Source organism: Sinohyriopsis cumingii, unplaced genomic scaffold, assembly GCF_028554795.1.
Source record: "Sinohyriopsis cumingii isolate HCF-2022 unplaced genomic scaffold, ASM2855479v2 utg002407l, whole genome shotgun sequence".
NCBI lineage: Eukaryota > Metazoa > Mollusca > Bivalvia > Unionida > Unionidae > Sinohyriopsis > Sinohyriopsis cumingii.
The window spans coordinates 1-144,179 of record NW_028316200.1 but is presented as its reverse complement, the minus strand read 5'-3'; the positions used below and the strand labels follow the sequence as shown (position 1 = coordinate 144,179).

The 144,179-nt window shown below is 35.7% G+C and overlaps 1 protein-coding gene and 1 long non-coding RNA gene across 2 annotated transcripts; one reads left to right on the top strand and one right to left on the bottom strand.

Annotated features, from left to right (window-relative positions):
• The first annotated feature begins 71,584 nt into the window (after positions 1-71,584).
• On the top strand, positions 71,585-112,586 carry LOC149770769 (uncharacterized). Its single transcript, XM_089949143.1, has 25 exons — positions 71,585-71,744; positions 73,522-73,701; positions 74,383-74,595; positions 75,237-75,467; positions 77,034-77,231; positions 79,845-80,276; positions 84,278-84,412; positions 85,125-85,251; positions 85,721-85,830; positions 86,367-86,677; positions 87,315-87,402; positions 87,723-87,827; positions 89,844-89,921; positions 90,220-90,317; positions 92,713-92,832; positions 96,821-96,975; positions 97,347-97,482; positions 97,889-98,038; positions 98,825-98,969; positions 100,440-100,513; positions 100,944-101,081; positions 103,352-103,477; positions 103,877-104,028; positions 104,812-104,947; positions 105,501-112,586. Exons 1-25 carry the CDS (start codon positions 71,642-71,644, stop codon positions 105,570-105,572), a joined length of 3,813 nt encoding a protein of 1,270 aa, XP_089805269.1. The 5' UTR covers positions 71,585-71,641; the 3' UTR covers positions 105,573-112,586.
• Positions 112,587-121,153: 8,567 nt separating this feature from the next.
• Positions 121,154-141,281, bottom strand: LOC149770768 (uncharacterized). The gene is made up of 4 exons (XR_016418473.1): positions 140,904-141,281; positions 140,277-140,398; positions 129,778-129,892; positions 121,154-121,262 (listed from the first exon to the last, which is right to left on the bottom strand). It is a non-coding gene; the product is annotated as an uncharacterized LOC149770768 (long non-coding RNA).
• Positions 141,282-144,179: the final 2,898 nt, after the last annotated feature.

The following is a 144,179-nucleotide window of genomic DNA, read 5'->3' as shown; positions in this document are numbered from 1 at the left end:
AAAGTACCCATCCAATAGACTTATTTGTTGGTCTCGATGTTTACATGAATATGACATATATTACATCTACACACACTAAAACGCAAACACACATTTTATGCCGATATACTGTCGCGACAACCATCCAGAGAGTTATGGTCTCGTGCTCAATGATCCATTTCTTGATCTACCGGCATCCAGAGGTCAACAACATATTGTAAGGACACCTGCCATTACGTACAGAAAATTTAAAACATGTTCTTCTTCAGCAATATCGTGATTCAATAACAGGCAGTTGTCATTTGGGTTTGCAAAAAATCATATTAAGCTACTAAAAGCGTTTGGACTCGATAGTACCTTAAGACACCCAATTTCGATATGACTGTGTAATGCCTGTTTTAACCATCCCATTTTTTAATGCATGCATTCTGAGCATCATCTCTCTAAAGCTCATCTAGTCGCACAACCTTCATATTCTTGGTCATATCATCTGAAAATCAATATGTGGTACATGTGTCAGAGAGAGAGAGAGAGAGAGAGAGAGAGAGCATTCATGGACACAGCCGAAAAAGAGAGCTCTTCTTTGATATCAGGTTAAACTATTTGTAAGTACTCTTGTAGTTTTAAGACCGGCTCAGATTCCAACTTTAAGGCTTAACAAGAGTCCGATAATGCCAGTACGACCCTGGAGTTAAAATTTGTCTCACAAATTATATTTTATTTACTGTGTTGCTGTTGATATAACTGTCAACTTTTATAACTTTTGCATACCATTATGATTTTGTATATTGAATTACATCTTATGCTTTTTGTGTATTGATTACACTTTTAAGTACAGTGATCAAAATAAATTGAAATAAAGCAATTAAAAGATGTTTGTCCTTTCCTAAATACATGTCTTCACACATTTCTGCATGAGATATTATACAAAGAAAGATTACATTCATCTAGTGCTGTATATTTGAAAGAGTGCACATATAGTACATGTACTTTTCTAGTGAGGAGCCCTGAGTGGCCGAGTGATCTAAAGCGCTCTCCCTTACGGATCACTGCCATCTCACCTCTGTATGCATGGGTATGAGTCTCAGATTCAGCCAATGTAGGTATGTGAGAAAGCTTGCCAGTAGCTTATCATGGGTCTGTGCTTCTTTCCGGGGTTTTCCCGGGTTATTCCTCCGCCATTAATACTGACCGCCATGCATAGCCTATCTTGTGCTGAAAAATGGCGTTAAACCCTACAACAACAACAACTTTTCTTGTGTTCTAAAAGTTTTTCCTAGAAAGCAGCCCTAAGTTAGAAAACTCTCTTCGAAACATTATATTAATGAAAATAACTGATCAGAAGACCCATCTGTACCATAAAAATTGTGCAATATATGTGATTCAAGACTACTGAATAAACGTGAAAAATATTAAAATATCTTTTCGAACTTTAAGAGGTGTTTGATCAACAAGTGTCCCTTAAAGGGGCCAATGGTCTACAGTCAGAAAAGACCTGACAGGAATTCAAGCTATAACTTCTGTGTTAACTGCCAGATATTAAAACAATCCTTGATATTTTTTTAGCAAAGGCAAGGTTTTCAAATTGGTGATGGCCATACTGAATATCAGACTGGCACCATTTTCATTTGGACCAACTATATATCAGAACTCTTGTTAGTGAAGACCTCATACTGATATGACCATTCGGTCAGAAAGAGTAGTGATCGCAAGGGATGGTTGTTGTGGCAGCCAATTTTGATACAAGACTGGCACCATTTTCTTTCATAACCAACCTGATACATATAAAACGTCTTTTGGTGAAAACCCCATGTCAATATGGTCATCCATTTAGGAGCAGACGTAAAATTTTTAATCTGGCAGCCTTGGTGGCCAAATCAGATATCAGATCAGAATCGTGTTCAAATGAGGGCCAAAGGCCCAACCAGACAACCCAAGAAGAGTTTTGTTGACATGACTTTATGTTAATTAGTAGTGGTAACAAGATTTTAAAGATGGTGGCCATATTGGATGTCAGATTGGCAACATTTTTATTTGGGACATTTTAATAAGTCTTTTGGTGAAACCCTTTGATGATATGACCATCAAGGAGGTGGGTGTGTGTGTGTGTGTGTGTGTGTGTGTGTGTGTGTGTGTGATATGAATTTTTAACGCAGCTTTAAAAAAATTTCAGTCATATTGCTATGATGTCTGCAGTGTGGTAGTTTATAGTGATACCTAGCACTAGGGCACCATGTCGCAGACATGCAACATCATATCCCACCCAGTCACATTATCCTGAGCAGCAGAGAGACTGAGCCCACCAAGTTTTCGGACAAAAAGTAACCCCTATCGAAAACATTTCTGATAGAAGATCTTATTTCACAAAATAAACCCTCTATTCAGAAAACTATGATAAATAACTCTTCTCTGCTGACTAGAAGAGTTATTTCATGAAAAATAACTCACTATAAAAATATTTCTTGACCGGGGTTGGGTCGACGAAACACTTGGTGGCTCAGTCTCTCTGCTGCTAAAAATGTAAATATTTTAGGATTTCTGCTGTGAATTAAAAATTTAAGTTAACAATAATGGCCAACATTGGAGAAGCACATTCTGCTAGACTAGCTCGAGAACGACTTGAAGCAATCAAAAAATTTATTCCTGTACGAGATAGTGTTAGAGAAAAATTATAAGCACGTCAGCAAGCACAAGTTGAGTTTGCAATAGATGCAGAACAGTTATTTAAACCAATTACTGAGCCAACAAAAAAGATCGTTGAAGCCACAGCAGCAACACAGGAAGCCACAACAGCAACACAGAAAGCCACAACAGCAACACAGGAAGTTATCGCGAAATTACCAAAACAGATCAGCGAAGCAATGGAGTCTGCTGATAAAACACGTGCTGAGATCCAAGACGTTAAAAATATTGTCGAGGATCTATCTAAACCAGAATTAAAAACTAAATATTTTAATCAGGATGGTTATACAGAAGTTATAGCCGATCCTGTTAAGGTCGCTGCAGCGGGATATCAATTACGTCATCAGCTTCTAAAGCCATAATTTTATAACACTCCAGAACATGAGTGGAACGCGAGGGTATTTCGTGAGTATAAAGATATTTCACAGATCAGCAAAAAATATAAGCGCGAATATGATGATTTTGTTGAGCAGGTTAATAAAATGAGAGGGGGTATTCCAGCACCAACGAAGCAGCGATTTCGACCACGAAGACAACCATCGCCTGACCCGGGTGTAACCGGTAGTGGTCTTGGTGGTCACATTACTTGTCCTGATAATGTTCTCAATGATGTATCACGGTTAGAAGTTCTCATCGGAGGAAAACGTGCCGGAAATAACTCACCAGAAATAATTAATGAAGCGGCTGATATTTGTCAGCGACTATTTCGCGGCGGCAATTAAATAAAATGATTGTACACAATTCTCATCGCAGACCAGTCATGGTCAGGGTTGTAAATTCACGAGTACCTGTATACAAAATGTCTTATGGAAACGGATTGGGTAATGTTGTTCAGGGTTTATTTGCGAGAATGGCACCTAAAGCAATACCGATCGCAAAACAATTATCGATGAAAGCCATTGATGTTATTAAAGATAAAGCTACTGGCGCTGCTGGTAGCGCTGCCGGTAAAGCATTCACGGCAATCAATGACAGACTAGCACAACTGATACGTAGAAAACCCCCGCCGGTAAAATTACCAGCCACCGCAGAAATGCCAGCAAATGTCGGCAAAGTAATAAATGAAGCCGCAAATCAAAAACTAGCGGAGTTGATAAAAGAACCTGAACAAATAAACACAAGTTTGATTTCGGGAAGTGGTCTTCGTTTTAGACGATAACTTTTACAATAAAATGTTCAAACGGGAATCCGACCCAGCATTCGACATAGACGAACCGGTTCTTAAAAATGAATCAGTGCGTGATTATCAGTATTATTCTTTATGACGCACGAGACCCAAATCAACTAGGACGAATTGAACTTCAGGTTCAGGATACCAGTAGATATTTCCTGCCCGCTGAAGCATTTATTGAGGTAGAAGGAGAAATTATAAAAGCAGATGATACAGCATACGGGAATGAGTTTAAAGTTGGTTTTGTCAATAACGGAATTATGGCGCTGTTTGATAGTGCTACCTACATGATTGATGGAAAAAATATTGAATCAATTCAGAGGGATGTCGATGTTGCTACAACAATAATTGGTCTGGCAAGATATTCTGATGATTATACAAGATCAGCTGGTCCATCAATGATGTTTGCCAAGGACAATTCTGATCATCCTGAACCAAATTCTGTAACTATAGGTAATGTGAGAAACGCAACTGGTGCTGCGGAAACACCTGCAGTAATAGGTTTAAATCCAAATCACAATTTAGGTTTCGCTACACGTAGACAAATGTTAAGCGCTGGTCGTAGAAATTTTTCTTGTGCGATTCCGCTGTCGCAGATCTTTGGATTTTGCAGAGATGTCAGAAAGGTGATTTTTGGAGCAAAACATACAGTCGTGCTTGTTAGAAAATCCCGCGACAATGATGCGCTGTGGCGAGAAGCTGGTGCTGGTGATGGTGACGCTGGTAAGGTAAACATAACAAAACTATCACTGTGGATGCCGGTAATGACTCCTGCAATTGCAGAAGAACAGCGACTGCTTTCTTTTATGGATCAAGGTGGTAAAACGCTGCTATCGTGGCTCACAACAACCACAGATAGTATTCAAAGTACCATCAATGGTTTATTCACATGGCATATAGCATCACAGGAGGGGGTTGCCGCGCCGCGACATATTTTCATTGTTTTTCAGAGTGTTGCACGAGTGGGTGATCAGACACGTTCGCATATGATATTTGATAAACTTGGTGTCACTGACGTTTCTCTGAGAATAAACGGACATCAGGAACCATCCGAGAACATAATGCTAAATTTTGATAACAACCATGTTGCACGTGCATATCACCGATTGATGAAATATCTAGCGCGTGATCTAAACATCGACACTGGTTTGCAAATATCACAGTTGGATTTTACATCTCGTTATCCAATCTATTACTTCTCGTTGGAGCATCTTGATTTAACCAGACAGTCTGTCGTTGATATTCACATCAGGGCTATCGTAAACAGAAATATAGTAGATATACCCAATTACAGAGCCTTCGCGGTTATACTTTCCGATAAGGGAATGTTGCTTGAAGGTGCTGGCGGCCGAATGAGAGTCATCGATGCCCCAGTGGAAAACTTGTAAACAATTAGGTCAATATCGTATTAAATAAAATGTCATACAGTCATGTTAATGTCACACTGACTCCTGGTCAGGTGAAGAAATTACAATCGAAAAACGCGAGCACATGTGGGACATCAATAACACTAAAACACGATCAGCTAGCGGGCGGTTCAAACAAGCTGTCATTAACCAAAACCCAACTAAAACATTTCAATAAAGCGAAGCAAGCAACAACTGGAGTTCGACTTGATCTCTCTCCAGCCGCGGTCAAAGATATGGTTAAAACAGGAGGTATATTTCCTCTTCTCGCCGCGATACCATCACTGATAGCTGCTGCTGCTCCCGCAGTCGCAAAAGCTGCAGCACTTGGTGCAGTTGGAACCGCTGCTGGAATGGCACTAAAGAAAGCCACAGGGCGAGGACACAAAAAAAAAAGAAGGGATCCGGTCTCAGACTTCCAGGAACTCCGGCGTCATGGTACCCAAAAAGGTTCTAAGTGTTTTTACACCGATGTCAAATTTTGATTTGCTTGATGCTGTTAAACAATTACGTATAAAGAATTTCAGAGGTGTATTTATGCGAGATGAATTACCAGCACGACCGAATAGCACAGAAACCGGAATTATTAATCTCGACAACAAGGAAGGTCCTGGAACTCACTGGGTTGCTTACGCGATCGATCCACGTGGAATTATCTATTTCGATTCGTACGGGCTAGCACCGCCAGTTGAGTTTTTCAGGTACGTCCAAAGATTTTCCAACATTCCAGTTTGGTATTCAACGTTACCAACACAAACACTGATTGATCCGCCCATTTGTGGTCAGGAGGTTTTAAACGTCCTTGACGCGATAACAAAACACCCAAAAACTCCTCCGCACAAAGTCGTGCATGAATACACCACAGATGTGATTTCCAAATTTAAACAACCCCATAACTAATAATGGTAGATATTTACGGAAGATCAAGCAGAACCAAGGAAAAAAAAGAAGATATCGATTTATCAAAGTATGCGACCAAAGATGAAATTGATAATCTTTTAACGTTAGCCGGGATAGACCCAGATGAGGTTGTTATTTTTCAGGACAGGCACGGCAAACTAAAAACCAGTAACATTAAGTGGAATGACATAATTCGCAGGGTTATTGGAGCTACCACGGACAACATAGTTGTATTCACCGACAGCGGCAGAATCAGAGATTCACTGATATCAATCGCGAAAAGCCGCAGGGGAACGTGTAGCGAAGACCGGTGATACAATGACAGGTGAACTCAGCATGAACGGAAATAAAATAACCGTTTTAAGAGATCCGGAAGGTCCCGAAGATGCCGCAAACAAACAATATGTACACACAAGCACTAGCGCCGTTGACGGTAAACTAACCACGTTGCGGGCAGAGTATGATGTTCACGTGAGCGCGTTTACAAGACTTCGAAGAAACTTCGCAAAAGCTGATGAGTCCATTGATAAGTTCTTTGGGGTTCCTCCAGTCATCGACATGACACTTTCTGAAATCAAGACCGACATTGACACGATCAAACAAACACAGCAAGATATCGTATCGGGGATTCCTGAGATCGTTAACAAAACCAGTTTGATTAAAGTCCCCACTGGAGTAACTCCCGGGCATATCACCAATATAGTATACACGGTATCATCGGGATTCGCAACATGGTCCCGACAAAATAATACTATCAAATATACATCAACAGCCACTGGCGTGCACAGTTTGTCTGTTTTTTCCGCCGCTAAATTTGAAATCTTCACAACATATCCCTGGAGACATTCCACCGATAAGTATTCCGGGGTTGTAACTGTAATACTAAACAGCAGAACCGAAGAAATATTTATACTTGAAGCGGCAGACAAGAAATTAACCGCAACATCCTATTGGTGGTGCCTGGAATTCGTCGCAGAAACACCCCAATTGGTTACCGCGTAAAATAATAAAATGAAATCAGCATCAACGACAACATTAGATGCTCAGCAATATAGATACGATCAGGTACGCGAATGGCAGTCAACGCTAAAAACACTATTGACAAATGCGCAACAAAAATAAAAAAATACAAACGGCGTGTAACTGTGTTAGACACAATAGTGTATTCGGTATCCGCGGTAGTTGCATCCACGGGTGTGTTATTATCAGCGCTGACACCAGTGACAACTGCAATCGCGATTACAATCACAATTTCAGCATCAACGACGATTGCAGGAGTTGCTAATATAATTGCAAAAAACATATCCTCGTGCGCGCTAACAAAATAACACGAGTATGAAAAGTTAAACAACGCGGCCACAAGCACCTACTCGAAATTGTCCTCGTTGATATCATCCAGCCTTGACGATACAGTTATATCCGATTCCGAATTCACGCTGATCGCAGCAGCATACAACGATTACGAGCGCGCAAGGAATTTTAATTTGAAAACGATGAAGATAAATAATGACGGAGATACTTCAAGAGATAGCCGCGAACACAACTCCGGTAAAAACATCAATGATAACAATATCTTCGACGCAACCAGTGTTTAATATTAATTTTCCAACTGCAATTCCAGTAAAGGAAATTGCGTTGGCACAATTACGAGTATATCACAGTTGGCCCAATATCAGGTCGACATTATTTCATGGACAATCGCCGAATAATTCATTTGTATTTTCGTATCAGAATAAACCTGACGGTGTTCCAGATTGGAACGTCATTGCGTTACCCACTGGGAGTTATCAGATCGAAGAAATCAACAAAGAAATACAGCGTCAAATAAAACGAATTACCACCAAAGAATCAAAGATCAATATATCAGCACACGAGCCAACGCTGTCCACGGTCATCGAAATCTCAACACCGGGTTACGCCGTAGACATTTATAACAGTTCAATCAGAACAGTATTAGGATGGCCAGCGGAAAAACCACCACCGACACCACCGATACTACCAGAACCTAAAAAGTCTGATTACGTAACTGACACGCAGTCATATCACGGAATTACACCGCAATACAAAGAACGTCTTGATGAGATCCGCAGGGATATTTTATAAGGTAAGATTTTTCCTGTCACACACGGTGTCGATATTGTGTTTAATTTTACTCCTGAACCCGAAGATGGGTGGGTGCGTGTTGGAGTTGCTATTTATCTAAACGACATCGTTGAATACTTGAAAGGTATTAATACCGCGCATGGAGCGCACCGAGAGCGTCTACGGCAACACCTCCAGGAATATATATCCTCGGTGACAGGTTCACGCAGAGAAATTATTAAACAAATTGAGATATTAAATCAACTTGCCTCAGATATGAAATATATTAACAAGCAAGTGGTTCAGGCAGCAATTAGCAGTATATCCCGCGATAAACAAAAATTTCTAAATAAGTACTCGCTGACCGAAGCTGAACTACCGAATTTTAAATTACCAGGATATGTTTCCCCGCTCATCTTACGAAAATACGTCACTGATATCGTCGATGAATACTTCGATGACATACTTGCACAATGGAAAAAAACACTACCAGAACCCGCTATCCTTAGACAGGATAATTCCACAGCGAGCGATGGCCGACATATTTCTCCGGGCATCGTAAATATCACTGATGTCGTCGCGGTCAATCTTGTATGTGACGCAATTGATGGCAGTTACAACATAGACACAACAGTATCAAATCAAGCCCAGCAAGGGTTTATACTATACTCATTTACTCCTAAAGTACCACCTGGATTTGGGGCCCCGAGTGGCCGAGTGGTCTAAAGCGTTCGCCGTTACGGATCACTGCCATCTCACCTCTGTCTGCGCCGGTTCGAGTCTCAGATTCAGCCAATGTAGATATGTGAGAAAGCATGCCAGTAGCTTCTCGTGGGTCGGTGGTTCTTTCCGGGGTTTTCCCGGGTTCTTCCTCCACCATTAATACTGGCCGCCATATATGGCCTATCGTGTGCTGAAAAATGGCGTTAAACCCCACAAAAACCAAAAACCAAAACCACCTGGATTTTTGATTGTGCAAGAGCCAATCAATCCAGTATTTCTGCGGTGTCATAACCCGACGCTGACAAGGATGAATTTTAAAGTCACTGACCAACAGGGTAGACTTTTGGACCTACGAAATGAAACAATTAGTATTAATTTGCTGGTAAAGTCCTAAGGACTTTCATCGTGAAACGATTTCCATCTTAAGACTTTCAATTAATAATATCATATCATAATAATGTCCCAAAAATCTTCGAATTTCCGGAAGTACGATGATGATGATGAAGATCTCTCCGACAGTTCTGACGCTAGCGTAGAAACACAAGGTGTTTCCGACGACAGTGATTTTATTGTTAGTGATGATGATGAAGATCTCTCTGAGAGTGATTTTATTGACAGTGACAACGACGACGATGATAGCACTGTCAGCGACATCATCATCAATGACAGCACTGTCATGATAAATTATATTAAATGAACGCGAATAACATAGCAAATGTATCAGCACGTGAAATGTTCCATCGTTGACAAAAGCGCGCTTGAAGAATTCATCCGAAAATTATTTACCGGAAACGATTTACCGGGTTATGTTAAAATAATCATCGATAAGTACGGCAATGATGATTTTTTACTGACAGATTTTCAGCTGAAGCAATTCCGCGAAAACAATATCACGATGATTAATTGTGACGCAGACCAAATCCTCAATGTTGTTCACTCGTGCATTTCACGGGATCATCTCGATAAGATACTGCAGTGAAAATCCTTTAGGATTTTTAAAAATGTCTTTGAAAATATTTTACTTTGTATATATTTTTTTTACCACTGACAATTTCGCTGATTTTCATAGGGGTATTTGCTAGTAAAAACCAACGAAACAGACCAAAGTCATAGATTTGATAGGGTAATTGCTAGTAAAAATCAGAGAAATCGTCCAAAGTCACAGATTTGATAGGGTATTTGCTAGTAAAAAGCAGAGAAATCGTCCAAAGTCACGGATTTGATAGGGTAATTGCTGGTAAAAACCAACGAAATTGTCCATTTTCCTCGATTTGATAGGGTAATTGCTATCAAAACCAGTGAAAATCATGCAGTTTGTATAAATTTCATATAATAATTATTTCCTCTGCGGGATTTTATTTTTTATTATAGTATTTTTCTGCAACAGACCAAAGTACTCATTTCATAGGGGTATTTGCTAGTAAAAACCAACGAAATTGTCCATTTCACTGGTTTTGATAGGGTAATTGCTAGTAAAAATTAACAAAACAGACCAAAGTCACGGATTTGATAGGGTAATTGCTAGTAAAAATTAACAAAACAGACCAAAGTCACGGATTTGATAGGGTATTTTGCTATGAAAATCAACAACCGCGGACAGTTGCAGAATTTTATTATAATATAATTTTTTTCAGTGACAGTTTTCGCTGGTATTTGCTAGTAACAACCAGAAAAATCGGACAATTGCATAATTTACGCAGTAAAAAAAAAGTAATATTTTTTTTACTTTCGATTTCACTTCCAAGTAAAATGCAATCAAGGTGAGTTATTTACTTCCTCGTCAGTGACGAAGTCAGCGGACATACAATGTTTCAATTTTCTGACCCGATTATTTATTATCTTCTTTGTTTCATACTCAGCTGCCAGTCCCAGCCTGATCTTTTCGATTGCACGAGACAGTGAAACAAATTCATTTATTTGTGTCTCCGCTACGCTGGCCAGTGATTTATACAAATTATTTTGGATCATCTTTATGAATCGATATTGAGCAGGAAGAATATAACGCCCTGCGCATTTAGCTTCGTATAATGATTCAAAATCCGGCAGAATAGTTTCAACATTTAGTAATATATTAAATCCTTGTTTTTCTAATTTTTTAATAGCATCAATCACATTATTGATATTTTCTCGATTCATATTTATATATATTTTTATATATTTAAAATAAAAAACATCACATCTCCTTGAGCTTCTAGCTTATCATATGATAGGCTACCAAACTCAGGAGCGGAAACACTACCCCCATATGAGCTCCTAAACTGCCAAATAACAGTCTAGAAAGCCCAGAAGGTGTGTTTGCGAACGACGAGACATTCCCCATTTGTGAACCCCCTAGCTTACCATTTGATATGCTAGCAAGGTTTATATAGGGACAACACATAACATGTAGTATTTACATCTGTAAAGCTTCTAAATTGCCACCGCATTTTAGCAAGCTTACACAGTAGTATAACTTAATTCTAACTTATCTTAAGACGGCACCAACACATAGTATTTACATCTGTAAAGCTTCTAAATTGCCACCGCATTTTAGCAAGCTTACACAGTAGTATAACTTAATTCTAACTTATCTTAAGACGGTACAAGCACATAATATTTACAATATTTACAGTAGAAGCTATTTACAGCAGTTGTATTTACAGCAGTAGAAGCTATTTACAGCAGTTGTATTTACAGCAGTAGAAGCTATTTACAGCAGTTGTATTTACAGCAGGGACGGTACAAACATACAACAGAGACAGTGCGGGGTTATATTCTACGTCCAACAAGTTGCACACCCACCCCCGAAAATCAGTCCCGTTTGGGGTAAAAGATCACCCTTGACGGGGGTGATAACGGAGAAAGTTGTGCAACTTCGTTGGGGTTCGACCCCCCCATCTATTATAAAAACCCTATAAATCGGGCCCGTCGACAGTATGTCCGTAACGAGGATTCGAACATGGCATTTGATAGCGTCGGGACGAAAGTCAAACGCGTTACCACTGTGCCACTTTCCAATCTGATAATATAGGATTTAAAAATTATTATATACTGATCTACCTGTGAAATTTATACAGGTAGTTATTTACTTCCTTGTGCAGAAAATCGTCAGCTCGCTGTGTTACCTATAAAATACCTGTAGCGGTAAGTTAACAAATTTTGAATTGAAACACTGAATTTAAGCTCTGATTTATGAAAATACTGACAAATGCGAGACTGTATACAGTTAAAAAAATACCGCACTGGATAAATTTACCTGTAAATGCGGAAGTGTTATAGCGCGCTGTCATCCTTGACGCTGTCAAGGTGACAACGGGGAAATAATTGTATCATTGACTTTTCACACAGTCACTGCAGAGTTATCTCCGCTGGAAAATTCTCTCTCGATTACAGTAAATTACCTAACAATAACGAAATATAATTTTCTGATTATTATATGTTTTTGACAACGCGGATTTGGTAATATTTTCTGCAACTTTTCGTACTGAGGATTCACAAATACCAAAATACTTGCCAGCTGAGGTCATTGAGCGAAATATTATTTCTTCACTTGTATTTAAGTTTATGGAAACAACTGCCCTAGACTCTCTCTTCCCCCCAGTATTACCAGCTTTATAATTTTCGCTCTGCGTCACAGCTCTCAAATTGGATAAATTATTATTAAATTTCTGTCCATCAATGTGATCAATTACAAGACCGTCTTTGATTATCCCAAAGAAACTCTCGTACACAACCCTGTGAATAAGAAGAGTTTTTTTTTTTCCAACAATAAGTATTAAATAACCAGCATTATTAACAACACCAACTGGTTTTTTCCGCCTACAGTGTCTCACTATTCCCTCGCGAGATGCTTCGTAATTCTTAATGATAGGATGCCGAAAAAATTCTTGGCTCATTATATATAATATATTTGTCTAATTTATAATTTGTCTGAAAACCTAGTTATATAATCACTTTCGGATTTTAGCGCGTCTCCGTTATTTTTTTATTGTAATATCGCTTGAGTTCACGGTATCGTTTCCCCCCGCACCCCGCACATAATTGTGTTTTACCTCTGACACCAATGCCACATCGCAGGCAGGGAATAGGTCCTGTCCTCCCTCGTTTGATGCTCTGTATGTGTTCACCGAAGAATTCCTTTCTGCAGGACTTACCACAGACTGTTACAGATCCAACCTTTAACCACTTGCAATTGTTCATTGTATATATAATATTTTCTTATTTAAATATTTGTCTTAAATATAATATGACAGTGTTTTCGAAATTATCCACAGTTGGCGCCGGGAGATTCGATCTTGACAGGCTAAAAAGGGATCCACGACGACGGCATCTAACTGATCTGTTTAATATTATCAACGAGGGTAAAAAAGAATTCCACGACGACGGCGCATCTCATGTATGGTCGACATTTAAAATTATCCGCGATATTAACAAGGTCAATATCATTGACGAACTCTTCTTCGGTGATGAGGTCATCATCGATGCTACAATGACTGATGCCTGAGCAAAAACAATTATTGATTATATTGATTTTCATCAACGTAACCAGAAATATTTTTTCAGAATAAAATTTATTGTGCAAATAGATTCCGATGAGTGGATTATCCGTGACAAACTCGACCCTGTTGTTGCTAACGGAAAGACAATTCTGTTAAGTAGCAATTCCAAACCAGGAATGCTGACCGGGATTGATAAACCATATTACGCTCGAGCGTATCCTGTAACCGCAGTCATTTATGGAATATATCCGGTAAAAAAAACAAAAATTGATAAACTCACCCCGATGAAAACTTCGACGGTGTTGAATTGTGTAGCCGAGCGAGTAATGGAACATTTTAAAAACGCAAAACGAGGGAATGGTTTAACCGACCTGCGACGTGAAAAAATAACATCATGGGGTTAATCGGTTAAGGATACCGGGTCAACAATAAATGATGTTGCTGTGTTATCAAGTAACTTAAAATGCTCAATAACAGTAAAAACACTAACCGGAGAAATATTATACAGTTCGAAGCATTATAAAAAATCAGGAACACCGATTGAAATTATTGATCATAATTCGCACGCGTGGACTGATGCGGTTACAATATTCCCACGAGATCGTGTTGTCAAATTTTATCGCGGAAACATATACGAGGTTATTTACGCGCTGAGTAAAACCAACCCTGTGTCAGTGTGGTTATTTAGGAGCTCTGAAGATGGCGACTATGATCAATTTGTGAGACCGAACGGAGAATTATACAGAACAGAATCGTTGCACCAGGAAATGAAAAAACTCGCAAAAACGTATATGAGAAATGCTAGCGATGAGCAGTTATTGGTTAATTGTTTTACAGTTCCAAGTGTTGCCGCTCACGCCGCCAGAGAAAGAAATTCGTGGAGACCAACCCGAAGTCAGTTTCTTTCGGATATACAATTAAGTTGTGTCGAGTATGGACACGGCGGGTTATGGAATACCCGATATGACTACCGGGATATGATTTCCGTGGATATGATTGCCTGCTACCCAGGAAGCTTTCTCGGGAACGGCGAGTGCCTCGAATACTTTGCGCGGTTTGGACACCCCACGAACTCGATGACACGAGTCGCCGTAAACGGCAGTTTACCCGACGCTGACGTGACAGGATTTGCTCGTGTGACTTCGTTTGTATTCACCACGGGACTTCATCCAATTTGTTATGTTTGGTTTGGCAGACACTTCGTCGAAAAGCGCTGGGTACCAATAGTGTTATTGCGATAAATGCTTGACAGCGGCATACTGGTATCGTTGACCGTCAGTGAAGCAATCATATGTTATAGACCGCAGACATCAGTTTGGTTGCCAACACCAGAACGTGTAACTCTCGAAGAAGTTATCGAAGAATGGACACAAGCACGTCCAGAAACTCCTCTTGATGCTATCCGCGAAGGAGCTCCTGAAATTCTCAAGATTAAACTCAAAAACAGTGAAAGTACAGCGAAAGATCTCGGACGAAGAATAATCGGTAAATTTACTCAGGGTGCAGCATTTGGTCTTAAAATGCATCACTCGCGGTTGATTATCGATGAAGCTAACCCTGACGCGGTTGCCAGAGACATATTTTGTAACAGGGAGGATGTGTTCTTGTCCGACAGGAAAAAGTTGGGCACAATTGTAAGTTATATCGACGGAGAATCGCCTCAATACACACATTTGAGATCTTCAATGCTGGCTTATGTTTCTATAAATTTGTTATCGATGGTAAATCGATTTCCAGACACCGCAGTCAGAGTTGCCACGGATTCATTTTATATTGATAAAAAATATTCAGAATCACTGACCGATATAATGAAATTCTGCGGCGGAGATGGATGGAGTTCGTGGAGAATAAAAGCGGAGATGTTACACGAGTATTGTGAATCCGCTGATGTTGCAATCGAGGATAATTATTATAAATCCGAGATGCCAGAAATATCTTCCGCACCGTCTGTATATGATCCAATCACTAGACACAAAACCGTTTATTTAAACGGGCCGGGTGGGTCTGGTAAAACAACTCGAGCGATTGAATTATTTAAAAAATCGGATATGATTGTGCTAACACCTACACACAGGCTTGCCAGGGAGATGAAACAGCGAGGAGTCAATTCTTGTACTTATCACAGCTTTTTCAAATATAGCGGCGGTGTGTGGACGTCAGATCGAATGGGAACAAAATATATCAATGATATAATAATTTGGGATGAGATATGTACGGTGCCGCTGAAAACGTTAAAAACATTTCTTGATTGGCTGTTAACGAAAAATACTGTAGTGATTATGTGAGGCGATCACGGTCAACCACCTCCGTTTGTCGGCGCATCTCCGCATGATTGGCTGAGGAATTTTGTTGATTATTACGAAGAAGTGTCTGATGATTACCGAGCACTTGATGCAACGCTGAAAGAATTTAAAACATTAATCAGGCTACAACCGAATAAAATTCAATGTGAAATTATGCGCGAGATGATTCCTGAAACTTCAATGAGTGACTTTTTACGCGTGTGGAAACCAGACGATTTGATAGTGGCAAGTAGAAAGATAGTCAGAGACACACTTCAACAACAGCTATTTCAATTACAACAAGAAAAGTTTCCAATGCTGCCAACGCCGTTATGTTATAGACAAGCTGATACGCGGTTACAGAATATAGATGTTGATATTCCAGGAAAGACAGAGAAACAGAATTTAGTACTGAATGGTATTGTGCTAGTTGACATCGATGCTGTCAAAGACGCACTAAAAATGAATAAATCCCCTTGGACGCTAGGATACGCAATGACCATTCATTGTTCTCAAGGACTGACTATTTCAGATACAACTGTCTGGATCGTTGATGATCGAATCGAATGGTCAAACTTAGTCTACTTAGCTGTGTCCAGAGTCAGAAGAATGTCTCAACTGCGAAGAATTGTCTTGGATGAATCAAACGCTGATAAAATTAATAATGAAGACAACAGCGATGGTGATGTAATAAGAAAAAAATTAGCCGGTTACAAACAGAGTGACAAAAAAAGTAATCGCGATTTTGATCTTGATGTTGAATTTATTAACGCGTTGAAACAACAGCAGAATAATCACTGTGCGAGTTGTAATTGCATAATGCTATGGCAGTATTCGAATAAAAATTCAAGACAATTTACCGTAGATAGAAAAGATAACAGTCGCGGTCATACACGTGATAATATCATGTTGACCTGTCTTGAGTGTACTCGACGTAGAGGCGCCAGCGCTAGTTAAGTGATCGAAATCACTTCAGTGATTTGGGTGGTAATTGTGTGTCCTCGGGAATTACCTGAAGTTGTTCACGTGTGAATCCGCGTTGAGGGGCAGTTGAATCTAATCTATAGATTGCTGGTCTGCCAGTGGATCTTGTCACGGTGGGTATCTTATGTGTGGTAACACTCCAAATGGGATCAGTCGCTCTTCGTTTACCACCTTCAAGTTCGCCTGGTTCATATAAATATCTAACTGTGACATTACCCAGTATCGGCTGTGCTGAAGAATCACGTCGTACGGGTATATTTTTTTTCGTGATCGCGATGGCAGGTTTCATGTTGGTGGTTAGGGTAATTTCCTTATTTAGCGCAGTTATCACACTTGGTAATCTTGCAACCCATTCGCGCGATCTCGCATCTTGAATGAATTCCTTCGCGTATTGATATCCAAATAACCGCTCAGCAAGTGTTCGATTGAATCTCTCAACAATTGCCTGATCACGATGAATTTCAATGTGTCCTCGTCTGATGGTGACGTTATGTTGCTTCATCAACGATGATACTGCACCTTGAAATTCTTTGCCAGGATCAACTTGTAATAAATTTGGCCATCGTAGAGGTCCTTGCCGATAAATTCTTTCAAACGCAGAAGCAATCTCAGATGCTGTTTTAGTTGTTAACGGTTCCGCATCTTTGTATCTACTGGCAACATCGACTATGGTTAACGCGTACTTGTATGTGCGTCTTCGGATAGTATCATGTGGCAGAAATAATATATCAGCTTGATGAACCTCATTTGGTACACTAACATCGAAATGCGTGAAGTGAATTTGTTTAGGGCGTGGTAGATAAATTTTCCATATTGCCTGTCGGGATAACCAATTTTTGGCAGTAACTGCTGTAACTTTTGCTGCTTCAGCGAGTTTACTAATTGCCGCGTTACCTCTCCAGTATCCGCTTGGGGAATAATAAATCGACTCCATTGGAAATGCTTGCATTTCTATTAATTACCCAGCGCCTAATACAAGTTTAGATTTCATTGCAGTTTTTACTAACCAGGATGCTAACCTCTCCTTGAAAGATTTATCAGGGATGGCATTTAACGCGTGAATTAATTTCACATCCGCGAGATGGCGCTGTTGTAAATCCTTGCTTCGGTAAGCTACATCATGAGCATGACACGCCTTATCAATAGCGTTTATCGGATACTCACCGGGTTTTGGTTGATCCTGAGCATCAAGTCTGATATCAAGTCGGGTTCCTGGACCACAGTAATTATATCCTGGAAGATGTTTTTCTCCTGGGTATTTAGCCCACGGTGTTCCTGGCAGCGCTGTTAATTTGGCTGCGATGTCACCGCCTCGTTTTTTTTATAAATCTATTTTTTTTTATACCGCATCGTTCACACTTGCCTGTGAGCGCTTGTCGATTATTTTTTGTTGTAATTGTTGTTGTATCCCCAGTTGGGGTATGTGCTCGGCATTTCACACAATATAAATCCATATTTATTTTATGATATATCAAATGGAAATCACTGACTTTTCCACGACAAAGCGACGAGAGCCAATCAAACATAACTCAGTGCTACCAAATTCTATTCGAATGATTATTATAGGTCCATCTGGGTCGGGTAAGACACAGTTGTTACTTAATTTAATAATGAAGTGGATGAAGTGGGATAAATTATATTTGATAGTCCCGTGTGTGGACGATCAGCGGTGTTATCAGGTATTAAAAGATTTTAACGAAAGTGCAAAATCGATAAACGACGAAGATGTTATTGATTTTATAACTGATATCAATGAAGCACCGAGTATCGATGATATTGATGGGAGTATTAATAATTTAGTTGTGTACGATGATATCATGCTGGACAAACAATCAAACCCTGCCAGGATATTTTCACGTGGCAGGCATAAAAACACCGATGCGATTTATGTAACTCAACGTTATACACAAATTCCGAAAGTGATCAAAGATAACTGTAACGTTCTTGCAGTGTTTAACGGAGTTGACGCACACACGTTACAAAATATTCATCGAACTTGGTGCGGCGGTGACATGGACATCAATAAATTCAGAAATTTCTTTAGTCGTGCTCAGGCAAAACCACACGGATTTGTAACGATAAATTTACATGATCCTCGGACACGGTATCGAGTTGGGTTAGATACAATTTTTAACTAAAAATCCTAAAATATTTACATTTTTAGCAGCAGAGAGACTGAGCCACCAAGTGTTTCGTCTAGCAGACCCCGGAGTCAAGAAATATTTTTATAGTGAGTTATTTTTCATGAAATAACTCTTCTAGTCAGCAGAGAAGAGTTATTTATCAGTTTTCTGAATAGAGGGTTTATTTTGTGAAATAAGATCTATCAGAAATGTTTTCGATGGGGGTACTTTTTGTCCGAAAACTTGGTGGGCTCAGTCTCTCTGCTGCTTCCTGACACCAGGCCGACCAGTCCTAAAACTAACCTCTTAATGCTGAGTGCCAAGCGAGGCAGCTAATAGTACCATTTTTATAAGCTTTGGTATGACTCAGCTGGGGATAGAACCCATGACCTCCCGCATCATAGGCAGACGTTCTAACCCATCCAGGAGGTAACACTATAATTATTCAAGATATCCACTACGACAGACATACTTTAAGTCAGATCAGCACCATTTTAAATTGGAACCAACTATCAAAGTCTTCTGGAGAAAACCACATTTTGACACAATTTTCCAGAGAAGTAGCAATAGGATTTTCAAGATGGCTGCTATGGTGCCCTATTTTCATTTAACACTAACCAGACGTTTAGTGAAAACCATGTTGATACGACCATCTGTTCAGGAACTGTAGCAGTGACAAGATTTTAAGATGGCTCTTGTTGTGGTCATACGGGATGTCAAAGCAGCATCATTTTCATCTATATATGAAAACTCACACGTTTGTACATTATATAATATAACTCTTGTTTTAATTAGTTAATAAACACTCTGCAAAAATATCTTCATGATCAAAACATATACGGACAATATTTTTATTATGATAATTTTTTTTTTCTGATATATTTTATTTTCTCTAAATTTTGTTACAATTTCTTTTTTTTCATGAAAATGAGTCAAAATTCATCCATTTTAGTCATTTTTATGAAGGAAAATCTATTAGATTTCATAATTCTTGAGGGTTAGATCCCCAGTGATTCTCTGATTGGTTTATCGATAAATCGATAATCTTTCAAAACATTATTTTATAACACACCTAAAAATGATGTTTTTCATGTGTTTTTGTGAGTTTTTTGACTGATCTTTGAGTTAAAAAAGAGAATTTATCGAAAAATAGTCAAAACTAATTAGAGAATAGCTGGGGTTTTCACCCTCAAGTATTACGAAATCTGATAGATTGTCTTCAACAACTTTATATAATAAAAAAAAGATTTTACGTTTAACGTTATATTTAAAAATATTCCACGCAGGTCAATTAAGTGTCCAGTCTGGTAAGTGCGTTTGAAATTTATTCTTGATAATAAATTGTTATTACATCGTAGATAAACAGGACAGATTGGTTCTTTTACGATTGAATATTCAGGAGGTACTTGCGGTGTAAAAGTTAACGGAATATATCCTTGCTGAGGTTTATTTGATTTTTCAAGATCTATTTAATAACTACCATCAATTACATCGCATATTAGATTGACTGCAATAGTTGAAGTCATATTAACGATTCCTGGTGAAATATGATGACCTTCACCATACTCATTATTATTGTGTATTAGAAGAGATGCTGGTGGGGCTATTTTTTCCATGATTCAACGATTTTAGGAAAGTTTTCGTTGATAATTGTTTTTAGTTCCTCTTTATTAAATTTTGGTACTACAAATGTACTATCACCAGGTCCTTGGTATTCTTTTCCTTTTATTTTCTAATGATTCATAAATGGTTTTCTAGGGCGGGGGAAAGAAATAACATGGTTAAATACTTCCTTAATGAAAGTGTCATTAACATGATCATAATATGATTCTAATTGATTTAGATGTTGTACAGTTTCAATGATTTGTTGTTTTATATCATCATTATAACGTTGTGATAACGACAAAAACAGATTTTGTGTTTTGTCGATTGATTGTTTGAGTTCAGAATAATGTAGTCGGAATACATTTAATGAACTTCCAAATACCTTATTTCGCCACTAAAACTATAACTATTGTATCGATCATTAGTTCCATTCTACGGAAACATATTTCGATATTTTGGAGTTGTTATTAAAAAAATTCGTTAGTGGAAAAATCATCTCATTTTTGTTCTTATGGTCCATGATACTTTGGTGAAATTTCTGGCCAACCTAAAATAGATATAATTGATGATTGTTAAATATCTACAAAGTAATCTGGAGAATATATTTCAATTGCAGCCGATAACTTTGGTTTGTGAACTGTTATAGCTATTTTTGCTTCTTTTGAGGTTGTAGATTTGATTTTGCGCTGAATTTCGTCATTGCTTTGCTCGATTTGATAATTACCTGTAGGAATAGAAACAACTAACCAGTCTGGTTTTCCATCATTATCATTTTTATTTGCAAATGCAAGCGAATATTACTCTCCGGTAATCCACCGAATGATTTTGATCTGATATTTTGGCCAGTTGTAATATACTCGGATTAGTGCTAGTGCGATTTCTTTCACTGGAATTGCAGCTGGAAGGTTAATACTAAATTCTGGATTAGTTGATCTCACTGATATCATTGTTGTTATTGAAGAGTTGTGTTCGTTACGATTTGTTGAAGTAGCCTGCCTGACGATGTCAGTGGAGTCGACATTATTATTTAAATTCCAATTTTCTAAATCAATCAGTCATTGCTTCCTTGTAAATTTTGAAAATCTCCGTAAACTCCCAATCTGATATTTTCCCATCACTAAGACTTGTTGAGGAAAATTTGGAGTATGCGAACGTCATTGTGTCTAATTTTATTATATAATCATGCAAATTTGCATATGTGCACTTGCATATTGTGTTTGGCAACGATATTAAGAATACCGACAATCGTTGTTGCAGCTGAAACACAAATTTTTACAACTGCTGGTGCCATCACTAGTGATGGTGTTATTGCTGATAATAATACGCCGGTTCCAGCAATAACAGCAGACGATGAATAAACAATTATATCAACAACATACACACACACGTCTGCGATATTTCTTTACTTTTACTATAGATTCGTCAACTATATTTTTTTTCTTGCCATTCACGTGCTTGATTATATCTATAATGTTGAACGTTGATCGGAAGCTCATCATTTAATTAGGTGGGAATTTAGCTACTAATTCAATGCACCAATAGTAAATTAAGCAGAGCTTTGTTTCTTCGGGTTCCACAGTAAATGTTTCCTCGTCGTTTTGATGTAACATGACTAACATAGATCCACCTGACGAAGTTAGTGGATAACGCAATTAAATCGTGGTAGATATTATAAATGTTGCAACACCGATTACTGAGATCCTGTGCATACCGGTAGCCTCAGCGCGATGTTTAATGGTTTTATTGAGTGGTGACCATAATGCATACGAGTGTTCATAAACATATTTACTTGAGCGTCATATTCGGCCCACAGCGTGGATTATTTAGTATCTACTGTATAATAGTCCTTGTAATAAAATTCGTCTACATACTTTTATGTTGCGGCATCTTCATCAAATGTTGGATCCCTCAAACGACTATTTTATTTCCATTCATGCTGAGTTCCCCTGTCATTATATCACCGGTGGATCGCAAACGATTGTCAACGCTTTTTGCAATTTCATTTCTAATAGTTGCGATTGATATGCTTGAGTCTCTGAGTTTAACGTCATTAGTAAATACCGGAATGTTATTCCTTAGTAGCACCAAGAAGTCTACGAAATATATCATTCCATTTGATGTTGTTCGTCTTTAAAACACCGTATTTATCCGAAAAAAAAACAACAACTTCATCTCGATCAACTCCAGAGAGGCTCATAATAGCGTCAAGTTCATCTTTATTGCGTAATTTGATAAATCAATATTATCTTTTTATTCTTGTCCTTAATGGTACCAATAAGAGAAGATCTCCCATAAATATCAACCATTATACTTTGAGATATGTTTCAAACGGCTATGTTACTTGTACACTCGTGCACGACTTTAAGAGGTGCATCGAAAGATTTTGATATAGTGTCAAGTACAGCAATTACTTCACGACCACATATTGGTGGATCTGTCATTGTTTGTGTTGGTAATGTTGAATAACAGACTGGAATATTTTTATTGTGTTTATATCTTTAAAAATTCAATTGGTGGTGCCAGCCCATACGAATCAAAATAAAGAATTCCACGTGGATCAATTGCGTATGCAACCCAGCGAGTTCCTGGACCAGAACCGTTATCAAGATTAATAATTCCTATTTCAAAACTGTTTGGTTTGAAGGGTAACTAACTGATCACGCATAAAAACATTTTTTATATTTAATTTTTAGCAGCATCGAGTCAATCAAAATTTGACATAGGCACAATTAGCGAAGTGTTCCTGAAAGTCGCATACCTTTTCCGATTTGACATGGGGTTCCTGGTAATCTTAGACCCCTTCTCTTTTAATATCCATATCCTATTATTTTATCAACAAGCATACTACCAACCTTTGCGCCAGTACCACTTAAAACACCAAGTGCATCTTTTTTTGCAATAGTTGGAGCTGCAGCAGCTATAAACACCGGTAAAGCTGAAAAAAGTGGAAATATACCCCCCCCCCCCCGTTTTAATTGAGTCTTTCATGGAACCGATGAAAGATGAAGTTGAACTCCGTTTTTTTTATTGTAAATGCCTTATTAAAATGTTTAAGTTGAGTCTTGGTTAATGATAATTTGCTTGGACCACCACTAGAAATTTGATATTGTTGTTCCTGATTTACTTGAACGTTTTGATTGTAATTTTTTCACCTGATCAGACGGCGGAGTGACATTAACGTGACTATACGACATTTTTATAATATGATAAGTGATTTAATTACATGTTTTCTACTGGTGCGTCAAAAACTCTCATTCTTCCATCAGCACCTTTAAGTAACATTGATTTGTCGCTGAGAATAACTGATATTGCTCTATACTCTGGATTAGCTCCTCTACTTATGGGAGCTCGGAAATGTATATCAACGACAGATTGTCTAGATAAATCAAGATGTTCCAAAGAAAAGTAAAATATTTTATATAATTTTGTAAAATCTAACTGTGATATTTGTAAACCAGTATCTATATTTTGATCACGTTTTATAAATTTCATTAAATGATCATCTTCACGTGCTACATGACTTTGATCAAAATTCAATAAAATATCATCAGATGGTTCTTGATGTCCGTTTATCCTTAGGGAAACTACACTAGCTCCAGGTTTGTCAAATATCATTGGACTGTGTTCTTGAGAGTTTAGTCGTACAGGTTTTTGTAAAGCAGTAAATATATGTCGTGTTACAGAAACACGTTGCTGTGATGCTATATGCCATTTAAAAATGAAACTATTAGTGTTACTTAGATACTGTAATCATGATAACAATGATTTAACGCTCTGATCCAGGAAAGAAAGTAATTTTTATTCTTCGGCAACCGTTGGAGTCATTATTTGCATCCACAGTGATCGTTTTGTCAGAATTACTTTACCAATATCAGCAGCACCACTAGGAGTGCGCAAGATTGCATCATCGTCAGTAGTCTTTCTTACAAGTACAATGGCATGTTTAACTCCAAAAATTACTTTTCTAACATTTCTGCAAAATCCAAAGATATGGGATAATGGAATTGCACATGAAAATCTTCTACGTTTATTAACGAATACTGATAAACGCGTTACAAATCCTAGATTATAATTTGGATTGACAGACTGTAACATCATGAATCCTGCGAATGGTCGTGCTATCGCTCCAGGTTGTTGTACATTAGACGCAGCATTTTGTTCTATTTGTACCAAAAGATGAGGTCTATGGTCAGGATGGTCATTAATGTCTTTTGAAAACATCACTGATGGGTCAGCTGATCTTCTATAATGATCTTAATATCTTGCTAGACCTAATATCGCTGTAGCAACATCAAAGTCCTTTTGAATCGTTTCAATATGTCTTCCGTCGGTCAAACATGTAGCACTGTCAATATACGCCATAATATCGATATTAACAAAACCCATTCTAGAACCATCCGCAAATTCAGTATTATTTGTTTTTAGCAATTCTCCTTCTAATTCAATAAACGCTTCAGCGGGCAGGAAATATCTACTTGTATCCAGAATTTGTAATTCGATTCGTCTACGCTGATTTGGTTGTCTTGCTTCATAAGAATAAAATTGATAATCGCATATCGATTCATCTTTGAAAATCGGTGCGTCCATGTCGAATGACGGATCAGATATACGTTTAAACATTTTATTATTTTTATCCTCGTCTAAAAGGAAGACCAATTACTGCTATTAAATTTGCAATCATACTTCTTTCTGCTTCACCAGCCAACTCTGATAGTTCTTGATTTGCGAAATGATTTATTATTTTAGTGACATTTGCAGGCATAAATTCAGTGCTGGGTAACTTTTCTTGCTGCGGTTTTCTTCGTACTAAGCGAGCTAATCTATCCTTGATCGATGAAAATGCTTTACCAGCAATATTACCAACATCACTAATACCTTTATCACGAACAGCCTGAATAGCTTTCATCCCTAATTATTTTACAATCAGCATTGCTTTTGGAGCTATCCTTTTGAATAAAGCCATAAAAACATCATCGAGTCCATCTCCGTAAATCGCTTCGTAGGTTGGTAATCGTGTGTTTGCTGCTCTAAACGTTACTGGTCCACGTTGTGCATTGTCTATAATCATTTTCAAATTACACGTCGATTACTTAGTTGTTTTTTCAAGTAGCTGTGATAATCATCAGCAATTTCATCAATGAGTGATCGATAAATGTTCCATAACACCACCTGTAAATAATCTTCGACAAATATCCGATAATTTATTAATAATTTCCGGTGAATTATTTCCTGCACGTTTTCCTCCAATTATAATTTCTAATATATCTACATCAGAAAGAATATTGTTAGGGCAAGAAATAAGACCACTTCTTTGTGGAATAGTTGAGTAAAATCCACTTCTAGTAGCACCGGAGGTATGTCAGTTTCTACATCATAAAATTCTTCTTCAAATGGTTTTGTTAACTAATCAAAAATATCTTTTTCCTTTTGTTTTTTACTTCACGTTTAAAACCATTATCTTTGACAGGTTTATTGGCAGATATGGAATATACATCTTTAACCCAATCATCTTCACTCTTGCAAGAATCAATATATCTGAATCTTACATACATGTTTGACATCAAGATACAGTTAAAACCTTGAGACCTAAATTTATTTTTAATATCAATTATTTCTGACTCTTTTTGTTTAAGAGATTTGGTGTTGTGGTGGAGGAAGTCAAAAAGAAGGTTCATGCTGGGGAGATTGTGATATGGAAGGTTTTTTGTTGAGAAAGTTGTTCCTTTTATATTATCATAAAGTCTTTTTATTTCACTAACACAACTTCTATATTTTAGATCATCATCTCTAGCTTGTTTTTTTTGTAATATATACAATATACCACTTACAGAAATTATCATCGTTCACAGTAGCATATTTAGGTTTTAAAAATTTACTTTTATCAAAAAGAGCATAAAGTGTCACCCTAGGCAAATCGATCTTTTTAATTTCTTTAAGTTGTTCAATAACACTTTTCTTATATCTTTTAATCAACTCAACATCTTCTTTTTCTACTTTAGGTTTGGGTGCAAGATTCTTTGTATCAGTAATACCTTCAAGTATTTCTTCAACTTTGTCAGGAGGAGGAGCAGCAACTATTGTTTTCTCAGTATATTTAGGAATCTGTTTTAACGTTGGACGAAGACTTTCAGTAACTGATCCAGCTTTTTCACATACTTCTGTAATAGGTTTGAATATCTTCAGCAAATTCTACCTGAGATGTTTGACGTTATTGACGTTTTCGTCTAAGAGAATCACGATCAGGAAGAATTTTTTTGATTGCTTCAGATCTTTCTCGAGCTTATCTAGCTGTATAAGATTCCGTACCCGGTGTCATTACTGATATATAAATAATGGTCATTTATAGCAGCAGATTTTCCTCGACCTTAATTAAACGTCATGTTGGTAAACAGAAACGCACATACAAATTTCGGCAAAACTAAAGTAACAAAATAAAAAAAAATAACCCAGTTAGAGAAATTTTTGGTAAGTTAGAGGCTTTGGTTAGGCATTATTCACCTTATTTATTTTTCGCATGAGGTTTTAGTTTTCATAAATGACGTTAAGCAAAAGGTCTGTTTGCCCTCTCTCTGCTGTATTTAAGGAAGAGTTGATAGAGTAATCCGCAGAAAATAATGTCAGATTGATTTTACTATCATCATCATTATTATCATCGTCATAATTATCGTTATTTAATGATGTTTCTGAAGCAAAACTTCAGTAATGTCAGGGACCGACCGTTTACTTGCCTGAGGGCTTTATGTTTTGAAAGGAAAATGCGACTCTCAAATAGCTTGAAAAAAAGTATTCTTTGATTTGTAAAAAAAATCTAATTCCTTCATAATATGTTGGAATTTGTTTATCTTCAGATAAAGGGAAAACACCATATCGTCGCCTGTTCATTAAATAGGCAGTTCCTTGCTCTCGCTAATTAGTCAAAATTGAATGGACACGAATTCCTTAATTTAGGTTAATACTATGAAGAAATTACAATAGAAACAATAGAAATATAATGCCTATCTTTTCAACTTAACAATTTGGCTCCTGTTTTATAAAAGATTTTATAAAGATTTTTCAGTTTCTTTTGTAAGCTATCAGGCGATTTGAAACCTGTTCACTGGTTAAACGGGTTCATTTTGAGGCAGGATATCGTGGAGATTGATTTGCATTCATAAAATAATCCTGGCATCAGATAATAAATCTCCGGGTTAAACTGGCACGTGGCTACATTATTCCTTTGCCAATTTCCGAATAATCGTCGCCAAATTTATTTAATTCCAGTTTTCATTATATATGCTGTAGATGATAACGTAGAGCAAATCGTCCATTGGCATGACATCTGCGGGCGTAGATAAGATGTTCCTTTTCCACGAATGATTTACTCTTCATCAGAGATATACATAATATTAAAAACTGAACATATATGTATTATAGACACGCTTCTATTACACAAAATGGATGGATCATTGTGTATGATGTAACGAATAAATGCATCTTCTCTAGCGAGACTGACCAGATTGTAGTAGTGAGTATAAAGCGGGTCACTGACCCAAACCGCTATTATTTTATTAGGAGGATCATATAATCTTTCCAATAGACCCGAGCTAGCAATACAAATACGAAACCAACTTTGTTGGGGCAACAACGTCGATTTTATTATCGATTACTTAACTCGAGGACCTATAAAGGAAATCACCATCGTCGTTTACTATTCCTTTTTTAAACACTCACACAAATTGTACTGTCATAACCCATCTACAAACTCCACCTTGCTAAAATCAACATTATACTTTGATATCCTAACGCGAATGAGTTAATGCCGTCAGAAAAATATCGCTTGTCATCAACATTACACAGACCATATTTTATGATATCAGTCTCAGTTTTATGGCGATTAGATTTTATTGTCATCATCTCAACATAACTTGAATAGAGCAGCCTTATAATTATCGAATCCTATCACCTTACCTACTAAATATATTTTGATGCCTTTGACTCGTTTTTTAACGTTATTATCATCTAGTGTTAAGCAATGCATTTTGCATCGCAATCCCAATGAACTCGACGATAGGGTCAAAATTTGTTTCATCCTTAAACTTTCCTAGTGATATTGTCACAGTGAAATCCGCTTTTTTGTTGTTGTTTTTTTTTTTTTGTTGAAAATCTGAAAGATCAAATAATTCTCAGCTATAATAAAACTCTTGATAAATATCATCAGATTCTATCTTGTACATTCGGTCGGTATTTGTTAATAATAGCTCTGCCCCAGGCCACGTAACCGTAAACGAAATCGTAGTGAAACCAGTACATTACCTTTTTAAATCTTTTAAGTATTGGCATACCGACATAAAGTGGCTTATTCAACTTTAAGTTTGTCTTTCGTCTTTGAAACGCTACATAATTTTCATTACATATTTTCATAATGAGAAAATCATCAGATACAACAAGTTTATTACTAAGTCCCATGTTATTAACGACCCCAATACTCATTGGCTTTCTGATATTTGATTAAGTCTTGCCAACGACCTTGATATTTATTAGCTTGAACAAGTTCTTTTCGAATTCATCTTTTGCAACTTCTCCTAGCTAATATAAACGTAGATGTAATCTTTCATCCAAAAAGACTGAATTCATTTTAAAACTCGATAAACTTTCTTAATACTAGACCATGATCAGATTTTTGTAATGCAATACGTATATCTGCTTGATAAGCAGATTAGAAAATAATTTATGAAGAACAGGGTTATTTGCAATAGATTTACACTCCGAATAATTGTGTTGCTTCACTGATAACAAACTGTAGTCCATTATCAATGATTCTGAAGGAACAAAATGATAATCATTATCTTAACTTAATGGGATATTCATGACAAATTTCAACAAAATTCAAGTTACGATTTTATAGTTTTTGTCAAAAAAACTGTTTTCCACTAATCCATCTGAAACCACCAACCGGCATAGAGAGCAATATTGCATACCCATACAGAGTGTTGTGATCCAGATGGGTTATATAATTGAAGGAGCTGTATTATCATTGTCGGGCAAATACTTATTATTAGTGCTGGCTTATAATTTTGCTATGACACTTATTCCGCTTCTGATTCCACGATTGATGAAACATAACACGTCCCGGTCTGTTAACAGTTCTAGTTTTATTTTGATATGTTTCAGTAATGCATCCCAGCTTCGTACTGGTTCGTGTAATGGATATTTAGTTTAATTGTTTATTGTTAGTTTAATGTACTTTAATTTCATTACATTCTATTGTAATGAAACATGGTGTGCTGGACTTTACCTTGTCCAAAACTTAGTTAGTTTCTGCTTCAACTGATTGTCTTTGTTTTATTTTTTATATATTTATTTCGTATGTGTAAACAACTAATATTAGCTTCATTAGTCTCTATCTGTATGAACCTTTTATCAGGATTATTATTCAGGTAAACAAGAAGAAGTAAATATGTTGACCACGGTCAGGGTTTTGAAGTTCCTAAGTGAATTATATAGGCTACTGTGTTGTAAAAAACAAGGCTCATTAGATCATTATTGAAGGTTATCTTCTTTAGGTAATGGCTGTTTTTGGAGAATACTAATTGTAACCTGAGATCAAGAAGAGAACTATATTACCTTGTGGCTTTGAGGATTTTACCAGTCGTGCTTTACCATCTAGCACTTTAAGTTGTATTATATTGTAACCAATTTGGAATATATTATATTTTCTTCAAATTATAAATTTAAGTGATTATTTTCTCGGGAAATACAAAAGTGCTCTGACAAAATATTTGAAAAAATACATTAATTGGAAATTATGCTGAATTTTAGCCTTGAATAATATTTCTGTGAATCAACTAGAAACTGTTGACACATCAACTCATTCAGGATATAAAAGCAACGTCATCGCCTGCCATTTAGCTCTCTTTGGGACTTGAACTGAGGTTTATTTAGAACTATTTATTACTTGGACTTATGTCTTTAATTCTTGGATTATTTTTGGATTTAATTAGCACTACCTTAAGTTCTTCTTTCTTATTTTTCACTTTTTTATTCCAGAGAAATAAATTATTTGTTAAATTTTACGAAGTTTATTGTCTCCACTTTTTTGCAATTTATTTTAGGAGCACAGCTTCATTTCAGTCGAGTCCTTGGGTATCAACGCTGACATCTCTGAAATTGTCGAATATATCTGCAACGACACAGATAAGATACAAGTCATGATAATCAGCAATGTTTTTGCAGTCGAATTAGTCATAAGCATCATCATCATCAATAACACGTTCAAAATTTAGCCAAGAATAAAACTTATTTTTATGAGGTAAACTTGTTTCATCAAATCTGCTCCAATTATCAAGATACTCATAAATAAAAGTTAATTTCCTTGTTCACAAGCTTTACAGCAGCCTTTTACAAGCTCGTATATTTAAACTTTATTTCGATTATTTTATTTCCATTGGCAGCTCAACATATGAGCTACCTCGCAATGGATTATATTTCATAGTGTGAAGTAGTAATTATGTTATTTTATCAAATCTGAAAACTGATCCTGATGCTGTGTTCCCGTCGATTCTTTTCCATATTTCTTGAAATATTTCATCTGACAAAGACAACGACGAGATTTCGATGTGATATCAGAATCAGCAAATTTCTCGCGTTGTTGTTGTTGGGAATCTTGCATCAGAACATTTTGCTGCTCCAAGGTGATATTTAGCTTAGAAAACTGAATATACAACTTTTCTTTTATGTTCACACTCTTATGAGCAGCAAGCTCAGATTTAATTATTGGCAGAAGTAGATGATGTAAATGTTTGTAAAAGAAATTTACTAGTAAAAGTTGATTATCAAATTTCCAGCTGTAATCGAACTCAGCAAGTAGAGTTGCCATTTTTTTTAAGACTAATAGCTTTCTGTCGAAAATAAAGTTTTCTTTGCGATATCATTATTTACAGAATCGTTATTTTACTGTTTTATATTTATCTAATAGTACGATACGAAAATTGTTTGTTAATAAAATAAAGCTGATATTATGCCTAGTTAACTCATATCAACGAATAGTGAGCAGGATATATTCTACGTTCACCAGAAGTACAAACAAGTGGGGATATAACAAATTTTCGATATGAAACACCTTTTATTTAAAATGGTCATTACGTCGTTGTTTGTCAGGCAGCAAGAGTCGTATTTGTTTCAAGGTTACTCATCGAAGTCGTCTAGGATCTTGCTATATCGATCTCATCATTGCTAAGCAAAATATTTTTGTTGTTGTTCTGCTTTAGAATGCTGTCACCGCTAGGACTCTCCACATTAGTTCGAGTAACACTATCCATTATTTTATATTTCACATAAGATTGAAACAGCATAAAATTGCTGTTCTTAGATCAATTCTCAGAAAGCGTCTGATATGTTACCATTTCAAACAACAGTGAGCGAATTTCATAATAGTATCACTGTCATATCGAACAAATATGCTTGGGTATTTCTCAAATTCTGATACCTCAGAATCTGTCTGTAACATATTAAAGGCCGAGTAAGGGTCATATTTAACGAGGAAATTCATATATTTCATTTCTGGTTTACATTTGAATGTATGAATCACTTTTTTCCCCCTATTTGTGAATGTTTGGATGAAGTAATTGAATGAGACTAATGTTTAGAGCCTGAAACAATCACTGTATTTGTAGCATATATATATATATATATATATATATATATATATATATATATATATATATATATATATATATATATATATATATATATATATATATATATATATATATATATATATATATATAATTTTGTTATTAATTCATATTATAAACTTCCATCTATCATCACATTGTGTTATTTTGTTGTGTTGTCATTTGTTCAAAGTACCCATTCTGGTCTATCCTGTTACAAGCACATACTGTTTGATAACATCACTCGGAGGTAGACCACTCATGTCAAAATACTTGTTGTTGTAAAGTGCTACCCGATGTGTACCTGATCTATCATTAAAAGTTTGAATAATCATTACCCAACTTCCGCACGAAGCTGTTGTTGTCAGCAGAGCGAAGCAGTCTAGATTGTGATTGGACCTCTAGCGGTCTGTCTCGTATTTTGAAAACTACACAGGTAAATCCGTTGATATCTTTTAGTTTATCTAGAATTTCAAAGTTATTTAACGGCCGGTACCAGGTAGCATCAGGCCTTTCCCTTTTCCTATCCATAGCCATATGTATCCACCTTGGACCGCTTTGATGTTCATCTTGGCAGTTCTCTTTTGTTTTAGTTGTTTTACGGTTTGTTGTTGATTTACGTTTCCCAAGCATTTTTTTTACTATAATCATTAGACACCATGACTAGATTACTGTTTGTTACAGTCTCTGAACACTGCTTTTTTTGTCGCACCTGATGCTGCACCTATTTCTATTGTTCCTAGTACTTGCATTGATTTCGGTAGTACCGTTTATGCAATAAATTTTAGTGACGGCCCCATAAATCCTCCACTTATTTCCTTGCTTCGAGCATTTACTTATGCAGCTGATAAAGTAAGATAAAAGATTTTTGCAGTCGCATTTTATTGATTTGTCTTTATTTTACCATCAGTTTTTTTGGGAGTGGAACCCTTTTCGTTTCGCCGCTTTGCGTTCTGAAATCTTACTTCAGCGAAATAGACTAACGTTTAACAATAGCTTGTGACAGTGTTTTAAATTTGTCACGGTAATAAAGTTATTTCGTGTATATTTCATTTTGTATTTTTTTTTGGTGAACAAATTGTACCAGAGTCATTCTGCCTTTTTGTTTGACGTCAGTACATTCTGCCGATTGCTAGAGAGTAATACACACCTGCTGTAAATTGTAGAGAACCTGGATATATTACTGCTAGAAAATCAATACATTCACATGTTGTCTGGTAAAATTATACTGCTCACATCAGGTATTTATACCTGGAAAGTCATTCTATCTTTTGTATAATCAATTATAATGAATCTCATTGCGCAGAAGCACGCTAATCAACATCTAATGGAATCCATCCCAAAGTCCATATAAACTCAATTAGACAAGCTGATCCAATAGCTCGTTCGCTATGCTCACCGACGTCAAGTAAAATATCGGATAAAGTGTTCTAAACTCCTTGATTGAAATTTCAGATCCACTTTAAGCTTTCTGGTATTTTTGCATTGCTTCCATAAGACACATGTAAGGACGAGACGCTTCTGTTATCTAATGCTGCTTCATTACCTTCAAAATTACATTCGATAGCTCGTTATGGATACTACTTAGAAATATTCGTCTGACGTCGGGACTATCGAAAACAGAATTTTGTAGTTGTCTATCACGTCAGTCTCATCGCTGAAATACGATAAACACGTGTATTGGTAACTGTTTGTTTGGTAATGTTATTATCTACGTGTTATCTGACGAATGTGGTACCTCTGTTTGATAAATCTTATATTGTTCAAAGTATATTTTTGTTAGGGGGTGGATACATGCAGTTAGCATCTCCTCAAGTTCGATTGTTTTATCAATAGATGGAACGACTCCTGGCATCCACAGCACTAGTCGTGAAATTACAAATTGAACATCATTACCTGCAGCTCGCATCAGACAATCATTTTTCAGCTCCATCAAATATAAGTGCCTGTTTAATACCACGAAATATTTTCTAGTCTCTGCAAAACCCGGATATTGTGCTAAGTGGAATCATCTTTGTTATTTGATTTGAGTTCTATGTGAGTGTTGTTCATTTAGTGTATACATCATTATAATTGGGTCGCCGAGCATTACCAGGTGCACCAATTGATGCTAAAGCAATAACTTCACCGTCCGCATCTGCTGTAAGTGCTGCTACGTTATGTTTTTATGCTGCATCAGCACCAGCTGCTGTTAGAATCAGCCCATTTGTTACTTCAGCATCAACACTAGTGCCGGTTGTAAATTCGTTTGAAATGGCATCTCCAGTTCCAGTATCTTTAAACCACAGTATATTTATTGCAACAGATCGCAAGTAGTCATCGCGGAATAAAACTACTTTAATAATAATACTTGCCACTGGCAAATACATTTAAATATCTTCTACAGTTTAATTAGCTAGTTGATAATTGTCGCTTTTGAACAAACTCCAACCGTTATTCACGAGTGATATTTGAGTACCAGCATCAATATTGTAAAGTCGATTTACAGTCGTTCGGATTCTACCTCGTTGTTCAAGTACGGTTTTGTGTGGCAGCATAAACACATCCTCAGCGCGTGTATTAAAGGTCCTGATGCCCATTCTGTTAGGCTTGTTCGAATTTTCATTGAGATACCCAACATATTCCAATTCTGTTGTTGAGGTGTATGCTATTTCCTCATTAAGGTCAAGATAACTTTTGACTTTTGTACCGCATTCCAACTGGAGGTGTCTCTGGTGATTCTGTTTTTGTAGCAATTTTATGATAATTTCTTAGTCCAAGATAACAGTTGTTTGTCGTTTTTATCAACGCCTTAGATATTTTTGATATTGATGTTATTCCAGAAATTGTTTTATATATCTATCGCTTGCGATTGGTGCACTTAGTGTAAATTGCCCATTAATTTTATCAGCAATTTTTTGTCCGACAGTTGAACCTGCCGCAAAGGCGGCTGATATGGCAAAAGCTTTTGAAACGTCTAACGCGATAGGTGTTACTTTATTTGGAAATCCAGGTACATTTTCAATTATTTTAGAAAAAATATATCCGAAAAAACTTCCTACGATTTTACTGCGATACAGTTTTTGTTGTTTCATTTTGTTATAAAAAAAACTGCATGATAAAATTCATTCCATCGGTTTATCGACTGCATATGCAGATTATGTTACAATTTCATTATTGAGATCAATCAATTGACCTGATTGATAAGAAAGTGTCATTTTGATATTTGAATTTCGACACTTTACACGATAGTATATTTCTCGTCTTGGAATGACTTGCAATAAAGAACATGGTGGAACATCAGGACTAAAATAACAGTTTGTGCTTGGTTACCATGTGATGCGTATGATACAGTTGCTAATGAGTAGTTTGCTAGAATCGGGCTTATTTCTGTGACATCTGATTCATTAACATTCCGTATTGTTTAAACTATTGCAGATCCGCACTGTTGTTTATTAAATCAGAACAATTATCCGATTGTATTTTGTTTATGCAGACCTATGAAAACTTATTTTTCAATGCTATTCTTGATCATGATGTGTTAGGTTGGTTGTTTGTTGTTCCTGTTGTTGTAGGGTTTAACGCCATTTTTCAGCACACGATAGGCTATATATTAATGTTGGAGAAAGAACCCGGGAAAACCACGGAAAGAACCACCGACCCACGAGAAGCTACTGGCAAGCTTTCTCACATTTTGGCTGAATCCGAGACACGAACCACACAGAGGTGAGATGGCAATGATCAGTAACAGAGAGCCCTTTAGACCACTCGGCCACTCGGGACCCCGTGTTAGGTTGGAATGAGCTCAAATTTATTTGATGAAATACCGCTGCTGCAAGCAGTTATAAGATTTTATTGTTTTGTTGAGATCTATTACGTTATAGGCTCTATGTTTTATCTTTACATAATGGCACTCGATGACGCAACCGGTTCCTGCTCCGAATGGAAAGTCATCATTAACATTTGTTCTAACATTTACCATTGAGATCGAGACAGTAGCTGATAGCAATCCTATTTCATATTGTATATCGTTGTCAAGTTCAACAACTGGGTTGTATGACACTGAAAAGGTTGTGATGTTTGATGATGTCTGAGATCAATCAAGTAGTAACGTTGTTGATAACATTTTTATTTTATCTGAAAGAGGCAAATCGGAATGCTCTGCGATGAATACTTAATTTGCTGTAAACTAATTCGCTGTGATTAGATCACTATGTAAATTAGAATATTTGTCGGATGTTAGATAACCGTTTGATCAGAGATTATCTAAAATTTAAACAATTTCATTGTTTTCTTTGCTCACATTTCCGGCTTCTTTTGATGATATGAGAATTATTAGTCATTCAGCTATTTCAGCTTGAGAGTTTAAAGCTTCAGACCATCTCCTGTTAGTCATGATCTTTCCACTGGAAGAAGTTTATCACGCTTTATATCAGTGTCCATTCGTGTGAAAATGTTCTAGTTTTGTGCTTGTCACCGCAATGTCATGACGCCAGCAATGAATCTAGCACGCATGTTTTTTGGATTTTCAATAAAAGTATCGTATATATCTGCTGGCCATTTCGAACTTGATAAACATGATGTACTTCTATAGAAATATAATCTCTCAAAAATATTGTAATCTTCTATTGCTATTTCTTCTTTTGCACGTTTTCTATGAAACTTAATTTGATCCTCATCTGACATCTTTGCAACAATATCAGTAAGAGCTTTTTGTTTCCATGATAATACTTTTTGACGTTTTATTGATTTAGAAATTATTTTTTTACCTCTTCTTGTAGCGCATTAGGGTCTACTATTTTTTCAATTACTTTCTTCTGTTCTTCTTCAACTATACCAAGTAATCCAACTATATCAAAATAATCCTTTTTCCAATAATTGTTTGCGATCTTGTGGCGATAAATCAGAAATATCTGGCTGTTTGCCAAGTGTAGCTTCAGTAACAGGCTAAAAAGGTATAGCATTTTCTTCTCCTGTATGTTGTTGCTCTCGACGTTCCTGTTCCACCTTTTCCTTCAATGTGGCTCAAGTTGCAACAAATTTCAATGGAACCTCTTTTCGTTTTGACACCATATTTATATAAGTATTTGTGAAATTAATTTTCACACTAAAAAACTTGTCTATTTCACATCTGAACACGTGATTTCGATCTCATGCTAGCTTATCTAAAAAAAAGGAAACTGTGCTTTCCCTCTGACGCTTCATGATGAAGCTCAGCACATTTATTGTTTATTACATCTCCGCAAGGTTTCCGCTCTGTATTTTGTACGTCAATGCTGTCGAGTCTAGTGAATAATATAAAACAATCCGTATTTCGCCTGAAAAATCGATCGACGTTATAGAAACCCTCTGCCAAATAAACTGCATGACATTTTTTGTTTGCGCGACAGTGAATAAAAAAGATTTTATCTTATCCATCTAGGCGGTGCTGAGCGGGATATCATCGAACACAATTACTTAATGCTCGACTGAATCTAGTTCGGCAACAGGAATACGATCTTCAGTTTATGTTATGATAAATATATCGCCACTTCCTCCAGGTTTATTTTTTAGTTTTTTGTTATATTCTCTAAGCAGCATGTAGTTAAACTGCTGTGGATATATAGTGTACATATAAACTCGACATTAGTTGAAAAGGTCGTTAAGTAACAGATTCATCAGCCAGTTAGTTTCGCCTGATCCAATTCGTCCTACTTTCAGATAATGACACTCTGGTAGATCATGGTTGTGTTGATGTTTGATTAATCGCTGCGTGTCAAAGTTAATTATGCTCATACTATAATAGGTATTCATAAAGTTTTATCGCGCAATAAGAATAAAAATGAGCTATTATACAAAATTTGGTACGTTAATCACGAGCTCAGCAGAAGAAAATAAATAGCAACTATAACCATAGCAACTATAACCACAGAGGCTGACGAAGGTTTAACGAATTATCTTAAAACATCTAGAAATACAATTCTAGATGACTTAAGTATGTCAGGTCAGTAAATGCTAGACACAGAACCAACATATCGACCTATCTACGTAGATAATACGCAAGCTATATGTTTTCCTCAACTTAAGAAGATCCATAAAAGCAAATTATCGCTGAGAGGTGGAAACATAACTGGAAATACTAATATAAATGGAACAATAAATAAATATTGACACATAATACCCTCCTGCTAATGTAAATAACACACTAGCAGTAAGTTATTCACAACTCGGAGCGGTCGATAATAACAAGTTGTCACTAGCGGATGGAACAATGGCCGGAAATAAAGATATGGGCGGGAAATTAATATTTAATACTCAACTCAATAATACAACTTTAACCGTAACGATTTTGTAACAAATGTTGAGTTTGTCAAGGATGAGTTTGTAATAAAATCCGTCGATACAATGACTGTTACGTCAAACATGGGCTCGAATAAAATAGCAACTACATATAATGCGACTGCCGCATCTGATTTAACAAATAGATCTTATGTTGACTTAAGATCATTTACTGAAATAATGCCTTTGATATGACAAATACAGCGGCTGCTGCACTTTACGTTACGTAAGCCAGTGGAACAATTACAGGTTCTATCGATATGGTTGCCAATAAGATAACTTCTACGTATCTACCTGTTGCTTTACCCGATCTTGTAAATAAACAGTACATAGTGTTGCCCAATCGCGATTGGTGGTAGTCCAAAACATGCTAAAGATAGTGTTGGTAGTATTCCACATCTCGCTGATGCTGTTAATAATCGTTGGGGTTTTGTTGTAAGCGCGTCAAGTTATTATCACAGAAATAGTCCATATATGTGTTTGTGTTTAACAGCCCTATATTTGACGGTTTAGAGTAGATGCCAAACGGAGAAACAAGTAACATTTGGATTAAAATACAGTGTCCAGTGGCAAAGTGAAAATTTCAATTACGAGGTCAACTAAATGTCTATGTTGGAGAGATTTGTAACTGGAGATTAAAAGGATATAAAGATGATTAGACACAGAGTACACTGTATGAGGATTTGCTTGATCAGATTAATTATTCTCAGCACTTTATACTTAATCCTGCAGCAAATACAAACACGTAGTCGTATTCACGGTTTTATGTTGTCAACTTGAATGGTCCATATCCAGGTTTGACGATGTTTCATAGATAGACAGTTGACGATTTAATCTGGTTGTAATACGTAATGTCTGCTGATCATCCATCTATCAGAGTCGCAAAAGAGTTTTATAATTTTATTTAAACTCTAAAACGGAGATCGAAATAGCTGATGTTGATCTGCTAGATTCAGAATGTATTGAGGAAGCTAGAGCGGTCAATATATGTGCTCGAATGAAAAAATCAAATTTAAATTCACCCGGTTCAAATGAGAACAATGACATATTTTTTAGAATTGCAGGAATGAGAGGCTCTCAACGGAAATACGAAGTCAGAGACTTTGATATAATTAACAAATGCTGTGATGTAAGTGACTGTGAGGAACAACAATTAAAGGCTGAAAAGTTGTTGAATGTTCTAAATAAGGAAAATCTTTTAACGATCGACAAATCTAACCTTGTAAACCCAAATATCATGGTGGTATAAAACCTGAACAAGAACGAATAAAAGTGATTCATGATGAACTTGACAAACTGTCTGAAACAAGGAAACATAAGTTTTTAAAAAATCTTATACTCAGAGACACATTTGCTAAAACATGGAGTATTGTACGTGTTAGGCATGGACTATTATGATAAAAGACGTTGTTGGAAATGGTAGATAATACTACTGATACTAATCTGCTAACAATATCATATCTAGTTCCAATAGACTCTCTCACCGGTGATAAAAAAGTATAACATATATTACATTAATGCTGCACTAAACGCAGTATCAGATACTGAGGATAGGACTGAGTCATATGATGATGTTGAACGAGATATATGTTATCAGGAGCTTGACGATATTACAATGGATGAATTTAGTATTGATGAAAATTATGAAATGTGTCATAGTTTTATGCTCGACAATGAAAAGTACAGTACGTATTTCAAAAACAGAAATAAGATAAAGTTGTCTCTGGTTTGCACAGAACATTCAGAATATTTTAGTAGGATTGCTTTGATTATAGACTCACTTCCTGATTTTGCAGATAATCTTTACAATCAAATATAAAACGACAAATGCACAAAGATCACAGTTGATAACGAATTCAAAAAAGTATTATGTCAATAAATCAATAGTGTCACATGGAAAGGTTATCAATATGTTATAATCTGGTTCTCTTATCAGTGGTAAGAGACATTTATATTTGTTCTGTTATGATGATGAAATTTATATAATAGTAAAAACTGCGATTTGAAAATAGCTCGACAAGCAGCTGTGTACAATTTTGTGTAAATGTCAAAAATAGGTAATAGTAACATTTTGTGTGAAATATAAAATAAAAATCGCAGAAGTGAGCATAAAGGGGTTGTTTCAGCAGTAGAGATGCTGAACAGGCTCTAATTGGTTCACTCTCCGTTTCGCAAAATAAGCCTTCCTGGAAAATCGCAACAACAAAAAAAGTCGCGATTGTCGTAGTACCTGGTATGAGACAACCCTGTCAACGAACTTTAAAAATTCTGTTGACTTACCCAGCATATCGCTGATAAGGTTTTCTGCTCGCGAAAATTCTCAGGGATCACGTTGGTGTCAAGTTTGAGATAGCGCGTCTCGGCTGCTATAAATGAAATCATTATTATATTAAAAATGGCAAACATCGGAGACCCATATTCCGCTAGAGTGGCACGAGAGCGACTAGAAGCAATCATTTTTTTCCCTGTTCGTGATTCTGTAAGAAAAAAAACTTCAAGAACGTCAAGAAGCAGAAGTTGAATTTGCAGAGGCTACAGAACAATTATTTAAACCCATTAGAGCGGTTACTGAAAAGGCTATATGGGGAGATATTAAGGATGAGGAAGAGAGGAAGAAGGGTATTCTCCCAGTGTTAAAACAAACCGCTGAGCAGACTGATAAAATAGCAACTGGAACTGGGAAAAATAGCAGCGAGAACTAAAAAAACAAAAAAAAAAAAAAGAATTTACGAGATGTTTCGACTGTCATAGCTGCAGCTCAACCTCCACCCGTCGGCGAAGAAATACTTGAAGGTATTGGAAAAATTCGAACTGAAGTCGTCGACGTAAAAAAAGAACTTGGATCTTAACCAATGAGAGAAAATATTCAACTTCAACAGAAGTCTTTTTGAAAAAGTACAGAGACTTTATAAAGAGAGTGTGAAACAACTAGAACAACAGCAGCAACAGATAGAACAACAACAGTCTTCTCCACTCAGATAGAACAACAACAGTCTTCTCCACTGCAGCAATAGTTGATGTCGGAGCTTATAAAGTCAGAGGAGCTACTTAAAAAACAAAAGTAGAAAGATCACCCTTAAGATCATTTAACACAAGCACGGAAACAACAGAAGAAGGAGCACCCGAAAGTGGTTTGGGAAGTGGTTTTGTTTGTTCTAATAATATCCTCGAGGACGTGCAACGGTCAGAAGTTCTCATAGGAGGAAAACGAGCTGGAAATAACTCACCAGAAATAATTAATGAAGCAGCTGATATCTGTCGACGATTATTTCAAGGCGGTATCAAGGATACTGATATTTACCGAGAGCTTATTGATGAGCTTGTTGATGATTATCATAGCAACTAATTGTCACAGTGATTAGAAAAATAAATGTTTAAATAAAAATGATCGTACACAATTCTCATCGTAGACTAGTTATGGTCAGGGTGGTAAATTCACGATTGCCAGTATACAGGATGACTTACGGAAATAGATTTGGTGATGTTGTTCGGGATTTATTCACGAGGATAGCCCCTAAAGCAATGCCAATTGCAAAACAATTATCGATGAAAGCCATGGATATTATTCGAGATAAAGCTCCTGGTGCTATTTGTAACGTTGCCATTAAAGCGTACTTGGCAATCAAGGACAGACTAGCACGATTAATACGCAGACCAAAAGTGGTCCAACCTTCACCAGTAAAATTACCCAGTACTGAAGTTTTGCCCGCAAATGTCAGTAAAATAATAAATCAAGCCGCAAATCAAAAACTAGCAGCCTTGATGAATCAAGGGACTGAACACATAAAAACAAGTCGAATATGAGGAAGTGGTCTTCGTTTTAGACGATAACAACTTATAATAAAATGTTTTAAAAGTGAATCCGACTCAGCGTTTGACATAGAAAAAAATGAATCAGTGCGTGATTTTCAGTATTATTCTTATGACTCACGATATCCAAATCAGCAAGGATGAATTGAATTACAGGTTCAAGATACAAGAAGATATTTCTTACCCGCTAAAGCATTTATTACAGTAGTAGGTGAAATTATACGGACAAATGATACGGTATACGGAGATGATGTTAGAGTCAGTTTTGTTAATAATGGATGCATGGCCTTGTTTGAAAGTGGTATATATATGATTGACGGGAGAAAAAATTGAATCAATTGGAAATAATGCCGATGTAGCTACAACAATAATAGGTTTAGCAAGATATTTTGATGATTATGCCAGATCAGCTGGTCCATCAATGATGTTTGCTAAAGACACCTCTGCTTTTCCTGACAATAATTAGCACGATATAGGACGACCAAGAAACAATCCCAAAAACGCTGATGCCGATGTACAGCCGGTGGTTCTTTGTGCTAATCCAGAACTTAATTTAGGATTTACAACGCGTAAATTAATGTTGAGTGGTAATCGTAGAAGCTTTTCTTGTGCAATTCGTCTATCGCATATATTTGGATTTTGTAGATGTTAGAAAAGCAATTTTTGGAGCAAACACACAGTTGTGCTTTTTAGAAAAGCTGATGGCAATGATGCTTTATGGCGACCTCTGGGTGATGCTGGTAAAGTAATACTAACAAAACTTTCAGTTTGGATGTCTGTAATGACTCCGGCAATTGCTGAAGAACAGCGATTACTTTCTTTAATGGATCAAGGTGGTAAATCGTTGTTATCATGTCTCACGGTAACCACAGATAGTGCTCAAAGTGTAATTAATGGTTTATTTACATGGCATATAGCATCGCAGCAGGGGGTTTCTGCACCACGACGTATTTTCATTGATTATCAAGATTTGCACGATTCAGCTCACAAACACGGAGTCATATGATATTTGATAAACTCGGTGTTTCTGAAGTTTTCTTAAGAATAAACGGACATCAAGAACCATCTGAGAATATACTGATTTTAATACTAATCGTGCTGCACGTGTATATCATCGTTTGACGAAAAATCTAGGACGTGGTTTAGACATAAATACTGGCTTACAAATATGACAATTAGATTTTAGAACATATTATCGAATCTATTACTTTTCACTGGAACATCTTGATTTAGTTTGACAATCTGTCGTTGATATACACTATCGAGCTAATGTAAAAACACAGGTGTTGGTGTTAATTACAGAGCAATCGCAGTTATCCTCAGCGATAAAGCAATGTTACTTGAAGGTGTTGGTAGGCGAATGAGAGCAATTGATGCACCAGTGGAAAAAGTTATGATTTAAAAAACATGTAGACAATTAGACCAACCGTGCTATTATAAAAATGTCAGATAGTCTCGTTAATGTCACTCTGACTCCCGGTCAGGTGAAAAAATTACAATAAAAAAACTCGGGCGCATGCGGGACAAAAATAACATTGAATCGACATCAAATTTCTAGTGGTGGTCCAAACAAGTTATCGTTGACTAAAACTCAACTAAAACATTTCAATAAAGCGCAAAAAGCAAAACTCGGAATTCAACTTGATTTCGCTCCAAGTGCCATCAAAGACATAATTAAAACCGGTGGTATATTTCCACTTCTCGCAGCAATACCAGCACTAACTGCTGCGCTGCACCAGCTGTTGCAAAAGCAGCAGCGTTATGTGCTGTTGGAACTGCTGCTGGAATATCATTAAAGAAAGCAGCTGGATAAGGTTATAAAAAGGAGCGGTCTAAGACTTCCAGGAACTCCTTCCTCATTGTACCAAAAACGTTTTTAACAGACGCAGCGCGTCTCGCACCGATGTCAAATTTTGATTTACTCGATGCCGCTAAGTAATTTAAAACAAAATATTTAAGAGGTGCTTTTATGGGAAATCAGTTAAAGAGGTAACCGAATACCAGCGAAACTGGAATTATTAATCTTGATAACAGCGATGGTCCAGGAAATCATTGGGTTGCTTATGCGATTGATCCACGTGGAATTGTTTATTTCGATTCGTATGGGTTAGCACCGCCAGTTGAATTTCTAAAATGCGTACAAAGTACTCCTAAAATTCCAGTTTGTTACTCAACGCTACCAACACAAACATTAACCGATCGATTAATATGCGGCCGTGAAGTAATTAATGTACTCAAAATCAACCAAACCACCCCACAAAGTCGTGCACGAGTATACCGCGGATAAATTTAACATTTTAAACAATCCTTACAATAATAATGGTTGATATTTATGGAAGATCTCTCAGCACGAGTAAAAGTAAAAAGGCATGACGATGTGGATTTATCAAAATATGCGAACAAAGATGAGATTCATAATCATTTAACGTTGTCCGGGATAGACCCAGATGAGGTTGTTATTCTTCAGGACCCATATGACAAGCTAAAAACCAGCAATATCAAATGGAATGACGTAGTTGGACGAGAACTCGGAGCGGTCACGGATAACATCCCTGTGTTTTCCGACAGTAACAAATCAGGGATTCAAGTATATCGTTTACAACCATTAGAGATGAAATTGCAAGAAGTGTTACTAATCGCTTAAAAAATACCGGTGACACAATGACAGGTAAACTCAACATGAACGGAAATAAAATAGTAGCCGTAACGGATCTAACATATGATGAAGATGCCGCGATAAAAAAATATGTTGATGTTAACCACATCACCGTAAATGATAAATTATCCACGTTGCGGGCCGAGTATGATGTTCACGTAAACGCGTTTACAAATCTCCGTAGAAAATTTATAAAAATTACCCCACTCACCGTTGACACAAAACGCTCTGATATCAAAATAGCATTAGATACGATTAAGAAAACACAAGAAGACATCGTAAGTGGAATTCCTGAGATTGCTAACAAGGTTAGTCTGATTAAAATCCCACCCGTAGTAAATCGTACGCACAGTATCATCTTGGCTTTGCAACATGGTCAAAAGAAAATAATACTATTAAACATACCTCAACAGTGACTGGTGTTTACAGGCTGTTTGTGTTCAGTACTGAAAAATTTGAGATTTTCACAACTTATTCCTGGCGGCATTCTACCGATACGTTTTCCGGGTTTGTACGAATCATATTAAATAGAGGAACCGAAGAAACATTTATACTGGAAGCAGCTGAGAAGAAATTAACTGCAAATCTTACTGGTGGTGTCTAGAATTTGTAGCTGAAACAACTCATTTAGTTACCGCGTAAAAAAGCAATGACTCTGACGAAGTGAACGACGAAGTCAACTACGAAGTCAACGACGAAGTCTATGACAGCGTCAACAACAACATTAGATGCACAACAATATAAATACGATCAAGTGCGCGAATGGCAGTCAGAGTTAAAAACCATCATTGACCAGTAGACGTTGAAAGTCAAAAAAATTACAAGCGGCGTGTAATCGCGCTGGATGATATGGTTTAATCGGTATCCGCGGTAGTTGCGTCCACCGTGGTAGTATTATCAGCGTTAACACCAGTAACAACGGCAATAGCAGTAACAATATGCGTTTCATCATCGCCTGCAATAGCAGGTGTTTTTAATATTATCGCGAAAAAGATATCCACGTGCACGAGCACAAAACTCAACAACGCAGTTGTAAAATTAGAAACAACCAAGGGCGCATATCGGAAATTATCGACGTTGTTATCATCAAGCCTCAGCGATGAAAATATATCAGATTACGAATTCGCTTTAATGGTTAACGTATGCGATGAAGTAATAAACCACCATTTAAAAGAAAATAAATAATGACAGAATAATCTCCATCAAAACGATCAATATCAATAAGCTTCAACAACAAGCAGGAATAATTTTGAAATTTGGTCATGGAGATAAAAATCCACCGACCACGTTGAGGAACCTAAAAGATCTAATTTTACTACGGACAATCAATCATACCACGATGTTAACCCGTATTAGAAACGAAAATTACTCGATATAAAAATTGGAACGTCAGGAGATTTTGAATTCGACACCAAGGATCGTATTTGTTGGTATTTTTATTATAAAGAATCCAGTGATGTTATCAAAGTGAAATTATTTTGTTCTTTATATAAATTAATCAAGAACATGAAGAAAAATTACAACGACTACGGCAACTCTTCCAGGAACATATTTCTGATCGCAGAGAAATCATTAAACACATTGAAATATTAAATCAGCTACATATTAACCAGCTAGAAATTCAAACAATAATTAATACTGGAAAAATACACCAAAAATATCGATTTTTAAACGCGTACTCTATAACAGAAGCCGATCTACCAAATTTTAAACTTCCCGGGTATAACGCAACCAAGTAAAGAAAATCCTGCAACGATATCATTGATGAGTTCCTAAACCAACATTTGAAAAAACAAGAAATAAATAATGACAGAACTACTTCAGCAGATAGCCGCAAATACAACCCCGCCAAGAACAATGATAACAGTAAGCTCAACCAAGCCTGAATTCAGTATTATTTTCCAATTACGATTCCGTTAAGCGAGATCGCGCTGGTACAGTTGCGAGTAAACCACAGCTGGCCAAATATCAGATCAAATTCATTTGTGTTTGCAAATAAAAATAAACCAGATGGTACTCACGACTGGAATGTTGTTGGAATACCAACCGGGTGCTATCAAATCGAAGCAATCAATGAGGAATTACAACGTCGAATAAAATATATCACTGGGAAAGAATCCAAGATAGCAATAACCGCTCATGAACCAACGCTGTCATCTGCAATTGAGATAAACTCTCCCAACTACGCCGTGGATACATATCAGTCATCGATCAGAACAGTGTCAGGATGGCCTGAAATTCCACCTGAAGTACCACCGATGCCACCTAAACCAAAAAAGTCTGATTAAACCACTGACAAACAATCATATTCTTCGAATGAGAAATCAGATATTTGTAAACCCTATTCAAACTGGTTTGGTCTACCTGGAACATATTCCATAGTAAGAAAGGATTTAAATCTTGCCCTTAGTATTTCCGATGGTTGGTTTATTTGGAAGATCACATAATTTATCGAAGAGGTTGTTAATTATTCACGTGAAATACCATTAAAAACGTTAAACCAGTATTTTACAGAATACCTTACTGATATAAAATCAGATAAAAAAGATTATTGAACAAATTGAGTCGTTAAACCAAATTAAGGCTGATTTAAAATACATAAATCAAATTTGTATACAAGAGATAATTAACTCAGAAAAAATCAAGCAACAATTTCTTGACAAATACAAGATAACAGAAGCTGATCTACAAATTTTAAATTACCCGGGTATAACCCAGATGCGGCGTTAAGAAAATCAGTCAATGATATCATTGATAAGTTCTTTCCTGATATACTTACACGGTACAAGGAAACACTACCACCGGTAACTATTCTCCGGCACAGCAATAATCCCCAGAAATCGTAAATATAACCCAGATGGTAGCGGTCAATCTTGTGTGTGATGTAATTGAAGGAAGTTACAGCACGGACAAAACAATGTTAACTCAAGCGCAGCAAGAATTTATCTTTTATTCATTCACACAGTAAGAACCACCCGGATTCCTGATTGTACAAGAATCCGATCAATCCGGTCTATATACGATGTCATAATCCACTGTTACAAAGAATACATTTCAAACTAACTGACCAGTCCGGACACTTGCTGGATTTAAGAGATAGACTGCAAATATCAATTTACTTGTAACATCCTAGGGATTTCCAATCGTGAAAAGTCTACGAATTCAAGGAAACAGTATAAAAAATAATTCTCCGTTCTTGATAAAGTCAACAGGCGGATTGACAAAATACTCTTTAGATTTCACAAATGTTATAAGAAATTTAATTTTTACTGAAATTTGCTAGATGTACACGATTTTTACTAGCTGCTACCCTATGAGAATTGAGAAATCAGTCGATTTACACGATTTTACTAGCTGCTACACTATCAGAATTGGAAAAATCAGTCGATCTACACGATTTTGACTACCTTGTTACTTTTTGAATTTAAAAATTCGACAGATTTTCAGTAAAAAAATTAATTTCTTATAATATTTTACTGAAATCTGTACGTGGTGAAGGACAAAGAAAAAATAATACTCCTGACAGAGTCAGGGACATACTTTTACTTTCATCTCTACGAATGTGTCTAGCTTTCGTTTTCATTGGACAGAATTTTTCTTAGTTGCCTCACGAGAGAATTAATTATCTTCTTTGTTTCATATTCACGAGATAATTCTGATCTAATTTTTTCGATTCCACGAAAGTTTCTGAATATAACTAAATCGGTCTTTTCTTACAGGTACAAAAATTGGATCTTATTCTCTTATAGCAAATTCATTTACCAGCGTTTCTTCTATTGTAGCCAGCAATTGACAAGAATCTTCTTTATAAATCTATACTGAGATGGCAGAGTGTATGATCCTCCCTGGTTTCGCTCTTATAGTGTTTCAAAATCAGAAATAAGTTTTTTAGGATTTTGTTCATCGGATATATTTATCCAGTAGTGTTCTAATTTTTTAATAGCAGAAATTACATCATTGATAGTTTTGTAATTCATTATATATATATATATATATATATATATATATATATATATATATATATATATATATATATATATATATATATATATATATATATATACCGAATATTATATATTTAAAAGAATTCTTTTTTACACCATTACGTGAAATTCTAGTTTGCCATATAACATCCAGAATGTTTTTCTTTTCTACACTAACAACCCTATATGAGCCTCTAGGGTGTCATATAACATCCTACCAGACTCAGGAACACGAAAACACAACCCACCTGTGTGGTCCCCTAACCTGTCAAACAACAGTCTAGAAGGTCCAGAAGGGCGTGTTTGCGAAGAAAACTAAACATATCTTATGTGAATCCCTAGCCAACCAAATAATATGCTAGCGGGTTCAGAGGCATACATCTAACTTATCCTAAGAATAGCACAACATTGTATTTACACTACTTACACCGTACCTCTCCCAGACTGTCTTGTGACATTCTATTAGGTTTGACGGATAATATATAATCTTAATTCTAACTAAGTATAAGGACAGCACAAACTTATGTGACCCCCTAGCTTACCAAATGATATGCTAGCGGGATCAGCAGGTACATATAATCGTAATGCTAACTTATCCTAAGGACTACATAACATGTACTTTTTAACTATAACTTATCCGATAGACGGAGGCCATTCTCTACGCTCAACATATTTTTGCACACTCCCCCCCCCCAGAAATCAACTCCGGGGGGAAAAGCACCCACGCCGAGGTGACGACATGGGGAGAGTGTGAAATTTTTCTGTTAAGTTTTGAGCTTGGGGTGGAATCCCAATTATATAAATATCGCAAAATATTGCCTACGTCGACAATATGATGCTGGCCACTGGATTCGAACGCGAAGCGTCGAGAACGAGAATTAGCCACGCTACCACTGCGCACGAAGCCTTGTTATTGATATATGATTCAGAAATTATTATATAGTTACTTTTAGATTGCAAGAAAATAATACAATTACTTTTGAATTTTAAATAAAATAGTACAATTACTTTTAGATTGGAAACAATTATTCAACTTGAATTTAGTTCTATTTGAAAATTTATTCATTTTCTGGATACTATATAATACAAAATAGTGTGTGTTGCGCAATCTTCTGAAATCAAGGTAGGTAACTCCATCATCGAATTTTACACAGTCGGATCGGAGTTATCTCCGTTTCTTCCCTGTACTTTACATAAGAGAATGAGATCAAATTTTTGTACCCGTACGAAAAGACCGATTTAGTTATATTTTCTGCAACATATCGTACCACCGCGCAGTTTATATCGAAATACTTACCAGCCCCGTTCATTGATTGAAAAATTGTCTCTTCACCGGCCTTTATATTGAAAGATTTAACTACCTTAGACTTTCTGTTTCCCCAGCATTCTCACGTGCAACATTCTCATTCTGTGTAATAGCCTGAAGGTTAAATAAATTATTATTAAATGTATTTCCTTCAATATGATCGATCACAAGACCGTCTTGGAAACAATCGTACACAAACCTGTGATTGTAACACATTTTTCCCCAAAAGTAAATCTAAGATAACCAGCATTATTAACTGCACCAACTAGTTTCTTTTACCTACAGTGACTATTTGTACTATCACGAGATGGTTCATAATTTTTTGCTCCATTTATATGTAATGTTTTTGTCTAAATTATAACTTATCTTTAAATCTTGCTCTGTAGTATTCAGGGGTTCTTATAACCTTGACAAAGTTGTCATTGTTTTTGGTCTTAATAACGTTGTAACTATCTGTACAACTTATCACCACAACGCGCACAGTTGTGTTTTTCCTCTAACCCCAACACCACATCTTAAATACGGTTATGGTCCAAGACTGCCTTTCCTCACATTTTGCGAATGTTATCCGCAGAATTCATTTACGCAGGATTTGTTACAAGGAGTTGAAGATCCTACCATAAGCCATTTACAGAGAAGTATTATATATAATATTTTTTATTTAAGTACTTGTCTGAAATATAATATGGAAGAGTTTGAGATATTGTCCATGATCCAGCCATGGAAAGCTTCAAGATTCAATCTTGATAGACTAAGCCCTGACTCGCGGAGACGAGCTCTGACTGATCAGATTAATATTATCAAGGATGCTAAAAATGAATTTCGTGATGATGGTGCATCTCACACGTGGTCTACATTTAAAATTATATGCGATGACGAAGTTATTGATGCTACAATGAACGATACACAGGCGAAAACGATTATCGGTTACCTTAAGAATCAGAAATACTTTTTTTCCGATACGTGGCTGATCCATGACAAACGTGTCCCTGTCTTTGCTAGTGGAGAAACCGCCAGGAACGCTGAGTGGTATTGACAGACCATATTACTCGCGAGCATGTCATGTGACCCCGGTTATTTATGGAATTTATCAGCTAAATGATAAGCCCAACATTAATGATCTTGCACCAATGAGATTTTCAAAGTTGAATTGTGTAGCCGAAAGAGTAATGGAACATTTTACAAAAGAGAAACGTGAAAAAATAGCGAAGTGGGCTGAATCGGTCAAGAATACCGGAGCTACAATAAATGATGATGCCAAGTTATCAGGTAAATTAAAATTTCCAATGATAGTAAAAAAGTTAACCGGAGAGATTTTATATGAATCACCGAATAAATCGAGAGGAGCTCCTATTGAAATTATTGATCACAATGCGCACGCGTGGACTAGCGCAGTAACAATATTTCCACGAGATCGAACTGTATGATTTTACCCGTCGGAAAACATGTTTGATTTTATTGTATCAGTATGGTTATTTAAATGTCTTACTGATGGAGAGTATGATCAATTTGTAAGAACCAACGGTGATTTATATCTTCAAGAATCTCTTCACGAGGAAATGAAAAATCTTCCGCAGAAATTTTCAACAGAAAACACCTAGCAAATATTAAAAAATTGTTTAACTCTTCCTTTTTCGATTTCTCGAGGATGTTCAAGCTAGTTGTGTCGAATACGGCCATGGCGGTTTGTGGGATACCAAGTACAACCACAATTATGTTATTTCGGTGGATATGATCGCGTGTTGTTCAGGGAGTTTTCTTAGAGCGGGAGAGTGTTCTGGATATTTTGCGCGGTTCGGATATCCCATGCACGAGATGACGAGAATTGCAATTAATGGTCCATTACCCGATTTTGATTTGACAGGATTCGTTTGTGTAGTTTCGTTCGAATTTGCTAGGGATCTTCATCCGTGTTGTTATGTTTGGTTTGGTAGACACTTTTCAAAAGTGTTATTACAATATATGCTTGACAGTAAAATACTAATATCGTTGACGGTCAGTGAGGCAATTATATCATATCGGAAACAAACCGAAGTTTGGTTACCTACACCACAACGTATCAGTCTTGATGAGGTTATTGAAGAATACAATAAAGTGTGTCCAAATACTCCTATTGATGTCATCGTCGATGATGCTTTTAATGATCTTAAGATTAAACTCGGTAACAGTGTAAAAACTGCAAAGGATTTTGGTAGCAGAATAATCGGTAAATTTACTCAGGGTGGTGCATATGATCATCAACGGCATTGTGCAAGTTTGATTATGGACCCCGCCGAATATAAATGTGTGGTCGCTGATGCAACAGCGAAAGATATATATTGTAATCGACAAGATGTTTACTCGTCTGACGGGAAAAAGTTAGGTACAATTGTTAGTTACATGGAAGGAGAATCTCATCATTATACTCATTTAAGATCTTCAATGCTCGCTTATGTGTCTATAAACCTGTTATCGATGATAAATAGATTTCCTCACACCGCAGTCAGAGTTGCCACGGATTCATTTTATATTGATAAAATATATTTAGAATTACTGGATCGTTTTACAACCACCGATTTATCATGGTGTTCATGCAGAATTAAAGAAGAAATGTTACATAATCATTGTGAATCCGCAGATGTTACGATTAAAGATAGTTATCGCAGTGATCAGATATCAGAATTGTTGTCTGCGGCGTCCGTGTATGTCCCAGTATCCAGACACAAGACGGTTTATTTAAGCGGACATGGATGTTCTGGTAAGACAACGAAGGTGATGATATGATTCTGCTAACGCCAACACATATACTCCCCAGGGAGATGAAACAAAGAGGAGTTAATTCTTGTACTTCTCACAGTTGTTTTCAAATACAGCGGTGGCATATGGACTCCTGACCGAATGGGAGATAAATATATTCCTGAAATTATCATTAGGGATGAGATATGCACTGTGTCACTAGATACATTAAAAACATTTCTTAATTAGTTATTAACAAAAAATATAGCTGTGATAATGTGCGGCGATCACGGTCAACCACCTCCGTTTGTTGGACCATCTCCACATCAGTGGCTAAAGGATTTTGTATATTATTACTCGGAGATAACTGATGATCACCAATCTCTTGATGAAGAATTAAAAGGGTTAAAAGAATTAATCAGACTACAACCGAATAAAATTCAGTGTGAAATAGCGCGTAAAATGATTCCAGAAACTTCTTTGAACGACTTTGGGGAAAGGTGGAGACCAAATGATTTGATAGTGGCAAGTAGAAAGACAATCAGAGACACACTTCAACAGGAGTTGTTTAAAACGCATAAAGAAAAATTCTTAGTGTTACGTGTACCGTTGTGTTACAGACCAACTAATACACGACTATAGAATATCGACGTTGATATAGCAGGACAACCCGAGAAACATAATCTTGTATTAAATGATATTGCTTTGGTTCCTGTCAATGTTGTTGAGGATGCGATACGCGCTTACGAATCTCCGTGGACGCTAGGATACGCGATGACGATTCACTCATCTCAAGGATTAACCATCACTGAGACAATTGTTTGGATCGTTGATGATTATATCGAATGGTCGAACTTGGTTTATCTTGTAGTATCCCGAGTCATAAAAATATCGCAGCTACGAAGAATTTTCCTGGACGCGTCAGAAACCATTAATGATGATATTGACAACGATATAATAAAAAAAAATTAGTCGGTTATAAACAAAGTGACCAAAAAAAAAATAATAATCGAGAATTTGATATCGATGCTGAATTTATTAACACCCTGAAACAACAGCAGAATAGTCACTGCGCGAGTTGTAATTGCTTAATGTTATTGCAGTACTCGAGTAATAATCCAAGACAATTTACCGTGGACAGAAAAGATAACTGTCGCGGTCATACACGAGAAAATGTGATGCTGACCTGCCTTGAATGTAATCGACGGAGGGGTACTGGCACCCTTGGTGCTAGTTAAGTGATCGCGGTGTTAATTGAGTGTCTTCGGAAATTAATTTTAATTGTTCACGTGTAAATCCATGTTGAGGAGCAGTTGAATCCAGTCTGTAGATCGCGGGTCTACCCGAGGATCTTGTTATGTTAGATACCTTGTGTGTCTTGATACTCCAGACAGGATCAGTCGCTCTGTTTTTTACCGCTTTCAAGTTCCCCGGGTTCATATAAATATCTTAGTCACACTGCCCTGCACTGGTTGTTTTGAAAAATCACGTCGTTCTATTGTTATACACGCGCTTTTGATTGGATTAATTGGTTATTTCATTATTTAGCGCGGCTATCACACTTTGTAATTTTGCAACCCATTCGCGTGATCTTTTGTCTTGAATGAATTCTTTCGCGTACTGATATCGAAACAACCGCTCAGCAAGTGTTCAATCAAATCGTTCAACAATTGACTGATCACGGTGAATTATAATATGTCCTCGTCTGATGGTGGCATTATGTTGCTTCATCAACGATGATACTGCATCCTGAAATTCTATGCCAGGATCAATTTGTAACAGCTGTGACCATTGCAAGGGTCCACGTTGATAAATTTATTTAAATGCAGAAGCAACTTCAATTGCTGCCTTTGTTGACAACGGCTCTGCTTCTTTATATCTACTTGCAACAACAACGACAGTTAACGCGTATTTATGTTATTTGACGTCTTCGGATTTTAATGGTATCATGTCGTAAAAATAATATATCAGCTTGATGAACTTCATTAGGAACTACAATATCAAAATGTTCAAAGTGAATTCGTTTAGGTGGTGGTAGCTAAATTTGCCATATTGCTTGTCGTGCTAACCCCGCTTCAGCGGTGGCACGTGTAACCTTTACTGCTTCGGTGAGTTTACTAATCGCTGATCCACCTTTCCAATATCCTCTTGGAGAATAATAATCGATTCCATTTATAATTAATTACCAGCACCTAGCGCTAATTTACCTTTCATTGCGGATCTTACTAACCAATTAGCCAATGCTTCCTTGAAAGATTTATTTGTAATGGAATTTAGTGTGTGAATTAATTTTACATCTGCTATGTGCCTGTGCTGCAGATCTTTGCTTTTATAAGCTAATCATGAGCATGACACGCTTTATCAATAGCATTTATCGGATACTCACCTGGTTTTGGTTGGTCTTGGTTGTCAAGTCTGATATCAAGTCGGGTTCCAGGGCCTCAGTAATTATATCATGGGAGGTGCTTTTCTCCTGGGTATTTAGCCCACGGAGTCCCTGATAACTCTGTTAATTTTGCGGCAATATCACCTCATCGTTTTATTATTTTAAATATTCTTTGACTTTGACTGTGAGGGAATAAATTTAATATTTTTGTACCACATCGATTACATTTACCCGTAACCGTTGATCTGTTATTTTTGTTGTAATAGTTGTTAGATCACCTATTGGGGTACGTGTCCTACATTTCACACAATAAAGATCCATAATTATTTTATATATGACATGGATATATTTGATTCTTCAGCGACAAGAAAAGAAGAGCCAGTCGAGCATCATGCAGCGCTACCAAATTCTAACCGAATGATTATCATAATTCCATCTGGAAGTGGTAAGATGCAACTGTTACTTAATTTGATAATGAGATGGTTAAAATGGGATAAGTTGTATTTGGTAGCACCATCAGTTGATGATCAAAGATGTTATGATGTACTCAAGGATGTTAATGAAAACGCAAGATTATTGGATGACGACATCATTGAATTTATAACCGATATTGATGAAGCGCCGAGTTTTGATGATTTAGACGGATTTATTAATAATTTGGTTGTTTATGATGATGTGCTGCTGGACAAACAATCAAATCCAGCTAGGATTTTTTCTCGAGGTAGACATAAAAACAATGATGTGATTTATGTTACTCAGCGATACACACAAACACTAAAGGTTATCAGAGATAACTGTAATATTTTAGTTGTGTTTAATGGAGTCGCTACTCATAAGTTGCGAAATATTCATCAAACTTGGTGTGGTGGTGACAATGATATAAATAAATTTAGAAACCTTTTTTCACGGGCGCAAGATACTCTACGCGGATTTATAACACTAAATTTACATGATCACATAACAAGATATCGATTTGGACTTGATCACATTTTTGGATAAAAGTATAGCAGCAGAGAGGCGCTGCCTCCAACTTGACACCGACGTGATCGCTGCGATTTTTCGCGATCAGAAAAACTTATCAGCGATAGGCTGGGTAAGTCAATTAGAGTTTATTAAGTTCGTTGACAGGGTTGTCTCATACCAAGTACTGAGACAATCGCGATTTTGTTTTGCGATTTTCCAGGAAGGCTTATTTTGCGAAACGGAGAGTGAACAAATTAGAACCTGTTCAGTCTCTCTGCTGCTGTTTCTGAGGCAACCCTGTTTGTTTGACAACGGTGATCATTTCATAGATAGGTCCTCGAGTTTATTATTTGATAATGAAAACGACTCTGTTGCCTCAACAAAGTTGTTTTATGGGTAAGATCGTCTGGTCATCCTAATAAAAAAATAGGTGTTTGGCTCAGAAACTCCCTTATATTCACTACTATCGTACTTCTGGCTGAGACGCGGATGTAAACTTGTGACGTCATTGCCATTTTTCCTACAGCGCTTATATGTTTACAATGTAACCATTATTTATCTATTTTGAGATACCAGTGTTTAACTTGTCTGATTTACATAAAATTATAAAGTTTATTAGTGATTTATTGATGTTCACTTTTATCATTTCTTCATAAGCTTTAAGTCCTTAAAAGTGAAGGTAGTATATCATTACATCAGTTGAGACCTTTAAAAAGGTCTCGTGTTCTGGTTGTCGTTAATTTGAAGACAAAAAATGAAATTAGAAAAGTAGCATGAATGAGGCACAATCTGTACGCAGGAAATAAAAGTAAAGGTCTACATAAAATAATCAGGTACGCTGATTTGTCAGTGTCTCTTTTAGCATTTAGAACAACCTCTTTAGAAAGCCTAAGTCAATTAATTTACACTTCAAGATCATAAAGAGCTTAGCGCGGACATTATATTCAGCTTAGAGGGTCATTATATGCTCTAAACCTTTCGGGGGTAGGGAAATTTGCTTGCAAAATAGAGCCATATTAAATGAAGTCATCACGATTGACCAATTTTTACTTGTACACAAATGTCATCTTGAATGATTTCATTATTCCTTGCACATGACCTGATTTAGTTGCAAACAAATAGAAAAGAAACATACAATGAGACCTTGTGACTTTATAATTTTGTTTCTGATATTTGATTTGTATATATGCTTATGTTTATTTAACATTTTTAGCAGAAAAGCTTCTATAAGGCATCCAGGTTCTTTGGTTTGACAACAAACCTGGGTAAAACAGAGGTACTCCTTCAGCAAGTTCCTTACAGAAACCCACCAAAATCCACCATCAAGATCGAGGGGAGACAGATGAAGAACGTGGAGAGCTTTACATACCTGGGAAACACAATATCTTCAGATGGGTCGCTGGACAATGAAATTACAGCCATAATAAAAAAAGCAAGCCAAGTCCTTGAAAGACCTCGTGTCAGAATCTTGCAGCAAAAAGATATTTGGATGCCCACCAAGACCAATGTCTATAATGTTGATGTACTCACCACTCTGTTTCAATGCTGTGAAACCTGGACTGACTATTGTAGGCATGTGAAGAAACTCGAACAATTTCACATGCGCTCACCACGGTCACTCATGCAAATCAGATGGCATGACAGAGAGCCCAATTGAGAAATCCTCAAAAGGGCGTGTGTTCCTGAAGCACTGGTGTTGAAAGCCAAACTCAGATGGCCACGTCAATCGAATGGAAGAACCCGAATACCGAGACAGCTCTTTTATGGTGAGCTCAATCAGGGAAATCGAATCTAGGTCACTACCCCTAAAAAGGAACAAAGATAACCTTAAGTGTAACCTGAAATGATGAGGAATCCAACCAAGCGAGCTGGAAGACTCGGCCAAAGTAATGTCTACATGACAGAGGCTCATCACAAAGGCTGTTGAAATAGTGGAGAATGACTTCCGCAAACTACTCACAGATATGACAGAAAAACGGCACATCGCAACATTCCTGATAATCAGGTCTACAGACTTTCCATGCCCATCCTAACACTTCTTGTGTGCTTCCAGCTTTGGACTCAGGAGCCACGTGCGTAGTCACCATGGACAGCACAACTAGCGTCATTATCGGACACGATGGACAACCAAAGAAGAAGATTTATCTTCTATTATGTTTCACCTTTCCAAAATGATCATATGTTATGTACCTCTGTATTGTGTACTTAATTTTGTCCAAAATCATGATGTAGCTGACCTGTGACATTTACTTTGTAAACAACATAATACATAAAAATTAATTAATATTTTCTCTATGATTGTAGATTACATACTCAGATAGTTATGAATGGTAATCACGTTTATTTGCATCAGGCTGTAGGATATCATTTTTTCATTTGGAAATTATAAATTTTTTTGACAACTCTGAATGCATTTTAATAGAAGCTGACCCACATTTTGGCTCTACTATTGTGTCTTAGCTTTTAATAGACTATTACTGTTATTTATTTTAAATATTACTCAATCTTGCCTTAACATCTAAAGCTGAATTAGTCATACAATTTGGTTTAGTTTTTAAAAATTTGGGTCTACCTGTTTATTCAAATCATTATTCACTTTGAAATACTAAGTGCTCAAAAATATTTTTGTAATGAACACTAATTTATTATTATGGTGAATTCAGAAATGGGCATTTTTGATTATGTTATTGTGATACATTCAAAGACTGTTAGTACTTCGCCACACTTCCCACCATTGCAACAATACTACGTTCGAGAGTCTTGGTCAATCAATACATTCAATATAGAAATTTATTTGTATTACCACTGGAATTCATTCAGCAACCGCTTCCTACATTTGGACTTGTGATAGAACTTTTAGGACCATTTGGGATTTAATTCACAATACTGTAAGGCTTACTTTGCGTTTTAGGAAAATAAATTATTTCTTGAATTTTAAAATAATTGTTGGTTTTCTCTCTCTTTTTTAACTAAGTGTAAGACCATAGAATAGTCATACATACATACATTCTAGTAACATCAGTATCCATTTGGTGAAAAAAATCAGTACCAGCTAAAGCTAGTAAGATTATGAATCGACCAACGATGAGGGTGGGAATATTCCGGTTCAGGTTCCTAGATTGCTTTTAAAGAAAATGCCCGATGGAGAAATTGTCTTGCTGAGAATGAAAACAAATACAAATGAATTTTAAAAAAATTGATGTAAGTTACCTCCCTTACAATTCAAAATCAAGTAATGATTGGCATGGACATTCTGTTCATCTATGACGGCCATTGTATGACTCAAACGTTTCTGTAATATGATATTCGTGTATAGCAGTGGTTCTTAAAGTGGGCAGTACCGCTCCCTTGGGGCCTGTGGCATTATCGAGGGTGCGCTAATGCTGAATAATGCTTGTTACATGATAAGGTGAGGGAGGGGCGCTGAGGATAACCAAGGGGGCGGTGACCCAAACAAATTTGCTAACCATTGGCGTATAGCTTGAAAAGAGGCAAAATCTGGCACTATTGTACCAATGCGACGTTAGCCCAATACCTGGAGAAGTATAAAACAACTAATGTACATGAAATCGTTCCTACGTTTTTTGAACGTGTTTAATGAATGTGATGGGGTCACTCGCCTTGATAAAACCCGCCATCCTTAATGACGTCAACAATCACATGACGATTGTTTAATTGTTAAGCAAATGCCATCTGGAATTACGTTCTTACTCAAGCACATGTCTTACATTAGTTGCAAACAAATACAAATGGACAACAAATGAATCATGGTGGCTGTACCATTATAGCAGAGCAACAACGGTTCAGCATCCATTCTGTGGGAAAATCCGTATCATTAGTTTGAGTTTGGTCAGCCTTTGGCCAAACCAATAAGGTGGGTGGGGGTATTCAGGCTCAAAGACTGCTTAAAAATACTTCTTTCTATCAGTTGGAAACGAAATTAGTTGATATGAATAAAAACAAAAGATCTTAATTAGAAAGAGAATTATACCCCCTTCCCTCCGACCCTGAACGGAAGATTAAATGGTCGGTCCCGGACATAAGACTTGAGCATACTATCTTTCTTTTTAAATTAGTTATTGCTTTTTCTGGTTTGTAACCCATGATACAATAAAGCTTTCCTAAGCAGGTCTTATTTTTGCACGAGGGCACAGCGGTGCAAATGCTGTTTTTGTACATATGCTAATGTCCAAACCAAATGACCTGACACAAATCCTCTCTCCTTATATATAATGGAAAGGTATAATGTGTTTTCAAATCTTGTGAGGGTGATATTACCTTTTTATTTGATAGCTATTCATGCTCTGAATCCTATCAATTAACTTTACGGTCTGTGGAATTTATACAGGTATGCTAGTTTGTGTCGTCTGCGAGATATATATATATATATATATATATATATATATATATATATATATATATATATATATGATTTTATCTAACATATGTAAACACTCTTAGAGGAAAGGGAACTATCAAATTAAAGGAATTTTCTTATATTTACCAGAAGTAAATACAAACTTTAATTTCAACCTAGTTAAGTACTCACCTGAGAAATATCGACCTGGTAATTGAAGCCGTACTCAATAATAGTTCGCTTTGGCCTGGAATTTTCAAAGCATGCTGTGGTGAGCTTCAGGACCCGTGCTTGTTACGACTATTAGACTGAGACTGAATCTTGCATTCATGGGTCATGATTTGTACCACATGTACATTGCTTTTCAGTAAATGGAGTCGCTGGTTCATCCTGATGTAAAGATGTGTTCTACGGAATTTAATAACTGGAATAATATTTTATGTGATTCAACAAGAGAATGTTGACACGTCAATATAACGCTGAATATTATAGACGCCATCGCCTTCCTTTTTGGATTTTCATCGGGATTTGAGCTGTGATTCACTTAGAACTTTTCATTGCTAGAACTTGTATTTAATTCTTGGATAATGTTTGGATTTAATTCGCAATACCGTAACTTTTTGGCCATTTTTTACCTAGTATTTCAGGGCAATAAAGTATGGGTTAAATTTTACAAACCAAATATCCAGTGGCTTTTACAAATACTAATAAGTTGTGAGAACAAATTAAGGAATAAGAAAAATCAAAGAATAAAATCCTATGACATATTATAGGGGCCCAGCGTGGCATTACAATTTTCTGAATGTCAAGTAGCATTACAATTTTCTTTTTCATTTTTTACTTTAAGAAACGGGGGGCCCGAGTTGCCGAGTGGTCTAAAGCGCTCACCGTTACGGATCACTGCCATCTCACCTCTGTCTGCGTGGGTTCGAGTCTCATATTCGGCCTATATGGGTATGTGATAAAGCTTGCCAGTAGCTTCTCGTGGGTCGGTGGTTCTTTCCGGGGTTTTCCCGGGTTCTTCCTCCACCATTAATACTGGCCGTCATGTATAGCCTATCATGTGCTGAAAAATGGCGTTAAACTCCACAACAACAACAACTATGACATATTATAAACTTAAGGGACTAGCTGATACAACATACAGCTTACGTACTAACTCCCCATAAAAAGTGATTTCCGTGCAGAAGGGTTGATGTTACAAGTTATTCAATAGGACAACAGGTCATTACAATACATGAGGGACTGGCGTAGCGGTTATCAATGTATCTTATAACACATCTATATACCTCCCAAGTTTGCTATCAATTAAATACACATTCGGTTTTAATCATATTTAAGACCATGAAAACTTTAAAATTCCTTAAACCCGCATTTTCAATTATGTTTCAAGTTGGTACAGTATGTAAAGAAATTATGATCATTGAATGAGTAATACGGTCAATGAACATAGAAGGATAAAGGAAAGGCCTCCTTGTTACAAGAATCCCAAAGAAATTTAGTTTTACTCCAAATTTTCTTCTGCTCCGATTGCTACTGAACAAAGCACTCTAAAGAAAACCACTCGAGGTAATTTGATATGTATATGACAGTATACACTCCCAAAAAGATTTAAAGATACAACTGAAGATTGGAGCTATATATTTATTTCAGTAAGAAACCTTGCAACAATGGTGATATTCTGATTGAAAGCTTCTTGGCAACGATTACAAAGTGAAACTTCTATCCACACACACACGCACGTATGTACGTACGCACGCACACACACACACACTCATACATATATACATACATACATGCATGCATACGGACTTAATATGTTATTAGTTAATTAAGATGGTGTAATCCAAAATAGTTGCGCAAGATTTAATTTTTGGTGGCAGAAAGAGCAGAATTGAGGTTCAGAAGAGTAAATGAACATGAACGTGAAACCGTGCAATTTGAGAGCATCACCCATACATATTATTTAAAAATGTTTGACATCCAGTGCTGCGAACAACTGATACCTGGATTCATTTAAAAGGTGTTAGTCAAATATAAATAATTCCTGATTTGAGCAGAAGTTTTCAGTTTCTTTATCATTTAATTATTGATCACTCTTCTTGTTTATATTTAGAAACGTAGGACATAAATCAGTTCTATTCAACTATTTCCATTTCCAGGGTTTTTTACCCTTTAAGCCAAATACTTGCTTATTTTCACCGTTACACACACACACACACACACACACACACACACATGGGGCCCCGAGTGGCCGAGTGGTCTAAAGCGCTGTCCGTTACGGATCACTGCTATCTCACCTCTGTCTGCGCCGGTTCGAGTCTCGGATTCAGCCAGTGTGGGTATGTGAGAAAGCTTGCCGGTAGCTTCTCGTGGGTCGGTGGTTCTTTCCCGGGTTTTCCCGGGTTCTTCCTCCACCATTAATACTGGCCGCCATGTATAGTCTATCCTGTGCTGAAAAATGGCGTTAAACCCCACAACAACAACAACAACAGCACACACACACACACACACACACACACATACATACATACATACATACATACATTATTAGTTGCATATATGCATGCATACATATATCGAACGCCAACATAAATGCACATGTCCATGTATGCTTGTATCACCCGATACGTCCATTGTTTCAGCCTATAAGCCTGGAATGGTTGATATTGTTAAGGCCTTCAACCCTCAACAACGTATATTTTCGTACGATGCAGTACACGTTATGTCGCTACCAAGCCTTAACAATGTTGTTGGAATATTTTCTCTGTTGCGCATGTGCGCAATTTTTAAAACTAAAACATCCGGTTGCGGAAAATGAGCGTAATTAGTAGTTGATAGCAGAGCGTTGAGAATTTGAAATGGAAAATATGTCGACTGAGGCCCACATGACAGCTCATACTCTGATGGTATATTTATCCTAATATTTCCTTAACACACTTGTTACAATATATAAAATTGATTTTTTGCTCACATGTTTAAACCTTGAGTAATTCACCACTATCTCACCTTATGTTGCATTACTATAGACTGTCACACGGCAAACATCATAGCGATATGACTCAAATTGTTAAAGCAACGTCAAAATTGCAAATCAAACCAATATATACTGCTTCGTCCTGAATTAAAATAATACCCCTCTGATATGAAATACATCTACCATGGTGGTCATCTTGAAAATTGTACAGGTACTCTCAGGTCTAGCCGCGATAGCAGCGACTGCGAATGGCGGCAGTGGCTCTTAGCATTATAACTGGACATATGACACAATTAATTTTACTATATGTTCTCTACATTTGTTTCTCAGTACTGACCTTTCCACTGTGTGACAACCAATACAAATCATATGTTAATCTAAAATACCTTCAAAGATGACTTCACGGTGAAGTTCTCCTCAAAGGTTGACCTGCTCTTTTTTTAGATGCTGAACTGTCAACATAGCAGCATGTAAACAGAACACAGATTTCACTTCCGGATCATCACCAAGGCCTTATTACTCACTGTGCACTGTCGCCGAAATACACACATACAACAACACCCTGAGCTCATATTATCAAGAATAAACAGTTACCTTTAAATCCCTACCAAAAATGCATAAATGAAACTTCTATCACCACCAAAATGAGAGAGTAAAAAATGTTCTAAAAATAGACTAGAACTACATTCACGGGTACTGAACTGGAATTATTAATTGTGAACCGATTCCAACTAGGAGAGGGACTATTGTCTCTCCAGATCTCTTTGACATAGCGCAACCCCTGTCGCTCTTATCTTAGATGGATAGTCATGTCTGGAAAACGAAAGCGCAATACCTTCTCTATTAACCGGTCGATGGAAAATACAAGTGATACGCAGTGGACTTATGACCTCGGTTATAACAATAAAATATCACGTAAAAGGTATTAGTTTGGGCACTAATTATCCCGCGCAAGCATGGCGCCCCCGAATTAGACTAAAACTTCCTACTAAAGTTCAATGGCACCGGTTCTCAATTGTTATTTTCATATCTCTGGTCGGTAAAGATTAAATCTCTGTCCGACTGTTTAGCAAGTGACATTGTTAACGCGACAGTGACGTCATTCCTATACCAATATATTTAAGTCTGGCATTAGTCACTTTCTGCAGGGGTGTGACAATAAAACTCCCATTGTGAACACTCAGCTTCTTGTTGTCAATTTGTGTAGTCAATCTTATCCCCACTCGAAATATAAATACGTGTAGTTGCATATAGTATAAAAGAAATATATGTATAGTATTATACTATGTTTTAGATACTCCATTCGTTTCCATTATTAAATAATGCGCAGTTCTTGTTGCATATCAAAAGTACAGCTTACATACTATTCGTACATTGTCATGAGTTAGTAACACCAAAAATGTATATTTAATAAGGTAGTACAACCAATGACGTTTCCACCACAGAAATCGAATGATCAAATTAATTATGTTACACAAACACACCCTTATAGTTGTAGAACTTCCAAGTTAACATCTTCATATTGACCAGCGGTCATGAAATGCATTCCTAATTACAAAACTAGTTTTAAAAGATTAGGTAACCTGTATTACTAGAACATAATGCCATACTGTCTTAGGGAGTACCCCGTCTTTGCGTTCTTCTAGATCGTATCCTTAAGGAAATACCTTGGTTTGTTCTATTTACAGGTAAATATGACAAGTAAACCCTCCTGATGTGTATTGGCAGCTCCTGAAGTCATATATTGTGGTTACAAATTCTCATGAAATGGAAGTTAGATGAATTTAAATTGACTCTATCAAAACTTATTCAGTTCCCAAACCTCTGGTGTGTGTGTGTGTGTGTGTGTGTGTGCATATGTGTGTGAGGGATGATAGGATGTTCCCCCAGTTATGCAATAACTGAAATTCGTCCATGCGTATGCTGCCATATCAATGCCATTAAATAAATTACTTACAAATGATACTCTGTTTCTTTGAGATCATCAGTAACCACATCATTTTTGAAACTCAAAATGGCGACGATGTGTGTCCCTACTCTGGCTAACCGTGATTTTAACACGTCCTTCAGATACGCCATGTTATATTAGGCAGCACTGCTTTCAACTATATTTTTGTCTCGAACAGGCAAACAAGAGATGAAGCATGAGATTGCTTATGGCGACAAAGCCCTAACATATAGAAAATGACGTTTAGAAGGTATCATAAAAGGTAAGGGGCCCCGAGTGGCCGAGTGGTCTAAAGCGCTCTCCGTTACGGATCACTGCCATCTCACCTCTGTCTGCATGGGTTCGAGTCTCGGATTCAGCTAATGTGGGTATGTGAGAAAGCTTGCCAGTAGCTTCTCGTGGGTCGGTGGTTCTTTCCGAAGTTTTTTCGGGTTCTTCCTCGACCATTAATACTGGCCGTCATGTATAGCCTATAGTGTGCTAAAAAATGGCGTTAAACCATACAACAACAACAACAACAATAAAAGGTAAAATTCAATTACGTCTTCTTAAATATTTCCTGTTATTACAGATCAATAAGTATTCTTGTGACTAAATACAGTGTTACACACATCGAATATTCCAAATCGTTGGTATCATTGTTTACAAGAATATAACATTTATATTTACACCTGCTGAAAGATCAAACACACACACACACACACAATATGCCGATAAGCTGTCGCCTAATGGCTTCGTACTTAACGATATATCACATCATTTACCAGCGGCAATTTACCAATATTAGCGCGTGTGTTCTGTTTGTAAGAATACATGTCTTTACTTAGAAGAATCTTGCCGCCGAACTTTAATTACACAAGCGCTATTCCGTATAAAGCTAACAAATGCGAACTTATAAATGAGATTTTACATACTCATGTTTCAATTCAGAATTAAGACTGAACGTTATCTGATGGTCTGATGAAACAAACAGCGTTACCAACAGATTCAGAAAATGTTTCAACAGGAATGTATCTTACGACAGTCATACTATTTTAACCGTCTGTAATACCTGATTATAATCATCTCTTTATTTTAAGAAGTATTTCTCCAAAACCCATTCGTTCACATATTCATTGTTATTATTGTTCATATAACTTGCAAACGAAATGTGATTTTATGTGGCTAACAGAGAGAGAGAGAGAGAGAGAGAGAGAGAGAGAGATACCTGGCTGCTAAGAAACGCAGGAGTCGACTGCGGTAACTCTGCTTAGATACTATGCTAACATATTTGTTAGAACATATGTTTGCTCTATGTATATCCTCTTTCGTTGCAAATTAATATTCCTAAAAGGCTACAACAGTACCCAGGATAGTGCCATTTATAGTCAACTAAGAAGACAGGTCCACTAGATCACAGATGATAACAAAATGCAGAATAAATGAACTTCTTGTGCACTAAATAAAGCAACAGAAATTAACCATGCATTTTTGATGAAGATGCATGCATGATTTTTATTATGCTTTTCCGGCTGATTCTATGTACAAATAATAGCTTTTACACTGAACTAATGCTATCAAGAAATCTCTGTTATAGTATTACTCTCCGACAGCCATGGGCTATTTTTAATATTCACCTCTGACAACACTACTCAAACAACTACTTTGGACGATAGGCATGATTACAGTTCACTGTCATAATAGCGAATTGACATTATTCTCGATATGTTTAACCATTGCGATCTTTTGATATTTTCTACTGTTGTAGAACAATAAACCATACATCAAGTTGGCCGTTCATTTGAAGGCCATGTTACACTTGTACTTGTCTAACTGTCATAAGTAGTCACTAACCAAGTAAATCCATTTTCAAGCCTAATTCTGATAAATGTAAATAAAACTGCACATTTAATGTTGGTATAGACGCAATGCTTATCTATTAGGTTCACGACCTATACGGTACGGGTGGTATGTGTGCGCCAAATGCAAAACCTTCAGTGAGACCAAAACAGAAATATTGAATATAAAAACCTGTGGTCTATTGAATAAGTCATAATGTTAGGTGTGTACATATATTTCTATTTATACATCAGTGTATATTTTTGTTGTTGTGGGTTTAACGCCACTGTTCAGCGCAAGGAACGGTGTGCATGATGGCCACCATACCTTGTGGAGAAGAACACGGGAAAAACCGCGCTATGAACTATGACATGTGGGGGAAGAAAATCCGTTTTGAGGGTACTTCCTGACTGATATCAAGTTTGACTTGAATAACGTGTATGCGTGTAATTATCTGTCATATCCTGCAATATTTAGGTTGTTTCGTTGTTCAAAAGAAGGTCGCTAATCCATGGAGATTCTCGATACATAATGAACTATATTTATATTATCACAGGTATTAATTAGCTCTTTTTAATGCATTGAATAATCATTTGGAGCTTACACCGGTTTGTGCAAGATGTGTCTCGCACTCGTTGACGTCTGATCCCAAGCAAACTCGGAGCATCCTTCCGTCGACTAACAGTATCAAGGACCTAAATAGTTACCACTTACAAATTATAATTGAAATACATCATCCCACAAAAACTCAACGAAATAAAACAAATTCATTCAAAAATCATTTAGTTTGCTCCGGTACTATTGTATAGAATGAACTCCCAACCCCAAAGCAATTAGGTCAGAAATAAATCTGAACTTATTCAAAACGGAGCACGTGACTACTATCTTGAAAGGCAGTTTTCATTGTAATTATTGAAATACATGCAATCCAATGTATTCTTTTAATGCGTTTTATAGATACTTTATGCTTTTATATTAAATGCATTTTTATATTTCTTTCTCTCTTGTATTTGCAATAATTTGTTATTCTGTGTTTCTGGGGAGAATAGTATAATATACTAACCGAGTTCTTCCCATCAAATGAAGTCTTGTTCTTATTTGTATTATGATAGAGATTTACAGTATACTGGCAGATATGATGACTTCCTCATAAAATGTTGCTTGTTATCATCCTTCAGATGCAAATGTGTCACGAGTTTTTCTGAAATTCTCGTGTATTTTACGGGATATTTATTATGCATGTTACTATTATTTGTATTCCTGGCAGAAAGGCAATACAAATGTTATTACAGTGAAACATAATTTCCGCGTTAGCTCAATAATGTTTCTTAAATAACATTCACTTCAGTTTCTCAAAATAGAACTAATACAGTTATTAATTTTGAATGTCGTGACACCAAAGGATATAAATTATATTTTGAATTTCATATTTAACAGATTATTGGTTATGTCATGACTAGGAAACTGGAAGAGACGATATAAAGTAACAACATATATTTTATTAATCTGAGTTTACTAAGATAAGTTCTATCAAACTACAATATCATCCATTCGGCTGTCATGTCCTATCTCTTTGTCATCATCATAAATTTAAGTCCACCCTCTATTAGAAATCGGGGTAGCAATTTTGACTTATTTGAACCTCACTTGGAGACGAAAAGACTTTCCATATTTACATGTTTGCTTTACAATCTTATATCACATACTTGCGCTTGTATGTATGTATGTATGTATGTATGTATGTATGTATGTAGGAATGGATGCATCTATGTATGTATGTATGTATGTATGTATGTATGTATGTATGTCTGTATGGATGAATGGATGCATCTATGCATGTACGTAGGTAGGTAGATAGGTAGATTGATAGGTAGGTAGGGACGACTGTGTTTGATAGAAGGTATGTGTTTTACATAGATGCTAGTCTCGTTCTAGTCATCTCTTTAAAGTAGGGGTCTATTTTTTGGAGTGTATAATACATTCTTTATTTAAACTGTGAAATATGATGTTGTCTGTTGCAAAAAGGAGACATATTTCTATATTTCACAACTTTACAATGTAATGCGGACACAAAATTCGGAAAATGTTTTGTTACTGTCAGACAATGATCACATTATTACCACGCGAGAACAGTGCGTTCTTTTGTGAAGTTGAAATAATAATTGTTCTCTGACCTGTTCAACCAGTTAACGATCTCATAATACCTGGCAAAGTTGCCATACCAAGCTAACATTATATTTTATACATGTATGATATAAAAATGCTGACAAGGAAATGATAAAGTTAATTTGTTGGACAACAGCGAATCGAGCTCAAGCTATTGCAAGGTAAAGGTGGAACGTGAGGAATAATTTTACAAGTTAACGTTCAAACGTGGCAAAATAGAATAATTTAACATTTTATGAAGATCATCATTTCTACGTGTCTGATATTTTCTTTCTTGGGTTTTTCAGGTAAGCGTGTGTGTTATTAGTATGCTGAGGAGTAGTAAATTTAATTTGTAGAATTATTAGTGATATTAATTAAATATCGAAAGCATGTGAGACATTCTTATCGGTTACCTTTAAATGTAAGGACATTGGTTTGGTGCATGTTCAAATCACTAGTATTATTTTAGGTAAGGTGCTCTTAGTACTAGACCATCTCTAGTACGAGGGGTTTCTTTTTATGGAGTGTATAATACATTCTTTATTTAAACTGTGAAATATGATGCTGTCAGATTCAAAGAGGAGACATATTTCTATAGTTCACAACTTTTCGTTACAATGTATTGCGGAAAAAAAATCAGGAAAATCTTTAATTTTACTGTCAGACAATGATAACATTATTGCTACGCGAAAACGATGGGTTCTTTTGTGAAGTTGAAATCATTGTTTCGATGTCGATACTTTATATTACTGAGCAACTTCGCTGACCTGTTAAACCAGTTTACGATCTATTTTTACCTGTCAAATTTTACCCTACCAACATAACACGATATTTTATATGACATAAAAATACAGACAAGGAAGTGATAAAGATAATGTGCTGGACAACGGCGAATCGAGCACGAGCTATTTCAAAGTAAAGGTGAAACGTGAGGAATACTTTAACTTAATCGACCAGAATGAACTACAAGTTAACGTTGGAACGTGGAAAATAGGGGCTAATTATTTTTTTTAACAGCAATGAAAATCATCGTTTCTACCTGTCTGATATTCTCTTTCTTGGGTTTGTCAGGTAAGCGTGTGTGTTATTAGTATGCTGAAAATTAGTAGATTTAATTTGTAGAATTATTAGTAGTATTGAGGGAATATCGAAAACATGTGTGACATTATTTTCGGTTACCTTTAAATGTAAGGACACATGATTGGTGCGTCTTTAAATCGCTGTTATTATTTTAGGTCAGGTGCTCTTAGGACAAGACCTTTTATTATATATGTGAGTTATAATTTAACACAAACGCTTGAATTGTAAGAAATGCACGGTGATTCAAACAGAATCGGTGTACCGTAACACCGAGGCAAGAAGGTCAAATAATTGAATATCTTTTCTTTAAAACGTCAATGCAAGGATTACATTTTCGAACACCATATTTAGTTATCAAACACGCCGTTTATTTTGTCTTTAACACATATTCAATTGCTTTTATATTTAAGCAGTTATCAAAATTACAAGTATAATACTTTTGTGATAATTTCTCGGTATTCTCGGCTAATCCATTTCCTTTGTTCTAAGGTTCAGTATTAGAACTCAAAGATGTAATAATTAAGGCACACTATAAATAAATTTTAATTAATTAAACATGAAAACAAAAACTGTCAACACTACAGTTAAAATGACATTATATTTATGAAGATTAAGAGATCTCTCATGCGAAAATTGATATAAATTTTAATGGACAGTTGGACAGGTATGCAATTATACAATTAATATGCATTAAGAACTGGATAAGAGTTTCGTCCTATCCATGATTGATGTCTAACGTTCGGCATTGCCAAGTCTAACCTTTTGTGGATGTGCTTTATTTTATTCCCCCATAAAACGTCAAGTGCTATTTTGTTTTGCTTTTGCACATGTTTTCTATGAATTATATTATGATTTGTCTTCCTTATTACTACAATAAGCAATACTGGAAAATACACATATGTCAGACACAACGGACGTTATTTATGATGTTACGAGACACGTATGAAAAATGCCATCTTATGGCTAGGTGTATCGTATCGTTCGCGCTTATTTTGCTATACGGTAGATTCACTCTAGAACAATAATTATTATCGGCATATAATGATGTTATAATCACCATTTTTAGTATCGACCTCTGTCTGCCTTCGGGGTGGATTCGTGGGTACCCAGCCACAGTTTGGACCCGGATGTATGTACAGGTGTCACTGTGTGGGTGATGTACAGTGTGACTATGTTACGGGGGAATGTACCGGGGGATGTGCTGCAGGCTGGATGGGACCTGGTTGTCAGTATGGTAGGTTATTTTTGGTGAATATTTCACTCTATCTCAGCCATTTATTTTGAACACCGGTACAAATGTGATCATACTATTATATTTTGATAAGATTTCATATATTTTGTGCATGCGAGGTGGATTCAAGGACAACCGAAATGTATAGGACCCACGGTACTAATTATACGGAAGAACTGTGAACCAGTCTAGAAATGGGTGAACAAATAATAGAGCATTTACGGGTTTGGTGGTCCATAATTTGGTCAATAATGAAAATTAAAATTTTTAGTAAAATTATCTTTTGAGAGCTTATCCTATATGTAAATAAAAAAATATAGACATATTTCTACTGATGCAATTTTAGTACTTTTACATACTTGACTCAGGAGTACCCAATAATGAAAGTAGTATTTCATGCACATGTATGTAAACAAAGTGCCGCGGCTCATATTGTGATCTCCACACATAAGCTTGCACCAAGGTTAGATGTGCATGGAGAATTATAGGTCTCATCATCAGCACCCAGAAATGTTAAGTTATTGAATTTTGAATATGATAGTGTTTCCATATGTTTACCATTGAAGTTGAATTAGTACCGTGAGTCCTATAGGAATAGTCATGCTATACTTCGATATCCTAACGTTCTTATTAGGGATTTCGACAATGTTTTTGTTTTAATTGATAGCAAGCTTAAGATATTAAGTATTGTGTAGTGAACCATTTTCTAAGGAATCAATTAAAAGAAAATATTGTATATTATTTAGTATCAAGTAAACTTTATATAAACGGGGTTGAGTATTTCTAGATCCATACTCTTTTGATTCATTCTTGTTTGCTTAAATAACCATTCTTAGCGTATGAAACTTCAATAAAACTATATCTCAGACAACTACTTCATCCTTTTATATATTTATCGGTATTGAAATATGAAACACAAACACCATTTTTATGAAACATTGTCTCTTTTGCTTATGCGAGTCGCGTCTTTTTACAGTGTCCTTAAGAACGTACAGTCTTTCGTATCAATTCCCCGTTATAAACAACGTTTGATTCAAACTGAATAATAAATTATTACAGATATAATTATATATTTTTTTGCATAAGACTAAACCGTAACTAGGTATAGCACTTTATCTCTCATTATTTTAATAATAATAATAATAATAATAATAATAATAATAATAATTCCCAGCATGGATAATGCAATATTTGATTTGAGAGAGAGAGAGAGAGAGAGAGAGAGAGAGAGAGAGAAAGTAATATTAATAAATTGGAGGTAACTAAGCAGGTTACAGGAATATGAATGACAAATAAGCTCCCTTTCTTAGGTCTGCTGCAGTCCTTCAGACAGAGAACGTGTCACTGGTTCCAAACAATCTAAAATTTACAAGTATCCAAATATTTACAAAAAGGAAGATTTTAAAAGTTGGGGGTCGTGGTTTCATATTAATCATATGATTGTTGGCAATGTTAACCTGTCGTATCACAGGGGATATTGCATACAACAAACAAGTCCAGCAATTTGTGTATGGTAGCAATATGTTAATCAACGGAAGAAATGCAACTGATGGACTTATTGGAGGTAACTAAGCAGGATACAAGAATATGAATCACAAGTAAGCTCCCTTTCTTAGGTCTGCTGCAGTCCTTCAGACAGAGAACGTGTCACCACTGGTTCCAAACAATCTAATATATACAAGTATCCGGATATTTTAAACGTGGAAGATTTTAAAGGTTGGGGGTCGTGGTTTCATATTAATCATATGATTGTTGGCAATGTTAATCTGTCTTATCACAGGGGATATTGCATACAACAAACAAGTCCAGCAATTATTGTTTGGTAGCAATACGTCAATCAGCGGAAGGAATGCAACAGACGGACTCCTTGGAACCTGTATTGGGTCAACAGCACGGATGGAAGTAGATCTGAATGCTACGTACAGAATATCTGGACTCGTCATCAATTCGAGCAATGGAGGTAATAATTATAATAATGCTAATCACATCTAGAAGAAATGTGCGAAGTTCTTTTATTTTTCAATAGACTATTAAAACAAATACTTTTCTCACACACCAACGGACCAATTAAATATAGACGGTTCACGATTTGCTATGAATAAATGAATTAAGATAGAATCTATTCTTGACAGTGAGAAACACAATTGACTTTAGAATTGCATTTAAATTTGAAAGAATGTTTTCATATCTGTTTTTGAAATCATAATGATATGGATAGAATTTAACAAACTTAGTTAAATCGTAGCTAAATCATAGAGGAGTATGAACTGTTCATATGGGAAAGTCTTTTAAAAATTCGTGAGTGAAGAATACATTTGTTTATTTTCGATAAAGAAGAGATTATTTAATTTAGATAATTGAGTTCATTCGATGATATGTTGTCTTTTCTACTTTTGAAAATGTGTAAAATTGAATTTTGTATGACAGGTTTTACTAAGAACGGTTCTTCTCACCTTAAAGGTTCAAGCAACAACGTTCTGCAATCGTTTGAAAAGGACAACATGAACGGTATCCTAAAAATAAATGCTTAGAATAAGCTGGATTAATTTCACAGAAAGTTCCTTCCATACAAAGATTTTCGTTTTTGTTTCTCAAATACCTGTATGGATTTTAGTCATACTAGGTTGAATTTGAATTTCAGCGGGCTTACATGGTTTTGAAGTTACCGTCGGAAATTCTTCTTTAAATCAAACTTCGGAGATCGCTCAAACTTGCTTCAAACAAAATACCACGGAACAGTTGAAAACAGAAATCCACGTAGTATGTACAGCCGAGATAGTAGGACGATATTTAGTCATTAGAACTCCAGATAATGCCACGAGAACGACTATATGTGATGTCAGAGTTTATGGAGGTGAGTCAGGAAAATGGTATTCTGTGTACATGCCTAGCAAAACTGACATTTAATTACCCTACACCCACAACACACAGTAGATACATCTGGAGAATAACACTACCTGTAAATTGGCCACTGAAAATCTTTACGAAGCCTCTTTTCATTTTGACAAAAAGAAAAAGAAACAAAAATATATGTTAAGATGATACATTCATTTATTCAGAAGCGAAGGCATCATGTAATACAAGTTAGATCTCCTAAAAGAAACAGACTTTTTTATTAGTGAAACATGATATTTCTATAAATTATCTCATACGTAACTTCGTCTTCACCTTTTCCACCCTCTCTTGTCGGAAAGGGATGAATTTTTGGTTCCTTAGTTTAGCCTGCATTGCGCCATTCAGACAGAGCTCGAGGGAATACTGATATAACCTACTTGAGTAAACAAATTATATTTGCTGACGTTTTATTGCACCCTTCGTCTGGTTATATAATCAAGTGATTACAATTTGAATTACTGAATGATTCGGTTGTGCGATGTTTTGAAAAATATACTCTGATATTGTTTTAATAACATTTAATGAACATCCATTGTACAAAATTGTGCATATTTATATATTACTCACCTATATATTTTGGAGTTTTGCTTAAATCTCCAGGTAGAAGCCTGGCGTACGGACGCAATGCCAGTCAAAGTACTACAGATAATGGAGACACTGGAGAAGCTGTGGCATCACGTGCTTTAGATGGTAATGTTACTACTAATTTCCCGTCTAGATCGTGCACTCATACGAAGGAGGAAACGTCAACATGGTGGAGAGTAAATCTGGAATTGGTTTACGATATCAAGAGAATAGTACTATATGGCAGAGAAGAAAGCTGTTGTGTCGGTATGCATTGGTCAACCAAGTCAAATTGTATTTGCCTTTGTACACCTATATAGCTTATAATTATTTGGCAACTTTACGTAGAGGCAAAATGTAATAGAATATTCATCTTTAAAATGGAAAACATTTTTAGTATGTTCTGTATGTGTTCTCTTTATGGTATTGCACAGAGGTAAATACGTTTATCACTTCACATAACGAACATATCACATTGAACATCTTTAAATATTGTTAAACCAATTTCTACAGCACATGGAATGATTCTTTTCATATGGACCATTTCGATTGTATAATATTGTAGACATTAAATTCTCAACGTATGCAAAAATATGTAAATGGAGATAACGTGCTCCATCCATGCCAGGGATAATCCTGACTCCGGATTGTAGTTCTATAATTTGTACTTTCCATACCAATACATTCAACTCTTTCTAACAAAACAAACTGAGACATAATGAAAACGTATGCAGTATCATCTTCATTAACCAAGGTTGCGATGTGTTAATCCTATCTACACCTTGACGAATCGATCAGATGTTTTAGTATTTTGTCCTAGCGATATCTATTGGATTTCATGAGTTTTCTCCCTTAGTATGTACCGTAAACGATGAAATAGCATATAACAGCGGTGCATCGTATACATCGGCTGAAAGTGGTGGACGCAATTGACTTCAAACGGATACTTTAAGTTTAACATTTAACGTTGTACAAACAGAGACCGGCGGTGGAAACTGGTTCATTTATTAGTCTGTGATCTCCTTGTCTAATCATATAGGGACAGTGTTCAAATTTGAACAGCTTGATTTTGGTTGGATGCCATTTATCGTAGCGCATCCATTGAAACTGACAGATCCGAAGCACTGAACTATCTGATCGATTCCCCAAAGTATCGATATGGTTAATATATCGGAATATTGGCTAGCGAAGATGTTGCAGTAGCTGAATTTAAGAGGTTTCAGCAAATTATGCTTCTCGTACTGAAAATCCAAAAAGTGTTTATATATATATATATATATATATATATATATATATATATATATATATATATATATATATATATATATATATATGAATCATAATGTCTGATTATACAAACTCACTTATTAGCATCAGCAAATAACATCAACGACGATCGAGTGCATTTTTTTCCCTGAAAAAATGTCACACCATATTATTATCACGGTGTGCGTTTTCAATCGATTGCGATCAAATTAGTTTGGTGTATTTTAGGTTTAGTATTGTATAGCACAACAACACAAGTTGGTCTTTTTCCGAGGCAATTTGAGGAATGTTCCCAGACCAAAGACACACCACTGCAGCCGATCCAGGTACATCGGATAGTAAAAGTCGAACAGGCCCACATTTTGAATTGGGTTTGACACATCAACTAGCCTGCTGATTTAAGCGCAGCAGGTCTGATTCTCGATATATATATATATATATATATATATATATATATATATATATATATATATATATATATATATATATATATATATATATATATATATATATATATATCTTGTGGTTTCTAGTAATTACCGCAAATGTACATGATGGTCATTTCAGGAAGGTTGTCTGGCTTCTCGGTGTCATTTGCGACAAACGACACTTTCAACCCGGTGTTTAAGTATCCAGAGGAAACCCCAATGGTGATAACGGAAATAACAACATTATCTGACAATTTAGCAGAACATGTGGAGATCAGCTTAAGGAATAGGACCAACTCTACAGCTTTAACCCTATGTGAAGTTTTCGTCTTCGGAGGTAAGGATAGTGGGATCGCTGAATCAAATACAGCTGCATTTCGTAACAAAACCACACCATGCTATTTGTAGGACACCCAGGGTGTTATTCAACACGCTATTCGTAAGATAGGAAAACGAAGCGCCTGAGATGTGGGGCTCTATGGTATAAAAGTTAATTTCTAAGGACTCTAGATTGCTAAATTTTATTTTCTAAGGAATGTGCCATGTTGGCTTCATTCCGGTTCTCCAAGTAAACTTGAATTCAGTCCCTACCTCTTCCCATGATGTCATATCGTCACGTATGTCTGTCGAGAAATGTTGGGATGCGCACGTTTCAGACGAGTCTACATTCTTGTATTATTTCCATATTATTGTACCTGCAAACATGTTTCAAACGTATTCAATATAAGATAGATATTAATTGAATCAAACATGTTGTCATGAGAATTCTATATTTTATTGAAACAAATAAATTTATTTTCATTCATAATTTATATCAACCTATAGAGGACGGTCAAGCTTAATAACTGGAAATACTGAAGCTGCCGGTGGCATAAGAGAGTAAAAATATAACAATAAAACATAAATGTATCTATAAACCTAAGAAGTATACCAGTGCAAGTAGAGCGTTTGCAAAATACATACGCTTGCGCTCCCAAATCTTTGTTTCAAAGATTCCAAGAAATATGTGATTCATTGGTGAGGTACCAGAAGGGTACGAAAAGATACAGTTTAAGTTACCGTGTGAGGATCACGTTTGTATTCAAATTATGACCCAGGGGTCGGGTCACAGGGTGTTTAAGATGGACCCAGAAGCCAATGCCAACTATATATATATATATATATATATATATATATATATATATATATATATATATATATATATATAGATAGATAGATAGATAGATATGTGTGTGTGTCTGTGTGTCTGTGTGTGTATTTTGACATGCCCATGCCAATTAAGTGTCTGTAAGGGTACAGGGTGGGGTTTTGAATAGGAAATATGTTATAAGCTTTTGGCTACATCCGTCACGGTAAGAAAACATGCAGAAGCCAAGGACAGTTGAGAATTTGAAATTCGTCCTTTTACTCCCAATAAGTACATACTGCAAAAGATATAAGTTGGGGAGCATGACCGATGGCTCTCATTCAATTGTGCCATATGACCTGGGGTTATTCTTAGATCGGTGATCACACACATCTATTTGAGACTGATTGATCTCATAATTTAGAAGCTGTTTGTCGAATGATAACGTAGTATTTCTGAATTTTACTTGTTATTTTAGTTAACGTGAGTTCTTCTAACATAATATATTGCAATGCATTCAAAACCCCGGTCAACGGATTTACATGTTTCGCTTTTCTCGTTATACTCCATTCAAATCACGTATTTTTTTTATTTTAAATGATCGCTGGTATTACGCATGAAATTAAAATTGTAAGTAGCAGTTCATGAGAATTTTGATCTTGTAAGTTCAACATAAATACTAAAACGTTCACAAGAAACTGTTAGATTCATCTCTCTCTAACCCTCTCTCTCTCTCTCTCTCTCTCTCCACAATGCAGTATGGTCTACGAAACAATAACGAACATGCTGTGTCAGACAAATCAACAAATTAAAGGCCTCTTTTTCGTTTAAACTGATGGACCATTCTAGCACAGATTTTAAAAAATAAATAAAATGACTTTTTTAGCATTGATTTTTGCTTGTATGAAACTGTGCCAAATTCTATACAATCCATTTGATTATGTTAAGGGTTTATGGATACATTTAAGGCATATAAAGTTAAAATAACAAATCGCGAAGGAGAACAGCTTGTGTCAGGTTGTTATCCGACTTGTTTCAATATTACTAACCTAATACATCTTCCACAAATGAGATTATTTTATCCCCTGTCTTTCGAGAGTTTGATTTTCGTGGTCAATTTACTTAGAACGACAACACAAAAATGTAATTACCAATAAAATGATGATCGCATGTAAATATGTACTCATGATAAATTATGTCGAATAAAAGTCATATCACCAGGTGAAACGTTAGTATAATTGAATATCTGTTAGCCATGAGTAAGATCTACTTCTAATGATAATAAGGTATTAACTTATAGTTTATTTAAAAAATATTTTGTATTGTTTGACAAAACTTCAAACATTATATATTATGGCAAATCGACACGTTCCATTTCTTCTTGTACATTTCCGCAAAATATGGTATATTCCTTATCGAAGATATGTTAAACAGCAGAACCGTTTTCGATCGTAGGAAATAAATTAGGTCACAGTGAGTATGACCATTTATTTCACGATCAGATAAGTATCTTGCTGTGTAAGAATCGAATGCGATGGAGGTTAATTATTTGATATTTCCTCTAAATCTTCTTCGCGAAGAAAACAATCTTCCCGCTCGGCTGCTCTTTTCAAAATGTATTTAAAATTCTTCAAGTCATAACTATCCATTATTATTATGTTAGAATGCCATTAGATGTTGTTTGTCAACTGAATCGGTAAAGCTTTAACAAAATCAGATGGATATTTCAATCAATGAATTGATGTATTGTTCAGATAATTTATGTTTGTAGGATAGTCGAGTTTAATATATTGTCTGCTTACATGTTAATATTGTTCTTTGTAGACTGCCAGAACAACGTATGTGGATGGACATGTGACACTTACTGCTACTGCGATGGACCCATTGACAAAGATAATAAAATACAGGCCAAATGTCCAGGACGTTGTACAACCGGATGGTGGGGATACTCCTGCAATAATACGTGTGATACAAATTGCATAGGCAACACATGCAATCAAAGTGACGGACATTGTATGGAATGTTCTCCTGGAAAATGGGGTCATTTATGCGAAAAAAACTGCACAAACTGCTTTAATGGAACAGAATGTGATATCTCCAACGGGATATGTATTGTTGGCTGTTTAACAGGTCTTTATGGCGTCAACTGTAGTAAACACTGCGGACATTGTGCTGGTGACGGATCTTGTAATAGATCAACTGGAGTTTGTATCATTGGTTGTCAGCCTGGATGGCAGGACCAAAATTGCTCCATCGGTTGGTGGATATATTTAGCATATGCATTGGTTTAGATATATATTATTTATATGTTACTACATCAGGTAAAAAAAACTTGTCGGATTCAGCAATTTTAAGAAAACTTTGATTATTTCAACTTGATATCATATTCATCATGATCATGCTTATTGTTATTATTATCTTTTCGTATTATTGTTGTTTTTGCGACCGTGGGAAATAATTTAGGCTGCCATTTCGATGGTACGTGTTGTGACAGTATATCATAAGGCGAAAGTCTCTCTTGAATTGGAATGCTGTGTTACGTCATACGTTTTAGGAGTTGGTATGTTGACTCTGTTTAGGTACGGGCGAAGTCAAGCCCGATTCAGCCTTTTTGTAACTTATTGGTTCTATTTTGAGAGGGAGATGTTATTGGTTAGAGATTGTCGACCATGTAAATGAAAGTTTTCACCCCAAAATAAGTGTAGTATTTTGTTTTACATAAGAGAAAGAAAGAGATAGAGAGAAAGGAGGATATCTTAAAATTGACTATTATGATTTATGTCTAAAGCATTTCATGTGATGCTTGATTATATCTATCTGTCTGTCAGTGTGTGTACATTTTCGAAATGGAAAGAAAGGGATGCTTACTGTTTGTTGACTTTCTTAATACATGGTAGCTACAAACCATAAATAATGATAATAATCTAGGATATGACACTTAAAAACAACGTATAATTGCCTATGTCAAAGACAACATGTGAATCTGGTGAACAAAAGAAAACATGAACTTTGTTTAGCTTTTGAGAAATGTAAATATTTTGTACCTTGAAAGAAATAAATGGGGATAATATTTTACCCTGGACCATATTAACAGCAAAATAAAATCCTGCCAACTTCGTGTGAAATCTACGTTTATATAAATCCTTGCGGGTATAGCATACAACTTTTGCTGTGCAGGATTAGATAATACCCCGAGAATCAAAAGTATGAGAGAAGCTGAAAGAATGAAACACTTGACCAGATAATTCTCAGTTTGTCGACTTGCCTGACAGATCTTTTCAACAAAAGGTAACTGCGATCTTATGAATTATCATCAGCCGTGCAAAAAATTAATACTGGGGAATTAGGTAATATGACAATGTAGTACATCATCGGAAGTCTAGTCATCATAAATGTGTCACCCTTGCAAACTTGTCCGTGTTTAATATTTATTATTTTTACATGAAAACGAAGTGGTTATCCCTGATCCATGTTAAGCTGCATCACGTAGATGAACATTTAGTTCAACCTTTATTTCAAACTTGAACATAATCACCCTTATTTTAGAAATAGACAGAAAACAAACATTTTCAGTATATTTATTGACTGTCTATATGAAATGTGACAAAATAACCGAATTTCTAAAATATCTGCTCTGAATCTTGTGGTTTGTATTCACCTTGTCTTGAAAAAAGTCAGAAAAAGGTTAACCTTTTCTCTCACTGTTTTACAAAAGCACATATTCACAATGACATACAGACAGATAGACGCAACTTCCTATCGAATGATTAGATTTAAATGACAATGGCATCTAACATATTTGCACTGCATTAACTTTGTATTCCAAGTAGTTTGTTTCAAGTACGCTGACAGAAAACGTTGGTCGGTGTAAGCTGACAGAAAAGGAACCCCGATTTGAAACATAGCATAACAAATTAAGAACCGAATCTGGCACGCGTCTATACAAATTTTTAGTATGGGCAATGCAGAAGGACACACGTTAGTGATTAAGAACTGGCACACTCCATGTGTTACTGCATGTATTTGACAATAAATATATGATGTGACAATTATGCGAATGAATGTTTATAATTTAGAATTTACCCTTTACTTGGTAAGGTCATGAAAATAGTAACCTACCATTAATTTCTTCTTGTCATTTTATGCCGCAAAAGCCAAAAATGGTGTCCTACATATATTTCTTCTTGCCATCACTGCTACTAGTAATACTGCAACTAAGTTTTGTATGGTGTTTGAGTAAGGCCCATGCTATGATTAAACTGTGTGGTTGTCTAATGTTACTGGTTTGAAAGAAACTAGAACCAGCTGTACGTTACAAAAGATAGCTTCATTCATAACTGATTAGTTAACATCCACTGAAAATTCAAGCAAAGATATGCTTAGTCACGATAAGCGATTTCATTGACTAGAGTTAGGTGTGACAATGTATGATCTCAGTTTGACTCATTGCTTAAACCGGCTGCTGCGCAAGACGCTTTTTGTTGTTGTGCCTTGGCAAAGCCCTACTACCACTCGCATTTCCAGCCCAAATTGAGTGAACGAGTTACAGTGAGGAAGTCGGACTAGATTGAAAGTGAACTCTTTCTGGAAGCGTCTTGTCTGTAACATACTTGGCAATTATTTGGCAATTATTTTGTGAGTGTTTTCAATAAATTCCCTTCCTTAGAGCCCAGACTCGTGATTCGAAACGATGACAAAATAGAAAAGTTGATCTGTGAATGTTACGATTATCTGTTTGATTTACAATTGTTATAAAGGGACATAGTACCAAATGAATAAAAATCGAATCTAACTTTGAAACGTAGCCAACCTGTAAATCTGTTTATCTTTAGTACTTGACATCTGCACATGAAAAGGAATGGACCAGTCTTAATTCTCGTCATTTATTAATGTTTAAGTGATCGGTTTTATTGTAGAAAAATGGTGTTCATTTTTTCGAACATTTGTTTTAGCTCTCTCACTACCGCTGCGTTAAGCGCAAACACGGACAAAATGATAAATACATGCCTCGGATTAGGATATTACTCTGTGTGAACGGCATGATAGTTTTGTTTAAAATGAAGGAATGGATATTAAAGGAAATCTTTGTTAGGGTGAATATGATTTTACTTTATAAGAGGGATTAAAGGGTGGTGGTGGGGATAAATAGGAAAAGGATATGTTGATAATGGATTACAATTCTATTTATTACACTTTTTTAAATCCTACTTCGTAGGGTCAGCAGATGAATTCGTACTGGTCACTACAAGCCCAGTTATTGGTACTTTAAGATTAGTATGCTTTTTTTATAAAGGGGATTATCAGGACGGTAAGTGACAATTTTTAGTTAAAGATGCTAGACGTTAAAAAACATTGAGTGACCGATAGTTGATAAGTGTATGCTGGTAGTAGATGTCTGACTGGTGAAATATAGACAACCAGGTGCAAGATAGTAGGTAACTGCGCTCTGGATAGTAGATATCAAGGTGTTGGATAGTAGATAACTAATTAACGCAGAGTAGATATGTTTGTGCGTGTGTGTGATTTGGAATTTTAATGTAGTTTTAATAATCTTTCAGTCATATCGCTACGATGTCTACAGTGTGGCAGTTTATAGTGATGTCTACCACTGGGGCATCATTTCGCAGATATCACACAAGATTTCCAACCGAGCCACATTATCCTGACACCAGTTCTAACGCTAACCTCTTAATGCTGATTGCCTTGCGAGGCACTGTTAGTATCATTTTTATGTCTTTGGTTTGACTCAATCTCGGTTCAAAACCGAGGTGCGCATAGTAGAAAACTGCGTGTTGATAGTAAAGAATTGGTTAATGGATAGTACATAACTTGCTGATGGATAGTAGACAACTTCGTTGTGTATACAAAATAACTAAGTATTGATAGGGTTCTGAGCATAGTAGTTTGTTGTGCTGTTAAAAATAGATGGGACAATTATCGAATGTGGTAGAGAACATTACCTTACAAGGGGCCTCATACCATGATTAGATGATATAAAGAATTTGATTTTGTTATCAAGCAAACCAAAACTACCATCTAAAGTGGCGGCGTAATGTTAATTTCTTTGAGGTGTTGACTCTTTTTAACACGGGATTCACGTTTGTCTCTTCAGCGCTATTCTCAACTACTAGCGACCTAGGATTATCATTACGTGAGAGAAAATATAGAAATGCATTACATTCTAATTGTATCTGATATTTTGTATGAATATTGTTTTGGATTATACTTTAAGCTTTTCTTGTATATTTTTCTTACAGCCTGTTCACAGGGGCGGTACGGTATAAATTGCAGTAATACATGTGGTAATTGCGCCAATATAACCTGTGACTCTATCAATGGGACCTGCTATTTGGGGTGTTCTGAAGGATACAGTGGAATAGGGTGCTTCAAAAGTAAGAATTTGTTCATGTACATACATCAAATTGTATCGAAATTCTCATTAGATACGCATGATAATTTAGAACTGCAATTTTACATAGTTCAAAATAAAAAATTTGAAATAAATGGAGTTGAGTCGTTTGCACGTTGACTATGGGTCAGAACGATTGTTGCTGAAAGTGCAAATAAAACATAAAAGAAACACTTCATACATGTTAAATGAATCAAACAAATCTTGTTGATTCTTGCTTTGATAAAACATGTTTTTTATTTTATTTTGTGGCAAAATCCATTTTTGCAAATGTTATTGTTTTTTAAAAACAATTTCGATGTTGACAGTTAAAAAATTTAATACGTTTTGCAGCAATCTTTAGAGAGTGAAAAAGTTTGTCAATGTATAAGGCACATTAATTTATACAGCAATATAAATAGCTTTCAAGTAATATGAATTGATAGTTACAAAAACATCCACTATACTATATGGCTATTTTTGATAGTCGGAGTTACGTTATAACTTTTTCATAACTATATTAATTATTTTCATATTCTGTAAAGAAACGATCATTCCAATTTGGATCGTTCAACTCATCAATTACACATTCCTCTGTTTATATAATCGAGATTATTTTGCAACATTTCGATGTGTGCGCTAAATTTAAAATGTTGTCAAAGATAACAAATAGTGCACAAATTGGTACAACTAAAACTATACTATTACATTTTAAGGTCTGCAACGGAACGAAACATCAACAGAATCTGTTTTGCCTATAGGTGTTCCATTGGGAGGGGCTCTCGGTGCAGCTGGCCTGATACTAATAATTATTTTGGTCGCTATCATGTTTTGGAAGAGAAGGTAGAAAAGGCTATTAAGTACTTTTACGTAAACATACATTTTTAACAAGGTCATCAATTACACAAAACACGCTGATTTAAAGGGAACCACAATATTAAAAAGACATTGAATTCCACTGTGAATGAATTACCCAAATGTTTGTTTGTTCACAATATAAATGTGTTACCTTTGGTGCTTCTTTCTATCTTACAACTGCAGTTAGATAATCAGCTAAGTTATTTCTGTACACTGGCATAAAATAGATTACCCGAGGACAGATGACATGCACAGGGTTCGTAATTTTTCGGACATTAATTCGATATGCAATGTAACGGAGATCATTCACATTTTTACTAGGACGCATACAGATAGAATAATAATTGCTTGAACAAGAATTGGTATAGTTATATAATTATCATCTTCAAAGTCTACATTTAGTAATGTATTATGCAAATAATAGCTATGATGATTTATTTTTTTTCTATTTTAGGAACGGTTCCCTTCGAGCGAAGCAGTATCAGTCGGAACAATCTGTTCCGAGTACATCAGGTTCCCAGTTTTCTTCGAATATCTACGAGAATGCTGCTGCCTTAAGACTAGGTAGTTTAATATTAATTAAGATTGGTTCGAGGGTTTGAGCAAGATTTTATAGCCTAATATAACGTTTTGTTTTGCATAAGTGTCAAGTATACAAACTTGCAAATATAAGGATATTTCGTCCAAAAAGAATCTTGTTTCTATCTGTGAGAACTGGACGAACACGTTTTAAATCTCATGGAACGGTCCATGATAACCAAATATTAATGTAACAGATTCTCGTATCAATCGTTAAGATATACTATTTCAAAATGATTGAAGATCAATAGCTTTTCTATAAGAAATAATAATTTCATACTCATGAAACATCTTATTTGAAAAGGAGCGGTCGATTATGAAAACATTGATGCCTTATCATTGCGTCATGGCATGTAAGAGAATATTGAACACCCCGTTTTTTTGTGTCATTACCAAAGCGACAAAAATAGTCAGTAACCTTATTCACATTGCCTGCAATAACATACATTCAGCGATTTATATGTGTTAGAATCGAAACATCTGAAATAATATCAAAATGATGCCTTTCTCCTATGTAGAAGAAGAACGTTCCGTTATGAAGCAAGAAAATGAAGATTCTTTTTTGAAGATAAACCGGGATAGGAAAGAAGATATACCTGTTGAAAAAGCTGAAGATGCGGGTGAAAGAAACGCTGCCGCAGATACCGAAGTCGTTGTAGAGTGTGACAATGAGGAAACCCTTGAAAACAGGGATGAAGGAGACCAGCAAAATGTTTACTACAACACAGTGAGAAATTCTAAACGAGGTGGAAAGAGAATTCCAGTTCAAGATCTCACCGAGTATATTAAGAGGGGAATTCATCGTTCAAATGGCATCGAAGAAGAATTTAAGGTGAAACGTTACCTGCTTCTTTATCTTTAATTGAGAAGACAAACTTAATTTCACGCAAATGTTATATTCCATAATTGAATTTTTTAATTTATTTCTATATATTTTACTCGATAAGGATGATAACTACAAACTAAAATGTATATGGACTGGAGCCACCTTCGGTTGTATACAATGATGTATAAATGATGATAAAATAAACGCATCAACAGTAATGTTCGTGTGTATTTACAGAATAAAAACATATACACTTAAGCAAACTAAATACTTTATAGAATGTCCATTTTCATATTCAGGAACGATCTGAATTACTTCGCAATGATTTTACATTTTCTTGCTTTCCATTGATGATTAATAATTGTCAATATTATGTTTTATGGTTTTTTCTTGAATATATTAGTTGGTTTGAGGGGTGGGTTGAGCAGGTTAAAAATACATTGTGTTTGTATACCTTATTTTCGAGAAAAGTTATAGGTGAGGTACTTTTGAATTCTTGTATACACTTTTGTTATATTTGTGTTGTTTCACATACCGATGAAGTACAGTACAAGGATGTTCTTACAATTGCATTTCTTACCAATGGCAACATTTTGAGCTCTTTCACCTATCAGAAAATACCCTTTGGGATTCTTTTTTGCAGATGCTATTGTCGGGTCCTCAACACGAAATGAATATTGCTCTAAAACCGAGAAATCGGCAGAAGAATCGCTATAAAGGAATGTATGCATGTATGTATATTTTCCCCATCATATTGTACATATTTGGTTCTATACTTGACATGGTAGGAGGAAACGCACAGAAACTTGAGAAAAGTATTCAACGGACTGAGTTATGTATGAGTCTCATAATACTGTAATGTCTTATAGCAATATATGGCTTAGCATGGTCTACAATCATATACCTAATGTAATTTACTTCATCAGCCACGCACAAAAGTGGTCAAAATAGATTATGATTTTTATATTAGCATAACAATGGTTAATTTACAACTGAGAGACATCACACAAATTATCGACATTTAACAACTTAGTTCTTCGTTTATTTTCAGATGACATGAACAGAGTTACTTTGGAGCCACTATCCGATGATCCTGATACAGATTATATCAACGCATCCTTTATAAACGCAAGATGTCTTGTCTTATTTCTAACATGTTGAAATGTCTGAATATAATGTGTCGTACAGATTACATCAACGCTTCCTTTCTAAATACAAGATGTCTTGTCTCATTTCTAACATACTGAAATGTCAGAACATGATGTGTCATACAGATTACATGAACGCTTCCTTTATAAACGCAAGATGTCTTGTCTTATTTCTAACATATTGAAATGTCAGAATATGAAGTGTCATACAGATTACATCAATGCTTCCTTTATAAATACAAGATGTCTTGTCTTCTTTCTAACATATTGAAATGTCAGAATATGATGTGTAGCCTGATACAATTATATCAACGCATCTTTTATAAACGCAAGATGTCTTGTCTTATTACTAACATATTGAAGTGTCAGAATATGATGTGTAGCCTCATACAGATTATATTTACAGGTTACAGCATTTGTTTGGGAAAATATGAACGAGTTTTTTGGATGGAAAACTGAACGAACTTGTGAGTGCAGGATATCCTTCCATCAAAACGAGTTCATATTTCCCCATACAAATGCAGTAACCTTTTTATTATATGCTCATTTTTATTCTACCTAAGGTTTAATTATATAACTAAAATACACTACAAGAAACAACGTCAATGAATGAAAACCGTATTTCGAACTAATACACAAGCGCAGATTTGTCATTACACAATGACATCATTATTAATGTGCACATAACTCCGTCCAGATAAATTTGAACTTAGTCGCGCTCTCGACATAACTTTCGAAAGAAAATGGAGTGTCTAGTTAAAGTTGAAATTTGCAGTCATATTGTGAATGAATGCGCATTGCAACAACTGATCCATTTGATCTGGAATGAATCTATTTTGGTAATTTGTTTCGGTTCGACGAAAGTTTGTGATTTTGGACTGGATTCATCTGTGCAAATTATACATGAAATACATCGGATTGAAGTGGCGCGGGAGAAGCCTGTTTACGTCCGCAAATGTATTTGTTTCTGTCATTATATGTTTCAAATCATAATTTGGGAAAATATGAAGTCTTTCAGTTGCAATTATCAAAAAGTCGCTATGAAATTTAATGGTTATTTCATTTTGAGTGCAAGAAGGAGGATGCAGTTGCACTTATAATCGAAATTACAGTACAATTTCGAAATGTGTAATCCATATTGAAAACCGATGAGATGGCTCGTGTAATTCGGATTTACATAATTAAGAAAATACATTTTGAGGAAATTCAGGATGTAAAACTGTATGTATATTTTATTTTGCCGTTCTTATACCAGCTAAAGAAAACAGTATGTGCATTGTCACTTGTATGTTATTTGTAAGGACCTAATCTTCCGTCATTTATATAATGTAGCTAACCTAAATCCGAAACATTGTATCAACGCGGAATGTGTCAAAACAGCTGGGGTTTTTTTGGCAGTCCACGAAACATGTTTTAGGTCATTCAGAAACAAATTTAAACAACCAAAACGTAAAGAGCCTCTTACGCGAGTGTACATGATTTGTTTACAAATCAAAAGTGCTGGCGTGTGAGTCCATTGTTTGTTTGCAAAAGAAAGTAGTTCCTTTATTCATGTGAATGCGATATGTGTATTGTCGCGCGCATTCAGTATCGGGGAATATTGAACGATTCTGACAATGTAAAGTTAACGGGGGAAAAATGAGCATATAATAACAACGCTTCCTTTATAAAAGCAAGACGTCTTGTCTTATTTCTAACATATTGAATATCTGAATCTGATGTGGACCTGTAAGCAAGCTTATTGTTATAAAGAGAACAGAGGGAAGGGATGAGATGTATTAAATAAAATCCTGTCATCTAATATTATTTCTATCAATCCGCTCTCAGATACATTATTTTTCTTAGTTCTTTCACTGTAAGGTTTATGCAGGATATTCCTTGATAAATGCATATTCAATATTGATGCGTTAAAACAGGTCTTTTGGTATAGGCCGAGATAAATAATAATTTATAATAATAATAATACTTTGGAAAGGAAGAAAATGATGGTATAGATGATGACGATTTGTTGTTTTGCATTTCAGGGTTACAAGAGGGAGAGAGCATATATTGCGGCTCAAGGTATGAATTTGTGACAAACATGCTTGATAAATACACTACAAGTGGAATGGTGTGAATACACGGATACCATTCACCACACAGGCTGATTTTGGTAATCTAATTCATTATATTTGTCCATTCGGGAAAGACGTCAGATCTAAAAAAAAAACAATGATTTAAATAAAATAATTACGAAACAGTGAAACAAAATTAAATTATCTTCTTGATGAACATACCTTTCGTTGTATACTTATTTATTTCTGCACCTTTTTCTTAACAACATGTATAATTCTATAAACACAGGTCGTGTTTTGATTTTATTTTGCAAAATGAATCTTCTCTTTTAATTGACTTATCAAGGAACTATCCCTTCCAATGTCACCGATTTTTGGCGGATGATTTGGCAGTATGATATCCAACAGATTGTGATGCTCACTGGATTAATAGAACAAGGAAAGGTAGGTATGGGAATATGTATAATATGATCGCGATAACAATATTTATATGAAGGATATATAACTTTGAATCTGTATGTTATGTAATTAAGTAGTGTCATACTGTGTGTTTTGCACCCAATCACCTTTTCGGGCCCTGGCCATTCACCACAGCATCTATCACTCACATGACGTGGTAAGCAAGCTAAATATAATGTGCAATACTTGGATTATCATTAACGATCCAAGGTCGTGAAACATGTTACCAAGCAGAAGCTGGGTGGATCGATGTACACAGGCTACAGCTTCGAAAAATAATAATGGCTAATAATATCGACGTATGAAAAAGTACCAGATTTAACCGATGCAGTCTATCACAGTTGGCTAATGAGTACACACACAGTTCTGTGATTGCAATATAATCTCAAACGTATGCGGTTGATATCAAACAATCAAGATCAGTTTTTGGTTGGGGTGACGATATTTCAGATGATAAACTATTTGTATGTCTGTGAGATCAAACTGCTCTCGACATTGTGGGGATTACCTCAAGGACCAGAGCAATTAAACCTGTGAGGCTATCAGTGGCACTTACGAATGCGGGTCTTAAAATACAATTGTAGTTGTTCAGGGTTATATACTGTTCGGGTTTTCGCCAACTGTTGACCCCAGTGATTTGATAACAATTGCGCCTTTAGCACCTGTGTGTTTTTCATGCAAACATAATTGATTGACACATATTAGTGTTACCATTATGCATTATTACAGACGCGTTGTTGCTCTAAAAGGGAATCCTGTCACGATACAACAATTAATTAGTGAATGACCTGACATTGAACCATAATAATAGTGAAGTCGTGCTTGGACACGTAAGAACGGTTTGCATTGATAACGTGAGAAAACCCGTTTATGCGACATATTACGGAAGTGGCCTCTGTGACATTGTTTGTGGATCGTCCACTGCAGCACCAAATGTATTCAGGGCTCTGATCTCGCGCGCAGCATCACTCGCTAAGCAAAAGCTCCAATGTGAGGCGTTGATAACATTAAAGGTACTGCTATGAATTGGAAGAAAAATCTGGGATCGAGTTGAGATCGACTATAAGAAATACTAACTCTAATAGTAACAAAGTTATGTTACGCTACTATTGACAGTAAATATGATGCCTGCGGTTGTCAAAGTCGTTAATAAAGCCGCTTAACAAAGTTTGTCCGATTTAGTGATTGTAAATCTGGAAATGGAAAGTGGATTGCAGGTTAAGACGTGACTGGTAATGCAACAAAAGCCGTTACGGCAATATATTTAACAAAATCGATAAGGAAGAAAAAAACAGCCGAATTTAATGTATATCTGATCATGCACTTGACAAGGCGTGCCTGCGTTTAGGTTAATCGAAGACAAATCGATTTTCTGTATTATCTACACTTGTCCAGAGACCCCAAGCAATTAAAAATATAATTACTAGCGCAGGACACGTCTTGGGTTTCATTGCATGCGAAAAAACCAAGGAAATTGAAGGAAAACTAATACAGGACGATGATAAAAAAAAATACCCTGGCAATGCCCAATTGAGATTTATCAACAAAGCAATCATGGTGTTATTAAACAGTGCTCGTCATCTCACCGACTGAAAAGAAATATAATCAAATCTTGACAACATCGATGTTGCGAATGTTTGATTCACCAGGAACACCGATGATTGCTCGAGAACATCTAGTCCAAAAATGATGTTTGTTAAACGTGTAGCTAATGATGAAGATCATAGACCGTATACAACCTTTGTTGTTCCTACTGATTCCTTTGAGCCGTACGAGGCTTCTCACACCATCGTGTTCATAAATCCCAACCAGACTTGTTACCTTTGATTAGCACAGTGTCGATCAATTTCATTGGATCTTGATTTAAGTTTTTGGTATGTAACGTTTGGATCTAAATACATTGTCACCTTATTCCGTAAGAACCAGCTAGTTAGTACGTGAATGTCACTCAAAGATAAAATAACTTATTTGCCGGTACATTCAGTATGAACAATAAATACATCTGTATAGGAAATGAAAAAATTACAAGTTGATATATTTTTCGATTTTAAATAATGTTCAGCATATTCATGTTGATGTTCTTAATTGTTCTTAATATTTTGATGAAGGAAAAATAAAACAAAATAAGTTTGCAATTCCACTACATTATATTCATTTACAAATGGATATTTTAAAATACGGTAAGCATCGAAACGTCGTGTTGTACTACAGTTATGGATGAGTATTCCATACCTGAAGTTATGAAAGTGATTCATATAAAACATAATTGAAGAAGCGAAGGTCGTAACTAATTATGCTATTTATTGGCTAACGCTAGGTGGTAAAAAAGCTGACATTCTCGATGTTTTGATGCATGTACTAAAGACACCAATATTTGCAGCAAAAATGTCTACAGTACTGGCCGAACGAAGGCACACATGAATACGGAATGATAAGGGTTGAGCTTATTGACGAGGAAATGTTTGCGGAATACGTAATTAGATCGCTTCTTGTATCAAAGGTAAGAATATATATATATATATATATATATATATATATATATATATATATATATATATATATATATATATATATATATATATATATATACACATTTTGACATCAACTCATTCTTTTCACAGTAACGCATTGCCATTCATACTATTTTTATATATAGCACAATATAGCTTCCTCTGACGTCAGTCTGAATTGTTTTCAGAATGGAAGATATCCTTTCGGGGTAAGTACTGGAATGTGGTAATGCCAATTTAATGCCAAGAAGCTTAAAATGTTTCATCATATGGGTAGATTCAACTTCCTACCTTTGTGCCACGACTGTTGAAGACTGGTACTGTCAAATTTTGAAAAATATTCTTTGGAAATTAGAAGGTTGTTGTAAATGACATCTTCTAATGCAGTCCTCTCACTCTGGGTTAATGTAATGAATTTCTCAGACATATTTACCAATGTAGTCCAACTTCCAAATATGAGAATGTTTACGTTTTCATCACGTGTATACAATACATAAATTTAAAAATTATAACAGAAGGCTACAAACTGTATTGTATTTGTGGCAGTTATGCTCTCAAGAAAGATTACATAATGTAAACTTATTGTCAGAAAAACTTATTTACCAATTTGACAAGAAACAAATTGTCACAAATTCATCTGTTGAATTTGCGACTTTTCCTTGACTTTTGGGTTTAGGTAGGGCTTGTCGTCAAGGATTTCATTATGTAGTGGAAACTTGTCCGCCGTGTTTGTAACTGTTGCAAATAGATGAGAAACATCTATGTTTAACTATATTATGAAACATGTTTCAGTGCACACCAAATATAAAATGAAAGATTCTCAATATATTGATTATTACAATCAAAACATTAATCGAAAGCAATAAATAAAATGCAATATAATTAAAATATTAATTCGTGTTGTTATGGCTGAATGAGTATGAAAAAGAATACCCGTGTTAAAGCTTAAAATAATTATGACTATATTGTAAAGTAAGCAATTACAATAAACAAATATAAACAGTTACGTTAAACTAGTTTAGTTACTGTTTTTTGTTGTTGTTGTACATACCAGAAGAATTGAAAATATTGTTATTGTTGCTCAGACATTATCCTGCTTAGTTTTTATTATGTCACTTCACTAATGTGATTATTATCCTTAATAATAATCCACTATGTCATGGCTCGAGAGATAATGATATCGTCATCTGACAGAGGCAGATCTTCTTTACCATTCTGGCTACAGACGTTAGCCTCGTAGTTCATGCAATCGATGCCAGAAATCTGTGGAATTTTTTTTCTCTTATTATTGCTTTCCAATCATCACAATTTAACTGTTATTTGCAATTGTTCCAAAGAAGTCTGTCTCTAAATAGTTTGGACTATGTTGCAGTGGTTTCATAATGTTTAAGTCAAGAAATTACACTTCTATGCTTAATATTCTTTTTGGAACTTTATTAAAACATTTTTTTTGGGAAATAATAACCACTGTGGCGAATCTTTCCTTAAAGGTACCCATCACTACTTTTAAATTTTAGTCCGCAGTGCAGACTAATAATACTGTTTCATTGTTGACGCATCAAAAGATCATAATTATGAATATTGGTCATACGATATTTGAAAACCTACCTAGTCGGATAAGTGAGTATTTATTGCATGTAATGTTGTCATTTAAGAATATTATCCACAAGCGTTATACCATGTCATCCTTGGTGACTTAAAGCCTAATTTGCAGTCTATATTGCTGACATCGTTACTGCCACTGTCACCATATTTTTAAGAAAAACAATCAAATCTGTATTTTAAAAAAAAATAGTACTTGCTAGTATGAAGGACTAAAATAAATACCTCGTTCGTCCCAGACATTAAGCTTGGGTCACAAGGTGAATAGAGTTTGTACGTTTGCATGAGAAATTTCGTGCAATTTCCGAATTCGTATAATATTATTTTTTAATTTAGCTATGAACAATAATCTGCTACCAGGAAGGTTAGATTTTATTGGATATGAATTTGGGAAAAGGATATGGGCACGTGTAATTGTATCCACATATCATGAAGGTTCCTCGAACATGGATTTTAGTGGTATCATATTTGTTGTTGGGGCTAATATGATTTTACGAGACGTGGTTTCTGCATGACACGTGATGTCATTTTTGCTACTGTAACCGAAGTAAAAATCAGCTTTACATAATTATCATAATGTATAGTCATGTTGTTTTTGTTTAACTTGATCGCATCCATCATTTTTTTCAGGTGTACTTCGGTGTATTGTCATTGGTAGAACATGCATGGTTTGGTGTCTATACAAATTTTGAACAGTGAACTCAAACCAATGCAGTTTTATCCCACTAGAGCTGCTAAGCAATCTTAACATAATCGAACAGCATTATTAAGTATGTACAAATTGCTTCTGATGGTGTTTAGTAAAAATTCTTATCCATCTCTACACCTTTATGAACCGAAACAGCAGATACTTTATTTTGAGAAAAAACGTTGTTTTTTGTTTTTAATGTTAACTAAGGTCATTTGTAACCCTTCCGTCGTCATTCTTAACGTCTATAATCCCTTCTAAATTAGTTCTGCTCACACAATGTATTATCCGCATCAACGACCTTCAAACAATGAATCCAGCCATTAATACTGACAAGATCAAATGACACTAGTAATTACATTGTCTTGCCTGCTTACGCCAGTTCACAGTCATGTTAGTAAGGTAGTATTGCCGTAACTATACCACAATGGCATGTAGATGTGAAAAATGGAGACACAAATTCACTAGTTTGTTTGCTTATGCAGAAGATGTCATCAAGTAACAGGAGACATCCCTAAATTTGGGAGAAAAACCCTAAGGTGTTGGAGCTTTGCGTGCATGATAGATATTAATCATCAAGTTATCTAATTGAAATTTAAAAGGAATCTACAGTATTATAAGTTAGAATCAAATTAATCCTAAATGTTCTAGCAGAAGTCCTAGAGAATAGTGTCCCAAATGAATTCCAATCAGGTGTGCTGAGGTGTAAACAGTCTCGATATATCACAGTATCATTGTTCAGCTCTTTCAATAAATTGACAATTATCCCAAAATAACGTGCATTTTGTGTCGAAACAGTCAAATTATAATTTCATTAAATCAGTAAAATAAATGATTTCATTTAATAAAATCTAAATACAAGAGTAAATACATCTGCAGACTTAATTTAAAATATGAACATAAATAGATAAGGAATGTAAAATCGGTTTTCGAAAAAAAATATGCACTTGGACACGTAAGCTATGTGAATACATTGCGTATGCTATAGTCTAAGTCTAGAGATATTCAGTTCTAAGCAAGTAAAAATGTTTGGTCCTTTGACTATTGTAAGATGACCTTAACATGGCATGTTCATTCAGATAAGATCAAAATAAGTTTACTTACATCGCTTGCATTCAAATATATTTGGCACCTGGCAATGTATTCCACACATGGCACTATTCAAAACTCAGAACCATCTTAATTGCACTGGAATTAATGCAATGCGTTAGAAATCCAGATACTGAATGGAGTTATTGATTCCTCTATTTTTTCCTATATGATCATTTATTAACATAAGTAAACATGCACTGGAACATGCATTACCTTTGATAATTGCAGCTTAATACATTTCAGGTGAGGTATACCATCGGATGTTCCCAATTGTTAATAATATACAGGTCCATTCCTCACTCTTTGCTGCGATAACATAACATCTGTGTGCCGTATAAATGGGCACTCGAAATGACGATCGTTTTCTTAAGTGTATTTTCTTTTTACCCCCAAGCAACTAAATGACCTAATGCCATATATACATTATTTTGTCATTACAAAGTCAAGAAAGTCAAGAAAGCCTGGTCGATATCCATTATAAGTTTCCCAGACGATATTTTGTTAGAAAGTTAGAATTGTTAGAAGGTAATCCCACAATGCATCATTGTTATGGAATGGTTTCATACTGAATTAATGCATAGCTGTAATTTCTTTAGACTGGCTCAAAGAAACAAAAGACTGTCAAGCAGTTTCATTTCACCTCTTGGCCTGACAGAGGTGTGCCCGATACAGCTTCAAGTCTTGTTCAATTCTGGAATAAAGTCCGCCATTCGGAGTGTGCTCTTGACTCACCGATTCTTGTTCATTGCAGGTACAAGTTTAATTATGACCTGATAAAGTGTCCTTAATATGTTTTTGTTCTTGTGTCTCTGTCTTATGTGTGTGTATGCATACCAGATTGAGCTTTTGATGATCTAGTAAGTGCATTCAGTCAGTATTATAATAGTCAAACCTAATTTAGCTGACAACTGCGTATGAAGGCCACTCTAATAAAGGAGTACATTTATATTCCTACCTTTCTAATTGTGTTTAAATTTTGTTCCGCCGATACAACACACCTATATATATGTGCGTGTGTGTGTGTGTGTGTTCACTTGTTCTTCAAACAGCAATGATTATGTCAAATTAAATATTTAAAAATATTGGTCATGAAATTTTCAGACGTTTTTAATATTTCTCCAGCGCCGGTATTGGACGGACTGGAACATACATTGCTCTGGACTATAGTTTTGATGAAGGAAGTGAAAAAGGATATGTCAATATATTTGAATGCATCAATAAACTGAGGGAACAGAGAGTAGGACTTGTACAGACCACGGTATGTATCGTCATACCTGATGAATTTAATTGTAATGCCAGTTTATGAAATGCTGCAGTTTAAGTTTGAAATGGTTATCGTGGGAAGTATTCAAATATTATCGTTACTACTATAATACCATGAAAGTATGTGACATTTGGCTTGGAAAAGGAGTTTTCAAAGTCTTGAAGAAAAATATGGACATATTAAATAATAGTTCTCAAAAAGTTGGAAACAAATATATCAAATAATTCCCATTGACATTGTGGTTAAAGAAATTTTAGAATTTCCTTTATAATATGTTTGTGAATCCTAACGGGTGAACCAAAACCTAACTTAACTTTACAAAAATTACTTTCCCTAATTGTCTCTATACTTGCCTAGGCACACAGACCATTATAATAAAATATATTGGCATTCATTGTAGGAGCAGTATATCTATTTGCACGAGGTTATTTTAGAGGCCTTCAGAAACATTGGGAACGATATGTCTGCCGATGATTTCAAAAACCATTACGCGCAGATGCGACATATAGATCCAGAGACGAAGCAAACCAAGCTTCTAACTGAGTTTGAGGTATCTAACGTTTCTTGTTACGGCAGTAGAAAATTGGCTGCACACGATATCTTTTATTAATACAACTATCCCATAATTTTGTGCTGTAGGACTGTATTTTCTGAATGTGTTAAATACATGATTTAATTATAAATTAGTTTTTTTTAAATTCCAATACACATTACGTATTGATTTTGGGTTTGTTGTTATTTAGGATTTATTATTTTCATTTATCAAACTGACTTTTGTTTGTGGTTAATCAACAACAATATTGTTATATATAAAGTGCAGTTTAAGTGAGCTTTAATAAATTATTTTTGTTTCTACAAATACAATTTGCAAACATGGTATTGGTTTATGACAATGAAAGTGCTAAATAATAGTTTTGAATGAGTAGCTTTGTTAATTCCGTTCTACTTGTTTGCATGACGAAGCACTGCAAAATGATCACGTGATTGGCTATCAATATTATAAACCAAATTTGACCTAAAAAATGAACATGATTACCTCGTGAGTTTCAGACATAATTATATTAAAAATAAAATTTGTCAGTAATGGAAAGTTGGTAGTCAAACACCATAACAAAATGCAATAAACGCTCACAATAAGTTCGCCTAAATGTTTTTTATTTTAATGTCATTTTCCATTTTACAGACGCCAATCCAATCAGCCGTAAAGGACAATCAAAGCATTAATTCATAGGTTAATCAGTCGGTTTAGCATTTCTTATCTTGCATTTTTTTCGTGCATTGCAATGTTTGTTAAATCAATATTTCATTTAAAACGCTAAGGACGGTTGTATTTCAGAACTTGCAAGAAGATGAACGCATTTATTTTGAAATAGATCGGATGAGAGTTACGAAAGTTAAAGGCTCTGACCCAAAAGACGAATTTCTGGATGGGAAGCTGCCTGAAAACAAGACAAAAAACAGATGCAATAATATTTTGCCTTGTATGAACCATTAAATAAAATTGATATATCTTACTGCATTCAAAGCATAATCTTATACTGTAATATACTAAAAATTAATATAGATTTCAGTCGTATATGACACAGACACATTTCTTATTTACATGTTTTATATACATGAATTAAAGCTAGTATGTCCTTAATTTGAATAGATTGTACGTCATTTATTTGGTTTGTAAAACCAGACGAAAATACTTAGAATGCTAAAATAATTAGAATTATTAATTCTTTGATCTGTGGATAGGAAGATACAAACACTTGTAAACTTCAATTTAAGAAAGTAGAAAATAACACTTGTATAACTTATGGAATATAAGGAAATTAAACAGTACATACATATACTGCAATATATATATATATATATATATATATATATATATATATATATATATATATATATATATATATATATTAACGCACCTACATATACCCAAATCATCATTATCAAGAATGTGACGATGCCTATTGTTGTTTTTGTGTATGTGTTACTATTATTATTGGTATTATTATTATTATTATTATTTAAGTCCTTCCGATGTTAATTTTGAAAGACATCATTTTATCTGCATGTTGAGTGACTTACTACGGTTTTAAATAACAATGATCTTGTATGTGACGTGAAAGTTCCCTGGTAGTGCTTAGTGTTTAATATGTGAAGTGTGATTTTCCTGATAATGCCATGTTCATAAACTGTGCTTTATTGAAGAGAATATCCATCTGACCCGGTCTATTGTATCATGTGACCTGTCTCGATGATAAAATTCCCATGCAATTCTGGTCTCGCTGTGTTGTATGTTGTGACACGTCTCGCTCGTAGAATTAACATTCAGTTCTCATCTCCATGCGTTGTATCGTCTGGCCTGTTTCAATGGTAGAGTTCCCATGCAGTTCTTATCTTGCTGTGTTGTATCCTGTTGCCTGTCTCGATGGTGGGATCGCCATTCAATTTTCATCTCGATGTGTTGAATGCTGAGACCTGTGTCGGTGGTAGAATTCCCATCGAATTCTCATCTCACTGTATTTCAGCATGTGGCCTGTTTTGATGACTGAATTTTCATGCAATTATCACTCACTCTGTTGTACCTTGTGGCCTGTCTTAGTGGTGCATTGCCATGTAGTTATCGTATCCCTGTTTTGTTTCTTTTGTTTTGCCTCGATGGCAGAATTGGTATGCAATTTTCATCTCGCTTTTTTTAATTACTTTTTCTACCTGTGAACGTACCACACCTGTGCTACGTTTATCGTATCTTTCCTGGACGTTGACAGTGGACAGCAGAGGCAAGTTTGACTTGATGATTGATTTCCTCACTAATTTGGCAAGCTTTCTAATCTCACTGCCTTACTGGTCGACTCTTGTAGATCCCTTTCGCATATTCTGAATCATAAATATTATTATTATTATTATTATTATTATCGTTGTCGTTATTATTATTATTATTATTATTATTACAGCAGATAGATATCGGCCGTATTTGTCGACGTTCGTGCCGGGTCTCAATGACTACATCAACGCAATTTGTCTTCCGGTATTGTTGTTCGTTTGACGAATATTTATAACATATCGTGACCGATTTCTGTTTTATTAACTCTAATATATTTTTATCGTTAGATTTTATTCAGACCCGTTTTAATATAGTGTCCTATATCAATACCTTATTAGTAAACGTTTGCATTATTGTATTATAAGGAATCATGACTTTAGTTTACGATAGATTTTGTGATATATAAATAAATTTATCTTATGAAATTGTATGTAAAGAGATATGTCTGGTAGCTCTTTTCTTTCCTACCTACATGATATTCCAAATATGACCTATTAGCAATAGGTATATTATAGTTAACAGATTAATAATTGGATTACTTCTATATTATTATTGAGGCTGTATGCTTGTTTAGTCGTGATTAACGTTTCATGACTTATGTTTAACAGGCAGTTTTTTCTTTCTCCATCTCTAGACACGATACAATGGAAAAGGTTTGCTTGTGACACAAATGCCGTTACCTAACACAGTTATAGATTTCTGGCGACTCGTATACGATTACGAAGTTCAGTCGATCGTCATGATGAATGAGGCAATTATGCCTGGAGAAGCGGTAAATATTTTGTGTGTTCGTTTCCTTTTTTTTTAAAAAAAATTTGTAACATTGTTTTAGATATATAGGTCTTTTATGTGCCACTTTGTATTGTTTATTCAGAAAATTTACTAATGTGATGTGTGATGTGATTTGGATTTTTAACGTAGTTTTAACATTTTTTCAGTCATATCGCTACTATGTCTGCAATGTGGCAGTTTATAGTGATGTCTAGCACTGGGGCATCATGCCGCAGACATGTAGCATGATGTCCCACCTAGTCACATTATTCTGACACCGGGCCGACCAGTCCTAACACTAACCTCTTAATGCTGAGCGCCAAGCGAAGCAACTGTTAGTACCGTTTTTGTAAGTCTTTGGTATGACTCGGCCGGGGATCGAACCCACGACCTCCCGCATCCGAGGCGGACGCTCTAACCACTAGGCCACCGGAGCGGTTATCATTGAAATGGATGTTTACTAATGAATTTGATCAATTGATAATTACTCGACCTTACAGGCAGGGATGCAATGTATGCATTGTGCCCTAACATTCCATGTGAGCCATTTTCTCTGACGAGCCATTATCTTACAAGTCCTGTTTTGTGTCACAATATTTTATTGGTACGTTTCATAAAGAAAAGTCGCCGAAATGAATACTGTATATATTCTTTCATAAGTCATTCATCATGCAAAATTTAAGTCTGGAAATGCTGTTGGGCGCAACTCAATGTGTCGAGTTTGTCAGGTACTTGTGCATCTGTGTATCTATGTATTGGTCTGAAACTACAACATAACGTATTCCTGGGATACGTTAAAATTTCAGCATCCAAAAGAATACATAAAATAAACGTTCATATTATGCCATGCGATAAACATTGTATTCAACTTTAGTACATTCCTTGTCCTTTAATTATACTGTTAATTAAATGGTACATTATTAAAATGCATCTAGCATACGGGCCCTAGGAGAAGAATTATTTTTAATAGTTATCATAAATAATAGTATGAAAGTTTATAACAAGAATCAATGTTCACTTTAATACATATGAAAATTGACTCGCAGGCCCACCCACTACATATAATATACGTCTACCATAATGAACGTGTTACATATTCAGATATGTATAACAAAACTATGAGTATCGTTATTACATCCACGCTATGCGCAATGAAAAGAATATGATTTACAGTAACATACGATACAAATGAATAAACATGAGCACGACTCACACAATCGTATGACGAAAAATAGAATAAGTATGTTTCACACAACCAGATGAGACCAATGAATGATAAATATGGTTCACACAACCATATGCCACAAAGTAAATTAAGTATGGTTCAAACAACCATGTGATACAAAGAAAATGAAATATGGTTCACAATCATGAGTCGTTGTATAAATTACACAAAATTATGGTCCTTATTTAGGAGTTGAGAATTTACGTCATAATTCCTCCTCCTTCTCCAGAAGTATGCGTCCATATTTAACAATTCCCATCATGAAACAGATACACTCTCGGTAGAAATGGCTTCATTGCCACACTATGGAGAATACCTTCACAATCCTGTTTCTTGAATCCGATCTAGCCGTCTATCCATCCATCCATACATACATCCCTATTGATGTAGATGGAAATAAAGAGTGTTGACACTCCGTGACAGGATCCAAGAGATTACTGTGTCGCATAGAACAATAAACCTGCTACAAATGCACACGAGCAGGGTTACAACATCCGTGCACACCGTGCTATACGAGGATCTCGCCGCGAACGACCGACAGCAAGATGCAAGTATTATTCAGTCACACAAAACAAACAAAAATAACGATCCACCCTAGGTAACGCTATATGCGTTTATTAAATTAATTAACCCAATTGTTCTTAAGGCGTACTAAATTATTTTCTTGCCTTATTCCGTGACACCTAAGGCGATTTTGTTTCTGGGCTTAGTATATTCCTCAACCCTAACGCAGTTAAATTCGGAAGATTAATTGGATGTTTCTATTAGCATGCATACACTTTGAAAACATATTACACACTAAGCACGATACAAACCTATTCCTAAAACTTGATTTGATCACACTATCTTTGTATATGTTAATTCAAAAAATACTCTCTCGGTGGATGTTATTAGTTTATTGTTTTTATAAAATGCTATCGATATTGAGACGATCGGTTGTGTATGATCTCTTTTGAAACCGTTGTTACTAGTTCTTAAACTTTATGTGGTCAATAGTTCGAACTTTCGTAGCGGATATTCAAATAGTTATGGCTTGTGTTACTTAGATTGGTGTGTATTGGCCTGAGAACGACGAGACTTTCCGGCATGGGCCTTTCGTAGTGACGATAACATCTAACGTTGAAAAAGGTAGCCACATTGAAAGGATGTTGCAGGTTTCAAAAGACGGGGAGGTGAGATTTGAAAATCAAGAATAGTTGTTACTGACAAACTTTTCTTTCGTCGTGCTTAGATTATAGCATTATAATATCCCATCTCTTCAGTTATTCTGATGTCAGTTGTTTAGATCTTCATCATGTCTTATGAAATATATGTTTTTTCACTCTAATTTAATAACCGTTTGCTGCTTTCATCAAGACAGTTGTGTTGGTTGTTACATGCAGACTGTTTGATTTATTCAAGATTGCGTATCCGTCATTTTCTAGCGGAATTAATGGATCTCTGCTACAATATTTTACAGACTGGCAATCTTTGTCTTCATCAAGTTCTATTCTAAAACTACCTTAAAAAAATAACCTGTCCTTGCTTCTGATAGATTACAAAAACTAATTTTATTTTCTTTCGAAATAAAGGAGCGGACTCTATCATTAAAGCAATTTGTCTGCTCCTTTTGGAGGTTAAATGATGCAGTTCCCAAAAGTATGGATGGATTCTTAAGCCTCATAGATGACGTGGAAGACTGGAAGAGACAGTCAGGCGAGAGACCAATTCTAGTGCATTGCATGTAAGATTCTGACTCATTAACTGTTCTCAGATTTATATTTGTCTTCTCGTTTTGTTTGATATTTGAAAAATTACAAAAGAGCACTTGTCTTGTTTGTAAGCATGGAAATGATACTATATCTTTACAAACCAAGTTGATCTTTATGCCAAAGATTTAATGGACAACATATCATTTAATTGAAATTGGCATAGACATTATTCTCTTTTTTATCAGAACAGGCCATAGCCTTATTAAAATGTATATCATGCGTCCGCTCCGTATAGAAAGGGTTTGTAACTGTTTGCTCTAAAGCATTTTACCACATTATTTTCTTTATGCTGCCGATGAAATGGGAACTTAGTGCATTTCCCAAACACACAGAAGCAATCCACAATGGATGTCCTGTGTGACTAACGATCCCGAAACCCTAGAATAAACGAAGAGTAAAATGCTCTACACACTTACCTACCGCGAACCCCATACAGAAGGATTAAGCAAGCAATAGATAGATCAAACGGGACATTTAAAGACTAATAACAATAGACGAGCCATATGGTTTCCATCTTCGAGTGATTTCCAGGATTATCGTGCTAAGTATTAATATAAACCTAACATAAATTTCGACCTACTCTTCTGAATCAATTAATTAATGCAAAAAGCGCTGATCACCATGGCATGAAGCTACAATAATCTTGAGAGAAAGGTTTCGCTTGCGTAGTTGTTTGCGGGGAAAGGCATACATGGCATCCCTCCCCATTTCGTTATTTATCATAATCGTATGGTATTGTAACTTAATTCTTACAGGAACGGTGCTGAAAGAAGTGGCCTTTTCTGCGTTCTGTGGAGTGTCCTTGAGAAACTCAAGTCCGATAGAGAGGTGGCAATTCGATCAATCGTCCGACAGATGCGTATTCGAAGGCAACACATCATCCCAAATTTTGTAAGTATGCAAATAGTCGAACTCTTTCTACTTCGAATGTATTAGATATTTAACATTAATGTTACTTCATAAAGGCGAATTATGTTGGAAACGTATTTAGAATAAAACATAATTCAAGATTATGTATAATTTCAATGACGATTCTGCTAATATATTCTTGCAAACTTGATGATAGATCTCAAAACTTGTAATTTCACACAAAAACCTGACAAATACCATTTTAAGTGTGTCTTTCATAATATTGTTCACTAATAACACATTCTGCGTTTTATTAAAAACTTAGCATTACGATTTTAATTCTTACGTTCTTAGACATTTGCATATTGCACAGAAGGATAATTCTCAGGAATATAAGGAGCGTCATCCTTGTTAATAACGATGTAAGCATTGCATGAACGCGTAATTTGATCATTATTGCTCAGTGTTTTCCGCAATTGTTTAATTTTTATATCATAGTTGTAGTTATTCTTTGCAAACTTCAGCGACAATTTATTTTAATCAATACGATTGATCAACAATTGGTACTATGTACTTTGTTTAACGTTTGTTTCAGGAACAATACAAGTTCTGCCATGACGTTATATTCTACAGTCTGGACAAATCTACCACGTATACCAACATTTAATTCAGAAACACAAGCTCATCTAAGAAACTGTCCCGAATGAGTTGAGTTCCACAAATGTGTAAATTGTAGTTTACTTATCAGTAGCCATTACAACAGAATGTACAATATCGGAATTGTGAATATTGACTAAAACAATTTAGGGGATAAAATGCATATTGTTTTTTTTTAAGTAGGAAAATCATTCCTATGGACACGTTTTCAGCAGCTAGTTTGTAAGCAGTTTAGTTTCACACTGATTAAATTTTGATATTTAAGTATAACAAATGCTAATACTAAAACTAAACATAATGGAAATTAAAATTAAATTTATACAAATTTAATTTTAATTTCTACCATTTGGTAGATAAAGAAAGCAAAAAGAAAGAAATATCCATTCACACGCGCCATTGTAATTAATATTACGGTACTAATCGCTTGTATAACATTCATTAGAAAACTGTCCTGACGTTTCATGTTTTACAATATATAAAGTAATAGATTGGATATAATTTTGTAAAATCTAATTGAGATATTTGAAACCAGTATCTATATTTTGATCACGTCCCATAAATGGCATTAAACGATGATATTCACGTGCTATATGATTTTGATCAAAATTTATTAATATATCCTCAGATGGTTCTTGATGTCCTTTTATCCTTAGGTAAACTTAACTAGCTCCAAGTTTGTCAAATATCATTGGACTGCGTTCTTGAGAGTTTAGTCGTACAGTATTTTGTAAAGCAATCAATATATGTCGTGGTGCAGAAACACCTTGCTGTGATGCTATATGCCGTGTAAATAAACCATTAGTGTTACACTGAACACTATCTGTGGTCATCGTCAACCATGATAATAATGATTTACCGTGCTGATCCATGAAAGAAAGTAATTTTTGTCCTTCGGCATCCGTTGGAGTCACTACTGGCATCCACAGTGAAAGCTTTGTCAGTATTACTTTACCAATATCATCAGAAACATCAGCAGCTCGCCAGATTGCATCATCGTCAGTAGCCTTTCTTACAAGTATAACTGTATGCTTAGCTCCAAAAATTACGTTTCTAACATTTCTGCAAAATCCAAAGATATGGAATAATGGAATTGCACATGAAAATCTTCTACGATTACCAACCAATACTGCTAAACGCGTTGCAAATCCGAGATTATAATTTGGATTGACAGACTGTAGCACCATAATTGCTGCGGCGGATCGGGCTATCGCTCCAGGTTGTTGTACACTAGACGAACATTTTGTTCTTCTTTCACCAAAAGATGATGCATATGGTCAGGATGGTCATTAATGTCTTTTGAAAACATGATTGATGGACCAGCTGATCTTGCATAATCATCCGAATATCTTGCTAGACCTAATATCGCTGTAGCAACATCAACGTCTTTTTGAATCGTTTCAATATTTCTTCCGTCGATCATATACGTAGCACTGTCAATATACGCCATAACACTGTTATTAACAAAACCGATTCTAAAACCATCCGCAAATTCAGTATTATCTGTTTTTAAAATTTCTCCTCTAATTCAATAAATGCTTCAGCGGACAAAAAATAGCTACTTGTATCCTGAATTTGTAATTCTATTCGTCCACGCTGATTTGGTTGTCTTGCTTCGTAAGAATAAATTGATAATCACGTATCGATTCATCTTTGATAACCGGTGCGTCCAATGCGAATGCTTGATCAGATATACGTTTAAACATTTTATTACATTTATCATTGTCTAAAACGAAGACCACTTACTGCTATTAAATTTGCAGTCATATTTCTTTCTGCTTCACCAGTCAACTCTAATAACTTTTTATTTGTGGCTTGATTTATTAGTTAGTGACATTTGCAGGCATAACTTCAGTGCTGGGTAATTTTACTAGCTGCGGTTTTCTTCGTACTAATCGAGCTAATCTATCCTTGATCGATGAAAATGCTTTACCAGCAATATTACCAATAATACTAATAACTTTATCAGGAACAGCCTCAATAGCCTTCATCCCTAATTGTTTTACAATAGGTATTGCTTCTGAAGCTAAACCGTTTACAACATCACCGAGTCCATCTCTACGTAGGTTGATAATCGTGAGTTTATTACCCTAAGCGTTACAGGTCCACGTTGTGCATTGTGTTTAATCATTTTTAAATTACACGTTGATTCATTAGTTAATTTTTTAGTCGCTGTGATAATCATCAACAATTTCGTCAATGAGAGAACGATAAATGTTGAGATCAATAATACCACCTATAAATAATCTTCGACAAATATCAGATAATTCATTAATAATTTCCGGTGAATTATTTCCTGCACGTTTTCCTTCAATCAAAATTTCTAATCTATCTACGTCAAAATGAATATTGTTAGGACGAGTAATAAGACCACTCCCTCCTATCATAGTTGTGTGAAAACCATTTCCAGTAGCACCGGGAGGTGTGTCAGTCTCTACATCATAAAATCCTTCTTCAGATGGTTTTATTAACTAATCAAACATGTCTTCTTTTTTATTTTTACTCCACGCTTAAAATAAAGAAAAACATTATCTTTGACAGGTTTATTAGCAGTCATGGAATATATATCTTAAACCCAAACATCTTCACTTTTCCAGGAATCAATATATCTGGGTTTTACATACATTTCTATTTGACTGTATCCCCGCGCAGCAATTGTTAATAATTCTTCGTATCTTGAATTTGAGATACTATTAAAACCTTGAGACGTACATTTATTTTTAATATCAATTATTTCTGACTGTTTTTGTTTAAGAGATTTTGGTTGTTTTTGTTGTCGTTCTATTTATTGCTGCGGTGGAGGAAGTCGAAAAGAAGGCTCTTGCTGGGGAGGTTGTGGTGGGTAAGGTTTTAGTTGAGAAAATTGTTCACTTATATTATCATAAAGTCTTTTTATTTCATTAAAAAATCTTATATATTTTAGATCATCATATCTAGCTTGTTTTCTGTTGTAATATTTACGATATACCACTTACAGCAATTATCATCGTTTACAGAGCATATTTAGGTTTTAAAAAAAATACTTTTATCAAAAAAATATCAAGTGTCACCCTAGACAAATCTTTCTCTTTCATTTCTTTTAATTTGTTCAATAACACCTTCCCTAAATCTTTTAATCAATTCAACATTTTTTTCTACTTTAGGTTTGTGTGCAAGATCTTCTTTTATTTTACTTATACCTTCAAGTATTTATTCACCTTTGTCAGGAGGATGAGGAGGCTGATCTGCAACAATTGCGGCTGGATGATTTTTAAAAGTCATTTTGTTTTCTCAGTATATTTAGCAGTCTGTTTTAACGGTGGACGAAGACTTTCAGTAACTGCTGAAACTTTTTCAGTTGCTTCTGTAATAGGTTTAAATAACATTTTTGTTTTATCTTCGGCAAATGTTACCCGAGATTCTTGACGTTTTAGTCTAACATAATTACGAACAGGAAGATAATTTTGATAGCTTCTAATCTTTCTTGAGCTAATCTATCTGTATAAGATTCCTTACCCGGTGTCATTATTGATATATAAATAATGATCTAATTATAGCAGCAGAGAGGGCGTGACCTTAATGATATGTCCGGTGGGTGAACAGAAACGTACATACAAATTTCGACAAAAATTAAAGTCACAAATAAACTAACCCAATTAGAGAAATTCTCGGTAAGTTAGAGGCTTTGGTTAGGCATTATTGACCTTAATTTTTTTCATTTTTTCGTATGAGGTTTTAGTTTTCATAAATGACATTTCAGCAAAAGGTCTGTTCAATGTCTCTGCTGCTGTATTGAAGGAAGAGCCGACAGAGTAATCCGCACAAAATAATGTCAGTTTGATTTTACTATCATCATCGTTATTATCATCGTCATTACTATCATCATTATAATGATGCTGCTGAAACAAAACGTCAGTAATGTCAGGGACCGGCCATTTACTGGGGGCTTTATTTTTTGAGGGGAAAATGTTACTTTCAAACAGCTTGAAAAAAAGTATTCGTTCATTTGTTAAAAAATTTAATTCCTTCATAATATGTTGGAATTTTTTTACCTTCAGATAAAGGGAAAACACAATATCGTCGCCTGTTCATTAAATAGTCAGTCCCTTGCTCTCCGTAATTAGTCAAAATTGAATGGACACGTATTTCTTAATTTAGGTTAATACTATGTAGAAATTACAATAGAAACAATATAAATATAATGCCTATCTTTTCAATTTAACAATTTGGCTGGTGTTTTATAAAGGATTTTATGAAGATTTGTCAGTTTCTTATGTAACCTATCCGGCGATTTGAAACCTGTTCACTGGTTTCACAGGTTAATGTTGAGGCAGGAGTTCGAGGAGATTCATTTTCATTCAGAAAATAAACCTGGCATCAGACAATAAATCTCCGGGTTGAACTGGCATGTGGCTGCACTATTTCATGCCAATTTCCGAATAATCATCGCCAAATTTATTTACTTTCCTTTTTATAATGTCTGCTGTAGATGATAACATACAGCAAATCGTCCATTGGCATGACATCTGCGCGCGTAAATAAGATGTTTCTTTACCATGAATTTGTTACTCTTCATCAGAGATATACATAGTATTAAAAACTGAACATATCTTTATTATAGACACGCTTCTATTACACAAAATGGATGGATCATTGTGTATATTGTAATGGATAAGTGCATTTTCTCTAGCGAGACTGGGCAGATTATAGTAGTGAGTATAAAGGGCGTTACTGAGCCAAACCGCCATTTTTTTAATTAAGACGACCATACAATTTTTCCAATAGACCCGAGCTAGCAAAACAAATACGAAACCAACTTTGTTCAGGCAAGAACGTCGATTTCATTATCGATCACTTAACTCGAGGACCTATAAAGGAAATCATCATCGTCATCAAACAAAATAGGGTTGCCTCAAAAACAACATATTTTTGCTCACTACTGCGGTTTTTATTTTATATTTCACACAAAAATTTAATATTCCAATATTTGACACTCACACAAATTTTACAGTCATAACCAAACTAAAAAAATCCTCCTTGCTAAGATCAACATTACACTTTTTATATCCTAACGCGAATGGGTTAAAGCCGTCATAATATCGCTTGTCACCAAAATTACACAGGCCAGATTTTATGATAACATCAGTCTCACTTTTATTGCGATTAGATTTTATTGTCATCATCTCAACATAACTTGAAAATCAATCTAGCGCAGCCTTATAATTATCGAATCATATTATCGTAACTACTTAATTTCTTTTGATGCCTTTTGCTCGTTTTTTAACTTTATTATCAGCTAGTCAAAAAATTCTCAGCTATAATAAAACCCTTGTGAAATATCATCAGATTCGATCTTCTAAATTAGAGACTCCATGGTTGTAAATAATAGCTTTGCCGCAGGCCACGTGACCTTAAAAAACCGTAGTGGGACCAGAAGTTTAACTTTTTGGGTCTCTCAAGTACTGCCATACCAACATAAACTGCCTTGTTCAACTTAAAATTTGTCTTTCGTCGTTGAACGGCTACATAATTTCCATTAAATATTGAGATTAAATACTGAGAAAATCATCAGATGCAAAATGTTTATTACAAGATTCCACGTTATTACCGATCTCAATACTGACTGGTTTTCTGATATTTTATTAAGGCTTGTTAAAGACGCTGTTATGTATTAGCTTGCTAAAGTTCTTTCCGAATTCAGTTTTTGCAACTTCTCTTAGCTACTATAAAAGTAGCTGTAATCTTTCATCCAAAAAAGACTGATTCTAAAAAAGATATAAACATTTTGTTTATCATGAAGCTCAACTGGATATTGAAGATATGCTTCAACAAAATATAAGTTACGATTGTATCATTTTTGTCAAAAAACTGTTTTCCACTAATCCATCTGAAACCACCAATCGGCATAGAGAGCGATATTGCATACTCATACAGAGTTTTGGGATCCAGATAGGTTATAAAACTTGATGGCGCTGTATTATCATTGTTGGGCAAATGCTTATTATTAGCGCTGGCATATATTTTTGTTATGACACTTATTCCGCCTCTGATTCCACGATTGATGAAACATAACATGTCCCGGTCTTTTAACAGTTCTAGTTTTATTTTGCTATGTTTCAGTAATGCATCCCAGCTTAGTCCTGGTGCAAAAAAGTACCAAGGTGGGCCGTGTTATGTATATTTAGTTTAATTGTTTGTTTGTTCAAGTAATGTTTTTTTAGTATTATCTCATTACATGATATTGTAATGTAACGTTGTTTGCTGGATTTGATCTTGTCCAAAACTGAGTTAATTTCTCCTTGACCTGATTGTCTTTGTTTTAATTTTGTTTTATTTATTTCATATATGCAAACAAATAATATTAGTTTCATCATTTTCTATGTATGAACTTATTATCAGGATTATTATTCAGGTAAACAAGAAGGAGTAAATATGTTGATCAGGGTCAGGGTTTTGGAGTTCCTAGGTGAATCTTATAGGCCATTGTGTTGTAAAATAAAACAAGGCTCATTAGATCATTATAGAAGGTTATGTTCCATTAGGTAATGGATATTTTTGAAAAATACTAATTGTAAGCTGAGACCAAGCAGAGAACTATATTACCTTGTGACTGTGAGGATTTTACCAGTCGTGCTTTAACATCTACCACTTGAAGTTGCATTATGTTGCAACCAGTTTGGAATATATTATATTTTCTTCAAATTATGAATTTAAGTGATTATTTTCTCTGGAAATACAAAGGTGCTCTGACAAAATTCTTGGAAAAAATTAATTGGAAATTATGCTGAATTCAAACCTTGAATAATATTTATGTGATTCAACAAAATACTGTTGACACATCAACTCTTCTCAGGCTATAACAGACGCGTCATCACCTTCAATTTCGCTCTCTTTGGGACTTCTACTGAGTTTTATTCAGAACTTTTATTACTAGGACTTTTGTCTTTAATTCTTGGATTATTTTTGGATTAAATTAGCAATATCGTAAGTTGTTTTTCTCATTTTTTACTTTTGTATTCCAGAGAAATAAATGATTTGATAAATGTTACACACCTTATTGTCTTCACTTCTTTCTGTTGCCTTTTTTAAGAACATAGTTTCGTTACAGTCAAGTCCTTAGTTATCAGCACTGATATATTTGAAATCTGCATATACATATATATATATATATATATATATATATATATATATATATATATATATATATACATACATACATACATATATATATATATATATATATATATATATATATATATATATATATATATATATATATATACACGTTTTAGGTGCGTTGTGGGCAGTCATCCCGAAAGTGGGTTTACGGGAAGGACATGATATAGTTTACATTTCAAATCAAAATACATATACATAGGTTGTATTTCTTACATAGTAATTATGTATATGTTGAAAATAAGTATATACACTTATGTTATAGTCCTATTCATGTTTTCGGTTCGTGGGCAGATATATATATTTCATGGGCAGTTTTGACCTTTAGGTTGAAGATGACAAAGTAACTGCCCAAAAATACGTTCACGAAGAACAAACATATAGCATTCTGCCCGTGAATACGGCCATGGGAACAATATATAGCGTACTGCCCACGAATACGTTCACAAGTAACAAATATATAGCATGACTTTCCGGTGTGCGCGCGCAAAATGGTTGTCAAGACACGACGATAAACATTAATCTATTAAGGCATCCTTTGCAATGGCCAGCGTACATATAGCGGACGTGAGGTTCGTTTTTCACAGCTTGTTTGAAATAAATGGATGATTATATATCCAGTGTAACAACTTGTCTTGACAGCTTATGGATGCTAATGTTTGACATTTATTGTGAAGATGATTGTTCACTGCTTGTTGATGAATTCGTAGCTTCTGTTAATCGATGCTATAGCTCAATTTAACTGTCATACACTGATATGTTTAAGTCTGCTTGCACAGTTAACTATGCAGAGTTATGGAAATATAACAAATTGGTTTTAATAACTTTCAGAGTTTGTTTTACTATTACTCAATATTTGTTTCAAGTACTATAAAGGCTGTGATAGGTTGGGTGGCTTAGATTACAAATCAGGCCCTTCTCACTTGGGGGGGTGGGGGTGGGGGGTGGGTACTGCCCATTATGAATATTACTGGTCCTAGATGTCCAACCTGATATTTATGACATATAGGTTCAACATCTTACTGCCAGCAGAAATGGTGTTCTGTAGTATTTTTCCCAGTCAATAGTTTATGGATATATTATGTCATGTACTATGCTTGTTTAATTCTCTCATCTCAGTTCTGACGTTACCATTGAATGCTATAATGTTCCCAGACATCCGGTATTCTTGGTTATTAAAATTATATATATACACAGATAACTGAAGGTGAGTTCTCATTATTCCCTAACAATTGTAATTAGTGGGGCTGTAGCAATTGATGGTCTGAGAATTCAAGTTAACTGGTTCAAAACTTGGGTAAACAACAAACTGTTTTCTTCCTTTGACAGGCATCATAAAGTTTTGCATCTTTGTCTCTCTGATGACTGTGGTACACAAGTTACAGACTTTGCCTTAGAATGAGCCTGATTTTTGATACTTGTTACTGAATGGGGTGGGGTAGGGAAGTAACAAAATTATTAAAGGTGGAATGTATGCAAACCATGCTGGAAATAGATATGTGCCAGCAACTGCAACATGTAAGCTTCAATCAATTTGGAAACTATAAGCTTTATCCTGTAAATATTAACAGTTCACACCCTGTATAAAAGGTGATTTTGTGTTTGATTAACTGGAACTGTTAATTTATTATGTTAAGGAATTTATTGTTTTAACCCTAGTAAATGTAATATAATTAGGTCAAAAGTTCCAGTTTGTTTATTGTTTCCAGAGTTGATTATTGTAACTGGAAGAACCTGTTTCTAAGTGTTAAATGAAACGAAAGAGATATTGTTTACTCAAGTGATATAAAATAAAAGTTTAAAATGAACTGAAAGAAATATTGTTTATTCAAGTGATAAAAAATAAATGCAAAAGTGTATATTCATTAAGAAGTGTATTGTCAATTGCAAATAAATGAAGATTTATCTTATTTTGTTCTTTACTTGTGTACAAAATTATACCTGGATTGGGCAATAATTACTTGGACTCCATTTGGAAAAGAAAAATCTATATGTCCTAAATACCTAATGTTCATATCATAATGCTCTTTTAATGGATGATTATGCTTTTCAGCTGACGTTACCATATTGCCAAGTGAACTAATAGTATGGCCTTCGGTGTGGCCCACTAATCACATTTGTAAATGAATTATGCATACAATAGAGAAATAGCTCTTAAAATATCTTATGAGTTGAACAATCTGTGTACACAAATAAACTTGAAGCAAATCTTTGAACTTGTATGCCACACATGCAAGTGAATTGGTGGTTTTCATATGTAACTTGTGTACTCTTATGGCTTTTGTCTATATTACTTTTAGCCATTTCTATTCACACACCAGAACACAACCTTTTTTGTCTGATTCAGGTACTAATGCAAAACTTATTTCAGCTGTAACTGAAGTATACAGAATTTTTCCTGACGTTGAGGCCTACTGTGTAGACAGTATAGCTGTAAGTCATCAAATCAAATGGAAGACAACAGTGTGCAGTTGAAGAAAATGATATATACCCAGTACCATTTAGAGTTATCTTAAAGAAAAGTCACAATGCACACTGATACAAGTAGTTTTAGAAAATGCATTTGTTCCACATACATTTTAACTTAACCCAAAAGTTCAGTCTCTTGCCTAAAATTCAATCAGATGTATGCATTTATTCCATAAAACACAAAGATATAATGAACCAAATCATTTTCATTATTGAGTTAGGTAGTAGGCTATGTTAAAGAGTGCAATCACTTTATCGATTTTTTTTCCATTACATTTTTATTTATTATAAAATGACATTTCTTAGTGGAGTGCTAGCAACTGTAACTTGAGGAATATTTTGTACATGCTGGCCTAAGTGTCATGAATATACTGTGCTACATTTTGCTTTATTAGGTATAATACTATCATGAGACTTGCTTGATTAAATCCTGAATTTGTCAGTTACACTTACAAGTCCACTGGTAGAATTTAAAATCTGTGACAGTTTGGGAACTTTTTTGCAGTAACTGCAAATCACTTTGCCTTCACAGTCAATGAATTCAAGCCATTGATAATTGTCAAACCATTGTGACTGAAAATGTGATTGTCTCTTAGTTGTGTCCTATTTGATAATTTTGCTGCCACAGAGTCTGGATTGTGTCTCTGAAGAAATAGTTCATCTAGACTCTGTTGCAGTATTACATTTTATATGTTCAATTTAATGAATTTTCTTTCTTTGAATCATTCTTATGTCATAACTTGTGAAAATAGTTTAGTTAACAATATTTATTCAAACAGAAAAGATAACCTCACTTGACAAATCATCCTACTAAAGTGATCATGGCATACACTTTTATCTTTGAAATTCAAATATTGCCCACTCGTTAATTAACATAACTAATATTGCACATTGAAGGTGATCATATGTATCATCAGTTTTAAAAAAATAAAGACATAATACTATCATTTAATCACTGCATACAGGAAACAGACACTTGTGTCTGTAAAATGCCTTTCATTGGATTACTTTGGTTTATTAAAACCAAACAGCAATCCACTCAGGATTTTCTAGGATAGATACAGAGAATATATTATGGTCATTCAGAACGCTATCAATACATCAGACCAGATTGTTTTTATTATTATTTAGGCAAAATAACTTAGTAAGTCAGATGGCAAACATGAGGATGGTGATAGGTTATGTGGAATTTGCATTGAATCATCTGATCCCAGAAGATTTGATACAATGTCACTGGCTGTGGTAATCATCAAGTGCAGTTGCACGGCACCATAAGACTTATCAAGATACCATAAGCTAGAAAGATGAAGAAAAAGAAAAACGATGACCCAAAGACAAATCCTGCAAACTGTGTGCAAAAATGATTCCACAGATTATAGATGAAAACTTTACTATATTTAGCTTCAAGATATTAATAAATTCGGATTACTTCCTCCAGTCTGCTACAGTAATTCATGCCCATTGCACTCATAAATTGATTATAGTCCTTGCAGTATTTTGTGTGGGCCACAATATTTTAATTGATGCAGCTGATGCTCCATTCTTCAGTTCAGTGTTGATTCAAACATAGCAATGTCCCTTTGGGATGTGTGCATAAATAAAGAATGCCTGTCCCTTCATTACCACACTTGTTGAATTTATCGTGTCTCTCTGAAAACTGTACCATGTGAGAAAGAATTTTATAAACAAACTGGACATAAGTATTGCTAGACATATACTCAGACCTGAGACTTCATAAAAGACTGCTTACTTGTGAGGCATTATTAGTGCTAGGGCTTGAGGTAATAACTTGCTATATGTTTGGTAAGGCAAAATAAGGGGCCTTATGACTTAAATTGAAACTGTGAAAAAACAAAAGGTTCAAATGCAATAAACTTTTGTTTTTCCTCATTTGTTATATTACAGTGCCATGAAAGGTCATTTCTTTTATCTTTTTAATCCCTTGCCAATTTTAAGTCATCATCACTAACCAAGTCTCTAAATCAATTCTTGGCATATTTAGCTAAAATGGTGTCTACTGTTCCATTATATCATTGATTGTTTAGCTTGCTTGTATGGAGCTTAACACCATTTTTCAGGACATCATAGACTTTACATGGCAGCCAACATATTTATTGGAAGAAATCAACACACATAACGCTACTGGCAAGCTTTCTCATATACACACATTGGTTGGACTAGAGAGAGTTGATTAGTGATGTGTATGCCTAGACCATTCTATAATCCAGGGCCCCATGATTGAATACAGCTTAAAGAAATTAACCCTAATTCAATTTCCTTGTTGCATTTAAATCATAACACCCACCATGCAAAGTGACACATGTCTCAAGATTTTCAAATTTGTATATGTTTTGCAACTTTTAATTCTGAGTTGATGCATGTGGATGTGGAAATTCAGTTACTGAATACTTAGCTACTTATATAAGGAGCTCTCACACTGGTAAAAGCATGCAATTGGGATTGTATTTGCAAGAGGGCAATTAATTGTTCAAAATACTGTTTTAGCTAACTACATATGCGAAGGGTTGATGTATAAAAAAGAGGATCAAGAAATCCTAGCTGGTAAAGATAATTGTATCCAACTTGACAGAAAGTGAGAAGGCCTTTTAATTTTGTACAGCAGTTTCATTAAGGAACCAACTATAATACCATTAGAAGTTTATGAGCAGCAAAAACCACATTTAGGACCAACTAGACATCAAAACCATATGCATAGTTCCATTTACGGCCAACCAGACATCAAATAGGTCATCTAGTGAAAGCACAATGTCAAAATGACCAGCCATCTAGGAGAAGTAGCAAGGAAGGGGTTTTCCAGATGCCCATTAAAACAGCCATATTGGAGGTTAGATTGGCACTATTTTCATTTACGTCCAACTAGACATAAGAAGTCTTTCACTGATATGACGATTCATTCAGGAGAAGTAGTTATACCAAGATTTTCAGGATGGCCACATTGGTGGCCTTATAGGATGTCTGTACAGCACCATAATTCTCATTCAGGACCTGCTAGACATCAACATAAGTATTTTGTACACATGTTGACACGCTGACACAATTATCCATTCAGAAGTAGCGATAAAAAGTTTCTTAATATGGCTACTGTGGCAACCACATTGTATGTGTGAGTGGCACCATCTTGTTTTTTCTTCCAGATATTTTCACACAAATATCATATTTAAAGATAACATGAATTCATACAAGATCTTGTCAGTTTATTTCATAACAGACTTTTCCCTCATATTAATATAATCTTTTGAAAACATTTATACATTATAGTTCTAGAAATTTTTCATGCTCTCAGAAACTATTAAAATCACAGCAGAAAGTGTTATGTTATATCTTTATTCAGCACTGAAAAATATTTATGAACTCTTAAAGTTTTTTCCCCTATATTAACTTAATTTAATGAAGATTTTCAGACTATAACCTTTCCATTGGATTTATTTTTTCAAACATGGCGTAAAAAGTATGTTATAGTAACCAATTTTTACATTGCCTTCACCATTGCAGAAATCTCTATAATCAATTTCCTAGTAAAGAAAAGCCAAGAAAATAAATGGACAGTTAATATTCACTTCAGGATCACAGACCTGAGGCAAATATGTCATTGTTAAATCAAACATTTTTATTGTGTTTCCTTAGACCTAAATATATATATATACTTGCTGTTACTCTAAACGAAGGCTGGTAATCCAGTTGATAACCTTTTGGGGGTTTTAAGGATGTCTTTAAAATTAAGGCCTTAAAAATGTTGAGATCTTATATTAAAAATGACAATTTGAGCCTTGCAGATTCATGTCCACAGGTGCCCAAATAAAATAAAAAGTGGGGGGGGTGCAAGGGGCAAGCTTGTTGGTGTGTTATAAAATAACTGACTTATCATCGGTGTGCTGACAGGTGATGTGTAATTAAATCACTGTTGTAATATTAATAATGAGTGAGTCTGCACAAAGGAATTTCATACAGCTAAACTAGCTCAACAACTAGAGGCAATTAAGAAATATATCCACATTCGTGATTCTGTCAAATGGCAGATACAACAGCATCAGGAAGCTCAAGTGGCATTTACAGAAGGTAAAGAGCCGCTATACTTGTTATCTTTTTAGGGATGTGCTTGGATTTTGCCCTCAAGCTGGAGCAGTCATAGGATATATAATAAATCGCCACGGTCGGAATTTATCCCCAAGCTGGGGTAATCGATGGGTAAAGTCTTATCCACAGTCGGGGTTTTATTCAAGCTTCAGGTGCAAGTTTTTGTGCATCTCCATGCCCTTGCATAAAACACAGTTACACGTTTTTTTATATAGATATTTTTCAGTTGTAGACAGGAATAATAAGTATTTGCGAGTGTTTGAAATGAATGGGTTCATTATGAATTGAGTGGCACTACATTTCAAAAGCAAAATTGGATTGAAATGCAAGAACTGTAGTACGGAATTAGTGTTGGTTCTGGATCGTAGAATGGAATTGTGTGTGTGTGATTGGATTTTTAACGTAGCTTGAATAATTTTTCAGTCATATTGCTACGATGTCTGCAGTGTGGCAGTTTATAGTGATGTATAGCACTGGGGCATCATGCTGCAAACATGTAGTATGATGTTGCACCCAGTCACATTATCCTGACACCAGGCCGATCAGTCCTAACACTAACCTCTTAATGCTGAGCGTCTAGCGAGGTAGCTGTTAATACCATTTTTGTAAGTCTTTGGTATGACTTGGCTGGGGTTTGAACCCATGACCTCCCGCTTCTGAGGCGGACGCTCTAACCACTAGGACACCGGAGTGGTCAGAATGGAATTGTAACAATTACAATGGAAGCAATTTGTATTATGCTTGTTGGGGCATTCCTCACTGATGGCTGTCAGTGACATCATCATGGGAACGTGTAACAGCCACATTTTGTAAGAACAAGGTGTAGTTGGTGAACAATACAGACACTTTTCTGCCATTTCCACTGGCATCATCTCATATGATGTTATTTAAAAAAACTTCCTACAACATACTCACAACATATAAAACCTATATGCAAATCTGATGAAAGCTGCTTGTGTTTCTGAAACACATATTCCATACTGGTGGCAAGAATGTCCAAATCTACATTACAAAAATGAAAACATTACCATCCATCTAGGAGTTGCAAATGTATGAAATCCTCTTGTTGGGTAGTTTTACTAACAGGCTTTACAGCAGGGCCTTCCATTAGATTTAAATGTGGCAGGTAAGTTGACAAAGTAGGGTGGGGGGTTGGGGGGACCTACCCCAATGGGGATAATTCATTTTTTTTTTAAAGTAGCATGGTGTAAAGTAAAAGTAGATGGGCTGATAAGGAATCCACTGAATTTACAGACTAAAGGTTCAGACATTTGTTTTTAAGAGAAAAATGAAAGAAGGAAACAATACAACAGATATTTTAATATGACTTTAATGTTTATTTTCTAGATTTAATTAAGATTATGAATCAGAATCAGTCTCCAACTCCACTGTAAAGTTTATCTATTACTTCTTCTGCTCAGGCACCTGCAAATTAAAACAAAATTGTAATGCTTAAATAAAGTCATATCATCTCAGCACTAGTTACATATGCAGAAGTCATGTTAATCAGCATTATAAAAATGTATGAAATTTTCTTCACTGCACTTGTGCTTCCCTTACTATCGTTAAGCCATGATACAAGATAACTTTGCACTTACTTGTCATTTCTGGCAAGTGGATGGTGCAATCAATTTGCACAAAGATGAATTTATTTCATCCAAATATTTCATGTGAATAAAAATTCCAAATGGAGGCACTTGTCCGATCAGACAAGATATATGCATATTGTAGTTAGCTGGACTCTAGCTCTGATAGTCCTGGGCAATAGGATAAGCTGATTTTGTTATCAGTTTAGAAATGCATCCGCTTTGCAAATACTATGCTTTAAAAGACGAAACTGAATCCAATATTGATGAAATAAGAGTCATTTGGATTACCTTGTTTTTTATCATTCTGCGTTGGTTGGGTGCATATTTGAGGGTCTCTGATATGGTCTCTTCCATTCCATTTGCCTTTGCTTTGCCATTAGTTTTCAAGCAGGCTTCTGCATGAGTAATACAATGTTTTAAAATAAGTTTCACAACAAAGGATGCATTGCATTTTTCTAAATGCCAGCAATAATCAATGGAATATTTTTAAAACATGTACTTTGAAATGTGTCTCAAGTTACTTTATCAATTCATTTAAAAATCTCTGGCAAGTCACATGAAAAACACAATTTAAATCAAGCCATACTTACTTATCAAAGACTTTCTCATTCACATCCTTTACCTCACACAATAAATATCAGCAACACCAACATTAAATTCACACAATCAGTACAAAACCTAGGTGTTACTCTGGACAGTACTCTCACATTGCACCAACATGTCATGAACATATGCAAGGCTGCGTATCTTGAGCTGAGACGCATCAGCTCCATTCTCAGATATCTTTCAGTTGATGCCACTAAAACACTTGTGTGTTCATTACTGCTTTCAAGACTGGACTATGGTAACTCAATTCTGTCTGGTTCATCTTAATATCTACTGCAGAGACTTCAAAAAGTTCAAAACATAGCTGCTTGGATCATACTTAGAGTACCACAATCAGAGCACACCTCCCCGCTGCTCTGTACCCAACACTGGCTATCCATTCGATCCAGAATCAAACACAACATTAGTTCTCTGTGCTACGTTTCACTGACAGACTCTAGTCCAACATACCTATCCGACCTCACCTATGTGTACACACAAGCAAGATACTTACACTCCTCTTCCGACAATCATATACTCATTATTCTCACTATGAAAACAAAGTCACATGGACAGCATTCTTTTGCATACCAGGGCCCAGCAACATGGAATGAATTGCCCACTGAACTTAGACACAAAGACGCAGTGATCCCATTCAAGAGTGCTCTCAAAACTACTTATTCTGACTACAAAAACAAACTTAATGACTTAATAATGTTAACTACCTTAAATATTCTCAGCATGTTTTTTATGTTTTCTAATTTCATGGTGTTTGTTTTTGTAATCATATCATTGTGTATGTTTTTATGTTGTCTAATGTTGCAAAGCGCTTAGAGCTTCTAAAGATTAGGCGCTATACAAAGTCCTCATTATTATTATTATTATATTTAGCTTGGATGAATATTTTTTAAATCAGTGGCCATAACTAAAAAATGGGATTTTGTTTTATGATCATAAAAGTATGTTGGACACCATCCATGATGTACAATGCTGTCTGACATTTCTATGCACCTAAGGTTTCCATCTCAAATATTAAAGCAAAATGCATACCGAATTTGACAGATTGATGAAAATAAAAAAAAGCAATGCTTACCATTTGAAAAGAGGCAATTGTCACTAGAATATTCTATTCAAAATGATATTAATTTTGGACACAGGGGATACCACCCCCATGTTTTCCTGACTCGTGATATGTCGGCCTATTCTGTGCACAGCTTTAAAAGATGTAATGTTTATCCATCGAGCTATAGAAATGAAATACATTTACTGTAGACTGTTTCTGTCAGCAGTTAAGTTGAGTAATTAGGTCAGGTTTATAGCTAGTTTACAAAATTCAATGTAGAATGCCAATAAATGACAAGATATATTTTTGCAAACTAAAGTGATCTTGAAAAAAGATTAGTAAAGTTTAACATTTTATAAAAAATAAGCTATTATGTGGAAAAGAAACAACAATGAAATAGGATGCAATGTGTTTACGTCTAGTTTTGGAAGGTACCGTCATAATTGTACCGTAGTTTAATGGGTGGAAAGGCCATTGAAAGGTAAGGGCAGTGCGGAGACCATCGAGTATGTTCCAGAATAGCTGAATCTTTGTAGATACATAGATCCATTCGTAACTTCAGTCCGCAAGCGAAACACTGTACTTCGTATCCCAATCCTGACTCGGGTCCGAAGTAGACAAATCCTGTTCTAGCTAAAACATACGAAGAAGGTAATCCTTCCCTATCCGTAGGCCATTTTTGAAACGTGTCCAATCGACGGGCACAATCACAATAGTCAGGTAAGAAGACTGGAAAATGGTAGGGTTTGAACTTGGAGTTCTCACTGGATTTCTCACTCGATTCTTGCTGCGGCGAAGTCATCCTTCTGGTGGGTGGCTATCCTCTTACAACCAATGTTTTATACCGACATGTCCATACGGCAAAGTAAAGTGGGTGGGAAGCCGCACTCGCTTCTGCTACACGATTTGATAGACTTTTTCCAAGGGTCGACTGACGATGTGGTGTGTGGGTAAACGTACAATCTTGTTGGGTTGATAGGTGGTCACTTTCTCTAGACTGCAAGGCTTCTTTCAATATGCCAAAGTTGACCACTCGACTGGTACGATAATTCAGAGTAAGTCCTTTCACTTTACACTTCGTGTGCACTTCTCCTTGTTTGTCCCAGTATTCGTAGCCGTAATTTTTGGGACCACCACTAACGAAACTTAGAATCTTGTCATCAGGGTGCTTGTCTGTCCAGGCTCCTAAACAGTCTCCTTCGATGTCAGGGTGCTGTTGACTCGGGTGATCGATATAAATGCAACTGTCCATGTCAAAGTACAAGACACGTTCCCCTAACAGTTCTAAGGCTTCGTACAATTTTAAGCGAGCATGAGCTGTCATGTAAGCTGCAATGATGACATTTCCAAAGGGGTCATCTTCTACAAAGTTCAGATCTTCTTCGTAATTCACCAAGATCAAATCCTCACGAACGACGTCCACGTGTTTCATGAATTTGGCTTTGTCGTGAATCATCTGAAAGTAGCGGGAAGGTTCGGTCAAATACTCCGTCTTGGGTAAACACGGTCATTGTGCCATTTTACCCCACAAGCAATTTAACATCACTTTGGCAAACGATCGCCTGCCTTCGTTTTTCTCAATGTGATTTAAAGTAATGCCTTCTTGTGCCCAGAATTTCTCTCTGAATGTCTTTTGGTCTTCGGGAGTGTGACACCAGGACAGATAGCCACTGGCTTCTTGCTCAGTTTCAAAAAGGCATCCACGTAGTCTGCGAAAATGCCTTTCTGCGTGGGGCTTTGACCGAGTATTGACGTTTGATATAGTTGGTCGTTTGAGGACTGATGACAGCCACAGTGTTTTCAAGCATGAATCGTTGTCGGTAGACTAAGGAACACGCTTTGGCAATGGTGCAAGCCTCTTTTAAATGATCAACCCCTCCGTGTTCCATGAACAGTTCTCGAAATTTTCCACAGCATCGCCGTAAAATGTCCATGTCGGAACGACGATACTTTAGCATTTCTTCCTGAAAGTCGAAAGGGTCGGAGGCGTGAGCCTGGTACCAAGCGTAGAAAGTTTCTCGTTCAGTACATATGTTGTCAGGGTCGTAATAGTGAGCCTGAGGCAAATGGGGTAGAACGGCGTGTTGATTGGCTTCTGTATTGAAAAAGTGTGGAAAGTACCCTTTAGCCATTTCTGTCATTCCAAACATTTTAGGCATTCGACTCAAAGGCATGGCTAAGTAGCTCATCGAATCTTTAAACTGCACTTGTCCCACTTGCATGAAAATGATTTTGGCTCCGTTCAAAGTGATTTTAGGACGCTCGATGCCACGTTCCGTATAACATCTCAAAAGAAACTGTCCATCGTATCCGGAGAAATTGTGAGCCATCACTGTGGCATGGTGATGACAATCTCCATAATAATGTTCGATGTCCTCTTGGCTCCACGTCTTGTCGATGGGGTCTAAGACCCATTGTGTGAAATCGGCTAGTGTGTTCAGTCCTTGAAAGATTTTTTCACGCCCTCCAGGAATCTTACTGCAGTGAGGGCAATAACTCAAGATAGGTTCTTGAATCACTTCTCGCACGCTCGATGAGCCACGCAGAAATTAGGAATGTGAATACTGGTCTCTTGCATGCATTCGAAATCGAAAAAGATGAAATTGCCTTTCTTCTTCTTGTGACCATCCTCTTTCTCTGGTTGGGATTGGTATTTTTGCATGTAGCATTGGTGTTCCAAGTCCACAATGCAGTGACAAATGTGACATTTTTTCTTTCCTGAACATACGTGTGCCTTGGTACTGTTGATACATAGACCTTGTCCACACATTGGGCACAATCTCAGGAGTTGACAAGCACATTTCTTCTGTGAACCTTGCATCTTCAGATGTTGTTGGTAACAGGCAGGGCTGACAAATGTGCGCAGACAAGCAGGACAATGCACTGGTTCTTGCCCTTCGCTCAGACAGGGTTGAGAGGCCAAACATCCTGAGCATTTCGATCCACAATGTTTGTGTTGCTCTCGATTATTATAACCATCATAAGTCACATTTCTCACAGTAATATTTGTATCCCAGGAATCCAGTGATAGTGGTAATGGTATCGAAATGGTCATCGTGATGATAGAGGTGAATGTATTTTCCATCCTTAAAGTCTTTCCCTCGAAACAACAGAGACCCGCGCACTTCTTGAGGGTGCACTTTCAAGGTGTATCGTGGAGCTAGGGCATCTTGCAATTTTTGCATCTCAGGAATGCCACAGGATGTGTCTTTGGACAGGCATGCTTGTTGTAACAGAAGTTCTGCTTCATTTCGTTGTTTGGCTCGGTTCGATTTTCGAATGTTCTCCCAGGCTCTTTTCCATTCTACCGTGTCGTTCTTGTCGGCATAGGTTCATCCCACCACGATGGCTCGGGCTAAACACATGTGGTCTTGAAAATTGTTAATTTGGACAAGACTTGTTTTGGTAATGCGAAGGTTGTTGACCAATAAGGTCTTTCTGCATTGTCCGGTCCCTTGAGGAGGAGAGACATGGGTCATGTCCAGTGTGGCTTTTCCATCGGTGATGTCAAACTGGTCATTAGATTGTTGCACGTGTTGAATCTTGTCCATGACTTTGGAAGTGGTCAATTCTGCAGGGCTGCTAAACTCGATCCAAACAGGGGATTTCAAGCCATCATGTTGTATGGAAAGTCTCAAGCGATCATCTTCTTTGGGTTGACATTGTCGCTTGAGTGTGGTGAGCAAAGAATCCCACATGTCGGTGATGAACCCTTTTGCTTTCTCTAACAGTACTTCAGACTTGAAATCTTTAAACTTCACTGTGTATTTGTAAGCCGTAGTTCTAAATTTTCTAGAGGGACGCTTTTCCGTCTCTCGAATGTCATAGTACTTTTCAGGGTTGACTAAGGGTGGTAAACTTTGTTTAGAGGGTTTGGATTCTGGTTCACTCATGTCCTCTTCAAAATCACTGGCATGAATTTGTGCCAAGACTTCAGCCCTAGTACGAGGCGATAGATCACGTTTCTGCCTCTTACTTTCTTCTTCTTTCTTCTCAAATGAATTGGATCATTTCATCTCGATAGCAAAAAGTCAAATGACTAAAGTTTAAACACCATGGATTAATTTATAGTCATAGCAGAAAAGCGTATATAAAGGGTATGTGTCTTGTCCTTTCACTATTCATTTCACTCTCAAACTGAGCACAACAATGGAAGAGACTACCAAGATCGAACGTTTCATCAGAGCTTTGCGAGGGGTCATTAGAAAATTCTCTTCAGACCAGCCGAGGGACTACTCTCCTTCCTTTCAAGATAAAAGTCAAGATACTTGCTATATCTGTCAGAAGAAAGGGCATTGGTCTTCAGAGTGTCCAGACCGTCAAAAAAGAAAAAAAAGGGGTTAGAAGAGACAAAAGTCAAGATACCTGTTATTATTGTCAAGAAAAAGGACATTGGTCACCAGACTGCCCAAAAAAGAAACAAGAGGAGTCAGAAGAAGAGAGGGATCCTTCAGAGGAAGAGGAAGAAGAAGAGGAAGAAAACAGACAGGTGAAGAAAAAGAAACAGGAGAAGAAAAGAAGGGAAGAAAGTGAAGAGGAAGAGGAGGAAAAGACTATGACGGTGAAGAAATTAAAAAAACAGAGAGTGAACAATGAGACAGAATAAGTCTATGAACTTTTTAAAGTGCTCTGTTGTGAATTGTGAATTGTAAATATTTATAAAAGAATAAATTAATTATAAAAGGTAAGTGTCTTTGGGTTTTGATTTTAAAATAAGAACCTACACTCACGCACACTCATACACAGACAGGTACTATTGGGTAAAATGGTTTTTATTAGTTATTGGCAATTGAAAGCCTATCTCTTTTCGAGAGACGTGGATGGCCCTGAAAAGGGCCTTTTTTGGTGTAAGGGGTGAGTTTAAACAATCAACTTTAACTGTCTTAAGCCTTTGCCATGGCCAAGGCCTACTTCTGGACTGCGTACTGTTGATGATGATTTCGTTGAAATCACTAAGGATGGTGCAGTAGGCGTAGTCACAGGGTTGGAGTGTTTAGCTTGGGAAGGTCGTATTCTCTTCGGCCGTAATAAAGAAGTCTGATACATCTGTTTCAGACTTCTTAACTAAAATGTCTAACAGTACCGTGACCGTTTGATTTTGACACCCTTGTTTCTTTGCTGCTGCGTCTTCTTCTTGTTGTTTTTTTCTTACCTCTTCTTCTTGCTGCTGTTGCTGTAGGAGAAAAGCTTGTTCCGCTTCCTTTTGCTGTTGTATAAATTTCTCCAATTCTTCTTTCTGTCTCTGTCTAAAATTTTCCATGTGCGGTAATGAAGGAGAAGGTGACGAAGGTTCAGGAACAAATTCTTGCAAGGTAAAAAAATCCACAAAATCCCAATTCACCTCTTCTGAAAGTAAGTCTGGGTTCCCTTGGGTAGTCTCCACCATCAGTGCACCCAAACTGATCGTTTTCTGAGTTTCCGTCATGTTGAAAAACTGTCGCTTAGATTGACTACGCACAGGCGCTAGCGAATCTATATAGACTATGTGACGTCACAGACTGCTTTCTTCGGATTGGACGTGGGCTGACTGAATTTTGTAACGCGTGTTTGGATTGGTCAACAAACTCAATCCGTTTCAATCCTTCCTCCCCCTATAAATAAGTACAGTTCACTGCATTCCTTCACCTGTTACTCAGCACCCCAACATGTGGACCGATGTACAATCTTCAACGCTTGTGTCTTCGATGATGTTCCGGACGGACATATCAATGTATGTCTGATCCAACTGGACAGTTATCCACAGGACAGACACCAGCCTGTGGATGCGAAGAATCTTATGTGGAGCATCAAGGATGCCTCAAAAGAGTCTTAATCTATGGTCCTGCAGTCAGGCACAGCCTAAGGTCAAGAAGAAGATGTCACAGATGCCCTTTATGTTAAGGGTATATTAACATAAAACCAAAGGCCCTTTTCAGGGCCATTCCTATCTCTCGAAAAGATCTTGACTTTCAATTGCCTACCCCTTTTTTTATTTTTTTGTTTAAAAAAATAATAAAAAAATAGAGACCCCTCCCTGTTTCAATTTTCGCCTGTTCCATTTTCATAGACCCATCAGGTCGGGACCTTATTAAAATAGGGTCCCGACCCTGTTCCATTTCCCCTAGTCCCAAGACAGTCCCACGATTTATTCCCCATGTTCAATTTCCCTTGTCCCTAGAGTGAATAGTTTTTTTTCTTTCTCCCATGTTAAATTCCCCTTGTCCCTAGAATGGATATTTTTTTTTTTCTCCCATGTTAAATTACATAGTCCCCAGAGTGGATATACCCTTTTTAAGATGGAAGTTCCCTAGTCCCTAGACCGTCCCTATTCACTACTACCATTGTCATTACCAGCCTGAAACCCAATTTAATGCCATTTGTATAAATTCATTTCAAATAAATATTATGATATAGTTGAAGTGTAAAGTCAAGCAAGTATTCTGTTTGCAGATTTTACATTTTAGATATTATAGTAAAGTCATATTTTCTCTTGTTTAGTAAACTTTATTGCAACTGGTTCCAAAATAGTAAATCTTATTTAATGTTCATTCACCAGAATAGGTATTAATACAATCCCGAATTAACTGTATGGTACTAAAATATACCCTGATCTTGTGTGAGATTGTAATATACAGAACTATACCTCAAGACAACAATAATATATTGAATTTATATTGTATCAAGACTGTCATGGTTATGAACTCCAACTTTATTCAGGTTTTTTCATAATAAATGATCATCTTGTGCTATGGTTGAAAAGAAATCAAAGTTCAGTTTAACTCCATTCTCTCCACATTTGTAAGTTGTTAAGAGGCATACTCATCCTCAGTGTTATAGTAAAATGTAATCTTATTTGGATCAATCTTGGTGGTGTAATATATGAATGGAGAAAGAATATTATCATCCAGATTAAAATATGTTTTATTCAGACTCTACTAAAATTTTTAGTTGGATATGGGTTACGGAGCCTGATGTGTACGAACAAGGCAATGTGTACCATGACCTTTTTAATTTAACATTTTAAACTCCTGCAGAAGAAAGAGATTTTTTAGATCCATTAATCTGTATTAACAAAAACATTTCTTCAGTATGATTTTCAATTACTTAGTATTGACAAAACTCATATTTTAAAGTTGTTGTTTTTTTGTGTTTGGTTTGGCCTTTTATGGTAAACCAACACAAGTAAGTTATTTAGTGCCAAGGCACTTTAAGTATAGTGCCTTGCCCAAGGACACACCATGGTAGCTAACCCAGGTTGGTCTGATGGTAGAATTTGAACCTACCTTATTTCACAGGTCCAGAAAGCTAACCACTGAGCCACTACAGCTCCCCATCTTATTGTGGAATGCTGGTATACTTTATGATCAAGAAGGATGGGTTGGGGTATGCATGTTGCATCTGAAAAAAGTGATGGAATTTTTGTTTACATAATATTTTAGTCATACAATATGAATCATTTTCTATAGATTTAAGATGTATCAGATCAAGTTAAGAAAAATCATATATTCTGTTTCCTGGGAATGTACTAAAATTCACTGTTATTGTTTGATTTTTTGGTAGTAAGCTTACTTGGTATTTTTTTCTTTTTAACTTGAATACCTAATTTGTTAACATCCTATTCTAAATCTTCAGAGTTCTGTCTATTAAGTGACAACTGTTGATACATGTAGGGAAGTTTTTGTTTATATCTTTTGATTTTTGTGATTCTGGAAGTTGCAGTATTTGTTGTTGTATTATAACCATTTCAGTAATTTAATGAATGCAGAGTATACTGCTCTATAAATGAAATTTAAGTGAAAATAATGTAAAAGTATGTTTCACTGCAAATATAAATTGTTTAAAATAATATATCATTTATCATATGACTATTCAATTGTGGTAACTAGTATTCCATCCAATATCTATATATTAAAATATGTCTTTTCATACAGCTGGTGATCATTTAGATACAAGTCCAATTGAACATAATCAAATTATCAATGCAGGTGTTTTTATTAGTAGTAGTATTGCAAGTATAAGTGTTAGTATTAAGATTTCATATACAGGTATGATAAGTGTATCATAATGTTTAAATGATGCTCCTTGTTACAACATAAAATATGTTCATTGAAACAAATGGTTCACTGGTAAATTGGCAGCAAAGGTCTTCACTGAATTATGTTGCATAAACTATTTTACAATAAAACATATATGATGCATCTCAATTATGATGAATGTGAGGAGGAGGATTAATAATAATGCAATTTAAGTTATCTTCATAACATAAGTTCTAGCAGATGTGTAATTTTTATGTGGTTCATCATCAGTTTGAAACTGGTCTGTGATTTCTGGATCTGGACATACCTGGTCCCCTGCTGTTGTGCTGCTATGGTCTTTACAGTTCATTAGGATATCAGTTACACTTGGTTTACATTTAGAACCCCATGGGATGGAATGCCCAGTTTGAAACTGAGAGAATGGTTAATTATCCATAATATAACTCCTGCAGTTATTATTAGGTTTGATATCAAGGTCTTTCTTTAAAAGCTTTTCAACTCAGGTTCTGTTCTACCATACAGATAAATAAAGTCAAATTCAAGGCTTTCAGATTTGTCCAGTTTGTTTCATGTGTTGCAGCAGACAGACTGTATATTGCCACTGTACCATATAAATATCAGTGCTTAGTCTGCTCTCAGTTGCTGTGGTTTGATTAGTTACAAGTGTCATCACATGTGACTAATTATTGACCAATGTAATGAAACTTGTATAATTAGAAGGCTGTATTTAAAAACTCTAAAGATCTTAAAAAGAAAATTGGATCGGGGTAAGTAAAACCTTTTACTTTGACCATTTGGCTAGAAAATAATTTTCAATAAGTTTAAATTGGATAATAGTAATATAATAATTAATTACACAAATCAGAATAAAAGCTATTTGCATATCCCCTTACAGCTGTTGCTTTTTCATAGTACTAAGTAGAATAAAGTATAGTTAAGACAGATAAAGAAATATCCCGTCATATATACCTTACATCAAATAAAGAAACTCAAGATGGATAACAACAAAATTAATGTCACATCATCAAATAGTTATCTCAGCTGCCTGGTCAACCTAAAGGCAGATAAACTAAGGCAAACTTACTCCGAAGCAGTCTCATCCCCCCTAAGAGAAAAACGACAGATACAGTTCTTAACGCCAATTTTCAACTCGACCCCAACTGACTCGATGAGTAGACTCTACCTGTCACCAAGCGTAAACGAGAATGTGGACAATCTACCAAGTAACCGCAAAACTACATCCGACATGAGTACCCAAACTGAGGAACAATACTCAACAAGCACAAAAACAACCCAGACCACGCTGGTTAAAAACACTAGCAGCCAGGGGACTCAAACTGAGAACCTACTAGATGAAACAGAACGCCCTCACCCTACCACAAATAAAGCAGTCACACACGACTCAACAAAAGGTAAGAATAATAGGAAAACCAACTCCCAAATACCAGTTAGAAAGAATAAGGAACACACTAACTGTCAATACAAGACCCAGCAAGCCGGTTATGGACAACGAAACAAAGTCAGCTAAAGAGACAAACACCAGGGGAAAAAAGACCAGTCTGCAAAATATCCAAAACAAGAAACACCCCGCTGAACTGACTCTCTTCGTCAAGGGAGTAAATTCCAAAATAACGAAGTTAGCCTTTAAAACCATAGCATGGCAATTGAACAAACATCACCAAGGAGAATTCACGCTTAAAAGCACTAGAGACGACTTGCTGATAATCAAATGCACCACTGAACAACAGATTGCCAAATATATGGAAATTGAAAGAATAGGCCAAATAAATGTTCAGGTCACTAGACACAACAGAACAAAACAACACATAGACCCAAACCCCCCAAAAACACACAACAAAGGAGTCATATACGTATCAACTCAAAATAAAACCAATGAAATAGTAGACTACATAAGGAGTAAAGGACAGGAAGTAGAGAAAGCAATCCGCCTAAAAACAAGAAGGGGAAAGGATAGCACTGCAGTGGTACTCTTTTTTAAGGGCGCCACCCCAGAAACTATCAAAATAGCCGAAAAACTCGAGGCTAAAAAAATTTTTGCTTTCAAAAACAAACCACGGTTCTGTGGCAACTGCAAAAATTGGGGGCATTACTCTAAGAGTTGCGGAAACCTATTCCGGTGCAATCAATGTGGTCTTCACCACCCAGACCGGAAAACATGTAGCGCCACCAATCAGCACTGCGCTAACTGTAGTGGTAACCACAAACCAAACCACGCAGAATGCCCCAGGGCTCTTAGAGAAGCCCTAATAGTCGAATATATGATCTCCCATGGGGTAAACTATAAGCAGGCCAAAACAAAAATCAGGATACCAAAAACAAAATAAATAGGTAGCACCCTCACTGGTAGGAAACACGCATAAAATGAAAACAACAGTAAATTAAACAAACTATTAAGACTTTTTGCACTAGAGATGGATTCCAGAGCAGAAATCAAAATATGGCAATGGAATGCACGCGGCCTTAGGGCCCACGCTGACCAACTAAATAACAAAATACTTGAACAGGAAAGAAAACCAGATGTTATATGCATACAGGACACCCACCTAAATGATACATCACGTATCCCAAACATCATAGGCTACAACACCAAATACCTAAAGCATCGATCCCCCACAGCAAGAGGAGGGGGGTTAGCAACCTTTGTTAGAGATGGAATTACATCAGAAATGCATAAATTAACAGATAGTAGACCGCCCAATGACTTCGAAATACAGATAGTCAAAATAACCGCTCAAACTAAGCAGGTACTAATCGTTAACCTCTATGAAACAAATGAGCAGCGCAATTTAAGTGCAGACGAAACAATCAAAATGATTAAAGACTGTGGAGAATGGGTGGTAATATGCGGGGACTTCAGTGCGCACAATGAACTATGGGGGAGTCAAAAGACGGACATTAAAGGAAAAATTGTAGAAAAATGGGCACAAAAATGCAACTTAGTTTTTCTAAACAACGGATAGATGACAGAACAGGCCACATATCGGCAATAGACCTATCTCTATGCACACCAAGATTAGCAGGCATTTCTGATTGGCAAGTTGATGAAAGCGACCCTATGGGAAGTGACCATTACCTTATAAATATAGAAATACAAATTAGAATACCTCAAAATAAAGCGTCCTTCACACCAAGATGGAAATACGAACAGGCCAACTGGATTAGGTTCAAACAGATAGGTGACTCAATCGACCCAGAAACCATATATCACCGGGACATTGACACCTTTAATGACAAATTAATAGAAACCATTAACACAATGGCCCAAGAAACAATTCCTAAAACTAAAGGAGTAGCACCCAAACCCACGGTGCCCTGGTGGAATAATGAATGTAAAATAGCAATTAAAGAGAAAAAAAGAGCTCTAAACAAATTCAAAAGAACTAAAAATAATAGGGACTTTAACTACTACAAGGAAAAGGAAAAAACTGCCAAACAAACTATTATGATAGCTAAACAAAACTCATGGAGAGAATTCTGCTCAAAACTAGATATTAACACAAAATCGAAGGAGGTGTGGCAAAGAATTAAAAAAATGAGAGGCAAAACTAAATCAATAACCCCCAACATACCTGGACAAAACAACAAACATAAGGCAGAATTATTCGCAAACTATTTCGCCAACATGTGTAGCAATACCAACTTAGAGGATAAGTTTAAAAATCATAAAAGGCAATTTGAGGAAAGCAACTCTGACAACATAAAGGAAGCAGGAAATAATGACGGCCCACTAAACCTTCCGTTTACAGAAGCCGAATGGAGAAAGGCCCTCGCCGGCAAAAAGACCACATCCCCCGGGGAGGACACTTTGGGGTATGAAATGTACAAGAACCTACCCAAAAAACTTGTCACAATTGCACTTAACCTCATTAATAAAATATGGGAAACCGGTACCATACCTATAAGATGGAAAAAGGCAGTAGTGGTCCCGATTCTTAAGCCTGGAAAACCCTCAAGCGATATAAAATCATACAGGCCCATATCACTAACAGACAATATATGTAAAATAATGGAAATTATGGTAAACAACAGGCTGAAATACCATTTAGAAAGCAAAGGACTACTAGCTAATACACAGAGCGGGTTTCGCAACTACCGAAGCACAATAGACCAACTCATGAGACTAGAAACCGCTGTCAAATTAGCATCTAGAGAAAAATTTTAAAAATCCAGATATGTTACAGCCATCTTCTTAGACATGGAAAAAGCATATGATCTAATGTGGACTAAGGGACTGATAAGTAAACTTAAACCATACGGAATAACTGGCAATATATACAAATTTATTGCTAACTTCCTAACCGATAGAAAGATACAAGTCAGACTAGGACAAGACTACTCCGAACGATACAAACTGGAAAATGGCACGCCACAATGAAGCGTAATCAGCCCAACTTTATTTAATATAATGATAAACGACCTGGAAACAGCGGTAAAACCCAACCACCTTGACTTATCCCAATTCGCCGATGACAGCGCCGTATGGAAAACTGGCAACCCGGCCAGCAGAGAAACGACCAAGCACTTACAAAAAGGACTAAACGATATAGGAAATTGGACAGATAAATGGGGATTTAAATTGTCACCTCTAAAAACAGTAGGCATAGTTTCCAATCCGGGAGGTGGCCACCCCCCACCCACTCCAAACTTAACCCTAAAGGGGGTACCCATCAAATTCGAAAAACAAGCGACACTCCTAGGTATGGTATTCGACCACGAACTCACGTGGGCAGCTCATATCCAAGAACTCGTAACGAAGTGCAAACGAGACATCAACCTCCACAGAAACCTCAGAGGGGTGAATTGGGGGGTTGATCAAAAAACACTCGTTACCCTATATAGAGCACTTATAAGAGCAAAATTGGACTACGGTTGCCAGGTATATGGAGCGGCGAACGCCACGTTACTAAAGAAACTAGACACAGTCCAATCAAAAGCGCTAAGGGTATGCACCGGCGTCCTAAATGGTACCCCCACACAAGATATCTTAATAATAGTAGGAGAACCCCCGCTAGACCTAAGGCGGAAGGAATTGATGCTGCGATACTCTACTCGAATATCAATACACCAACCCAACCACCTCACGCTACAAGCCCTCTTAGCATGCGACAAACCATTCGATACAAAAGGAAAAAATAAAAAAATACCTAGTGGGAAAATAATTATAGAATTAAAAAGGAAATTTCAAATCGCAAATATCAACCCAGAAAAAATAAGGTACTACCCAGACCCCCCGTGGACCTGTCCCACACCACAAATAGATCTTAGCTTACGTAAACTAGGACAAAAACAAAATGACCCGATAGGACTAAGAGCATCAATACTAACGTACATTGACAACAAATACGAGACATACACGCAAATCTTCGCAGATGGATCAAAAACCAAAAATCCAAATAAAACTGCAGCAGGGATAGTGATCCCAAAATTAGATGTCACCGTTGGAAAAAGACTCCCAGACCAATGCGCTATATACACGGTAGAATTCATGGCAATACTAATGGCATTAACATACGTCAAAACATACCCCACAACTAAGGCAGTCATTCTAAGCGACTCTTACAGTGTACTACAATCGTTAGCAACGGACCAATCCAAGAGCAGACCTAATATGATTAATCATGCAAGATCGCTACTTAAAGAGATTGAAAAAAACAACAAACACGTTGAATTCGTATGGATACCCCCTCACATCCATAATCCCAGGCAATGACAAAGCAGATGCAGAAGCAAAAAACGCCACAAACGAACCAAAAGCCCAAAATATAGCATACAGCGTCACTGAAATCAATAACATGGGACAAGATCAATGACATGTGGCAAGAGCTATGGGAAAAATCGGATGCAAACAGTCTAATACACACGATGATGAAAAAAGTAAGTAGAAAAGTCGAAAGTCCGACCTTCAAAAATCCATACGATATAACAATAATAAATAGAATAAGAACAGGTAAAACACTATTGGCAGGATGCGCAGGGAAACACATAAAAAGGGGACCAACCGAAAACTGCCCCTACTGCCCAACTCCAGAAACAATCGCACACTTAATAAATATATGCCCCAAATACAACCAGGAAAGGGCCGAACTAAAATCTCAACAGGAACAAATAGGAGAACGGTGGACATACCCGGAGTTACTTGTGGCAAAAAACAATAACATAGGAATGACCTATAATAACATCATGACATTCATTAACAAAATAGGCAAAAGGGGACAAATCTAAACCGAATGAAGGGTTGGGTATAAAGAGAGACCATGTAAAGAAATTAAAACCAATAAACCTAAAAGATCGAACCAAAAAAGAAAAAAACCAATCAAAATATTACAAATCACTGTTTGGGAATTGTGACGGCCGGCTCGGGCTAGTGGGTTCACAGACTGACACCGCCGCTCATAACCCGAACAATAAAAACCAGATAAGGACGAATATTACAAAATCACTGTTTTGGAATTATAATGGCATGCTAGGCCCCGTAGGTTCAAAAAAAAAAAAAAAATATAAAAAAATAAAAATAAAAAAAATATACATTAAAATAAATCACAAATAGCTAAGCTAAACAAAAATAACAGGTAAATAGCCAAGTGGTCAAAGCGAAGGGAAACAAAGGCAATCAAACCACCTCCCTCGAAGAAAACATCTCACGGCGAACATGGCAGTATCAAAAGGACGAGAAGACCAAAACAGAAACGGACACGGGATAAGGCAGAAAGAGCTGAAATAAAGAAGAGCAGGAAAAGGCACAGAATGAAGTTAAACGTCCTAAGGCAGTAAAAGAAGAAAGAACAGGACACTTGCAGACCTTGGGGAATGAAGGCAGAAACAATGAAAAGAGTATGCCTCAAATAATCAAACCACCCCCACCCCCCAGTATGAAAAGAATTGCCTTCCTGAAATCAAACAAAATAAATAAGGCCCCCCCCCCCACATCTACTTATAAGTGTGAATGAGAAAGTGAGCGTGAATGTGTGTTGTCGGGATACGTGGGAAAAGCAGAAAAACGAACAAAAATGTCTATAGCCATCACACAAATATAGCATACACACTCACTACCCACCTTTTTTTTTCTTTTCTTTTCTTTTTTTTTTTCTTTTTTACAAACAAATTTTACCACATAGGGCTTTCATTCTGACCCACGAAAGCCCTCTTTTGACCAACAACTTACTGGCCCTGAAACACACTGATTGGTTTAAAGCCACACGTACGAAATACTTAACCAAATTGAGATCTCCAAAACAAAATAAAGGGCTACTAAAAGCCTACTAGATGTGAAAAAATTTCCGGAAAATTCAAGTACGCAAAGTACACAAAATTTAATAGACCTTACAAAAGATAGGAAAATTCACAACTCAGGAATATCTGAAGCGTATGTGACAATCACATGTTTGGCAAGATAGTACAGGAATAGCCCAATAAATATAGGGAACTGGGCATTGATTGCAACGAAAATTTAATAATACTGCTGCTGGTGTGCTTCGGTTACTGCCTGAAATGAGAGAGGAAGGAGATGCAGGATGCAGAAACAGACCACCAACGGAGTACAACGATGGAGAAGGTTGCAGCGACGAGAGCCTGGGCGGGACCTTTTGGGGCACCTGGGCTTCGGCTTGCTTGCTTGGGGGCATTGTATAAGTTAATCGCTAAATTCAAAAAGTACACAAACGTGTACAAACTAAACAGTCGCACATACCGAAAGGTGCACGTGACTTTAATCCAATGAATGAATGAAATGTGTGCTAGAGGGTAGGGTTAGCAGTTATACTCCAATTATGTTTGTGATGAGCAAAAGCAGCTGCACAAATTTGAGCTTTTAGTTTGGTTCTGGTAGGGTCAAAGGATGCAGGTACATTTTACATTAATTTTTTACTAGAAATAGCTATTTTCAATATTTTTCTGTGACAAGGCAACTAAAAGAATCAGTATGTGCCTTATGCATGAATAAAGTTCACTAGTACTATAACAAATTAGCATACTTTTCATCACCCCTCTACCATCAAGATTTTTTTATATTTACCTCTGTAGCAGACACAAATAAAAGTCGGCAGCTCATTTGCAGACTAAGTTACGCATATGATCTCCAATGCTCATCTAACTGTGACAGGCAGTCACCAACAAGCCAACCTATTTCCATGCCTAACTCAAAGTAAATCTGAACCACATTATAGATTTAGCTTATGTGTAAATTTATAAATGCTAGGCTTGTGATAATTAGGTTCATGCCTTCTACCTTAAAAATTAGAGGGATGTCAAAATACGAAACTATCCAGTGAGACCTATGATGTTAATTTTAATCCCTATGGGATTTGTGACATAAAAAACCCAAATGCTTTATGTATTAAAAGGTAACTAATGGGGGCAGGATCTGCAGTGAATCAATGGTTAGTATGCTAGACTCCTGATAAAAATGTTTGTGTTAAAATCCTGTTATCAAGTCAACCAGGTTACCTACTGCAATGTACCCTTGCCTTACTCCAATTCCCTCAGTACTCAGTAAACAACTAGTGTTGCTGTACATAACAAAACCAGTCCATATTGATTTTACATATTTTACTAAATCCTGACAAAAATAATTCTCTAAATAAAGAATGATTAATATGTGATGGTCTCGCATGTAATCAAACTCTTCCAAGCTTTTAATGATATGAACCGATTTATCAATGTTTATCAAATTTGCATGAAAAACTATTTCTTATTTGTCATCAAATATGTTCAATGTTTTGATCATATAAGCATTTCTGCTACATTAAATCAAAATAATCTTTTTGTCAGAAATAGAGCCCTTATAGTATTTGCAAGGTCAACCAATCAGATGCAGAATTTGAGTTTAATATGAATGAATATTTTTTTTACAAAATTGCTCTTTTGCTATATCTTGATGAGATAAATCTATTCACCAAGTCTGATGAAATTAATGAGAAATAGTTTTAAGAGCAGTAGCAAGAATGGCTAGTGAGATGTAGAACCACCACATTATATGCATAGATTTTGCTTATAGCCTCAGACATACAAGCAAATAATTAAACAAGTCAGATCTAAATTGGATCATAAACACTGTTGTGCAAATCATAAGAAACTCTGCCAATCAGATGCAAGGTCACTTCACTACCATACCTTTATCACACTCATAATAAGCATCATTGTGAAACTTGACTCTATAAGCCCAATGGCCAAGCATGATCAAACTTGAATCAGCAGTAGTGGTTATAACCTCATGTATTTGTATGCATCTTCACTTCTTCAATCTAGATCTCATTTATATAAGCATGTATTCTACGTTTAGTAAAAACTGCACTACATGTATAAATATTGCATGCGGTGGTAACATACTCAGATGAAAGATCACCTTATTATTATTAATGGTTAACACTCATCAAACTTCAAGGACAACTTAATGATTTTAGCCTATATTGTGGAAGTATGGCTTTTAGGCTGGTTAAAAAACTCAACTAATCTTATACATGATCACATGTATATACTTGGATTTTCCTCATTATTAGATTTATCCAAGATGTTGATTTAAGCCCAAAACCAAGTTTTATATAAACAAATTGATCAGAACTATGGACTCCAAAGTAGCTAATTTCTTACTGTTGAAAGACAGAAGGGGATGTGAAATAAATAACACACTCTGGACCATTACATAAACCCACTTAGCCTTTTGACCAGTTGAGATAAAATATCAACAATAATGTTAAATAAGATTGATAAATTATGTTTTCTCACATTACCTCTAGCCCTTTTCAACATGGATGGTATTTTTCTTCCACATATGTCAGCTCTTAATTAGTGGCCCTTTCCCATCATGAATGTTGTAGGTGAAACTCTCAGAATTAGGCTTTTTAATTTATATCTGTAGAAGAAAAAAACTATTGGTCTGCATATATCAATGTCACCATTTCTGTATTAGATTAAAATACCATATGTGTGTGTGTGTGTGTGTGTGTGTTAATTTTAGAATTTAAGCAAACTTGTCTCCATGTGTTTATTTTAAAACTGATGATGATAACACATAACAGGTTCAATGGATAAAATGTTATTTCTTACTTCTTACAACTGCTCATTATATCTGAATTTACATTCAATGTTTGTTTTAATTAACATATTTGGGATATTGGGCAAATTATTTATTTTGTAGTTTATCATTATATCATTTACCAGTCTTTTATCATTCAAATATGTAATATAGTACCATTATACTGACTTCATATTCTATATGATATCCCAGCAATACATATTAAGCAGATAAGTGCAAATAAAAATGTTCAGAATGTAAAATTTACTCCAAGCTCAAAGAAGATCAGCAAAAGATAATATCCAACAAATTACCAAACAAAAAGCGAAGTTAACGCAGTTACCTTTATTATGATGTCTCCAACACCAACGGTACTGTACAGCTACGTCTTCTGAGTTTTACCGTCATCTTGTCTTTCAAACCAGAATTAATTTCTTGAGCTCTTACAAAATGAAGAAACTTTTAAATACTATAATTTAAGCAGCTGCTTTACATGCCATCAGATAAATTATGGCACAGTGTTATGTCTGTCAGCAAAACGCAACTTCACATTTGGACGGCGCGCTGTGTGGGCATCGCCGACACAGCAACTGACATGAATTCTCTATTAGCAGACAATGATTCGGAATAAATCCTTCGCAAATCTAACATTCTCGATTTTTCATAGTTCCACTTTTCATTGTTGCATCTGTTTGATTGTACAATTGCTAATGATGTTCAATGAATCAACTTCAATTCATCTGCTGTCTGAAATCCCGGTTCAGTTGGTATTTTCTTCCGCGCATGATGCCGTGTAAATAAAAGATACGGTCGACATTCAAAGTGGTTTAGGTTAATTTATTATTTTTCTTTATTAAGGTCATTTGCAGAAAGTGTTTCGCTAGGGTGAGAAAAAAAAATATAACAAAAAGAAAACTTTCTTTTCCAACGCTAATACTGTATATATTTCAATTTGTGATTGATGCTATAAATAAAAAAAAATGATAATAAAGCATTTTAGCCCGTGGCTTCGGCACGGCACTCGTTTTTGTGGGTTTTTTAAAATGTTGTTAGTGTTGTTTTGGGGTTGTTTTTTGTGTGTGTACCACACTAAAAAACATACCAGGTATTAGGCCTAACGTAGGAAAAGAAATTATCCTCTATTTATTACTATTCTTACTGTCAAATGACGCAAAAGTGATCAAATTGCTATTAAGATTTTGTTTTGTATAACACTTACCGCTCGTTTTCGTCGAGATAAAGCAGCCACTTCAAAATGATTATAAAATCTGTGACAGATGAAAAACGTGGTTTAAATAATTCGTAATCGCCTGCCTTAAAATACTGTAGGAATTTGCTAATGTATTTCATGGCCCTCGTTTGAATAGATACCAACGATCATGTATATCGACCAAATTTTGTATATTCCTGCCCACAATCATGTATTTTGTATTAAACCGTATATTACACGAGCGCTCTGTGGCAAACTCGGGGGGGGGGGGGGGGGCGGGTCTCTATTATACCCAGAGGCGTAGCTATGATATTTTGCGCCCGGGGACGAACTATAAAATTGGCGCCCCAGCCCCCTCCCCGTTTAATCACATTTTTGAATATTACCCTTGTTTACTTATTATAATGTAACGTTGTAAGCCTCATTTTGGCGCCCCTGTACCTTGGCCCCCGGGGACATATGTACTCCCCTTCCGCCCCCCCCCCCCCCAGCTACGCCTCTGATTATACCTGCTGTATCAGTTGAGAAATATATTGAACAGATCAGGCCCCAATACTCTCGCTCTGAAAAACATTAAAATAATTATATGCAGAATATCGGTAGGTCTCCCTCTTGCCAAAAATGTCAGCACCATATATATTTTGCAAGTAATGTAATGGGTATAATAACACACACACACACACACACTTTGTCTTTGGGGGGGGGGGGCAACGGACAGATGCCCCCATTTCCCAAAAAAAATAAAAAGTATTTTATATTTGTGTATTTCCCCCTCAGATGTGTTCTACGTTTTATTAAAACAAAATTTTATATAAAAAATTTAGTTTTTAGAATTTTTGATGGGGTATTTATGTTTCCATAGTGTTATCTAAAGGGTTGTTCGTCCGAGTCTGGTTTCCCTCACCTTGCTCGAAGTTCATTCCCTTGAAATGTTTTGTAACCTTTGCTATATGTCGCCTAGGTCTCAGTGTTTGCTATATGTAATGGTGTTATATTGTGTGTATGCTATATTTTCTTTATGTTTGAGACAGCAAGTATAGATCAAATATCTTTCCCAGTTGTATTTCTTCCTTTATGATGTTATATTGTATCTTTTAATTTGTTTTATGGTTTTCTAATTTTGACGATGGAATGGTGTACTATTTAGATTTTGTTTTAAAAAAATAATTTCCTATTTTATTATTCGAGTGATAATATGTGTCGTTCCTCATAATAGTCTTTAAAGATGTTGATAGGTAGGTTACGCTCGATCCAAGGTTCACGCTTCTTTATTCTCTATGTGTTTTTCCTGGGTCGCGTTAGGCCTCCTTTATTTAGTTTATCTGATTATGCTTTATTGAAAGATCCAAACGTATTTATGAGACCACATTATTCTATAGTGGTCAACCATGCAGTGCGGGAGAAGTTAGTAGGGTTTTAAACTAAGTGTTATACAGTATGTATTTGTGTCTTTATTTTGTCTGTTTATGTTCTACATTGGGTGTTTTCAAAGACTCATGATGGGCCTATGCACTTCACTGAGCCCTGTGACTTAGCCCCATGATGTCATCGCCATTTACTTCCCCCTTATATTTTCCCTGTATCCCTTCCTATATATGTCTTTAGAATTTTCTTTCAGAGAAAGAAGAAAAAAAATTAAATTACAAAATTCTTTTATTTTTTTCTTTCTTCCTTTCTTCCCTTTTCTCTTTTAAAAAAAAAAGTTATATGGGTTTCTTTGAAATATTTGAAATAGAATTTGAAATTTTCTTTGAAATATGGCTGTTGTGGGGTGCGAGGAGGGGGTATGGGTATGGCATCAGCTCGCAATTGCGCTACGCGACCCTTCGGTCTGTAATACCTATTCCTCCCTCCCCCTCTCTCCCCCAATTCCAACATCAATTGCGTTATATCAACCTGACGGTAAGTATCTATTCGTCGTAAGACGTACTGAGTTCTTGCTGTGGTTAATATTCTTATTTTTACCACGTATCTTATTTAAAAATCTTTATCACCTGTCCACAGGATATCATCGTAGTTACTATATAGTCTATACATTTTAGAACGATTTTGTTTTCGTAGTCTAAATCTATGAATAAAATGTTATTTTTGTTATACTTATATTTTTTGCAAATTTTCATTATTAACTTTATCCTATTATGTTTAGTTTTATCACATTGGACAATCGTATGTAGTTTGGTGAAGTTCGCTGTTTTACATAAAGGGCATTTCGGCATTATCCTCAGCATACGATGTTTGATTGTTTCTTCGCCTGTTAGCCAGGTGTTGTGCAGGTATTTAAAAATTATACTTTGTGTTTTGACAGATCTTATTTTCCCCAATTTTTCCAATTTTTTTGTCCAATTTACACCCTCAGTTGTCCTGCTCTACTCTACATTTTATATTTTTGGTTACCTCCTCCCTAATCCA

Coding starts and splice junctions, on each gene's coding strand:
- LOC149770769 (XM_089949143.1), top strand. CDS start 71,642: ATGTACAGGTGTCACTGTGTGGGTGATGTACAGTGTGACTATGTTACG. Junction 87,828..89,843: donor TCTTGTCTTATTTCTAACAT/GTTGAAATGTCT, acceptor TTTGCATTTCAG/GGTTACAAGAGGGAGAGAGC. Junction 101,082..103,351: donor CAATTATGCCTGGAGAAGCG/GTAAATATTTTG, acceptor TGTGTTACTTAG/ATTGGTGTGTATTGGCCTGA.